This window comes from Diplotaxodon limnothrissa, linkage group LG11 (genome assembly GCF_057381915.1).
Source record: "Diplotaxodon limnothrissa isolate DT_005_m linkage group LG11, D_limnothrissa_male_GT1.1, whole genome shotgun sequence".
NCBI lineage: Eukaryota > Metazoa > Chordata > Actinopteri > Cichliformes > Cichlidae > Diplotaxodon > Diplotaxodon limnothrissa.
In genome coordinates this window covers 21,162,749-21,306,927 of record NC_140606.1, presented here as the reverse complement: position 1 = coordinate 21,306,927, position 144,179 = coordinate 21,162,749, and the positions used below count along the sequence as shown (strand labels likewise).

At 38.3% G+C, this 144,179-nt stretch overlaps 6 protein-coding genes and 1 long non-coding RNA gene across 9 annotated transcripts; 1 reads left to right on the top strand and 6 right to left on the bottom strand.

Moving 5' to 3' along the window:
* Window positions 1–16,421: 16,421 nt before the first annotated feature.
* Window positions 16,422–22,110, bottom strand: LOC146622693 (myelin-associated glycoprotein-like). 3 transcript variants are annotated; one of them, XM_085366326.1, is made up of 9 exons: window positions 22,065–22,110; window positions 21,427–21,768; window positions 20,960–21,271; window positions 20,100–20,363; window positions 19,205–19,468; window positions 17,916–18,221; window positions 17,488–17,560; window positions 16,959–17,052; window positions 16,422–16,853 (listed from the first exon to the last, which is right to left on the bottom strand). In XM_085366326.1, exons 1-9 carry the CDS (start codon window positions 22,108–22,110, stop codon window positions 16,422–16,424), a joined length of 2,133 nt encoding a protein of 710 aa, XP_085222452.1. The 3 variants fall into 3 exon arrangements, with proteins under 3 accessions (XP_085222452.1, XP_085222453.1, XP_085222454.1); XM_085366327.1 differs by lacking the exon at window positions 20,100–20,363 and having other exon boundaries at window positions 17,488–17,590; XM_085366328.1 differs by lacking the exon at window positions 20,100–20,363.
* An 11,572-nt stretch (window positions 22,111–33,682) lies between these two features.
* Window positions 33,683–35,537, bottom strand: LOC146622692 (uncharacterized). The gene is made up of 4 exons (XM_085366347.1): window positions 35,399–35,537; window positions 34,493–34,975; window positions 34,336–34,396; window positions 33,683–33,749 (listed from the first exon to the last, which is right to left on the bottom strand). Exons 1-4 carry the CDS (start codon window positions 35,535–35,537, stop codon window positions 33,683–33,685), a joined length of 750 nt encoding a protein of 249 aa, XP_085222473.1.
* A 16,347-nt stretch (window positions 35,538–51,884) lies between these two features.
* On the bottom strand, window positions 51,885–52,872 carry LOC146622691 (alpha-lactalbumin-like). The gene is made up of 3 exons (XM_085366349.1): window positions 52,645–52,872; window positions 52,487–52,547; window positions 51,885–51,951 (listed from the first exon to the last, which is right to left on the bottom strand). Exons 1-3 carry the CDS (start codon window positions 52,781–52,783, stop codon window positions 51,885–51,887), a joined length of 267 nt encoding a protein of 88 aa, XP_085222475.1. The 5' UTR covers window positions 52,784–52,872.
* A 6,714-nt stretch (window positions 52,873–59,586) lies between these two features.
* On the bottom strand, window positions 59,587–61,151 carry LOC146622690 (uncharacterized). The gene is made up of 4 exons (XM_085366346.1): window positions 61,001–61,151; window positions 60,059–60,556; window positions 59,906–59,966; window positions 59,587–59,653 (listed from the first exon to the last, which is right to left on the bottom strand). Exons 1-4 carry the CDS (start codon window positions 61,149–61,151, stop codon window positions 59,587–59,589), a joined length of 777 nt encoding a protein of 258 aa, XP_085222472.1.
* Window positions 61,152–74,492: 13,341 nt separating this feature from the next.
* On the bottom strand, window positions 74,493–108,199 carry LOC146622689 (B-cell receptor CD22-like). Its single transcript, XM_085366321.1, has 13 exons — window positions 108,154–108,199; window positions 107,567–107,908; window positions 107,099–107,410; window positions 105,710–106,024; window positions 105,212–105,532; window positions 99,174–99,437; window positions 97,193–97,456; window positions 80,898–81,161; window positions 77,342–77,605; window positions 76,538–76,846; window positions 75,553–75,634; window positions 75,040–75,133; window positions 74,493–74,924 (listed from the first exon to the last, which is right to left on the bottom strand). The coding sequence occupies exons 1-13, from the start codon at window positions 108,197–108,199 to the stop codon at window positions 74,493–74,495; spliced, it is 3,309 nt and encodes a 1,102-aa protein (XP_085222447.1).
* Window positions 108,200–110,936: 2,737 nt separating this feature from the next.
* LOC146622688 (B-cell receptor CD22-like) lies at window positions 110,937–130,895 on the bottom strand. The gene is made up of 9 exons (XM_085364901.1): window positions 130,850–130,895; window positions 130,262–130,603; window positions 129,789–130,106; window positions 126,736–126,999; window positions 125,482–125,745; window positions 113,407–113,670; window positions 112,677–112,924; window positions 111,169–111,236; window positions 110,937–111,054 (listed from the first exon to the last, which is right to left on the bottom strand). Exons 1-9 carry the CDS (start codon window positions 130,893–130,895, stop codon window positions 110,937–110,939), a joined length of 1,932 nt encoding a protein of 643 aa, XP_085221027.1.
* Window positions 130,896–140,241: 9,346 nt separating this feature from the next.
* Window positions 140,242–142,539, top strand: LOC146622687 (uncharacterized). The gene is made up of 4 exons (XR_014906583.1): window positions 140,242–140,285; window positions 140,751–140,829; window positions 141,208–141,303; window positions 142,067–142,539. It is a non-coding gene; the product is annotated as an uncharacterized LOC146622687 (long non-coding RNA).
* Window positions 142,540–144,179: the final 1,640 nt, after the last annotated feature.

Genomic DNA, 144,179 nt, shown 5'->3' with positions numbered 1-144,179 from the left:
AGGTTGCATTATGTTATGAAAAGTATTTGTCTGCTTCCTGATTTCTTTTTTCCTTCCACATTTGTCACATTAAAATGTTTCAGATAATCAAAACATTTTAATAGATTTGGACTTTTTTTTTTTTTTTAATAAAAATTGCCTTTTGAATTTACTTGAGTTATTTTTTTCCTAATATTAAGATTAGTTTAATGTTCTGAAACTCCAAACTGTGACCAATATGCAAAAAGCAAGACATCAGGAAATATGGGGTAAATATTTTTTCACAGCACTATTTATCTATTTTTGCATAGCGCTTTGTTCTTTAAATTTGACTTGCGCATATTCACACCCCACTTCCTTCCTCATATTTCTAGGCTCCACTTGAGCATACAGGCCTCCCATTTCTACTGCATTGCTCACAAACTTTCTGTTAACTCCCCTCACCGTGCACTTCTCTTTCAAATAAGATCTGCCAGATGGATTCATGTCCAAAGACTTTTCACCCTTCTTTTTCTGGCTCTTTATCTTCCAGTTCACATTAGAGTAAATCAGTTCGCACTCGTCCCCTTGTCTGATTTTTTGCATCCTCCTTCTGCATGGTTTGGCCCAGAGATTGGAAAGTCAGTGCTGCTTGGTCCAGCGATGTTTGCAGGTTAAAGATTTTCTGCCCCTCTCAGTCCATCAGCGTTTGCATAAATGCACTCTTCTGTTGTGTTTGGTCCCTACAATTACATAGAAAATATCAGTGGTAAAGATAATCTACTTCTTGCTGTATAGTTACAAAAGTATCAGCATTGGTCAACAGGAACTTAAGGCGCCTCATTTCCTTCTTCAGTTAGAGGCTGACTCATTGCATCTGCGTTGTTTTCATCTGTTAAGTGACCTTTATTTTTACAGGGACTCTTCTGAACCCTAAAAAATAAAATAGTAAGTAATTATCAGCATTTAGTCAAATAGAATCAGGACAAATAGAGTTTACTGTTACAGTAAAGTCTGAAGGTTTTCTGAAAAAGTCTCATGTTGTTTACTTACCTGATAAAAAACACATGTAGTAACAGTGCAAGAGTGGATATTATTGCTGGATACAGAACTGAATTTAAAAAAAGAAAAAGAAAAAGACCTGTATATTAATTGTGTAGCCTTTAAAAAATAAGGTTTGTTTGAACTCACAACATACATTTTATGAAACTCCTAGTGTGTCTATTATAACTGGACTGAAGTAACAGATTCCTTCTTCTGGATTAGAGGGTATCTAAAACTTCTTGCAAAGAAATTGATTGCAAGTGAATCCCAGAGGAGCACAGATGTAATCCTAACATTATCTGTTAGTGGGCTCTGTAGAGTACACTGTATCACTGGCTAAGGTTTCAAACATCTAAACATTAACTTTATATCTTTGATTCATAAAATGTGTTTGTTCCCCATCAGTTTTCACAGTTATCTTTAGCGCTGCATCACAAATACTTTCTTACTGCTCAGCATTACTGCAGAATGTCAGAGTGACATTGCTGCTTGTTGGTATCAGATCTGCTATGGTCTTTGGTTTCACACACACAGTTTTGAGTTTATGGACTTTAAATTCTTATATATTGTTAACATTATCTGTTTGGCTAGTAGTTACTTTATCACATCTTCATCTTCATGTATTTAGTTCTCTTAGTTACAGTTTCTATTTGTATTAGAGTTTTTTATTTCGCTCAGTATTTCTGTTTTCCTTCTCTGTATTTCCTTCCTTTAGTTTTGTGTCTGATTTTCCCTTTTTGTATTTTATGGTTCCTAACTTTATCTTAGTAATTGTGTAGTGCTCTTAAGTTTACTTGTCTCTTCTTCATTAACTGTCTTGAATCTTTGTGGGAGCATCTTGTGACCCTCCTGTTTTTCATTAACTGATTACCCTTTGTGCATATAATGCTTTCTCCTTTGCTGCAGTCTGGTCCTGTCTGGTCCAGATGTGCTTGTGCCAGTTTTTAAGATTACCCGTTTTTCCTCATTTGCTGGATTCTTGGCATTGTACTCTGTTTATATTGTCTCCTACTCTGGCTAAACAAAGGTCATTTTTGTCATTGAATTAGTCTGCCTCTTTCTCTTTTCTTTTTTGTTGTTGAATTGTAATATTATACAAATGTATATGCAAATTAGATGTGGATAGAGAACATGTTAAAGAGATGTAAAATGTGATATTTACACTGAAGTTCAATTTGAATGCTGCTGGAACGTCCAACTCCAATCTCATTTCCAGCTTTGCAAAACAATATTCGCCTGTCTTTGGAGACTCTAATAGATAAACTCATTCCTGTCCCAATAAAAGTCTCCTGGTTTCCATCCGCACTGTACCAGGGTCTGATTGAAACTGTGATGTTTTTAGGTGAATCTGAAAAAATGAGCATAGGAACATGCACACTTAAATGTTAGGACACTTTTATTTACAGAATAAATGTAAATATCTGTAATACAGTAGTGCCCTGAAAGATATTTCAAAAAATAATATTAAATAGTCTTGAATGCAAAACACAATATTGTACCTCTAAGTAAAAGCAGAGAGCAAACCACACCAATATAAAGGTTAAATCTTGAGCAGAAACTGAAGAGTAAAAAGTGACAAGTTGTTTTTCTTGGCTTGTATCTTTCTGAACACTTTGTTCATGTCCAATAAAATATTTTTTCTTCTGTCTTTAACTTTAAATCTTTAACTAATTTATTGATGCAAGTTCTAGAGCAATTTGATGAAAGTTAATTTTTTTTAGTTCTTCTTACTATGTGCCTAATATTGTGCCTGTCAGAAATCCCTAATTTTAATAACCAATACTTAAATTAACTACTTGTAATATGATTATTGTCAGTCTCATTATTTAACTCTACCCCAAAGAGCAGTTACTGCTTTAGTTTCATTGCAGTAATTCATGTATTGTACATCCTTCAATCCTATTAATGGAATTCTAGTTGTGATATGTAAAGAGTAAATATGGAAAATCAATACATATATTCAACATCTATTTGTAGGTTGCTTAATCGTTCACATCCAAGTGCATTTGTAGCCTTGCAGAAAAATGTACTTTTGAAACAGTAACATTAAAAGAGCTTCCAGTCCCAATAAAAGTCTCCTGGTCTCCATCAGGTCTGTACCAGGTGTAGTTTTCTACTGCTGGGTTGGCATTACTGCTGCAGGTCAGAGTCACATTGCTGTTCTCTGGTACTGGACCAGAGGGACTGTTAGGTGTGGCTGTGTGCAGACAGGAATAGGACCCAAGGTGCAGACTCCGGAGACAGACGTGAACTCAAAATGGCTTTAACCCTTGTATGGTGTTCGGGTCTGTGAGACCCGTGTTCAGTTTTTTTCAAAAGAAAAATTAAACAATTAATTATTTTTTCACGTGTAAATGTGTTGTGTCTTTCCACTCACTCCACTTGATTATAACTGATTTATTTATAACATTTTATATAAAAGAAAAACGAGAAGCACATTAATTCATAAATGTGATCTAACAAAGGTAAAGGGAAAAAATTAACCATGTTTGCTGTTCATATGTCTTGTAATTGGGATGAAGTAAACATCTGTTGAGTAATTTAACATAAAATTGTTTGATAGTGTTAATTTGGAAAGCCAAAACTCTAGCGGGTCCACCAGACCCATGAACACTGGCTGAGTAACAAAAATACGAACACCACACAAGGGTTAATGATACTCAAAATATAACATAACTGAAAAAACTCAAAACAAACTTAAACTAGAGAAATGACAGAACACACAGCGGAGACAGGTGGCTGAAGCGGTTCCTCGGACCCTCCAGCGGAGACAGGTGGCTGAAGCGGTTCCTCGGACCCTCCAGCGGAGACAGGAAGCTGAACGGGCCCCTCGGACCCTCCAGCGGGAACAGACGGCTGGACGGATGAGCAAACAGGTGAAAATATAATAGGCCGAAAAACACTAACCTTAGCTTGATCCATAAGCTCTGCAACGCCAAGTCCCAGGTCTTTAGCCAACTTAGTTATGGCAGGTGGCACTCTGTTTCCAGTTCTTTTTGCCAGCTGAGGCACGGAAAAAGTCATAGGCTGAGAATCTGCCAGAGAAACAAAAGGAGTCCTAGACATAACAGCAGCCACAGGGGCTGGCCGGAACACTAAGCAGTCACTTTCTCCCAAAACTGGAGTATGCTCAGTCGTTCTGGAGTGGCAGTGGCGTGAACGCTGTTTACTCAGGCGAACCGAGACGCGAAGCCTCCAGCTGACCGGGCTGCAGATCCTCCGGCTCACCACACAGGAGCAGTTCTCCAGAACCTCCAGCAGAAACACTGTCCTGCTGTGGCAAACGCAGTTGCTTTACAGCGAGCTCCGTCTGCTGCTGCTGCGTTGGTGCGGAGAGAGAGATAGCCAGCTCACTGGCTCTGACATGCTCCCTCCACGCGGCTATGGTGTGGCTCAGATATGTGTCCACGGAGAACTGATGAAGCCGGGGGTTGGTTGTAATCATTGCCTCGACCGCGCTCAGTCTCACAGCCATAGCCTGTAAGCTATCGGCCTGAGCGGTGCGGTCCAGCAAATCAACCAACCCCTTCATCTCAGCCTCAAAATCCGAGGTGGAACAGTCTGCGGGGTCCATGTTCTGGTCGCGATCTTCTGTTAGGTGAGGCTGTGTGCAGACAGGAATAGGACCCAAGGTGCAGACTCCGGAGACAGACGTGAACTCAAAATGGCTTTAATGATACTCAAAATATAACATAACTGGAAAAACTCAAAACAAACTTAAACTAGAGAAATGACAGAACACACAGCTAAGAAAACGGTAGATCGCGACACAGACACTAAGAAACACAGGGCTTAAATACACAGAGGGAGCAATCAGGGAATGGGTAACAGGAGGAAAACACAGCTGGGGCAAATCAGGCCTAACGAGACAAGGGGAAGCAAAACCAGACACATTAACATCAGACATGGACTTTCAAAGTAAAACAGGAAACATAACACAGACTCACGGGCAGGCACTATAACAAAGGGAACAGAGACGTGGGAACAGGGCAGACACAAACATTGACTGAACACAGGGATATAGGAACTTAGGATACACATAGACGCGAACTAGACAAGGGGATGCAGGTGATAGGGGAGACAGAGCAACTAAAGAAGACAGAGACATAAGCCATAAGACAGAACTCAAAGAAACCAAAAACTAGAAAGTATAAATAATATCATAAACTCAAAAACCCTGGGTCGACGACCCAGGCATCCTAACAGGGACTGACTGAAACTGTGACGTTTTTAGGTGAATCTGTAAAATGAGCCCCAAAACATGCACAATGAAATGCAAGACAGTTTTATTATTGAAAAAGCATGAATATCTGAGGTTGTATTATTTGGACATCTTACACCTGAAAATTGCTGGTATTATAATTATTATTTAGTTTACTTTGTGTAATTACTTCCTCTTGAACAAATAATATGAAATCCTACTTGGGTCTTACTAAGCTTGGGTCGAGACAAACAACAAGTTTAGTTTTGTCTTAAGTTCAAGGTTCAAGGTTCTTTATTTGTCACATGCATAGTTATACAAGTATAACACACAGTGAAATGTAGCCTGACACGCTCCTCGACATGTGCAAAAATGGGGGGGGGGGGGGTGTAGAGGAAGAACATTTTATTTATATATATATATATATATATATATATATATATATACTCAACAAAAATATAAACGCAACACCTTTGTTACTGCTCCCATTCCCCATGGGATGGACGTAGAGACCTAAAATTCATTCCAGATACACAATATAACCATCCCTCCCAAACAGTGGTCACAAATCAGTCCAAATGTGTGGTAGTGGGCACATCTGCCATATTGAGATAATCCATCCCACCTCACAGGTGTGCCACATCAGGATGCTGATCTGACATCATGAGTAGTGCACAGGTGTACCTCAGACTGCCCACAACAAAAGGCCACCCTGGAATGTGCAGTTTTTTGCGCTATTGGGGGTCTGGGGACCCAGAACCGGTCAGTATCTGGTGTGACCACCATTTGCCTCATGCAGTGCAACACATCGTCGCATGGAGTCTATCAGATTGTCAATTGTGGCCTGTGGAATGTTGGTCCACTCCACTTCAATGGCTGTGCGAGGTTGTTGGATATTCGTGGGAACTGGTACACGCTGTCGTATACGCCGGTCAAGCACATCCCGAACATGCTCAATGGGTGACATGTCCGGTGAGTATGCTGGCCATGCAAGAACTGGGACATTCTCAGCTGCCATCTGCCCTGAACAATGTGAACCATGATTCATCCGTGAAGCGCACACCTCTCCAACATGCCAGACGCCATCGAATGTGAGCATTTGCCCACACAAGTCTGTTACGGCGACGAGCTGGAGTCAGGTCAAGACCCCGATGAGGACGACGGGCATGCAGTTGAGCGTCCCTGAGACGGTTTCTGACAGTTTGTGCAGAAATTGTTTGGTTGTGCAAACCAATTGTTCCAGCAGCTGTCTGGGTGGCTGGTCTCAGACGATCTTGGAGGTGAACCTGCTGGATGTGGAGGTCCTGGGCTGGTGTGGTTACACGAGGTCTGCGGTTGTGAGGCCGGTTGGATGTGCTGCCATATTCTCTGAAACGCCTGTGGAGACGGCTTATGGTTGAGAAATGAACATTCAATGCACGGGCGACAGATCTGGTTGACATTCCTGCTGTCAGCATGCCAATTGCACGCTCCCTCATTGCTTGTGGCATCTGTGGCATTTTGCTGTGAGACAAAACTGCACATTCCAGGGTGGCCTTTTGTTGTGGGCAGTCTGAGGTACACCTGTGCACTACTCATGATGTCAGATCAGCATCCTGATGTGGCACACCTGTGAGGTGGGATGGATTATCTCAATATGGCAGATGTGCCCACTACCACACATTTGGACTGATTTGTGACCACTGTTTGGGAGGGATGGTTATATTGTGTATCTGGAATGAATTTTAGGTCTCTACGTCCATCCCATGGGGAATGGGAGCAAAAACAAAAGTGTTGCATTTATATTTTTGTTCAGTGTATATATATACACACATATAGTATATACACTGGGTGAATGTGCAGTAGTAGCAGCAAGCAGGTGAATTCTGTACATTAATATGAATAGACATCTGACTATTTTACAGGATAGACAATATAAACATATTTAAAATTAAAGGAATTGAAATGTACATTGTGCCTTGGTTTAGTGTCTGGAAGAGAGTCCTGTCTCAGTCAATTATAGATGATGTGAGAGGGCGGGTGTGTGTGTTTAGGGCACGGATGGCTTGGGGATAGAAGCTCCTCTTGAGTCTCTCTGTCCTTGCCCGGAAGATGCGGAACCTTCTACCAGATTGTAGAAGTTGGAACAGTTTGTTGCCAGGATGGGACGGATCCTTCAGTATCTGCGCTGCTCTAGTCCGGCATCTCCTGGTGTAGGTGTCCTGAAGCGGGGGGAGAGCAATCCTGCAGCAGCGTTCTGCTGTACGGATCACTCTCTGGAGAGCTTTTTGGTCCTTCACACAGCTGTTCCCGAACCACGATGTCATGTTCTGTGTGAGGATGCTCTCCACAGCGCCTGTATAGAAAATCCTGAGGATCTTTGGAGAGACCCTGAACTTCCTCAGTTGTCGTAGGTGATACAGGCGCTGCCTAGCCTTTTTGGTCTGGACCTGAATGTGGGCAGCCCATGTCAGGTCTGAGGAGATGTGGACACCAAGATACTTGAAGGACTGCACCCTCTCCACTAGAGCTCCATTAATGATAATGGGCTTGTAGTCTCTGTGCTGACCCCTTCTGAAGTCCACCACCAGCTCCTTGGTCTTGCTGACGTTCAGCTGGAGGTGGTTGTCCTGGCACCACGATGCCAGATTCTTCACTTCATCCATGTAGGCCACCTCATCGTTGTTGGAGATGGCACCCAACACCACTGTGTCGTCAGCAAACTTCACAATGGTGTTGGAGCCATGGGTGGCCACACAGTCTGAAGTGTAGAGGGAATAGAGCAGTGGCGAGAGGACACATCCCTGAGGTGCTCCTGTGTTGATGGTGATGCTGTTGGAGAAGCACCTGCCCACCCTCACCACCTGAGTTCTGCCAGTGAGGAAGTCCAACACCCATGCACACAGACGGCTGTTAAGTCCCAGATCCCTCAGCTTTGTGAACAGTCTGCAGGGCACTATTGTGTTAAACGCTGAACTGTAATCAACAAACAGCATTCGCACATAGTTACCCTGTTTCTTGTCCACGTGGCTGAGAGTGGTGTGTAGGACGTGGGCGATGGCATCCTCTGTGGATCTGTTGGATCTGTAGGCGAACTGCAGCGGATCTGTGGTGTCTGGGATGGAGGAGGAGATGATGTTCTTCAGCAGCCTCTCAAACACCTTCATTACTACCGAGGTCAGTGCAACTGGCCGGTAATCGTTCAGGGATGAGGGTTTGCTGTTCTTGGGCACAGGGATGATGGTGGATCTTTTGAAGCATGTGGGGACCACAGACTTCGCCAGGGACTCGTTGAAGATGTAAGTGAACACACCTGCTAGCTGGTCAGCACAGCAGCGCAGCAGACGGCCGGTGATGCCGTCTGGCCCCGCCGCTTTCCTTGTGTTCACTCTCCTGAGTGCCGCTCGGACGTCATGCTCCGCGATGCTGGTCACCGGTCTCTCGCTGATGACGTCACTGTCCTCGGTAGTCAGGCGGTAGATAGCATTAGCCGCCTGGCTAACCTCGAAATGGGCGTAGAACCGATTCAGCTCGTTGGTGAATGCAGAGTCGGCGTTGATCGGCGCAGTGTCCCTGGCTGGTGCGTAGTCCGTGCCACATACTCCGTGTGTCGCCCTGGTGGAAGCGGGACTCCACACGTTCCCGGTACTGGCGTTTGGCATCTCTCACCGCGTGCCGTACGCCGTATGAGGCCGCTTTGTAGGCGCTCATATCGCCAGTGGCGAGACCCGCGTTGTAGGAGGCGGTCCTGGCGTTTACTGCAGTGCGGATCGATCTGTCCATCCACGGTTTCTGGTTGGGGAATGTGGTGACTCTCGCAGTGGGGATAATCTCCTCCGCTAGCATAGTAAAGCTAGCAAGTAAAAACTGAGAAGTAAAAAGCACAAGGTATTGTTCTTGGTCTCTAATATTTTGAATACAAAAACACATATTTTTCTACCATTCAATTCTATTAGTGAAATTCTAGTTGGGTACTACTAGTCAGGGTACATAAATAGTAATTTTGTAAAATTAATACATACACCTGATGTCTATTTGGAGGTTGATGGATGCTTTAAATCCAACTGTGTTTGTACCCTCTGTACCAGAGGTGGTTTTCGACTGCTTGGTGGGCATTACTGCTGCATGTCAGAGTCACTTTTTGGTTTTCTGATATTGGACCAGAGGGACTGACTCAAATTTGCACATCTTTGGGTGATTCTAAAAATGAGTATTATGATAATTTGCTAAATGTAATATTCTGTAAATCACACATCACAGCTCCTTTTGCACTTTAACTGAACTATTAATAGATCATCATATTACAGACCACAACGCCAAATGTCAAAAGTAAAACTTTTTCTGCAATTCTTTCTTGTTCAAGTGTTAGAGTGAATTTGAAGCTTCCACAAGGTCATGTGTTAAATTAGAAACTTATTATTATTTATGGGACAAATAAACAATATTTTTCTTTAAATAACCTTTAAATTCATTCTAGGCTGATGTATTGAGTAGGTTGTTGTCAATAGGGCTTGTTTAGCAAACAGTTTTGAAAAAAGACAATAAAAAGGCTGAGTAGAGGCTGTATGCTCTGTACAATATTATCGGGATTTTTACCATTTTGCAATATGCTGACTACTGCAATAACATTGTTACGGTTTGGAGGAGGACTCAAGCGCAGGACTCCGGGTTCAGATGCACAGAAGAAAGATTTATTTACAATTCACCAGGTGTATATACAAGAAGCGGGGCGGGGGAGTGCTATGTACAGCTGCGTGAGGGAGAAGGGGCTCCAGGGAAGTCCAGGGGAAAAGCACGCATTCTTCAAATCATCCACACACACGATCACAGGTTCTCACTGCAACACTTGCCACTCGGGAATCACACGGGGGGGAAATCCAGGGACCTCTGTGGACAGGGAGACAGGTTTAAATACAACGCACAAAGGAAACATACTTAACTTGACTTGCTGTAGCTTGGCTTCACTAATTTGTGGTAGACAACGATCCAGCAACGAACAGCAGTCACCTCCTGGCTTAGATGCTGATCATCTTAATGAGACCCAGGTGTCTCATCTCCCGAGGGCCTGGGCCGAGGGCGTGAACCCACAGTGAGTTCCGCCCCGGCAAGAGAGAAGAGGAGAGAGAGAGGAAGAGAGAAACAGGTGACAAACTTATTTGTATATCTGTGACTTATTTTTCATATACATTTATCACCTTTTAAATTTTCCTCATAGTTAAACCTTGTCACTATCTATTCTATCCAATAAGATAGCTTTTTCACCATATTTTTTTAATGCAAAATGAGATTGCCAAGCATACCAATGCTGTCACTAACACCTGGAGTCAGTTTGCTATCAGTCTCTGTGTTATGGTCCCCGTGTCTACCCAGCCGGCCCCGCAAGGCTGCATGTGTTTTGTGTTCTCTGTCTCTCTCTGTTTCTATCTCCTTCACCGCTCTGCCTGGGCGGAGCTCACTGTGGGCTACCCCCCTTGGCCCACACACCCATTCACGTTTAGTTGTCATTACCTGTCCACTACTTAAGGCCAGGACGCAGACCTCCTCATCGCTGGATGATTGTGCGAGACACGTTAGTGATCCTCTCAGCTCCCGTGAATCCATGCTTGAGTATTTTGTGACTTTTGAATAATTTCCCTCTCCTGTGTGATAGCTTTCCTCCCTGGACCTGTGACCTTCCTGCTGTGTGAATGTGTGTGAGTTTGGACGTGGAGACGAGTACAAGTGTGAGAGACCTTCCCCTTGGACCTTTGGAACCCTGGATTTCCCCCCCTCACTGTATATATTCTGTACTGGTGTTGTAAATAAAATGTGTTTGGAAACGTCAACCTGCTCTGCGCTTGAGTCCCTGCTATCGACCGTGACACTCTGACTGAATGGGGTCAAATGGGCAATTACATGCAATCTAAAGCAATCATCTTCTGATGATACAACAGTTAACAGTAATAAGTCACTGAAAATCACACGTTACTGTCTAGACTGAAATTCCCATTTAACAGATATTCATGTTTAACTATTACATTTGTGTTCAGCCACCTTCTATAGGGATATAACCGGACCACAACCAGCAGGCAGCCAGTTGAGTAAAGTCTCAAAGACTCATTGAGACTGATGGCTACATGCTGTCAATCTATCGTATCGTGCACACTCATGACCACAAAATGCCTACAAATGGGTTTAGTCACCACAAGTTGCAGTCAGTTGCTGAAAAAGGTCAATTTACCAGACAGGGACTGGTGTTTTTGACTGATGCTAGGAGGTTGCTATTTTACTTTTACTCATATGACTGAGCAACTGACTTGCTCTTAAATATGAAGTAGCTTTGTCAAATTATGTGTGTCCAGTGTTGGGCACTTATTTCGGTTGAGCTGATTTAACATACGCTCGCTTGTCTAAAGTTATTTCTGGATGGTGGTGTGTGAGCTGAAACTTCTTGTTCTAATTCTTCCCAGATTATTTTAATTGATTAAATAAAAATATTGATATTTGGTGTCCTTGTATTGATACAATTCAAAATATAATATTCCTTTCCCACACCCCTATTAAGATGACAAATATTGATATATTTTCTAGGATGAATAGCCTATTTTTATTATGTTGCTTTTTACAAGTTAATAACTAATTCAGTTCAGTTGAATATTATTTATATAGCACCAAATCACAATAAAAGTTGCCACATGGTACTTCATATTGTAAGGTAAAGACCCTACGATAATACAGGGAAAACCACAACAATCAAATTACTCCATTTGAGCAAGGACTTGGTGACAGTGGAAAAGAAAAAAGTTTTTTTTTAACAGGAATTAACCTCTATTTAGATTAGCATTTAATATCACTGTGAACTAAAGATACACTGTTGAGAAGTATAACATGAGCAAGTTTGTGGCATTGAACTTGCAAACTTCCTGTACAGAGAAGAGATGCATCATCTGTGAACCATGGTATATTTTAAGAATAAAATGTGACAGAATCAGAAGTAGCAAATAAATAAATAAAATGTATCTTTAGCCTTTGTTTCTGTCGAGAAGTGCCTGTGAAATTGATGGTTAACTTTTTAAAAATCTAAATCAGTTTTAACCATGCTGATGAATGTGTGCATACAAAGTTCCTGATAGGAATGTTTAATTTCTATTACTGACAAAATCATGATTAGATCACTAAAATTTAAATTTTACTATTTTTACCATTTCACTCTTTTGAGGTACCTCAAAAGGGTGAGAGGAAGAGGAGAGCAGAAGGGAAGGTCAGAAACATCACTAAACCACAAAAATTTTGTAATAATATCTTTGGTGATGACCCACAAATGGAAACGCTGATGCACAGAGAGATGCTATTATGAAAGCTGGCTAACCACTAAGAGACATCAACCATATATAAATAACAAAAAACCACCAGTGACTTCTCAGAAATCAACCTAATATTGCTGTCAACTCATTAAAAATGAAATGAGTGGATGTTCTGTCTTCCTGTATTCTGCTTTCTGTCTTCAAATTCTAAGGAACATATCCTACCTTTACTGCAAAATTACTAAAGATTAATTTGATGAGGTTACACGATTATGACTTTTTCACATTGTCAAAGTAACCAAATGTATTGCTACAGGAAAATAATACAATAATGCCAATAGTATGAAATGAACATTGCCTGAATTTTTATATGTTATTGTATTTTTTGTGAAACCCATGCAGCTTTTATCTTTTTTCCCCATGTTTTCTCTCTCCTGTTTTCTCCCTCCCTCTCTTAGTCATTCCAAATTGACACTTGTTGTCTGTGTTTTTACATTGCATTAACTGTTTAAAAGCATTATCAGCAACAGAACTAAAGACAAAAGTGGGTCTTTATTACCAGTCATCAAACTCAGCAGATGAGCGGCCGCCATGAAGACAGCAGTCACTTTACAGCATCCGATAAGTCATCTTTGAAACACAGCAGCTGTAACATTGTATTTATAATACAGGTCATGATACACTGTGACACAAAATCAGTTACTGAGGAAGTGTATAGCACTACAGTTGATTTTTCTACACTAGAATCCTCAAGTTCTTCCAGGTTGAACAAAGCACAAAACTTAGCTTTACATTTGTAATACAGCTTTAGATCTTCAGAAAGGAAGTTCAATCTTTAAATCTTACAAGAACCGTACCTGGCTAGATAGATGCTGCTTCACTGTGTTTGTGATGTCCCAGTCTGTTTCTTTTCTCAAGTCACTTTAGATGACTTGAGAAATCTAAAGTGACTTGGGAAAAGACAAGCTTAGATGCTCTGCCACTTTCTCTGCTATTCAGCCTCAAACAGGAAACTGTTTCCTGTTTGAGGCTGACTAAGGCAGTCAGTCTGAACATGAGAAACACTGAAAGATTGAAAGAATGGCTGTCTTTGTTTCACTAAATTTCTAGTTTGCTACACTTTTTAATGCAATAAGGAGGAATGTAGGGACTTAAAATCAGGTTAGATCAGGTGATGAACAAAGATTATTATCAGCCAATGCAATGCACCCAGAACATTTACTCAGTGAAATGATGTCATACAGCTTAGAGGACAAAGGTACAAAAACCAAAATTTATTCGATATCTACCAGTCAATCCTCCCCATGTCTAGTGTGTAATAGCAAGTGAATGCGTTCTATGAATATGAAAGAGCAAATCCATGAGTGAACTCGAAAGCACCAATGGATTATGCAGAAAAAGTAGAATTGGGCTGAAAGATCTATCACTTTATTACCTATTCAGGTTGTAAATCATGTTTTAAAAAAGTAACTAAGTAACTAAGTAATTCATTACTTTTGAAAATAAGTAATCAGTAAAATAACGGGATTACCTTTTGGGGGAAGTAATCAGTAATTACTTACTGATTACTTTTTTCAAGTAACTTGTCCAACACTGGTGCTTAACTTCCAAAAAATGTTTGACAAAATAATATATTGAAAAAACAAAACAAAAAACAGAATCACTTGTATTTATGTTTAAGTATCATTCATTATATTTATAGCCCACAACAAGATAGAAAATTAAATTAAGCACAACTGACTGTGACTGCATATCATGATACTATAAATATATTAATATCACCTCTATATAGACATAGTTTGTGACTGGGTACACAATACAACAACTAATTATCAGAACAGTTAACAACACTTTTCCTGCAATTGCATGTTAATAAAACAAACAAACAAAACAGCTAAACAATAAGATTCAGATGTATGTTGTGATGTTGTGATGAAAGCGGCCTCATACGGCGTGTGATGCGCGGTGAGGGATGCCAAATGCCGATATCGGGAGCGAGTGGAGTCTCACTTCAGCCGGGGCGACACATGGAGCATTTGGCACGTACTACGCACAATCATGGATTACAAAGCCAGGGACACTGCGCCGACCAATGCCGACTCTGCATTCTCCAATGAGCTGTACCAGTTCTACGCCCGTTTCGAGGTTAGCCAGGCGGCTAATTCTAACAACTGCCTGACAACTGAGGACAGTGACGTCATCAGAGAGGGACCGGCGATCAGCATCGCAGAGCACGACATCCGAACAGCGCTGAGGAGAGTGAGCACAAGGAAAGCGGCGGGACCAGACGGCATCACCGGCCGTCTGCTACCATCATCTGAATGACTACCGGCCAGTTGCACTGACCTCGATGGTTATGAAGGTGTTCGAGAGGCTGTTGAAGAAAACCATCTCCTCTTCAATCCCAGACACCACAGGTCCGCTCCAGTTTGCCTACCGACTCAACAGATCCACGGAGAACGCCATCGCAGACATCCTGCACACCACCCTTAGCCACGTGGACAAGAAACAGGCTAACTATGTGTGAATGCTTTTTTTTTTATTACAGCTCAGCATTCAACACAATATTGCCCGGTAGATTGTTCACAAAGCTGAGGGATCTGGGACTCAACAGCCGTCTGTGTGCATGGGTGTTGGACTTCCTCAATGGCAGAACTCAGGTGGTGAGGGTGGGTAGGTGCATCTCCTACAGCCTCACCATCAGCACAGGAGCGCCACAGGGATGTGTCCTCTCGCAACTGCTCTACTCCCTCTACACTTCAGACTGTGTGGCCAATACCATTGTGAAGTTTGCTGACGACACAGTGGTGTTGGGCACCATCTCCAACAACGATGAGGCGGCCTACATGGATGAAATGAAGAATCTGGCATCGTGGTGCTAGAACAACCACCTCAAGCTGAACGTCGGCAAGACCAAGGAGCTGGTGGTGGACTTCAGAAGGAGTCAGCACAGAGACCACAAGCCCATTATCATTAATGGAGCTCTAGTGGAGAGGGTGCAGTTCTTCAAGTACCTTAGTGTCCACATCTCCTCAGACCTGGCATGGTCTGCCCACATTCAGGTCCAGACCAAAAGGCTAGGCAGCACCTGTACCACATACGTCAACTGAGGAAGTTCAGGGTCTCTCCAGTGATCCTCAGGATTTTCTATACAGGCACTGTATAGAAAATCCTCACACAGGTTCTGTGTGAGAAGAGCATCCTCACACAGAACATCACATCCTGGTATAGAAACAGCTGTGTCAAGGCTAAAAAAGCACTTCAGAGAGTATCCGTACGGCAGAACACTGCTGCAGGACTGCTCTCCCTTCCCTACAGGACATTTACATCAGGAGATGCTGGACTAGAATAACTCAGATTTTGAAGGACCCATTCCCATCCCAGCAACAAACTCTTCCAGCTTCTGAAATCAGGCAGAAGGTTCCGAACAAAAACAGAGAGGCTCAAGAGGAGTTTTTATCCTCAGGCCATTTGTGTGCTGAATCATGTCCAGAGCTTCTCCTAGCTTCTCTAACAGGTCTCCTTGGACCAGTTGTAGCCACCTGGTAGCTACCAAGTTTAAGAAAATATCAGGCAGTGTCTGAGATACTGTGCCAGAGAAGCCTGAATGAAGGGATTGTAATTGTATTGCTCAATGGCCACATAGTGACTACATGTGTCAAGGACACACCCAGAGAACAGACCAGCTATTTATTTGTTTTGTAGCAAGCTCAACAATGCAAAAGGTTGCAATATGTTATGAAAAGTATTTGTCTGATTTCTTATTTCCTTCCATATTTGTCACATTAAAATGTTTCAGATAATCAAAATTTTTTAATAGATTTGGACTTTTTTTTTCTAAAGTGAATTTTGAATTTACTTGAGTTATTTTTTCCAAATATTAAGATTAGTTTAATTTTGCACAAAGCAAGACATCAGGAAATATGGGGTAAATATTTTTTCACAGCACTATTTATCTATTTTTGCATAGCGCTTTGTTCTTTAAATTTGACTTGCGCATATTCACACCCCACTTCCTTCCTCATATTTCTAGGCTCCACTTGAGCATACAGGCCTCCCATTTCTACTGCATTGCTCACAGACTTTCTGTTAACTCCCCTCACCATGCACTTCTCCTCTTCCAAATAAGATCTGGCAGATGGATTCATGTCCAAAGACTTTTCACCCTTCTTTTTCTTGCTTTTCATTTTCCAGTTCACATCAGAGTAAATCAGTTCGCACTCGTCCTCTTTCTTGTCTGATTTTTTGCGTCCTCCTTCTGCATGGTTTGGCCCAGAGTTTGGAAAGTTAGTGCCGCTTGGTCCAGCGATGTTTGCAGGGTGAAAATTATCTGCCCCTCTCAGCCCATCAGCGTTTGCATAAATGCACTCTTCTGCTGTGTTTGGTTCCTACAATTACATAGAAAATATCAGTGGTAAAGATAATCTACTTCTTGCTGTATAGTTACAAAAGCATCAGCATTGGTCAACACTGTTAAAAGGAACTTTAAGCACCTCATTTCCTTCTTCAGTTAGAGGCTGACTTGTTGCAACTGTGTTGTTTTCGTCTGTTAAGTGACCTTTATTTTTACAGGGACTCTTCTGAGCCCTAAAAAATGAAGTAGAATATCAAGCATATATGCATACAATTCATACATCGTAGTTTTGCCACTATTTACATTTTAGTTCACAGCATGAATAGATTAATTGTCTGCTAGCAAGCAATAATGCAGTTGTACATGCATTACTGAATGTTAACAGACAATGTAAACAGACGTCTTGAAAATGAATACATGCAAATATTAACCACCAGTAGCATGTCAAATGGACTGTCGATGAACAGATTTGATTGATATTACATTTAATCAATAGTGTTACCAATGTTGAGTATTAAATCAGCTGCAAAAGTGTTTTTTTAACAAACGAAGACCCAAATAAACAAAGTACTTATCAGCATTTAGTCAAATAGAATCAGGACAAATAGAGTTTACTGTTACAGTAAAGTGTGAAGGTTTTCTGAAAAAGTCTCATGTTGTTTACTTACCTGATAAAAAACACACATAGTAACAGTGCTAACAGTAGCACTCCAAGAGTGGATATTATCGCTGGATACAGAACTGAATTTAAAAAAAGAAAAAGAAAAAGACCTGTATATTAATCGTGTTGTCTTTAAAAAATAAGGTTTGTTTGAACTCACAACATACATTTTATGAAACTCCTAGTGTGTCTATTATAACTGGACTGAAGTAACCGATTCATTCTTTATATGGATTAGAGGGTATCTAAAACTTCTTGCAAAGAAACTGATTGCAAGTGAATCCCAGAGGAGCATAGATGTAGTCCTAACATTATCTGTTAGTGGGCTCTGTAGAGTACACTGTATCACTGGCTAAGGTTTTAAACATCCTTGGTCTCCACTTTAGTACACATACAACTTAAGCAATAATATTTACAAGTGTACAAAAGACATACGTTGATGTTCTGTGGAAACTTGTTGGCTGCTGACACAAAATTGTTGACTGGCCGAGCCCAGAGAGTTGACGGTGCGACAAATCAAGGTGAGATGATTCTTCTTATGAGGCTGATTCAGAGTGAAGAAGCTCCTCAGAATTGTCCTGTTCAGAGTCTCATTGAATATTTCGCATTTAGAGTGATTGACAGTTAGTCCATTCAAATACCACTGTATATTGGGGGACGGGTTTCCCAGAGTCTCACAGGAACAGTTGAGCTGACTTTCTGTTGAGGTGCAGTGTGACGAGAACAGGATCTGTGGAGGGTCTATCATTGAAGAGAGAGAGAGCAGTTGGTCACAATCATGTTGAATACATTTTACAGAAATTACCAAAAACAAGAACTGATCATAGTTATCAATATGAAGCGAAATCCTTTTTGAACATAGGATGCTTTAAATTTTACTGACTTTGACATAATTTTCAGACTTGAGCTAAACAGACTGTTAACTTTAAATCTTTGATTCAAAAAATGTGTTTGTTCCCCATCAGTTTTCACAGTTATCTTTAGCGCTGCATCACAAATACTTTCTTACTGCTCAGCATTACTCCAGCATGTCAGAGTGACATTGCTGCTTGTTGGTATCAGATCTGCTATGGTCTTTGGTTTCACACACACAGTTTTGAGTTTATGGACTTTAAATTCTTATATATTGTTAACATCATCTGTTTGGCTAGTAGTTACTTTATCACGTCTTCATCTTCATGTATTTAGTTCTCTTAGTTACAGTTTCTATTTGTATTAGAGTTTTTTATTTCGCTCAGTATTTCTGTTTTCCTTCTCTGTATTTCCTTTCTTCAGTTTTGTGTCTGATTTTCCCTTTTTGTATTTTATATGGTTCCTAACTTTATCTTAGTAATTGTGTAGTGCTCTTAAGTTTACTTGTCTCTTCTTCATTAATTGTCTTGAATCTTTGGGGTAGCATCTTGTGACCCTCCTGTTTTTCATTAACTGATTACCCTTTGTGCATATAATGCTTTCTCCTTTGCTGCAGTCTGGTCCTGTCTGGTCCAGATGTGCTTGTGCCAGTTTTTAAGATTACCCGTTTTTCCTCATTTGCTGGATTCTTGGCATTGTACTCTGTTTACATTGTCTCCTGCTCTGGCTAAACAAAGGTCATTTTTGTCATTGAATTAGTCTGCCTCTTTCTCTTTTCTTTTTTGTTGTTGAATCGTAATATCATACAAATGTACATGCAAATTAGATGTGGATAGAGAACATGTTAAAGAGATGTAAAATGTGATATTTACATTGAACTTCAATTTGAATGCTGCCTGAACCTCCAACTCCAATCTCATTTCCAGCTTTGCAAAACAATATCCGCCTGTCTTTGGAGACTCTAATAGATAAACTCATTCCTGTCCCAATAAAAGTCTCCTGGTTTCCATCTGCACTGTACCAGGTGTAGTTTTCTACTGCTGGGTTGGCATTACTGCTGCAGGTTAGAGTCACGTTGCTGTTCTCTGGTACTGGACCAGAAGGACTGACTGAAACAGTAACGTTTTTAGGTGAATCTGAAAAAATGAGCACAGAAACATGCAGACTGAAATGTTAGGACAGTTTTATTTACAGAATAAGTGTAAATATTTGTAATACAGTAGTGCTTCAAATGTTTTTTTTAAATAATATTAAATACTCTTGAATGCATAACACAAAATTGTATCTTTAAATATTAGCAGAGAGCAAACCACACCAATATAAAGGTTTCATCTTAAGCAGAAACTGAAGAGTAAAAATGACAAGCTGTTTTTCTTGGCTTTTCTTTCTGAAGACTCTGTTCATGTCAAATGAAATAACCTTTTCTTCTGTATTTAACTTTAACTGTCTTTAATCTTTAACTGATTTATTGATGAAAGATTTAGAGCTATCTGAAGAAAGTTTGAATTTTTTTTTGTTCTTCTTACTATGTGCCTAACAATGTGGCTGTCAGGAATTCCTAATTTTAATAACCAATACTTAAATTAAATTAACTACTTGTAATGTGATTATTGTCAGTCTCTTTATTTAACTCCACCCCAAAGATCAGTTAATGCTTTAGTTTCATTACAATAATTCATGTATTGTACATCCTTCAATCCTATTAATGGAATTCTAGTTGGGATATGTAAAGAGTAAATATGGAAAATTAATTAAATTAATACATACATTGAACATTTATTTGTAGGTTGCTTGATCGTTTAAATCCAAGTGCATTTGTAGCCTTGCAGAAAAATGTACTTTTGACTTTTGAAACGGTAACATTAAAAGAGCTTCCAGTCCCAATAAAAGTCTCCTGGTCTCCATCAGGTCTGTACCAGGTGTAGTTTTCTACTGCTGGGTTGGCATTACTGCTGCAGGTCAGAGTCACCTTTTGGTTTTCTAATATTGGAGCAGAAGGACTGATGGAAATTTGTACATCTTTGGGTGAATCTAAAAATGAGTATTATGATAATGTGTTAAATGTAATATTACGTAAATCAAACATCAAAGGTCATTTTGCACTTTAGCTGAACTATTAATAGAACTTCTTATTACAGACCACAAAGCCAAATGTCTAAAATAAAACTGCAATTCTACTTTCTTGTTCGAGCTTCAGAGTGAATCTGAAAGTTCCGACAAGCTCGTGAGTTAAATTAGAAACATGATAATGTAAGAAAACGTTAAAATACGATGTAAATGAAAAGCTGCTGTTTAAATAAAAAACCACTGTGGAACATGACTCACTAAATGTGGTTTTGTGTTGTTAGTTTTGAAGACATCCTAAAGTAAAATACAAAGCTAACAAAAGAAAAACGTACATCGTTAAGACGATCACACATCAGTGTAAAGTCTGCATGTATGAAATTAAAGTATGAAATTAAATTCAAACTTTTAAAGTCTTCATTATATTTTATAAAACCCAAAGACGTTGTTATGGCATACTCATAACATCACTGTAATTGACTGACCATTTTATGTCTAATTTAAACCAAGTCAAGAAAGTATATTATTGTAATTTCAGTTTAGAAGAGAAAAAATAAACTCACATGAAATATCAGGAGTTAAACTTGTTTCAGCAGTGACATCAGGGATACCATCTTGTTTCTGGTAGACAGCAGTGCAGGAGATTTTATTTCCATGATGGAGGTGAGAAGCATTGAAATTCATAACAGAGGTCTTGACTTTAGTTTTGTCCTGATTCTCCTGCAGTGTCTCCTGACTCTGACCCAGGTTAGGGCTCCATGTCAGAGCTGGAGGATGAGACCAACACGGAGCTGGAGAAGAGCATGTCAGACTCACTGAGGCTCCCTCCTCCACCTCCAGTGTGGATGGAGTCAGAGTCGGTGAGGGAGGAGCAGCTGGTGGGAAGACATTCTGGTCAGTCAATGAGCAGCAGTTTCAGTTTTTATATGCTGAGTAAAATCCAGTGAATTCAGAGCAAGCTCAAAGCAGTTCCACAAGTGTAATTTGTTCATGAATTGTCAGTAAATGGATGAAAAAAAATAAATCTTACCTATGAGTGAAATATCTACACCAGCTTGGGTAAAAGTGAATTTCAGTGGATTATCACACTCCAGTCTGAAATAGTATTTAGCACTTTGAAGGAGACGTGTATTATTGAAAGTTGTGGTGCAGTCTTTCTTTGTTAAGTCTCCTGTCATTTCTTTAGTTGGCTTTAGTTTTGCATTTTCACTGATAAATGAAGATGAATCTCTCCAATATGCTTTACATGAATCATCTAAGTTCTTATCATGCGTGTTGTCTACATCGAAGGAGCAGGGGATGTTCACACAGGATCCTCTCAAAACATTTATCTTCTGTGGTATATTGACGTTGAACGTTCCGCACAGCGCACCTGAAACACAACACGATAAAAAACAACAACAATAACAACAAAAACCCAAACAGTTTTATCTCTTCCTTCATATTTATCATGTTACAGCGACTCAGTATTAAATTCAGATGCTAATACAAAACACTTTTACTGTTAAATATCTCATCAATAAAAAGCCTTGGTACTTTACTGCACATTCATCTTGAATACTGATGTCAGATAATTTAAGTAAATGATTTAAATTAACAATAGTGTATTATTATTATCAACTTTAATCATGTTTTCAGCAAAGAAGATTTTGAGTTTCTTTCACTCACCCTGCAGCAGAGAACTAACGAGAAGAAAAGTCAGAGTTCCAGCCATCTTTGTTGCAAGAGAGTGAAGTTTAAGGGAATCTGAAGTTTACACAGGAAACAGTTTACATGATTATTTGTTAACCAAGGAAAAGCTGTTAAGATGTCATGTAAGGTCCAAATTACTACTGCTAGTTATTGTCACTTTGAAAAATATAGATACATAAATGTTCAGCCTTGAAAGAATTAGAGTATATACATACAGTGTTGATTTCACAAAATTTAAACATTAAATGATGAAAGAGAAGAAAGAGGAAGGTGTAAGTCTAAAGCAGTTATACAATTTATTAAAAATATTCTTCAACAATTAAACATAATTTATGTTTCTGATTTCTGAAAAATTCTACTAAAGACCGTGAATTCATGTCTTAATAGTCTCATAAAGTTTTTAATTTTCTTTGGATTCATTTTTCTACAAACGTCAAAAATATGACAATTCATCTAAATATCTGTGAATCAAAGAACTACAGAAAATCACGTCATATTTTCATAAAACCTTGATATTCGTATCATAGTGAAAATGTGATAACTTACATTATTTCATGATGTTTGTCGAGCAGTCAGTTCTTTGGATGTGAGGTTTTTAAGGAAGTGTTCAAAAAAGATGTAAAATGAGGAACTAACACAAAAGACACAGTGAGTGTGAACATGACCAGAAGTGACTGTCACCTTTTTTCTTTCCACGATCTCTGCAACATAGAAACTGCTGTAAACATTTGCAATCACTCCACATTAATAACTTGTATTTGGGTTAGTAAAGTGAGTAACTCTCGTCTGAGTTATTCACTTTACTGCTTGTAACTCATCATGTACAATGTTGGTCAGTGTGCTGTGTTAACCGGGTAGCATTAATGCTGTTTACAGCTGTTTTATTTGTGTAAACGACTCTGGTGACTTCTCCCACTGTTAGTTTATATGTTTAGAGCCTGAAAATGATTGAAACGATGTATGAGATGATGAGAGGATGATACAACTCATAAAAGCGTTTATTCCTCTCTATTAATGTGAATCAAATAACATGCACTAAGCTGCTAAGAGGTCATTACATCATCTGTATGGTGATGATGGAGATGATGCTGTGTCTGTGATAAAGGTGATAAAGGTGAACTTCAACACTGCCTGAGACAGGCTGAGCTGCTTCTGTTGAGTTTGTGTCTATGAAATACAACATCAGTGATTATATTAATAAATGGATGAAAGAGCTGAGCAGATCACTCTCTGAGCATTACAGCTTTCAGTGACCCAGTCGGGTCTGACAGTCTGTCTCCATCAGGACATCTGACATCCAGGCTTCCTGCTACACCCAATTTTAATGACAGACAATGTAATCATCTAAATGTCATTATCACAGCAAAAATCAAACTATTGTCATGATTTATGGATTCTGTTTTCTCACACCTGCTCTTCTCTCACATGTTATCAGCAGAAGGCTCTCAGCAGAAGAGAAAACCCACCAATCAATTCAGGACACCTGCAGCAACTGTGGCTGCTCCAAAAGGATCCACACACAGACCACGTCACTCAAGAGGATTAGACAAAGAAGATGGTAAAATGACTGGTTTTTATCCGGCACTTTTGCACTCTGAGCACTCCAAGAGCTTTATACAGCTGGCCTCATTCACCCATTCATACAAAGAGATTTTTATATACTTTTTTTGCACAAGTGCTTTCTATCTTATATTCACATCCTGATGAATGTATCGGAGAGCACCTCAGGGTTAGTATCTTGCCCAAGTCTACATGCAGCCTGGAGCAGCCAGTCTGCAACCACAAACTTCCGATTACTAGACGACCTATGCTACCTCCTGAACTACAGCCACAGATGGAGAAGTTACAACTTTTGATTCACTCTGGAGATCATCACCTGCAGTGATAACTACAGACTGATGCTGTGATGCAGGATGACCATGGCAGGACTGTTTTAGTCTGAAACAGCTGCAATAGCACTTCTTCATCTATTTTCTTTTTATGCTTGCAGCCTAGTAGTTTGCTTGTATTTTGATTACTTCATCTTCAGTTTTTCAGCTCTGTTTTCTTGTGTCATCTTTTTTGGGCTTTAACAAGTGCTTTAAAGTCAAGTTCAGTATCTGAGGTGGAAATGAAAAGGGCGATGGACAGGTGATCGTCACCGAGGGAGGATCTGTATCTGTATCAACACTGAGAACGTTTATTTACAAATGAAGATTGATCCTAACCAAGATCTTCACTTTTAGCATCTGAATAAGGATGAAGCTGAACAAAACTGCAACTTTCTCATGAAAGTATTCATCAGGTTGTCAATTCATGTGCAAGTAGACTTTGGTTAGGTACATATTTCCCTCGCTACGCTTCATCAGTCAAGGTTTTGTCTTTATCTGTGGATGTAGTCTCATAGTGGAGATTCAATCTGTAAGATCCAGCAATTAATTTTTGTTCTCTGTCGGGACATGAGCCTGAGGCCTCCACGCTGAGCACCGTTTATGCAATCTATGTGACTGCTGCTGTACTGTCAAAGAGACATCATGGGCTTTCTGCTGAGACTACATTTGCAGGGGCTAACAGAGGATGTGGACTTTCTTTAAAAATTATGAAATTGAGGCTTCAACATTTTATGGCCACGAGACGTAACTGATCTTTTTTTTCAGATATTATCACTCTGTTGCTCACTCTGTTGAAACTTCATATTTGAAAATATGAGACCTCATATTTTCAACCAGTGTCCGTACTTCAGGAAGCAGAGGGTAGGTTTTGGCAGAAAGGATTTTACTCCACACTGTGGAAGGAGAGTCAGTCTTACAGCTGTCAGGGGAGGAGGTGGAGGAGGGGCAGATATCAGAGCAGGAAGTTGAAACCTTAGTTGCAAAAGAGACAGTGTGACAGCAACTAGTGTCCATATTAAGAACTGTTTAATGCACTCTGACGATTTCAGGCATTACAATATCTAGAAGGGGAAATAAGAACTTTTTCAGTAGAATTCACACACAAACACACACCAGCTAAAAGTTGTATTTCCTCTTTTATTCTGTCGATATATATAATTAATAATACATCTACTAAACATACTACTATGCATGGTTACCGATGGAAAACATTTAACATGGTATAAAATAAAAACTGTTGAGTAGTTCAATTTATTCATTTGTTGTGGTAATATTGGTGGTACAAGGTTCAGTTGTGCATGAATGGCATTCGGGTGACAGGACATCTTACTCTAAACATTCCCATATGGAAAAGATATATATAAATTTTATAAAGTTTGTATCTGTCTTGTGTGAAACTTGTATGAAAAGCATATAAAAGGGAAAACAGATATAAGATCCCTTGAAAAATTATATAATGAAACTTGTATGTTTTGGATACTTACTAAAACAATATATGAAAGTAATGGGAAAGTGGCCACTTTCATGAGCAATCACATATATGTTTTTACTATTTCTTTTCCATATGGGTTTAGTGCAATAAACTTGGTTGAGGAGGAAATAATCAAACAATCATGTGTGAGAAACATAAATACTGATAACAGGGCAAATTTACAGGAAACTAATATGTGGCTGGTCTGACAAGGCATCCTAACTATTCAAGGTCTTTCTCTTAAACGTAGAAAAGAGCAGCCGTGTAGATCACTAATGTCTCTATTTTCTAAACAGTGCTGTTAAAAGCTTATGTGACCTACTGATAATCATGTCCCTGCCCCAGCTTTTTCACATCGAAAGCAAAATGAACATATTATCCAGCACCCTTTAAAAAACTGATGAATAAGCGCTCAGTGGCTATTAAATGCATTTAATAAAGAGAAGTGTGACTGAGAATTATTTCTCTAGAAACACAAAATAAAACAAAATTAGATATATTCTGAAGGATCAGTGAAGGTCACTTTGGAGTTGTGTTAATGACATCATACTCTGAAGAGCCGACATTTCTACGATTCAGTGACATGTAAGTTCTGTCCTCTTCTTGTGGCTTCACATTCTTTTGTACTTTGCTAGAAGAATACAAAACAATTATTGAAAAATATTTTATGGAAACATCTGCAGGACTTTTAGTTTTAATCAACAACCAGTTTTAAAACATACCAAAGGAAAGCTGCACAGATCACGGTGACACTGAAAAACACACCAGCAAGGACCCAAGGAAGGACTCCACTGTAAAATCCACACTGTGTTTCACAATCTGCAATAAATAATGATACCATGCATATATTATAGCTGCTCAAGTTATGCTTAAACCTTAAAATATTTTAATTGTGTGATACATACACAGAACATCAAGGTGAGTCAGGTTAGAACGTCCAACCCCGATCTCATTTTCAGCTTTGCAGAAAAATCTTCTTTTGTCTCTGGACACTTTAATATTTAAGCTGATTCCTGTCCTAATAAAAGTCTCCTGGTCTCCATCAGCTCTGTACCAGGTGTAGTTTTCTACTGCTGGGTTGGCATTACTGCTGCACGTCAGAGTCATATTGCTGTTCTCTGGTACTGGACAAGAGGGACTGACTGAAATTTGTACATCTTTGGGTGAATCTAAAAATCAGTACAATGATAATTTGTTAAATGTAATATGTAGGTTTTATGTAAATCACACATCACAGCTCCTTTTGCATTTTAACGGAACTATTAATAGATCATCCTATTACAGACCAGAAAGCCAAATGTCAAAAGTAAAACGTTTCTGCAATTCTACTTTCTTGTTCGACCTTTAGAGTGAATCTGAAAGCTCTGACAAGCTCATGTGTTAATTTAGAAATATGATAATGTGAGAAAATGTTATCATAGGATGTAAATGAAAAACTGCTGTTTAAAATAAAAACAACTGTCCAACATGACTCACTAAATGTAGTTTTGTTTTATTGTCAGTTTTGAAGACATCCTAAAGCTAAAAAGCAGAGCTAACAAAAAAGACATAAATCATTAAATAATCATTAAATTCAAACTTTAAAAGCTTTCATTATATTTTATAAAACTCAGACATTGTTATGGCATACTGATAAAATAACTGTAACTGACTAATCATTTTGTGTAATTTAATCCAAGTCAAGAAAAGTAAATCATTACGATTTCAGTTTAGAAGAGAAAAAATAAACTCACATGAAATATCAGGAGTTAAACTTGTTTCAGCAGTGACATCAGGGCTACCATCTTGTTTCTGGTAGACAGCAGTGCAGGAGATTTTATTTCCATGATGGAGGTGAGAAGCATTGAAACTCATAACAGAGGTCTTGACTTTAGTTTTGTCCTGATTCTACTGCAGTGTCTCTTGACTCTGACCCAGGTTAGGGCTCCATGTCAGAGCTGGAGGATGAGACCAACATGGAGCTGGAGCAGAGCACGTCAGACTCACTGAGGCTCCCTCCTCCACCTCCAGTGTGGATGGAGTTTGTGTTGTGTTTCAGGTGCACTGTGTGGAATGTTCAACGTCAATATGCCAGAGAATATAAATGTTTTGAGAGGATCCTGTGTGACCATCCCCTGCTCCTTCGATGTAGAGACGAGATTTGAAACTAACTTAGATGATTCATGTAAAGCATATTGGAGTGATTCATCTTCATTTATCAGTGAAAATGCAAAACTAAAGCCAACTAAAGAAATGACAGGAGACTTAACAAAGAAAGACTGCACCACAACTTTCAATAATACACGTCTCCTTCAAAGTGCTAAATACTATTTCAGACTGGAGTGTGATAATCCACTGAAATACAGTTTTACCCAAGCTGGTGTAGATATTTCACTCATAGGTAAGATTTTTTTTTTCATCCATTTACTGACAATTCATGAACAAATTACACTTGTGGAACTGCTTTAGCTTCATTGTGACTTCACTCGATTTTACAAAGCATTAGAGACCTGAAAGGAACTGCTCATCAGAATATGTCTTCCCACCAGCTGCTCCTCCCTCACTGAAAAAGTGTGAATACCTGCGATAGAATGATTTGGACATCTTACACATGAAAATTATGATTATTATTATTTAATTCATTACGTGTAATTACTTGGTCGGGGACAAATAACATAAAATCCTATTTCTAAGCTTGTTCGGTAGAAAAAAAAACAAATTTAGTTTTATTTTAAATAGAAAATGAGAAGTAAAATGACAAGGTGTTTTTCTTGGCCTCTAATATTCTGAAGACAAAAATACATATATTTTTCTACCATGCAACTCGATTAATGGATTTCTAGGTGGGTACTAGTCAGGGTACATAAGTGGTAATTTTGTAAAATTAATATATACACCACACGTCTATTTGGAGGTTGATGGATGCTTTAAATCCAACTGTATTTGTAGCATTGCAGAAGAAATTAGTGTCGATTGTTGAAACTGTAATATTTAAAGTGTGTCCAGTCGCAGTGAGAGCCTCCTGGTCTCCATCAGCTCTGTAACAGGCGTAGTTTTCTACTGCTGGGCGGGCATTACTGCTGCATGTCAGAGTCACTGTTTGGTGTTCTACTATTGGACCAGAAGGACTGATGGAACTGCTGCCATCTTTGGGTGAATCTGGGAAAAAATAGACAAAAATTGTTTTTGTAGTATTCGTAAGTGCAAAAATCTTTTGTTTGTCACATCTTCACAAAAAACTGAAAACTTGAAAGAGAATTTGTTAAATGTAATATAATATAAGAGATACATCACAGCTATTTTTTTTGTTGTTTTTGGTTTGAACTGTTAATGGCACACCCCCCACTGCAAACCACAAAGCCAAGTGACAATAGCAAACATTTTCTATAATTCTAATTTCTTGTTTGAGCATTAGAGTGAATCTAAAAGCCCACAGTACACAAACTCATGTGTCGACTGAAAAACATGAAAATATGACGTACATGAAATCTGCAGTTTAAACTGAAAGCAGTCGTCAGATGTGACTCAGTAAATGTATTTTTTTTTTCAAGTCAGTATTGGAGGGTTTCTGGGAAAGTAAATAATATGGCTAAATAATTATCAGTGTTGGGGAATAATGGAATACACGTACCTGTGTTATGTATTTAAAATACAAAATATGAGTGATTGCATTCCGATATAGTTACTACTTCGATAGGTAATAATTAGAATAGTTACTTTGTTGAAATAAATGGATTGTGGTCTTTTGATGTTTCATATGTTAGGCTATCCCCTCTCTAATTTTGGTAATTCCACACATTGCCGGAAACCCAAACAAAACACGCAATAAGAGGCTCTAATATACAAGTCCTTATTAATGTTGGTGGCATCAGTTACACAATAGACTCTAGTGATGGTAAATTTGATTCTTTTTACTGATTCGAGTTTGAATGAGACACTCACCAAAATTTATGTTTTTTTGAGTCATTTGAGTCCAGAGAGTGAAAAAAATGTACATTTTCACTCAAACTTAATTTGTTTCTCTTTTCATGTAAATCCTACTGCTAAGATGAGTGATTGAAAAAGAAAACACCTATTTTATAGAGCAAAAAAAGAGAAAAAAAAGATTTCTAAAGGGAACACTTATTTTATGTATTTTATTTTATTATTATTTTCCTCAAATATGTCAAATATATATTTTCTCATCTAAATAATTTAGTGAAATTCTGATTTTACTTACATAATTGCAGCAGCAGAATGTGAGTCAGACACTGTATATTTTTTTTTTATAGTGGTGGAACTGAGTTCATATATTTTTTCCTTTAGTCTGCTTATTATCTTTGCAAAACAAACTAATTGTAGACTGAATGTTATATTGCGTCAGTCAGACTATCAGACTTCATCTCAGGTGAAGGAGCGACTCTTCCACAGTAACATGCTCTGAGTTTCAGCAGCTGAGAACCAGGAGGGAGGGGGGAGTAAGTCATATGTAGCGCAAGCACATATGAAATTACACATATGCAACTAATGAAATTAGTTTGCTAACAGTAACAGGGATGAGTCAGTGAAGGAGTCAGTTTGGATTGTGAATTATGATTCACAAGTCAGTTAAGTGGTTCTTGAGTACTGAATGATTCGTTCATGACTCGCACATCACTAATGGACTGGAGCCAGCACAATAGAGCCGGCAGTGCACATACAGGAATGCATTTCTTACTTTGAAATTCCAACACCACTTCACATTTAAAGAAGAAAGGGGTGGGCGAAATCTGACCATGCAATGCAGGCTCTGTTTGCCAGCAACCGAGCTGCTCTCAGCATCAAAAGACTCCACCTCCAACCTCAAGGAACATCTGGAAGTAAGTTCTTTTTAAAAAACTAACGTTAGCCTACTATAACTACCTCGTTTTAGTTGTGGCAGCTACCTGGGTTATGTGCCACTTCAATATCTTCTATGTACTATTGCTGTGTGATTTATTACAATTACTGAAAGCTGCATTTCAACCTGCTAGCTGCAAATAATCATCTGCAGTTCTAAAAGCAGACAGAAAGAAAACCTATTACTGATACAGAAATAGGTTCCAAATGAGATCACTGCTAAAAGTGCAGCCTTACTTAATGTCCACCCTACTCTTACTCATTTTATATTAAAATTTAAAAATCTAGTTGGTATTGCTTTCAGAACTGCACATGATCATTTGGAGTTAGCAGGTTGTTAATGCTATCAATCAAGTCTAACAGACTGAACTAACCCCAGCAAATGCCAGCTAACAATGTCAACTCGGTGGAGAGTAGCCTTCACTAATAACAATAAATCACACAGCAATAGTACATTCATGTAGTTGCAAAAAGCATGACAATATATCAAGTAATCCAAAGCATTTAGAATATGTTACTCACATTGCGTAACTTAACAGAATAAGTTACACACTACATTTTGGCCCATGCATTCTGTAATCTGTAGTGGAATACATTTTAAAAGTTCCCAACACTGATAATTATATGAATTATTAAACATTTTAGATCATATACTTTAACAAAAATCGGACAATCAGCATTAGTTTAAAAAATAAAAATGTACATGTGTCATTTAGTTCAAATATATAAAACATCCACTGTATACAAGTCAGGCAAGTAAGCCATTAGCAGTAACATTTAATTTTAGAACAAAATAAACAAATAAACTCACATAAGATAACAGAAATTAAACTTGTTTCAGCAGTGACATCAGGGCTAGTTCATTATGATCTTTAAAATAAATGACCCATATGTTTTTAGTTTTGTAAAAAAGCAAATAATATAAAAACATACATCTTTCATTTCAGAAAGTCTAAAACATTAAATGATGCAAGAGGAAAAAAAGAGGAAGTTTCCGGATTAAAGCATTCTTTCTGAAACCAACATAATTCATGTTTCTGAAATACTCAGAGCAAAAGTCTTCTGTAGACAGAGAATTAATGACCTACTGACTATCATGAAAGTCTTAAAATTAAAAACAAAAATGAATTGCTTACCTTTTTTCAGTCAATCTTTTTGACTTTTTCTAAAGTTTCTATGATAGCTTACATTCTCATTATGTCTAATGAGCAGTCGATTTCCCAGATGTGAGGTTTTCTAAAAAGTGCTTTAAAATGATTTCAAAAATGGAACTAACAGAAAAGTTCCTTTGAGTGTGAAACTTAGATATCTGTGTTGCCAGCAGTGACTGTATTAATCACTGCCTTTTTTCTGACACCCTGTTTCACTGAATGTGTTGTATATGAAGGAGTATTCGAGCCAAATTAAAAAAATGTTGATCACTTTGAAATTTGAAATTAAAGTTGTAATTACTTTGAGAAAAAAGTCATAAGTCTGGTTTGAGAAAAAAGTTGAAATGTGCAGATTACTGTATTTTTCAGACTATAAGGCACATTTAAAATCCTTTTATTTTTTCAAAAATTGACAGTGCACCTTATGTATGAATTCTGGTTGTACTTACTGACTTTGAACGGATTTTATGTGGTACACGGAGTTATTATGTACACTTTTAATGCTTTTCTCTTTTCGTTTCTACCGTAGCTGCTCGTGATCCCCTGTCTTTCCTCTCTTCCCTACTCACACACCCAGGGACCATCCCCCACATCCTTCCACACCCTGTAATACTTTCCCCATAGGGCTTCACCATTAAAGGGCTATGCCTGTAACATTTCTGAAAACAGAAAACTAGACAGCAGTGACTTTTGTAGGGTTACTGAAGTTGGACTAGATGGTATATAATGCTACGTGATCCCTAGCAACACAGCTATGTTAGCAGTTGTGTTTTAAACATAAAAAGTTATAAATATTTTAGTAAATGTTGTGAAAAATGACTAAAAAAACATGTTTTTGTAAGGTTTTGAGCTAAATGTGGAAAAATGTTGCTGAGTTCCAAAAAAAGAGAAGTCAGTCAGATGTGAGGCTAAAAACTGATGCAAAATGAGAAAATAACACAAAACCTGCTGTGAGTGTCAACATTAGATATACTTGTCACTAGAACTGACTGTATACAGTGACATTTCTTTGTTTCCCCCACAATTTTTGCAGCAGTTTACTCTGTATTGCTCTGCTTGTGCCAAGGGACCAGATTCTTAGTTGGACCAATTTTTAGACTAATGTGTTTTGGGGTTTCAAAGCCCCATAGATATTAGGTAGTGAAAGTAACACAGCTCAGCTGCTCCAATAATCTTGACACATAAAGAATCACCAGAGTTTTTGCTTATTCAGTCTTATTGGTTGTCCTTCTTTCCTGGATCACCTGTAGCATTCTATAAGCACCCTCCCAGCTTTGAAAAATGTCCAGCAGGGATTAGCACTTTTTGATATGATGTTCTTCTGCTTCCCTGGCCTCTATGTCAGAGACCTAGAATACTTGCTGTAGCAAATGGAACCATGAATTCTGCTGTCTGCCAAAAAAAAATCTGATGGAGAATGTCTGACTATCTGTTTAACTCAAAATCTTACCAAGTATATTTGTCTTATTTCTAGTCAAAATTATCTCATTACACTTAAAATAAGACACAATCAGCTACAGGGCAACATTTCAGTAAGCTAAAGGAACTTGTTTCAAGACAGTGAATCTTGAAACTAGAGAAAAACTAGAGATTTTTCACTTGTTCCACTGGCAGATTTTTTCACTTATTTTAAGCTAAAATATCTTGTATTAAGTGTAATGAGATAATTTTGACTAGAAATAAGACAAATATACTTGGTAAGATTGTGAGTTTTTGCAGTGTGACTTCAAGCTGAAGCACATTTGGGTTCTGTAGCACTACGATGATCCAAAACACACCAGCAAGTCCACCTCTGCGTGACTTCAGAAAAACAATATTAACCTCTTAAGCTTGATTAGTTGATTGTAATTGTTGCTCCTAAGGGTGGCCCAACCAATTATTAGGTTTAGGGGGCAATCACTTTTTCACAGAAGGCCATTTAGGTTTGGATTTTTTTCCCTTAATAATAAACATCTTCATTAAAAAACATTAATTTTGTGTTTAGTTTGTCTAATAGTAAAATTTGTTTGATGATCTGAAACATTTAAGTGTGACAAACATACAAAAAACAGAAAATAGGAAGGAAGCAAACACGTTTCACACCACTGTATATATGCTGCAAAGTAATGTTTATTGAAAGATTCCTCCACCAAAGAAAGAAAATAGTGCTTCATAAGGTAAAGTAGATAATGGAGCATGCGGTTCCTTAATCACAGATCACTGGAGATGGAAACTGTGAAGAATTTTTTGTGATTCTGCAGGGAAAAACTGTGATTCCACATCCACTTATTTACATTCTCTTAAGAAATTCATGTTGTGACGACATGAGTGAGAGGCTCTCCTCACAATGTTCCTGTTGGATTAAAACAAAAGGTAATTATTAGGCAACACCATATGTTGTATTTCTCTTTACATTAACATATTTGTGTTATATTCAGTGTCTTCACTTAAGCTTTTTGTGTATCTGCTTCTTTTTAATATAAAGAATGCACTTTTTTGACAGTTGTTGGAAGATATGCAATGACTGATTTTGGGGACAGATTCAAACCCAGGCCTCAGCATTAACCTTATGGCATATTGATCACATGCTTTACTGAGTGAGCTAAGCTGTACACATTTGTAATGTTTGATTATTGCATCTATATATGAGGTGGATCCCCTTCAGAAATCCTAACCAGCATCTCAGACAGTGATTTCTTAACAATGGTGTTCAGTCCTTACATTAAAGTTCCAGAGACATGCAAGGGAGTGCTGAAGCTGTATTAATGTCACAGCTTGCTAAATCAGTTTATATCGGATTTTTCTTTAATTTGTCAATTGTTGTACAGTATATATACTGCAAATAAATTAGTCAAATAATTCATCACAGGCATGTGATATTTATTCAAAGGTTTGATTATTTATTTGACCTATATGTATTATGCTGTCCAGAAACTTACCTCCAGTAACCAGTGTTGATGAAACAAGCAATATCGTCAGTTATGTTATTGTCAGTGAAGGCTGCGAGGAAAAAAGAAACAATTTTTAATATGCAAAATAAAAAAAACAAAAAAACAAAACATAATAAATTAACCCGCTGTGGGTGCAAGAACTCACAGTTGCAGGAGGTGCGGCAAACATTTCTGGATGGACGAAGCCCCGAATTACAGAAAATGTTGTCAGGCAGCTGGAAGAGCCCGTAAAGGCCGAGGGACGAAGGCTTCAAGTTTTCCTCCTCACTGCTGTCTTCCACTCCTCCGCCAATTTGCCCGATCTCCTCCTCACTGCTCGAGTGAGCATGTCGCTTTCTTCTTTTCATGCCACTTGTGCTGTTTGACACAAGGGTTGTGTTCACTGAGCTGATGGTGGAGTTAGTAATCACAGGGCTAGTAGTCATGACAGTAGTAGTAGTAGTAGTAGTAGTAGCAGTCAGGTCAGTGGTTGCTGAGTTGGTGCTTGTCAGTGTCGTCGCTCCAGTGGTCGTTAAGGTGACTGCTGTTGTGGAGGGGGTTGTTGGCTTTAGTGTGGTAGTTGTGCGCTTGCCAAGCACATTGACCAAGCTGGTGTTCAGATGAGAGATCCTGTCCACTTCACAGACAACTGTGGCAAACAAGTCACACATGCAAAGAAGTAAAAGCAAACAAAGGAGAAAAAAAATGCAATTATAAAGGTGATAGCCAGTAAGAGTTGCTATTTTCTTTCTGTTTTCTTTCAAATGTATGTGCTTTTAGTTTTACTTTAGTGGTTACTTTTTTCAGTCATGGGGGCCACATGAAATATATTTCATTGGATGTCAGATTTATTTATAAATGAATAGACAAACTGGTCTAGGCTCTCTCTCTCTCTCTGTGCTCTTACTGCTGCCCTTGAACTGATAACTGAAGCTATCAGATTTATAAAAGTTAATATTTTCTTCTAATACAGAAGAATCAAAAAACAGCATTAGGCTTAAATACCCCAGTGGTATTCTAGTCTACAGCTAAGGTACAGACTTTTGTCATGGATTTAAGTCATTGGACTTACTTATAGCCAAGAGTGTCCTGGGCAGACGTATCACTTTCCCAAGCTTGTCTTGGAGCTCGCATTTGGAGACGATCCGGCTCTCAGAAAAGCTGGGCAGCAGAACTGCCACAGCCACCACAACAAGCAACCCGAGTTTCATGTCAGCACTTTCTGTGGGAAAACATGAAAAAAAAAAACCTTAAAATATATTTGTTAAAATTTGTATATGTACCCCAATTTCTCAAATTGCTAAAAATCTATATGGATTCATGGCTTTTTTCTTGTTTGATGACACTCATTCACATTTCTACAAAATGTCAAAAATAAGTTAAAGGATACATACAAATAAATGAAAGTTGCAAGATTTTGTTATTAAACTGTATTCAGTTTTCCACAATGTAATTGCAGAACTTTTAAGATTTGTTAAAACTAATTTTGATTGTTTGGATCTGTTGGTTTAAAATAAGGTTTTCAAACGAGCACACACTCCCTGACTTTAAAGCAGATGGAGTCAACACAGTTTATTGTCAAATAATTTCTCCTCATTCATTTTTTTTCTAACTCTACAATGAAGTCAGTGTTAAAAATTTTTTTAAAAACCACTAACAGAGCAAGTGATGGAACAGGATGTAATTTTTGTTTTGCGAATATAACAAGCACTAAGTGATAATCAAAATAGTGAAGAAAATCTTCCTTACCACTGTGATCTACCCGATGGACCGTTAACCCGGAGAAATTTCCCTCTGTTAATGTTTGCAAACACAGCCTGTGAGTTTATATATGCGTTTTACCACTGGACCAGCCTGCTTTACTGCTGTCTTTGTTGTCTGGGGAGTTTCACTTGTGAAACAGGAAAATTTTTAATGTTCGTGACACAATACACAAAGGTGGCTGTGATCATTTTTAGGACATGGATTATATTCTTTTACCAAGCCCATATGACATTAAATCACCCAGAACCTGACCATTGCATCGATCGTTGTCATGGACTCGAATAAAAAATGACAGCACCCAAAAAGATTATTCCGGGGCAAACTATGGACTTTACTCATTTGAATTTTGCAATTTAACTGTACTGGAGATGTGACCCTGATTAATCTATGTGTATTTGTGCATTTGGAGTTGCAGAACATCTCTCCTTGAAATATTTAGAATCAAACTGATATGAAATCACAATGACATTGATCACTGGAGACTAAAACGAGATTAGTTCATGCTTAAATGTCAGTTACCATATTTAAAGAAATTCACAGCAACATCTATGCAGAGAAATAAAATGTATCAATGATGATATTTTCTGTCTTGTGTAAAGTTTGTTCATATTTATCCAGTGCTGATCTAAATAGTTTGCCATAGTTAGTTTTGCTGCGTCATCATTGAAACACGTCGAATGACATTACAAGTCTCCAGGAAGTTAAACACGTTAACAATGATCTTTGTTTTAAAAGAACCAGTCTAAGTCAGTCAGTGTCCACCTAAACAATCGTCTAGTCACAGTGTGACGAAGAGAGGGGCTTAAGTGTCCTTAGAAATGTTTACTCACTGATTTAACTCCACTCTGCATACAACGTAAAGTTATTTTAATGTTTATTTAGGCTTACAGCGGGTTATTCTACAACCAGGGGTGCATGAAATGAAAAAGTAAAAAACAACACAAACCACTTGAAAGTCCATTTTTTCTGCAGTCAAATTAAGTTAAATATTTGGCACAAGAATAATTCATGCTTTTCATGCCTGTTTGGTTAAGGTGAGTTTTTTTGTGCCACCCCCTCCTCGCCCCATTGCTACACAGAATTAGCGTAATTCTGTTTAATGTTTAGAGTGATGCTTCTTTAAGATAGCTGTTTTCTGAACTCCATGGCAAACTGATTCAATGTTGCTGCCCAACCAAAACAACTTGGCTTCAAACACACAGGAAATTTCCCCTGTCGTAAGTGCATAGTAATAAGATAAGATGAATTTTAAATGTCCCAGAGTTGGGAATTAGCTGGGACTAAAGAGAAGGAAAAGAAAGTGACTAAAAGGAAAATGGGAAAGATGAACCACTTTGTAAAATGTTACAGTTCTTTTTTAGCGTATAGCCTTGAATGTCATTATTTTTTGTAATGTTGGAAGAATAAAGAAGAGATTCAAGTACAGTCCCAGGATTTCTCTATGAATTTCACGTTCTCGTGGCAGCGTGCTAAGTACTTGTTCAGATTGAAGTTTAATTTTTCACTGTGGAAAGAAGTTTTCTTCCCATGCAGTGTGTACAGCAGACACTAATGTTTTTGTCACTTTTTACAGAATCAAACTTAACTTAATGTCAGTACTTCCAAGCTTTAAACGCTGCATGGTCGCACTCTCTCTCACACCCCATATTATCCTTCATTGATCTACACACGTCTGGTGCTGCCATGGATGTCGCATGTTCGTACGCCATTGTCATGAGACAATCTAACAAACAAAATCACGGTTTAGTAATGCAGTAACACACTAATTCCAAAGCTTTTTTGCAATAGTAATCCTTTACTTGTTACTTGAAAAAAGTAATTCGATTACAGTAACATGTTGCAACCCATCTCTGTTTATTAAATGGCATCACATTTTGATTAGTAAAACACTGTTAACACTGTAAACTTGATTTTAATGGTTGAATTATATTCTCTTTTGATTTAATTAAGAATTGCCTTCTTTAGTCTTTTTTCCCAGATAGTTTTGTATTTCCTTTTATAATTTTATAGATATTGGGGTCAGCTATTTTGATATGTATGGGCTGATTTTTAACACACGCTAGGGGTTACAATATTTTGGTACATGTGTTGATTGATTAGAACCATGTGCTGGTATTTAATCCTGACTGATGTGCATTTGTCAGACCCCAATAAGGACTCAGTACTGATTCAGTAAAAGTAAAATAGGCAAAAGTTAAAATATCAATACTACAGTCTAAATATCAGGAGAGGAAATCAATATGCTTTCAGTAAAAAGTACAAAAATACAAATGGGTCTGTTTGCTCCAGGAATGAATTTTTATATGATTTCATCCCACACAGAGTGACTCAGGAACTACTTTTTCATTTTAATCTGTTTAATATTTCCAGAAAGTGAAAGTCAGTGAAATAGTGGATCTATTCATGATCTATTGCTCAAGTTATTGTGCATTGTGAAATGTCTTTTAAACAAGACTGGTACTGCCCTTTGTGTACCACACCTCTTGTATTCAGGACAGCTTGGATAGGCTTCAAGTATGCTGCACCCATCATTATATTGGTGTGTGTCATGGATATCATACTATTCTCAATTGTCTTTTTATTCTATAGCTTCTCTATAAAAAAAAATACCATCAATGTAAGCCAATCTGACAAACACAACAACATTAAGTTACTTTAAGTCAGAATTTTCAAAAAAGGGATTCTGTGTAGAATAATAAAATGGTGAAAAATTCATTCAGTGCATTTTGGAATAAGGCTGTAACATGACAAAATGCGGAACAAATCAAATGATGTAAGTACTTTTCCGATGCACTGTAAGTTCATGTGATGGTGTCATTCTAAAAATTTTGTATTGTAAATTTTAAATGCTTCACTATTCTTAATTTGAAAATTATCTACAAAAAATGTACGTCATCAGAAAGACAGGCCAGAGAATGTTCCTTTCAATGTTTTTTTTTAAAAAGAGGTGAAGCTCCTCCAGCTTATCCAGAGGAACACATGGCGTTCCCAGTCCAGCTGAGAGATATAATTGCTCCAGAGAGTCCTGGGTCTAGCCCAGGGCCTTTTTTCATTCTTATGTTGTACTTACAGGACAGCCACAAACATATGATTTATAAATTATAATGCTGGACATAAAATAGAATATAAACTATATAAAACAAGCTCAAGTTTGGCCACATTCAGTAAGTAATCCATCTACTGCAGATGGGGAACATTTTTATGGAGAATTATTATTTTTATATTTAATATTTTAGGCACAGTTATCCAGTAATACAGTTTTGTCTATACTGAGCTATTTTCAATGTCTTTTATGTTATACAGTATGTTATTCTATTTTATCTTATCCTATTCCATTGTGTTTTTCTCAACTTTTACTGCTCTTAAACTTGTACTTTCTGCCATGACCAAAAATGTTTTTTATTAGTGTGGGACTAATAAAGGTTTATCTTATCTCTCTTAGAAAGGTTTAAAATTTCCTCCACCACTTGTCATTTTCAGCTAATAGTAAATTTTGTTTGGTAATATAGTACAGATTTATTTTACTATTAAAATAAAAATATACAATTCTTTAGCAAGAAAGATGTGCAGAAAGTTGAAGATGTCCATGTAGAGTCAAGACAGGCAGTACAAATGGTATGTTTTAATCTGATCCAGTTTATGGTTGTGACACTGGGCTCAATTTGCATCAGTAATTACATCATAATTTCCTTATGCAAGTACTTGGATCTGCTGGAGGGGGGGGGGATCGAGCATTGATGTAATGGTCTCTTAGATTTTAAAACAGTTGTTTCCAGCATAAACATTTCTTTCCTGTTAAATAGATGTTGTTACACATGACTGAATTGTTTACAGTACAAATATTTCCTCTTCCCTGTAAAAACATTGTTTGCCCCCTGTTCAAGTGCATTTACAGTTAAGTGTTTTTGTTACAAATAATCTATTTATGTATCCAAATTTCCCCGTTAACTGTTCTCCAGTAGCTGATTTCTCTTTTTTCCCCTTTTGCATATTTGTCACACTACATATTGAAAAACTAACTAAATAAAAACAACCAAATTAAATACAACATACAGATTTTAAATGTAAATTTAATTTATTAAAGGAAAATAGCTATCATAACCTACCTAGCCCTTAATTTTTGTGTTGAGGGCAAGTATTACAATTTGATCAAAAATAAGGCTCACAAGTAGGTCTTTAAATATCTTAGATTATTCTGTTTTTTTTTTAATTTCATATGGGAATCATTTATGGTGGGTTCTGTTTCCCACACAGCTCTTCATGTTATGTGATAAGAAGAGCAGCAGAGTGTGAGCTTTGGTTTTACTATGGGTATATACATTCATGCTGCAAAGTAATATTTATTGAAAGATTCCCCCACCAAAGAAAGAAAATAGTGCTTCGTAACATATAGTAGGTAATCGAGCATGCAGTTTCTTGATCACAGCTAACAGGAGATGGTTCTGAAGAATAAATAGTTGTGATCCTGCACGTATAAACTGTGATCTCGCAGCCATTCATTTACATTCTTTGAAGCAATTCCAGTTGTGACGACATGACTCTGAGGCTGTCATCTCAATCTCCCTGTTTGATTAGAGCAAAAGGCAGTTATTAGGCAACACAAATTTTTTTGTATTTCTCTGTTGTAGTTTTCTTTGGATTAACTTAGTGTTTTATTCCATACACCCATTTATATGTATATTTCTTTTTAAGTACACTTTCTGAACATTGATAAGAAGAAGGGATAGCTGGGAGACATGCCATAATTGACCTTGTGGTAGATTTAAACCCAGGCCTCTGCATGAACCTTATGACATAATGATCACCTGTTCTACGCAGGGAGCTAAACTGGCACACATGTGTAGCTTTTGAATGTAACACTTAAATATGAGAAGGAATCTTCACTTTGATGTACCTTCATACACAGAAAGTATCCTGATCCCCCTCAGAAATCCTAACCAGAATGTCAAACAGTGGTCTCCACCACCATCATGAAAGCACCAAATTAGATCAAATATTTTGAAACAATGATGTTCAAACATCAGAGTAAAGCTAAAGACAGAAGGCCACTGAGCACTGAAGCTGTGATGCAAAAGGTCGATAAGATTTTCCTGTCATTTGTCAACTGTTGTTTCGCATATCTAAATTGATCAGTTAGCTGATGTATCGCTCAGTCATCTCATATTTATTCAAAGGTTTGATTATTTATCTGACCTATGTCTGTTTTGCTCTCCAGAAACTTACTTCCAGTATCCAGTCTGGATAACACAAGCAATATCATCAGTTATGTCCTCGTCGTTAAAGGCTGCAAGAAAAAAGAAACTATTTTTAATACGCAAAATAAAAATCAAAACTTACCTAATAAATCTGTGTTTGCTTTTGGTGTAGGACCTCACCTGTGCAGGAGGTATTACACAAATTTTCAGATGGGCAATACCCTGAATCACAGAACTTCCTGTCAGACAGCTGGAAGAGCCCGTAAAGGCTGAGGGACAAAGGCGTCAAATTTTCCTCCTCACTGCTGTCTTCCTCACTGCTACTTGTGCTGTTTGACTCAAGGGTTGTGTTCACTGAGCTGATGGTGGAGTTAGTACTAGTTGGGCTAGTAGTAGTGTTAGTGCACTTTCCAAATGATGTGACCAAAGCGGTGTTCAGATCAGACCTCCGTTTCACGTCACAGATAACTGCAGCAAATCAGTCATGTACACAAAGAGACCAAACAGGGAAGAAAGACAAAAAAAGAACAAAATATGATACACAGTAAGAGTTGTTGTTGCTGTTTTCTTTTACCTTCCATAATATGTGTGCTTTTAGTTTTATTTTAGTGGCTACTGTAATACAATCAAAAATAGCACATTGTACATCAGTTTTATCAGCAAATGAATAGAGAAATTAGTCCAGGTGTTGCAGTGCTACTTCACAGAAGCCAAGTGTAAACTAAAGGAGACAAAAAAATACCCCTAAGTTGATGTTTTACAAGGAGTTTTTTGGGGGAGTTTTTTTAGACAATTCTTTAAAGTAGACATTCTTTGACATAGTCTATCTATTTTTATTTTATCTAAAGATATCTAAAAGGGGGTTAGTATTTTCCTCTGGTAGAGAAGAATCATAAAATAGCAGTGAACTTCAATACATCAGAATTATACTTTTGGACATTTCAGCTTTACCACTGATTTTAATCAGTGCCCAAGGGATGTGCGTTTGGAGGTCATAAAAGTTGAACACAACAAATGCATTTAAGCTCACCTATTGCCAAGATTTTTTCCTTTGAGTTTCTGGGCAGATTGATCATTTTCCCGAGCTTGTCTTTGAGCTCACATTTGGAGACAATCCTGCTCTCAGAAAAGCTGGGCAGCACAACTGCCACAGCCACCACGACAAGCAACCCAAGCTTCATGTCAGCACTTTCTGTGGAGGAATCATTGTTTGTTTTAATTATCATATGTTCTTCAAAACTCTCCACTACCAAGAGTCAACATCGCTAATAATTAATGCTAAAATTCCCCAGATGAACTGCAGAACTTTTGAAATTCATTAAAAACTTCTCATTTTCAATTATGCTTTTTGCCCAAATAATTTTCAACAACCCTACAATGAAGATGCCAATTTAAGAAAAAAAGAAAACCAGTTGTCAGTAAATAAAATTGATCCTTTTTACATAATACAACAAAACAAAGTGATAACAATTAAAATAATGAAGAGAATTCTTCCTTACCACGTTGATCAACCTGATTGACTGTTGACTGAGAGAAATGTCCCCCTGTGTATGTTTGCAGACAGAACCTGTGAGTTTATATATGATGCCTTTTACCATTGGGCCAGCCTGTTTTACTGCTGTCTTTGTTGTCTGGGAAGTTTCGCTTGAGAAAGGAAAATTTTTAATGTTGATGAACAATACATAAATGCACACATGACACTAAATACCCAGTACCAGAACATGACATTCAAAGCTTTCATTTACCTGACTATCAAATGACAGCACCCAAGAGGATAATTCAGGGGCATGCCAGCGAGAAGGCTTCTCTGAATTTTGTGGTTTCACTGTAAAGGCAATGTGAACCTGCTGAATGTCAATATATTTGTGCATTTGCTTCACGTAGACTGTAATTCTTTCTTGAGAAAGAATGGAACAGATCACAGTGACACTGCCCACTGGACATCAAATTGACCGTTAAAGCCAAATTTGAAGAAATTCCCAGCAACAGCTGTTGTACCAACATAATGATAAAACTTAAAAAAGGAAGGCTGCTTGACTTGAAATATAATATTGATTGAAATAAAATCTCTCCCTCTGCTGGTACTGCAGCTTACTGCACAGCCATGCCCATAGTTTGAAACTTTTTTGCCAACATCCAAAATGTTTTGTTCAGGATACTAAAATCTACTTTTGGATTCATCAAATATAAATATCGTTAATTTGTCTAAATACAGATAGTGTAATAACATGTAATTTCAGTTTTTCTCAACTGACCTGGTGGAAATGTCACAGCAGAAAGGTCATTCTCACCACTTTTAATGGAGTTCTCAAAAAAATCGGAGCGTTTTTGAAAACAAAAGACACAATAATCAAAGTCTTCTTCACATTTGTCAAAACATTATTAGTCAGTCAGTCATTTCATCATGTTGATATTTGTGAATAATATCTTATTAATCTGTACATTTCCTGCACATGTCATAGACGTCTAAAAAATTACCCAGACCAAAGTTCAAACTGTGAATGCCATATTGATGTCCAAGTTGGGTCATAGTTGGACGCCCAAATTGTGGACCTAGTTTGGACATTAATTAGATGTCCAGAACTGGTCATGGACTGCCATACCCAATATATACATGATCTGCATGTCCAGCTGACATCCAGTGGGAAGTCACAATACATACATTCAACAGCTATTTTATTAAGTATGCCTGTTCCACTGCTTATCACAGTAATCTAAATACCTAATCAGTCTTTCTCATCAGCAGCAACTCAGAGAATTTATACATGTACCTGAGAACCTGAAAAAAACATTATTAAATTTGGCGTGGTTGTTGATCTCAGGAGGGTTGATTTCAGAGACTGTTGATTTACTGGGATTTTCCCATACAACGATCACCAGGGGTTACGGAGAATGGTTTTCCAATTTCCTTGTACTATTGTGCTAGGTATTACTGTACAAAGAGTTGTCTTAAATCAGAAATCATCTAGGGATCATCAGTTATGTATTTTTGTTAGACAGTGTGTTGGTTGATCTGCTATTGTATACATATTTGAACAAAACTTGAAAACAGTAATCAACAGTAGTCAGGAAAGTGAGCGATCTAAAGTTGTGACTGACAGAAGTCCAAACTGTTTTGATGAGTAGTCAGATTCAAGTCAAAAGTCCATCAACACGACAGGAAAATATCTTTAGTAGTGACGTATGTGTAAAAACAATATAGGTGTATAAAATGAATGAGAATTACTAATGAACATATAACACCTGTTCTTAAACAGCTCCATTGGCTTCCATTAAACCTCAGTGTCAATTTCAAGATCCTGCTTCCTACTTTCAAAGCGCTTCATAATCTCGCTCCTCCATATTTATCTGATCTTCTCCATACATACTCATCCCCTTGTACACTTCACTTTTTTTCAGCTTCCCTTCTGTCTGTTCCACCTGCTCCCCTGACTACCATGGGACTCAGAGCCTTTACTTGTCTGTTATTAATACAAATTAATTCATTTTGGGAAAGCCCCGCAACAACGAGGATGACAGTACAGGTCCAGCGTATTTCAGATGTGGGTCCCAGGTTCTGTGGAAAGAGTCCAAAGTGGAGTTGAGCATACAAGTTGTATATTCATTGGGAATACAGTCCATAACAATGTTATGCCAGGATTTCTTAGTTGGGATTGCTGGCCTGCCCCAGAGGAGCAGGATATTCTTCCTGGCCGCAAAAGATAACAGCTGGAACAGTTTCTTGTATTTGCCTTTGATAACCAGATTGTCCATTACTCCCAATATAAGATGTGAGTAAAGTTGCCACCCCCCACCTTCTTTAAATCCAACAAAAGTGGCATAAAATGTTTGTGCTACGTTTGTGCTGGTTTGTGCTGCAATAAATTTCATTTGTGCTGCTATCATTTTAAAGATATTCAAGAAAATTTCTAGAGGTCATCAGAGGTCAACCAGCTGACTGCAGGTTTCCCCGATCTTATAAACAGATGCTATCATTTAAAAAATATTAATAAAATAATGTCTTGATGCGTGCCACTGAAGGTGCTCAAGAACTTCTACTCCTGCACCATCGAGAGCGTCCTGACAGCAAACATTTGCACCTGGTTTGGGAACAGCACCAAGCAGGACAGACGAGATCTGCAAAGAGTGGTGGGCTCAGCCGAACGCATCATTCAATCAGAGCTCCCTGACCTGCTGTCCGTCTACACCAAGCAGTGCAAGTCCAAAGCTAGGAAGATTATGATGGACCTCTCCCATCCCAACAATGGACTCTTCTCACTGTTGAGGTCTGGGAAGCGCTTCTGCTCCCTTAAGGCCAAAACAGAGAGAATGAGGAGGAGCTTCTTCCCCCAGGCTATTCGGGCCCTGAACCAAGTGTAGGACTGGACTCTCACACACATCACATCACCAGACTAACCACCACACATTTCCTATAATCCTATAATTCCTATAATTTATAATCTTTATAATCTCTTTCTGCTATTTGCACATTTTTTACTGTAAATTCCTAAGTTCATTTGTAAATTTTGTAGTAACCTGTAAATTGTAAATACTGTAAAACTTTTTTTCTGTCATTTAATGGTCGGGCATTGTACAGCTACAAGCATTTCACCCCCATGTCATACTGTGTATGGTTGTGTGTGTGTGACAAATAAAATTTGAATTTGAATTTAATTATTCATACATCTTACCTACATCTAGACATAGCGTTTTCAGTGGGAGAAACATTTCGTCACTCATCGACCTGACTTCTTCAGTCTCAGCTGACTGCAGGTTTCCCCAATCTTGTAAACAGTACATTTGCACAGTAAAGGAAACTAGCACCACTGAATGAACAATGGGCTGGGGGGTTAGTTCCATGATTGTTAGTATGCAAATTCTTATGACCATTGATCAACGACTGCTAATCAAAGACACAGATTCTCGAATGACTATGAGTACCATTCACAGAGAGTTGAGGAACTATGATGTGGGATAAACAGATGACCTGACAATGAACAAAGGAAGACAGAGGACTTAAATATACCGTGACACACTGGTTGTAACAACAATTTCTGAGCCATGTTTGTGGCTTGTTTCCTATACTGGCGCTAATCTTGTGATGTTTTATGATAAAAAAGTAATAGATAACTTATTTTGTTTTATAAAGTTTGAGTCCTCACACTGAGTATTTAGAGGCGTTCCCAATGTATTATTTAATAACAATCAGATTTTCTTGAAAAACAGCAGAAATTAACAGAACTAAACTAATTTTTCACAGCAGTGCGCAAACAGTAATTCTTGCTAGTTTAGGTTTATATTTACTTTTATGTCTATGTTTAGTTTTTTATGGTCGGGCATTGCACAGCAACAAGCACTTCACTGCATGTCGTACTATGTATGATTGTGTATGTGACAAATAAAATTTGAATAAATCTATGTTCTTCATGCAGCAACAACTTAACAAGAAGTAGTTTTTATTCCATCAATGTGGCATTTAGAGTTCAGAGGTGCGTTTAACAGTTTGTTTAAAAAGTCAAAATATATCAGCAGGTTATGACATGGAAAAGACAGTTTATTGATATTTACATTTACATGATCTGTGACACTTTGTTTATTATGTTGATTGTTTTCATGAATGGTATGTTCTGTCGCGGTGAGTTATGGGACAGCATTTTCTATTGTCTTTTCAAAAGGATGGTAAAGTGTATATGTTAAAGGAAGCAATCTTTCCAAGCAACGACGAACATTTCTTAATGAATTTAGAGATTTGGAACAGCTCTTATTATGGCTTCCAAGCAAAATGGACTATTGGAACACACCTATTTTTGAAGTCTTCCTTTGTCACAGCCTCCCTCATAGCTGCATGCTCCGCTGTTTTCTTTTTCATGTTTCCAGTTTTGCACCTGCCCTGTTCATGTTTTACTGTGAGATTTTAAATTTTGTTTCTATCTTCCATTTTTTCCATTTAGTTCCTAATTTCTACCAGACACACAGCTTTAGATGACAGGAGGTAAGGACAAGCTGAGAGAAAGTCATGCATTGCAGCAATTCAAATCCAGGCCTCTACATTAACCTTATGTCATATGGATCACCTGCTTTAACCAGTGAGCTAAACTGGTACTTATATCTAAGGTGGAGGCTTCAGCGTGATTTAATTTCATACACAGGATCCTGAAGCCTAACTCCATCATCAAAGGGTTACGGTAAAGTAAAAGGCTTTTTCCTATTTCTGTTTTCGTTTTTCCTATTTCCGTTGTATTATGTGTGCTTTTGCAGCATTTTTCTTATTGCTGGTGTTTTCTTAAGTTGCAGTCCGTTTGGCCTCTTAGGGCCACTGTAGTTTCCCCCTTACTGCGTCTTGCGTCCTCATTTATGTTATAGCATTATTTTACTTTCTTCATTCACTGTCATGTCTAGAGTTAAGCTCCCTCCTTTCTAACAGATGTGATCTTGATTCATTTCCTCCTCATTAAACTTCTCTTCTTGAGTGCTTGGATCAGCCTCCTATCTTAGTGTTTTGTTTTTTTTTGTTTGTTTTTTTAACACCACTTGAGCTGTTTGACAAAAGACTTGTGCTCAGTGGATGATGCTAGAATTATTAGTAGAAGAAGTAGTAGTAAAGTCAATAGTCGTAGTATTATTCAGGTCAGTGGATGGTTGTTAAATTGGTGTTTATTGGTTTGTCTGTTTCAGAGGACATTGTACTGTTGTGGAGGGGGCTGGGATTACTGTTGGCTTGGGTGTGGTAAGGATGAAACTTGACTTAGGTGGTGTTCAGATGAGACATCCAGTCCATTTCACAGAAAACTATAGGAAACATGTTATGCACACAAAGAGCTAACAAGAACAGAATTTTTTTTTAAAAAAAGATCTAAAAAGGTGATCGCCAGTGTGAGTTGTTTTACATGGAGCTCTTCTGAGTCTTTTTCTGTTAGTTTTATCATTTTATGGGATCTGCACCTCCTTCTTAGGAGCAAATAAATAAATAAGATAGGAGCTGTATTAGTCCTTTTTTTACATTACAGTGATTTGGCACTTCTTTATAACAAAAAAAAGAAAAGAAATGCCTTGTAACTACAGGGATGCGCTGAGTCTGATTACATGGCGTCAGAAGAGAATGTTCCTTGCCACACTGGTTCACCTGACTGATTGTTATCTGAGTATGTTTGCAGACTGAGCCAGTCAGTTTATACAGGATGCCTTTGGCTGCTGGGCCACCGTGTTTTACTGGTGTCTTTGTTGTTTGAATAGCTTCCCATGTAACGCAGGAAACGTTTTAATGTTGACGAAACAATACACAAAACCCCAGATGACATCAAATACGCATCACCAGAACATGACATTCAAAGCTTTCCTTGACTTTAGCATCAAATGACAGCACCCAGGAGGACTATTCAGGGGCAGACCAGCAACTACACTTCTCTGAATTTTGCAGTTTGAGTGTAAAGAAGATGTGACCCTGATTAATGTCAGTATATTTGTGTATTTATGAGGTGCAGCATATATCTCATTCTTGAAATATTCATAAGAGTTATCTGTGATCTGCCTCAGCTATGACACTGGTGACTGGACATCAAAATCAATACAGTTCATCACTGGGTCAAAGTGACTGCCATAGATGTTGTCTATTTAGAGGAATAAATGTTGCAGATTCATTTTATATGTTATTAATGAAATAGTGTATCTGTGCACGATACAGTCTCCAGACCTCAACCCCATAGAAAATCTGTGGCGGGAGTTGAAAGTCCGTGTTGCTCGGCGACAGCCCCAAAACATCACTGCTCTCGAGAAGATCTGCATGGAGGAATGGGCCAAAATACCAGCTACTGTGTGTGCAAACCTGGTAAAGACCTATAGTAAACGTTTGACCTCTGTTATTGCCAACAAAGGTTATGTTACAAAGTATTGAGTTGTATTTTTGTTATTGACCAAATACTTATTTTCCACCCTGATTTACGAATAAATTCTTTACAAATCCTACCATGTGGATTCATGGATTTTTTTTTCACATTCTGTCTCTCACAGTTGAAGTGTACCTGTGGTGCAAATTACTGACCTCTGTCATCATTTTAGGTGGGGGAACTTGCACAATCGGTGGCTGACTAAATACTTTTTGCCCCACTGTATTTGTCTCTCAGAAACAGTTCATAACTCCCCTTCAACTCATTCATGTCGCCTAAAAGGTAAACCTGTTTCTCCATCAGCTGTTCAGCTCTGATGATTCAGTAAGGACATCTCCTGGTTTCATCTTCATGTTTCCCTCTCACCACATATCGAAACCAATATCATGACCAGCAGCTTTTACGGCTGTGGTTCCAGCAAACATCAGCTGACACTAGAAATTAATATTAAATACATTCTAACAACAGCTGATCAAGTTTAAAGGTGCTTCTGTTGTTTAACGCGACCTCCGCTAGTTTCCTCTTTCTGGCGCAAAGTGGGAGATAAATAAGCAAGAGAGACGGGACTTGCGGCAGAAACGCCGATCAGCATTTATTTCATACACAAAAGCCCACATGCCAAAATACTCATGATGACGGAGCATGACGTTTAAACCTTTCCTTGACTTGAATATCAAATAACATAACCCAGAGGGATTATTCACGGGCAGATCAGGAAACATAACCCTGATACACTTTAGTATATTTGTCTATTAGAAAGCTGTAGAGACATCTCCTTGAATCTCCTATTAATTCAGAATTTAGGGAAATTCCCAGTTACAGCTGCTGTCTATGCAGAGGAACAAACATATCAGGTATATTATTCTCTTTCTGGGGCAAAGTTTTCCCAAGGTTTTCCAGTCTAACACAGATTGCAGAAGGGGTTGGTCTAAGTAGTTTGCCGTGGTTATTTTTGCTGTGTCACTACCTAAACACACTGAATGACAGCATAAGCTTCCAGGAAGTCTGAAACACAAGGGACACAATAACAATGATATTTAGTTTCAGACGAACCAGCTCCAATCACTCCACCTAAACAATAGCCTTGTTACGGTGTGACGAAATCGGGGTCTTAAGTGTTTTTAAAAATGTTTACTCAACTATTTACCTCTGCAACACTATGCTGCACCTGGGAGTCAATTGTATTGCAATCAAATCAAATGTAAATATTTGGCACAAGGTTATAAAAGGCGAGTCATGCCTTAAAGCAGCCTGTTTTGTTAATATTAGTTTTAGTGCCACTCCCACCCCCACTGTTTCGAAACCATGTCAGCATACAAGCTGATATCTGCTCAGTCTTCTCAGAAACTGTGAGGTGCATTTCTGAAATATTCCCCATTTGTGCTTATGCTTCCAACATTTCTGAAAAAGAATTATCTTCTCGCATTCACAGTCACATCAGCAGTGAGAGACTGATACATGCAACTCAAGACAGAACAGAAAGAGAGACCAAAAGTACCAGGAAAACTTGCCTCGCTTAGCTAGAGCTACCGAGTGAAAACAAAGATAAATGTAGCTACTTTTTATAGAGTGGCAAATAATTTGAAAAGTAGTTTTCCAGACACATAAGAGATAAGATAAGATAAGATAGAACTTTATTAATCCCTCGGGTGGGTTCCTCTGGGAAATTCGATTTCCAAAAAAGCACAGCACCGACAGAAGTTACAGAGTTACAGAATATTATATATATATATATACACACACACACACACACATACACACACATATATAAATACAGAGACAAATATAAATAAAATATACAAAGGGGATAAATAGAATAAATAGGAATAAAAATAAAAATACAAGTGAATTGCACATTTCAAGTATCCACAAATCCACAAATCCACAAATAGACATCCACAAATGTCTATTATTTTAACTATTTTTTATGCTCTTTGGATGACAATCCATCGGCCTATAAAACATGCTTAGCAAAGTGAATAATAATAATAATAATCATCATCATCATCATCAAATTAAACCTTATTTAGACTAACACCACCATAATCCATAATTTAAGCCACTGAGGTCACCTGAGGTTAGGTGTACATGTAGGTTAGGTGGGAAGGGATGGTTTTTAATCTGCCAACGTCAACAGAATGTGTTAAATGTGATTTTTACCATTTGGTCCAAAATACTCACAAAGAGCTTTTCTTTCTAAATACCTCACCTCACATTATTCCAGTTTTATTTCATATGAGAATCATTTTAATGGTTTTTGTAGTGAGTGATTGCTTGGTTCATTTGTTAAAAGATTTTTTTTTTTAGTCATTTGGTTGTAACAACGTTTTACGAAGCATGGTTTGTCATGTGATGCTTTTGAATAAATAGGGAGTAATAGGCAAGCTTTATAAGATTGAAGCTGTTGCGTTTTGGATTTAAGCACACACTCACATAGAGATGATGCAAAGCAATATTTATTGAAAGACAAATACCAGATGTAAAGTGCTGAGTTTTACGCTTTTGAAAGAACAAACATTTTTTTCATAGGATTCTGAGGGCTGATTGCATCACTTGACATTACCATTAAAACATGCAGATACAAGCTGTTATTGAAAGATCAGTGCACCAAACAAACAAAACACTGCTGCACTGTAGAAAATGGAGCATGCAGTTCCTCAATCACAGCTCAGTGGAGATGGATCTGGTGAAGAAACTGACGTGATCCTGTAAGTAGAAACCGTGATCTCACAGCCGTTTAGTCACATCCTTTGAAGAAATTCCCTGTGTGACGACATGACTCTGAGGCTCTGTCCATGATGTCCCTGTTTGATTAGAACAAAAGGAAGTAATTAGACAACACAATTTTGTTGTATTTCTCTATTTTAGTCTCTTTAAATTAAGTTGTTTGTTTTAAATACACTTTATGGACAAAAGACATGAAGCTGGGAAAAAGACATGCAATAATTGATCCTGGGACAGATTCAAACCCAGGCCTCTGCACTGGCCATATTGCACATGAATTACATGCTCTAAACAGTGAGCTAAATCTGCACACATGAGTTTTCAGTGTGATTAATTTCATACACAGAAATGGATCCTGATTCCTTTTATAAAGCCTAACCAGCATCTCACAGAGAATTCTCTACTTCCATCATCAAAGGATCAAATCAAGGAATATTGTGGGAACAATGGTGTTCAGTCTGTACAGCAAAGTTAAGGATGGAATGAAACAGAGCACTGAAGCTGTGCTGGTGACTAATGATGGTACTGTTTTACAGTACATTTACAATGAATGCACCACATATAAGTTTCAGTTATTTATCTGACCTGTGTGTGTTGTGCTTTCCAGAAACTTACCTCCAGTAACCAGTCTGGATAACACAAGCAATATCATCAGTTATGTCATCGTCAGTGAAGGCTGCAAGTAAAAAAATAATAAATTTTTAATATGCAATCATTTTTAAAAGCAACACTTAAATAAGTAATGTCAATTTCCTTCTGCAACAATGACTCACCTTTACAGGAGGCATGGCACATATTTTTGGATGGGCATAATCCCGAATCACAGAACTTCCTGTCAGACAGCTGGAAGAGTCCGTAAAGGCCTTTGGATTCATCCTCCTCCTCACTGTTTGTTTCATCCTCGTCTTCCATTTCGCTGTCATCACGCTCCTCCCCACTAAACTTGTTCTTCTCATGTCTACCTGAGTGAGCGGCCGCCTTTGTCTTTTTACACCACCTGTGCTGTTTGACCCAAAGGTGGAGTTCATTGCGATGATAGTTGAGTTAATAGGGTCAGTAGCAGTGGTATTGGTCAGGTCAGTGGATGTTGAATTGGTGTTTGGTGGTGTGACTGCTCCATTGGTCATTTTGTTGGCTCCTGTTGCGGCGGGGACTGTTGGCTTTGGTGTTGCAGGGATGCAGTTGCCAAACGACTTGACCAAGTCTGTGTTCAGATGAGACATCTTGTCCACTTCACAGATAACTGCAGCAAACAAGGAAGAAAGAAAAGATTAAAAAGGTGATAAGAGTCGTCTTCCATCAACCTCCAAAATACATAAAAAGACAACAGTGACAGAGACAAATGAGCTACCTTCAAAATGTGCCTTTGGTTTTACTTTAGGGACTATTGTTTTTCAGTCACTGGGACCATAAATCTTTATCTCATTGAATGCCAGATGAACAGACAAGTGAACAGACAAACTGGTCTAGGTTCTCCAGCATCCCTTCACAAGAGCGAAATGAACACTGAAGGAGCCTGAGAGAGACTGCTCTCTTTTATATGAAGCTCTTTGTAGTTATTTCTTAAAAGCACACTTTCATTTTGTGTTAATCTTGCATTTTTGTGTTCATTTTTGTTTTCCACATTACATGCTGCTATGCATGCACCATATTTAAGCTCACCTGTTGCCTCTTTCCCCCTGTCTCCCGGACAAGCAACGTGAGCTTCATATCAGTACTTTCTGTCGGAAAAGGTGAAAATGAAATGATTGTTGTGATGTCTTTTTAAATAAAATACATTTTCATTAAGTAAAAGAATTTTGCAAGACTTTGTTCTAAGGTCTCTTTTTGTAAGAGAGGAGCTGAAAAATGGTTGCCTTTTCTTTATATGCAGAACCCATTCATTTGATTATAGTCTAAAGTGAAATCACTGGTTAAAAAACAATATTGACAGAAAAAGTACGGAAACAAATGTTTTTTTACATAATATGATGAAAACATTGCGATTATAAATGTAGCAAATACTTACCACGTTGGGCCACTTGATCGACTGCTAACTGAAAGAAATTTGCCTTCTCTGTATGTTTGCAGATAGAGCCGGTGCATTTATATGTGATGGCTTTTAGCAGTGGACAAGCCTGTTTCACTGCTGCCTTTGTTGTATGGGGAGTTTCCCTTAATACACAGGAAATCTTTTAATGATGATGAAAGAACACACAAATGTGGTTTTGATTATTGTTATGCAATTGCTTATGGATTACATTATTTTACCTGGCCCATTTAGCATTAAATCATCCAACACCTGACTTTCACTGCTTTCATTGACTTGAACATCCCCATATGGAAAAGATATATATAAATCTTATAAAGTTTGTATCTGTCTTGTGTGAAACTTGTATGAAAAGCATACAAGAGTGAATACAGACATAAGATCCCTTGAAAAAATTATATAAATGAAAGTTGTATGTTTTGGACACTTACTAAAACAATATATGAAAGTAATGAGTAAATCATATAAGTTATTAATATTTCTTTTCCATATGGGTCAAGTCAACGCACCCAAAAGGATTATACAAGCACAGATGAGGGAGTAGACTTCACTGAAACTTTTGTGTTTGATATATTTAGGAGGTGCAAAATGTTTCTCGGAACAGAGTGGAACAGATCTGAAGTCACAATGATGAAAGGTGTGATCGCACCTTTTACTAAGATGACTTTTATTTGCACCCCCCATCCCCTCCCTACTGTTTCTAAACAGTCTAAGCATATAAGATGATATCTGTTAAATCTTCTCACAAATTTCTCACAAAGTGCAAACATTCCCCATTAGGACTTGTGCTTCCGAAATGTCTGGCTGTAATTATCTTCACATTAGGAGAAACATCTGTTAGTCAGACCTTAACTTCATCTGGTTCACTACCACTATTACCTTTTTCCCACTAGTTACTAGGTTCAACTTGATTTGGGGGTTTTCCATTAGGTGGTAGTACTTGGTAGTGTTTTTAGTACCTGCTTGGCCAGGATTCCAAATGAGCCGAGTCAGACCAAAAATTTGACATCAAAAGATTCTATACCACAGTCTGACAAAAAGCTATAGACTAAGCAGCAGATATTCTATCGCCTGAACATCCTCCATTGTTGTGTTGTGCTTGTGTTGCATACAAATGACATCATGGGACTTTAGGCCACATTGCTATAGTGACCCCAAGGACATTGAGTTGGTACTCGGTCATAATGACAAATGACTGAACAGGGGCGACTAGAGTGACTAGGTTCTAGTGGGAGTGAGGCATATGTGTAGAGGAGCTGCCTGAATCATATCTCCCGTGAAAGATTGATAGAGAAAACTCAAGACAGAAGAGAAACAGTGAGACCAAGAATAACAGCATTGCATTGTCTTAGTTAACTATAGTAGAACTACTAAAAGTGAGTGAGGATAAACATAGCTACTTTTTATAAAGTAGGTGTCACGGTCTGCGGGAGGCAGACCGAATGGAGAATGAGTGGAGGACTCAAGTGCGGACACTGACAAGGAGACGGAATTAACTTTAACGAAAAACTAGCCTTTATTTGGAGCTGATAAGAGAGCATACAAAAATTAAGCAAACAGGCTGAGACCAAGCTAAGAAAACTTGGAATAAACTATGACAAGACTAGAGAGACTGTGAAAGCTATGCATGCTGAAAATACTTTAAAATGTGAAGGGACACTATGAAGTCTAAAACTAGACATGGGGAGGGGAACACAGATGACACCACACTGAACACAGGAAGACGGAGGGCTTAAATACACACACATATGAGGTGATCAGGGGAAGTGGAGACACATGAGGAAACAGCTGACTGGAATGAAAATAACGACGCCATAGTGGAAGTGAAAACTAAGTACATGGAAACAAGACTTCCAAAATAAACAGGAAACAGTAAGAGACACAGACATGACATAAATTTAACAAGTACCACAGAGACATAAAACATGACAGGTAGACATGAAGCTGGGAGACTTAGAACAGAGGAGAAGACACAAAAGGATCTGCAAAACAAAGGACTAACACAGCACTCCAGGCATCGGAACACTTAATAAGATAAACAAAACTCAAACCAGAACACGAATTACAAAAAAAATACAGTAATACTAAAACACTGGGTCACAGGACCCAGTACCGTGACATCGGGGGACGCTTTTGGCGTTTTCATATAATGGCGTTCTAAGGTAGCTGGGATAGGCTTCACTCCACCCACGACCCTGGTAAGTGGAAGACAACGCATAGATAAATGATAAGGACTATTTTACTTTTCCTAGACATGAGAAAAATCAAATATCTTCAGCTCTTGATGATCAGCTTAATGATAACATCTAATGACCAAAAGAATTGCACGGGCGGTTGTTGCTGCACTGTATGCACTATTTTCCTCTTTATGATGAGTTTTGCCAGCTTGTCAGAAATTATATACCCCCCCCCCCCCCAATGTTTTAAATGGTTCACTAATTTTAACTGGAAAATGATCTTCAATTACAACATTATTATTATTATTATTATTCATATGCAGAGGAATCATGAAGGAACAGAGACTCTTCCTTCTCTTTTTCATTATTATCACAAAAAAAGAAGAACACAAAGGGAAAGTAAAGTAAGAATGCACTAAAAGAAAGTGAACATTTTAAAACTTAAACAAAGATGCTGATGGTTTAATTCCCCAAAATTATGAGGAAGAAACACCTGAAAGGTTTGTTGTTCAATCCCTGGTTGCTGAAGTGTTCATGCCAAGGTATCCTTAAACAAGATAGGGCTTTGGAGTTGACGTCACGCGCAGTGCATTGTGGGATCGCGGCGCCATGCCAGTAGGCCAGAAAGCAAAACAAGCACACAGTGTTAGAGTGTTGGAATCGGGACTGCCAGAACCATGCTCAAAATCAGCGCAAAAGACAAAGGGCTGTATCGCGACCGATTGCGCCCAGACGCCAAGAGACGGTACTTTGAAAAAATTGCATGCATCGGTAATGTGGACCCGTATGAAATAAGGAAGTGGAGTGGAAACCCAGATGACCTACCGCCTTTGTCCTATCCCGATATCTTTGCATACCTTGTCTGTGGAGTCAGCGCATACACAGCAAACCAGTTTAAGAATTATACATCCCTGGAGGCCCACATCCAATTCACAAATGGCTGGGTGCAAGATTTGTCCATCTTTAAGCCTCCACGCTGCGAGTACGTTGTCGTTAAGACATAGGTAAGTCGGTTTGAACTTGATAACTTTCTAAACAACTTCCTTGTTACAGTTTTTGATTTGCACGTGCAACGTGCTGCTCTAAATAGCCTGTAATGTTTCATTTTGTGGTTCAAGATTGATGCCAGCTGTGTGTTGCCATGTAAATAGTTTGCATTTCATTTTTATGTACTTGCTAAGTACATGTGAACAGATCAAGAATAAAAAACAAACAAACAAATATACTATTCTTTTCTGTTTTATTGAAACTACTTCACACAAAGTACAATTATTTACAATGAACTACACATGCAACACAACAGCTTTATGAATAGTCAACAAGAGCAAGTTTCATTTGGCCCTGGTTTGACAACCACACTGGGGCACATATTCACCAAAACACAGCAAACCTTAACAATCTTATCGAGCAGTGTTGTGTTTATTTCTGCTCTGCCCTGTTCATTGCACACACAATACTTCGTCTGCCCTTTAGCTTCCGTGATGCTGTCTGTCCGCTCCCCACTTCTGTCAGATCTTCATCAATCACTTCTGCACAGGGCACACCTTCAGACTCTGCAGCTGCATAACAAAAGCCTGTAAGATAAAATTAGTGCATACACATAAGGTAAATGTACACCAATATTCCAATGACAGGTGTGTGATTCATCTGGAAGTTATGTGCGGATTAGTGTACAGTGATAGCAATTTAGTATGTTTTTAGAGCTCAAACCAACAAAAAGCTGGGGATTGCACAGAACTCGATATCCGCTCGTCTCACTGCTGCAATGCAAGCCTGACGTCTTTGTTTAGTAATATCGGATACATGGGATCCCTTACGTTGCCTCCAGGATGGAAAACGATGAAAAGAGAGCCCATTATCCAGCTTCTTGCCTTCACGATCGTGTGATCTAACGTTGCAACTGACAACACAACACGTACGAACCATAGCTGAAGCTGTATCCTGTGTCTGGCCTACTGTCATGGCGGAAGGGGGCGTGGCCCACCTCCCGTGACATCACGCTCCAAAGCCCTATATTGAATGCTGATAAGTACGTGAATGCCAGATAGAAAGTACTTAGGGAAAAAGTCACTATATGACAGTGTGTGGGAATGAGTGAATTATACTTGAGTGCTCAGTCAAAGTAGAAAAGGATTTTAAAAGAACTAGACTATTATAATTACTACTATAGGGTCCAAAGTGGAATATCTCATTCAGAAAGGTCACCTGAGGCAAAGTGTAAATAGGAGCTGAAACACATGGAAAGAGGTCCTTTATAATCTGCCAACTTCAAGGACAAACAGGAAAAAAGGAATATATGTGTCAGGGTCCTGGGACTGGGCGACCCAGGATCCCTGAGCAGTCATGTATTATATTATTATTATTATTGTTGTTGTGTATTTTGGTGTTGCTCCTCCTTCCCTGTGCTTGTGTATATGTGTGTGTGGGTGGCTGAGCACTTGTTTATAGGCGGCGTCAGGCCTGGAGGGTGTGGCCCTGCAAGGGGACTGGCCACACCCGAAGCCACACACCTGCTGCTGATCAGGCCTCGCCGGGGGAGCTACTTAAGAGAGTCTTGGAGCTCCCACCGACGCGGGATCATTGCATGAGACTCCACGTTAGTCACCCTGTCTAAGTTTAGTCAGAAAGTGTATGCCTGCCATTTCTGAGTGTCCTGACAGCTGCGCTATTGTTTCCCGCAGAAAGAGCGTGGAAGGCACGGAGAGCAGCGAGCACCGGGGGGTGCTGACACGGGAGCAGAGAGCACACGGACTATTCACGGGAGACACGACACGGGAATTTATTGTTACGTTGTTTTCACTCTGTAAATAAACACTGTTTGTACATAGAGCACCGCGCCTGGGTCCTCCTTCCCCACTCCTTCCACGGTGTGCCATGCCATACCGTGACAATATGTGTTAACAGTAAGTCTTAACATTTGGTCCTGAGGTTTTACTGTATAAATATCTCAGTTTAATCCATTTTTATTTCATATGAGAATAATTTTAATGGTTTGCACAGTAGCCAATTGCTTGGTTTATTTCTGATTAATGAAATACCTTTAAGTCTCCTGGTTGGAGCAAAATTTTATCTCTCATGCTTTCAGGGTTATTTTTCGTATGGTGGTGCACATGTCGTGGTGTTAAATAAACGTGAAGCAACAGGTAGTCTTCATGAGATTGAAGCAGTTTTGTCATTACTATTAAAAGTACTATAAATATATAATAACACAAACACAAAGATGCTGCAAGTCAATATTTATTGAAAGAAAAGAAATAGATGTAAAGCGTTGAGTTTTAGACTTTTGAAAAAGTAATCATTACTTTGTAGGAATTTGAGGGCTGATTAGGTCTATTGGCATTACTATTAAAACATACAGGTACAAAGCAACGGTTACTGAATGATCCACCAACCAAACAAACAAACAAAAAATGCTGTTTGGTTGGTAATGGAGCATGCGGTTCCTCAATCACAGCTCACGGAAGATGGATCTCATTAGGAAATTGTAGCAACCAAGATCTCACAGCCATTTAGTCACATTCCTCAAAGAAATCCCTGGTGCGACGACATGACTTCGAGGCACTTTTCATGATCTCCCTGTTTGATTAAAACAAAAGGCAGTTATTAGGCAACACAATAATGGTGTTCAATCCTTGCAGCAGTGTTAAAGACTAAATGCTTTGGAGACGTGATTATGGCCCAACACCTTACTGAATTTTTTTGCTGTTTTTCAGTATATGGATATTATGAATAAATCAGCAAATTAATGTATCACACAATAATATGACATTTTTTCAAAGCTTTGGTTATTTATCTGACCTATTTGTGTTGTGCTTTCCAGAAACTTACTTCCAGTAACCAGTCTTGACAACACAAGCAATATCATCAGTTATGTCATCATCAGTAAAAGCTGCAAGGAAAAAAGAAACCATTTTTAATATACACAATAAAAAAGCAACATTTAAACAGTAAATCTGTGTTTGCTTGTTTGCAAGGACTCACCTGTGCAGGAGGCATGGCACATACTTTTGGATGGACATAATCCCGAATCACAGAACTCTCTGTCAGACAGCTGAAAGAGCCCGTAAAGGCCTTTGGATTCATCATGCTCCTCACTGCTTGTTTCATCCTCGTCTTCCATTTCACTGTCATCCTTGTGCTCCTCTTCACTAAACTTTTTCCCCTTCTCACTGTGTGAATCAGCATCACGCCTTTGTCTTTTCACGCCACTTGTGCTGTTTGACACAAAGGTTGTGTTCCCTGAGCTGATGGTGGAGTTGACAGTAGTTATAGTGTTAGTAGTACCAGTAGTGGTGCTGGTCAGGTCTATGGTTGTTGAATTGGTGTTTGTCACTGTGGCTGCTCCAGTGATCGTATTGTTGCCTCCGCTTGTTGAGGGGGTTGTGACCACCGCTGGGTTTGGTGCGGTAGGGATGCACTTGCCAAATGACTTGACTAACTTGGTGTTCAGATCAGACCTCCTTTGTACTTCACAGATAACTGCAACAAACCATTCATGTCCACAAACAAGGACAAGAAAGTTTTACTTTGGTGGCTACTTTTTCAGTTATTATCCTCTGTGTTGTAGAAAAATTTCACTTTACAATTACATTATTGATGCAGTTGATAAAGACATTTAAATAGAAAAATTGCATGTTGCTAATATTACTTCACAAAGTATTTGCAGCTAAGATAAAGCTTTATTACTGATTCTGTATTTGCATGTTTAAAGTAAACAGTAAGTAATGTCATCAGATATATCAAATGCAATTAATGTTTTCCTCAAATATAGAAGAAGAATCAAGCAGCAGTCAACTTAAATAATTTTGTACCGCTAAGGTACAGCTTTGATCCTGATTTTCATGAGCACCAAAGTGATTTGTACTTTGACTCTGAAGGTTATGAAGATTCTTTGCTAAGTACCCAAAGCACATTTGAGCTCACCTGTTGCCAACGTTCTTTCCTTCAGTCTCCTGGGCAGATCAAGCATTTCACCGAGCTTTTCTCTGAGCTCGCATTTGGAAACGATCCGGCTCTCAGAAAAACTGGGCAGCAGAACTGCCACAGCCACCACAACAAGCAACTCGAGTTTCATGTCAGCAGTTTCTGAGGGAAAAAAGTGAAAATTACCTCCGCTTTGTATTTGTAGGTCTACAACAACAAAAAATGGTTAAAAAAATAACAACACTATAGCAAGTGAGGGAACAAACTGAAGTTTTGTTTTTTTTTACATAATACGAAAACAAATTATAATGACTAAAAAACGTTTTAAAATTAAAGAAAAATTTTCTTACCACTTTGGTTGACCAGCTTGCCTTTTCACTGCGAGAATTTTCCCCCACCTGTGTATGTTTACAGACAGAGCCTATGGGTTTATATATGATGCTAGGACCAGTGGGCCAGCCTGTTTTACTGCTGCGTTTGTTGTTTGGGGAGTTTCGCTTGGGAAAGGAAAATTTTTAACGCTGTCCAAACAATACACAAAAGCCCTCATGACATTAAATACTTATCACCTGAACATGACATTCAGATCTTTCATTGGCTTTAACAACATGTGACTGCATCTACGAGGAGTAACCATACTAGGAATAGACTTCTCTAAATGCTGAATATTCACAAGAGTGGAAGAGGTCTGAGGTCACAGTGATCGTGATCACTGGACACCAAAGTCAAACCAATTCATCTCTCTGTCTGCGTGACTGTTGCAGCCAAATTTGAAGTTTGAAATTTGACTTCAGTCACAGCTGTCGTGTATGTAGAGATAAAAAATAAAAGAGATAAAATTGCAAAGTGAAGCAAAAGATAAACAAAAAAATTAAATAAAGGTATTCATAACTGTTCTAATTTGAACAGTTTACTGTTAAGTTTGTTTTCATTTACATAAAATTTATTCTTAACTTGTCCTAAGATGTTATAAGAAAATGTAATTGATTCCAAATTTCTTCACATCTGCATCATTTAAAACACAATTTTTTCTCCAGGATCATGTGTAATCTGCCAGCTTCAAGGCCAAGCAGGAAAAAAGTGTATGTGTTAAGGGTAAGTCTTAGCATTTGGTAAGAAGTTAAGCTAAAACGATCAGCTCACATTATTCAAATTTTTATTTCATATGAGAATCATTTTAATGGTTTGAATAGCCAATAAAATATTTTATTACTCTCCTTTTCTGAGTAATGCTTTGTAGGTTCTGCTTCTCATACTGGCACTCTCGTCTCATGTGGTCTTTTGAACAAATAAGAAGTAATAGATAAATTGAGTTTTGGCATAGCAATGAAAACATATGCAGCATGCCACTTAAATATAGAAAACACTGTTTCATGATGTTTAGCAGGTAATGGACCCTGTGGTTCTTTGATCACAGTGTAGCAGAGATGGACTAAATGAGGAAATTATTGTGATCTTGCAAGTAGAAACTGATCTTGCAGTCATTTAGTTGCATTCTTGTGGCAACCTGACTCTGAGGTACCGCACAATCTGCCTGTTTGATTAGAGAAAGTTATATTTCACTATTTTAGTTCCTGTTATACTAAATTCATTGTATTGGATTCAGTGCCAGCACTTATGTGTACCTTCCTTGGAACGAATGTGATGTCACAATGACACTGGCACACAAAAATCAAATAAATCCAATCAGTAACTATAAATGACATGTTGTAAGAAATTTCCAATCACAGCTGTTGGATATGGAGAGGAGCAAATATGTGAGTTATTTTATTCTGTGTCTGGGGAAAAGTTTGCTCATATTTGTCCAGCACTGACTCAGTTGGCAGAAGGGTAAAACTCAATAGTTTGTCATGATTATTTTTGCTGTGTCACTGTTTAAGCACATTGAATGGCATTACACATTTCCAGATACCCTGGAACACAAGTTAGACAAAACAATGATCTTTAGTTTCAGAAGAACCAGTTTAAATTACTCAATGTCCACTTAAAGAATAGCCTAGTCACTGTATCATGACAAGAGGGGCTTAAATGTCTTTAAAAATGTTTACTCGCTGACTTACCTGCACTCCACACAAAATGTAAAGTTATTTTATTATTTATATAGGCTTACAGTATTTAACTATAAATGAGATGTTAACCTGATTAATGTCATTGTATTTGAGTATTTGAGAATTGCAGAATGTATCTTCTTCTTGAAATATTCATAAGAGTGGAACAGATTTGAGTGACTCTGATTACTCAAAGCCAAAAAAATACCTTCTAGTCTGCATGACTGTTGCAGCCAAATTTAAAGAAATTCCCAGTCACAGCTGTCGTGTATGTAGAGAAATCAAAATATCAACTCTATTATTTTACTTCCTCCCTTTCGTCTTCATTGCAACAAAGATTCAATAAAGAAACATAAAGAATAAAAAAGGGGGGAAAAAGAAAAAATCACAACATGAAGCAAACAAACTATACAACTACTAAGATCAACAGCTTCAGCAGTTATTAAACCTGGCAGAGAGTTCAGGGTAAAAATCTCTAGAAGGGATCGTCCCCTTTGGAGATGGTCCTAAGGGTGGTTGAGGAAATATCTTAAGATGGAATAGTAGGTGGTTGACAGCCTTTTTCCTCCTATTTAAAAATACTCATACTACTGAAAATTGTTTACAGTATAAATATTTCATCTTTCCTTTGAAACTTCCATTTTTACTCATTTATTCTACTTTATTAACAGGAAGTTTTTGTTAAATTTCATTTGAAAAAAAATTATCAGTTAAAGTACATAAATTCTACAGTTTTTTTCCCCTCAGTAGTCATTGCCAAATATCATATATTGCAGTCTTATATATTGGCATACACATGGCACTTGCAAGTAAATACAAAATTCAGTTTTTAAACAATGATTTCATTCATTGTGGGGGAAAAGGGGTCCCTATTATTTTACTTTACCATTTAGTAGGTCAACATGTATGCGTTAAGAGTAAGTCTTAGCATTGGATCCTAAGCTCAGCTGAAAAGCTCAGTTCACATTATTCCAATTTTTATTTCATATGATAATCATTTTAATGGATTGAATGGTGAACATTTGCTTCGTTTATTTCTCGCCAATAAAATACATTATTAGTCTCCTTTTCTGAATAATGATTTGTGAGGTCCTGATTCCCATACTGGTGCTCTTCTCATGTGATGCTTTTGAACAAACAAGAAGTAATAGGTAGATTGAGTTTCGGCATGCCACTCAAATATAGAAAACGTTGTTTTTTTTTCATGATGTTTAGCAGGTAATGGACCGTGTGGTTCTTAGATTACAGTTCAGCGGATATGGACTTAATGAAAAAATTGTTGTGATCTTGTGACTGATCTCTCAGCCGTTTAGTTCCATTCTTGCGGCGACTTGAGTCTGAGGCACTCCTCACAATCTGCCTGTTTGATTAGAGAAAGTTATGCGTATTGAAGTATCAAGTTTCAAGTTTTGTTGTCATGTACAGATAAACAGTGTAGCCACATTTACCTGTAATGAAATTCTTGGGTTCGTAAATTACATGTTTCCAGGTAGTCTGGAACACAAGGCAGATGATAACAATGGTCTTTAGTTTCAGAAGAACCAGTTTAAATTACTGTGTTCACTTAAAGAATAGCCTAGTCATTGTGTGACGACAAGAGGGGCTAACTTACCTACACTCCGCACAAAATGTAAAATTATTTATATAGTCTTACAGTGAGATCATCTACAAACAGGAGTGCATGGACTGTAAAAAACAACAACAACAACAAAAATAATGCCAATATAAAATCCAAATACAGTGAAAATAATTTATTTATTTTACTGCAGTCAAATAAATTCAAAATTCTAGGAACAAGGATATAGAGAGTAATTTGTACTTTTAAAGCAGTGAGACCAAAAAACAGTAAAACATGCTCAGTTAGCTAGAGCTACTGAAGTGAAGCAAGGACAAACAGGCCTGTTAATTGTAAATGCAAATTTCAAACAGCTAAATAATGTCAAAAAGTACACAAACATCCATCTGCTTGTGCTTGGCAAATTGATATTTGATAAACTGGAAGTTTAAATCTTACATGAAATGTCCTTAAGGTCATATGCTATCGTGGACTTTAACAGTTGATGTTGTGAAATGTCTTTAAACTTCAAATCAATGCTGTCCAGAGTTATAGTAAACTATAACGCTATATATAATGGTATGGTTTACTAAATTAATAACTCAAACTAAATGCAAATAAGTGAAATTACATTTTAGTTGATTGAAATTAAAAAATCAAAATAGACTTTAAAATATGTAAACTAACTGAAACGATTTTGTAAAAGTGGTAAACAGATACGATTATTAGTTTCTGTATTTTTTTTCTGAAACTTACTAAATAAAAACAAAAGTAAAAACTAGAAAATACAAACTATAATCTGTATGACACCTCTGGCACTATGGTGGCTGAAATGCTCCAGCTGATAAGGTCCACTTTCCCTTTGCCATCAAACTTTGTCATAGATTCAAAAAACAAGCTCTAGTCTAAAATGTCCCCATCATTAAGCTATTTAAATCAAAACTTTCAGAAGGACTTTTTTAATACCTATTCTGCTCTTGATGATCAGCTTCATGATAAACTCAAACTATCACATGACTGCAGGAATCTGGTAGCAACCAACAAAATTGCAAGGCCGATTTTTCTTGCAGCACTCTATACCTTTTTGTGACGGGTTTCACTAGTGACTTACCAGCTTGTTCTAATAGCTCAGCTCTTTTGGCTCCCAGGTGGCTCTTCAGATTTTTTGTTTCTTAAATTAATTCATTACCAAAAATTAAATTAAAACTTAAAAGTAAAACTATGTGTAAAATGAGTGACTAGTATACAAAACATACATTATATCAGATGTTTACTATTTATATGATCATAAAAAATAAATTTTGAAGTACAAAAACAAGCACACATCTGAATTTGACAAAAAGATCCATGTATACTTAATATTTATTAACCTTTAACTGTTTTACTAGAGTGAAACAGGACAGCTTATCACAAAATAAAATCTAACATAAGAAAAGCCAAGTCCCTCAGCTTTAAGCGGTTGATCCCGTTTATTCTCTCTGTCTTTGACTGCCCTGTTTTGGAGAGGATTCTCTCTCAGGGGGTTGAAATTTTACTGTCGTCAGTCATCTTCTCAAGTTTCCAGAATGTTTTCTTTGTATCAGATGTTCTCTCTCTCTCTCATTTACACGTACAAAGAAGCACAAGGGAGGGAAATGAGCGTGTGGTGTGTCTGTAACCTCCCCTCCTTCCCTTCTGCTCAGTACAGGCCAATGACTGTTTGGTGCGAACACTCAGACGTCATCACACATCATGCAGTTGACCAATCATGTATGACTTGAATAGGAAAAAAAAGAGAGAGAGGAAGAAAAAAAAAGAAAAGTGTCTCAGGCTCCCAGGCAGGAACTGATTCTCGTTATTCACTTCAAAGAGTCATCTCTGAAAGTCGCTTCATTCACACCTGACACTTCACTACGGGTCAGGAAATATACATTTTTAAATATAAATATTGTAAGTGTCCTACATGTGGTGGTGTCGTTCCAAGATTGCTGGGTTGTATGTGTCACGGTGTAGGAGAAGAGGACCCAAACGCTGGATTCAGAAGCAAAACCATGTGCCTCATATATGAAAACTAAAAGTAAAAACTTCATTATTACTTTTTATGTCATTTTAAGCAGTGCATAAGTAAATGTAACTAGTTTATAACTAAAAAAAATCCCTATCTTACTCTCAATCAAGCTCAAGTCAATATGCTTATGAACAAAAATAAACAGCAGAAAACAGAGCAGGGCATAGGCCCATGTGAGCTTTTAATGATGCAGTCAGGTCAAACTCTACAAGGCATCGGGATACAATGATTGTGCTTAAAAAACCTACAACTTAAAAAATTGTGCTGTATAAATGTGTGAATGGACTTGCTCAAGCAAGGCAGAAAAGCCTCATGTAGACATTGCCCCACCGCACCATCATCTGAACTATCGAGGTCACCTGAAGTTGTAAATGTGCTTTTTAAATGTCCAGGAAGGGATTGTTTTTAATCTGTCATCTTCAAGGGAAAACAGAAAAGTACATGTATATGTTATGGATCTTCCCCCAGAATTACATTTCAATGCATTTTATCTGAGATTACAGTGTGATTGCACATTGGTTAGAGGTAGAGTGTCTACTTTCCAAGTTCAAGTGTCTACTAGTATCATCTATTAATTGAAAAGTTGGTGGTCCCTGGTTGCTGTAGTCTGCAACCAGGGACCACCATTTATTATCTTGCCCAAGTATCCTTGGGCAAGATAATGAATGAACATAGAAAAAAGTGGACATAGATTTGAGCGCTTAGGCAGAGTTACAAAGCATTATAAAGGAACTAGTCCATTTAACATCTTTACGGGGGCCAATGTGGGAAACCTCATTAAGACATCATGTGAATTACTGAGGTCACCTGAGCAAAGCGTAAGAGAAAGTTAAAAGTTAATTAGTTGGTCAGCAGTTGTACAATATATATACTGGGAATACAGCCAAATATTGTACCACACAGTCATGTAAAATTTATTTAAGCTTTTGGTTTAAGTTAATGAATTGTGAAATAAAAAGTGTCATATAGGCTTTTACAAGTCAACAAGTGCAAAAAAAATAACATAAAAGCCTCTGGAATTAAATAATAGTACAGAAATAATGCCTCATCTGTATAAGAAAAATTACCAGCACTGTGTCAATACGATAGAAATTTCTTTTGCAGTTCATCTGAAAAGATGCAGTTGCGCTTTGGGATCTTTTAAACATCATTAGGCGTGTTGCTGCACGCTGTCTGTCCCATCTGTGAGTGCAGAACAAGCGCTCACAAAGCAGCAGCTCAGGGATGACGTCAAACACATGGGTCCTCTGTAGGCCTATAGGAAAACCCAGACATTTTTATCAATCTCGAAAATCCCCCCAGACGCCCCGGACAGAATGTGAAAAGAGGACATGTCCGGGGAAAAGAGGATGGTTGGTCACCCTAAGTTAGTCAAGAAGTAAGAAGTGTTTGTGAACTAAAAATCCAGAATGTGCGATACTGTTTGTCAGGATTTGGACAGCTCAGTGTGTGCTCCCAATGCAGGGGAAACTAATTCTGCCGGGGAGACCAACCTTGGCACTTGTGCAGGTGAAGCCAACAGAACGATATGCTTCATCCTATTTTCTAGTATTTGGCTTGGAAGGAAGCTGGTTTGGAAACATATTCGTCGATGCTTTATCTTCTGCTTTGAGTTTATGTGGGAGCCCCGTCAAAAACCTGTCCATTATGTTAGCAGTGTCCACGTGGTTTTTTTTTTTTTTTTGGGGGGGGGGGGTTTGGTGGGGTTTTTTTGTTTGGTTTTTTTGTATTCATACCATTCGCCATACCTCATCTGTGCAGGAGGTATGGCAAATGTTTGGATGGGCAATAACCGTCCAAACTAACTGGACATCATGAAAATCAGTTCATGGGTTAAATTTTCTTTGCTTAAATTTAGTACTTCAAACAAGATACATTAAAGCTTAAAATGTATAGGGATTAATGCCTTTTTAAGTGGTGGGATTCTTTTTTGCATTCACATGGAATTCTTTCATATTTAGTTTTCATTTCCCCCCATTCATTTTCTTCTACAATAAAGTAACTGATTAACAAACAGTGACATGACAATTAAAGGAACTCAATGATTTGTTCAGATAATAAAACAAACACACAGTAGCCATAATCAAAATAGTTATGAGATTCTTTCCTGCAGTGTTGGTCCACTAGATGAACTATTAAGTGTAGGAAATTTCCCCCCGTGTATGTTTGCAGACAGATCCTTGAGTTAATAGATAATATATTTGACCCCTGACCAGCGTGTTTTCTGCTGCCTTTGTTGTGTGGGGAGTTTCCCTTGAAAAACCGGAAAATCTTTAGTGTTGACGAAACACTACACTTAAGTCCACATGACATAAAATACTTCTCACCTGAACATGACGTTCAAACCTTTCATTGACTTAAGTAAGATATGACAGCAGCTATTTGACTGTAAAGGAGTTGTGACTCTGATAAATCGGGGTATTATTGTGTTTTGGGGAGTTGCTGAGTGTATCTCCTTTTTTGAAAATGAAAATTCACACACAGATCTGAGATCATGATAATGATCATTACATTCCAAAGTCAAGCCAGCTCTTCCTCCGGACCACGAGACTGTTGAAGCCAAATTTAAAAAAAAAAAAATCCCTGAGCAACAAGTGTATCAAGTAGGTTTTTCTCTGACTGAGGTAAAGGTTTCTCATATTTGTCTAGCACTTACTCAAATTGCAGAAGGGGCACGGCTAGAGAGTTTCACATGGTTATCTTTGCTGTGTCACTTTTTAAACGCATTGAATGACATCAGAAGTTTCCAGGAAGTCTGACGATGAGGGACACAATAACAATGATCTTTAGTTTCAGAAGAACCAGTTTTAGATTACATAATGTTCACTTAGAGAACATCCTAGTCATGGTGTAACAAAAAGATGGGGTTAGGGTGGGTTATTCTACAAATAGAAGTGCATGAATAGAACTTAATGACATGGTAACTGAAACAAAACATACAATGAAAACAATTTAAAGCATATGAGAGTCCATTTTACTGCAGTCAGATAATTTTTGAATATGTAGCACAGGACTGGATAAAGTGTTGGGGTTGTTACTCAAAGAAAGTAACCTATTACACATTCCTTGTTACTTTTCTTAAAAGTGTAGATCTCTCCATAATTTTCCTCCTCCTGAAGATCATCACACACCTGCAGCTGATCAAGCCTCGCCAGAGGAGCTACTTAGGAGTGTGGTGGAGCTCTCTTCGACGCTTGATCATTATGTGACTACCCGTCAGTGTTTTCAACATATCAGTAAGCGTAAGCTTGCTGCAGTTGGAAAGTGTCTAACGTCCGCCTCTGTTATTTCCCAGGAAGAGCCTGGAAATGAGAGTGCAGCAAGCACGGGGTGCATGGACACTTGGAAGCGAGGACACAGGGCACAGACACTGGGAGGAAGACACGGCACAGGGATTTATTGTTGTGTATTATTTACGTTACTGTACATAAACGCACTGCTTACATTGAAGGGTCCTGCATTTGGGCCCTTCTCCCAGCGCAGCTGTGACAGTTTTCTACATTCCACAGGACCTCAACTCCCAAAGTATTTTCTATCTTTCTCTCACACTCCTAAAAGTACAGTGACCTGATACAACTTGAAAACATTCAAAATGCTGCTAAAAAATATTTTCCCCCTTCATTAATTTTTGTCACATTTACATGTTTTTAGATCTGGTTCCTGTCCCACACAGCAATGAATGTATTTGAAAGCAAATCTGGATTCTTGGCTCATGGTGCTTAGACATGCAGACTACAGCAGCCAGGGATTGAACTACAAACCTTTCAATTGGTAAATGACCTGCAACAGCCACTCCACACAGGCTGCTTCATGCATTTATAGACATTTTCACAATTCAAGTAACTTGCTACCAGTTCAGTTTTTTAAATTCCTTGGAATTTCAGACTTTCTGAAACTAAACAAGTTAAAAACAGATATCTGGAAGTTATTTTCTCTATAACTAGCCATATCAATCCTATAACAATGATGGTGTTGCTGCTATTCTTGTAACTCTTTCTGAGCTGACCTGAACTACCAGTGTCACTGAAGAAAAAAAAAAAAACAACTTAAAAAAAACCCCCAAAAATCTTTTATTTAGCTGCTAATACAACACCTCTAATACAACACCTCTCACTTTATTTCTCACAATCTCGCCTGATGATGTCTGGTGAGCAGCACTCTAGTTAAACATTGAATCTACACTAGTCTCAAACTCTTCTCTCCCGGCTTTGTTTGTTTTCTGTAACTTTATTCCTCTACATCTCTGTGACAAATGAATTTTCTGAAAATCTCTGAAAATTCTAAATCAAATCAAAACACAAATGTTTCTGTTCACTCCACATTAACAAACAACAATCTTTTTTCGCCAGCACTGAATTTTTCTAGACTGGACAAAGAGGGAATTGCATCCCATTATCCCAACTGTTTTATCAGTGACTGCTTTGGTTCCTTTTCTCAGCTTCAAATCAAGTCACATTTTTCCATCACCTTAAAATCAGACCCTTTTTAAAGGGGTGCATCCCTGAATCCACTGTTAAGCCCAACAGTCATTTCAGTGCAACTAAATGCTAAATATTTAGTTTCTCAGTTTGTTAAAGGTTTCGCTACTCCAACTAATGAGTTACTAGTGAGTTTTGTAATTAAAGATGAAACTCGGGAAGAGAGCCCGTTTAGTGTCCAACGGTGTTCTGTCAGCACTTGTCTCGCAGAGGCTCAATCAGTTCAAGATAATGTAACAAAATATTTGGCACTGTAAGCCACAGTATTTTGCTGCATCTTTCACACTAATGGATGTTATGGACATTGACAAACTGATATTAGAGTGTATTCATATTACAGGACGGTACAGTATTGTTAGGTTTGAAAGCCTCATGTCTTCCCTCCAAACATACCTCTTGTCATTGTGGCCAAATAGCTGAATCTTTGTCTCCTCTGACCATTAAAATTTTTCCAGAAGGTATTTGGCTTGCCCATGCGACCTGCTGCAAATTTAAGTTGAGCTTTAGTTGAAGGTGTTTGGAGTGGGGGTTCTTTCTTGGTTGGCACCGTCTGAATCCATGATGATGTACAGTTCAGATTACTGTGGACAGTGATGCTGTTTCCAGTTCATAGCAGGTTTGAACATCCTAATCAGTTTCCTATCATTAGAGGGTTTAAGTCTTCTACCAGACTATGGCAAAGTCATGCCACATCCAAGTAACATCCATATGTACAATTCTTTGAACCAATGATCTTGGAATCTACAGTTGTTTAAAAAATGGCTCCAAGATACCCTCCCAACATGTGCAACTCTACCGTTCTTCTTCTTGAATTGTCAGTGAGTTTCTCAATTGGACTTTCCAATTGTTCTGACTATTAACCAGTCCAATAAATCATTTTATGCCGGTAAAGAGAAACTACCAGTTCTAGTCAATCATGATCATTAACGAGAAGATAATAGGCCTTCAACACCACTTGTTAAAATATTTAAGTGAGCAAGCGCATATGTTTCTAGTCTCTATGTATGTGTGATGGCCACACCTGCAGCATCACAACTCTGAAGTTGGGCAAAAGATGCAGCTGTGTTATGTATGGGAAGAGTTTATTGGGCCATACCATGTGCAGCTCTTTCATGGGTTTCAATAAATAAATAATTTTTAATGCTGTGCTTTCTCTTTGATTTATGAATTGTCTGTTCGCTTAGTATTCTTTTGGGCATTTAATTAAAGTGATTATAAAACTAAGCATTGGTTTGTTTGGTGTTAATACATCCTATGTGTCAACTTGGTCTGATCAGCCAAGATTTAGGTCCCCTTTGTTTCTTGTGGGTTAGGTTAGTTTTGTTTGCAAGTTGCTGTTTTTGGCTTAAGTTTAGTTATATTTATTTGACCTTTTTTAAGGGACCTGTATTGTTAGTTCATTTTGTATATTTTTTTCATTTTGTGTGTAAATAAAACCCACTTTTTTTCTAAATACTTACTGTGTAAGTATTAACACAGTGGTCCAAAGTATAGTATACATGGTCCAAAGTATACTATGCTTTGGACCATGTGTGGATTTCAGAAGATCCAAAATATATTTCATCTTGGGCACCCATTTTTGTTCTTTAAAAGTTATTAAATATGTATGCTGTACAATTGTTCCACCCTGGAAAAAGAACAGTTCACAGAAATCATTAAAATGCCCAGAATTACCATAATGTTCATTCCGACGATGAGTGCATGGGCAAAATGAGGTTACATTTTTAAAAAGGTGTTTAAAAAAGTGATAGGAGGAACTCGCACAAAAAGTGTGAATGTTAAGAAACATTACCAGAAGGGGCCATAAACAGTACCACCTAATTTTCTCACTCTCATCTCTGCAGTATATCTTGTGTCTGAACGTGCTGTTTATGGTATTAAACATGATGGGAACCTTTTTGTTTTTCCTTTCACTCATGACAAACATTCATCATTTAATTTGTCTGTTTCAGTCTTTTTCTTTAATAAGTTAAAGAGTTGGGTAATTCCAAATGCAACTTTTCAAGCACCTGAAAATTCAGTATACATGCAAATTGTGTCGGCACAATTTGTCAAATTTGCTACAGCTGCTGTATTTAATGTCAATATGCAACACTATCTGAAAGAAGATATAAGAAAGACAGGACCTGGAAGGAAGATGAAAGTTCTTTAATATTTGTTGTACATTCAATTTTAAAGCATGGCCTCAAAGGTTAGATGCATCTAACATGCTGTACTATGTTAAGGATTTAGGCCCTAAATAATCATTGAAGTGCTTTTAAAAATAATGCCATCCATGTGTATTGAGCTTCATATATATTGCAATAAACAAAACCCTAAATCAATAATACAATATAATATGCAGCTAGCCAGCGGAATTATGTTAAGCTTGCCAAAAGGATGTTAATATGGAGCATACAAAAAGAACAAAACCAACTAGATAGATACACTTTTATGCATATGCTACCAGTGGGTCACCCAATAGCTACTTTGTATGTAAATGAATAGCTACCCATAAAAGAAAATGAAACTACATATTCATAAAAGAGAAATCTCACAGCTGTACTTCATTTTTAAAAATGTTTGCCAAAATAAAAGCAATTGTGATTATGTTGTGTTTAATTATCGCTCATAATATATTTATATTTCTGGCTGTCTTATAACATCAAAACACTGTAAATGCACTAATATTTTGTAAATATACAAACAATTTTTACTTCTGTACACAATACCACAGCTACTGTGAGTGACAATTCTGTCTTTCCTACAGTTTCATGTCAAAGTGTCTGCTGATCCTCGCACTTCTCCTCATGGTTTATGATATATAATTTTGTTTATTATGTCTCAGACTTTTTATTTTGAGACAGAATGATGACACAATGTCATCGCATGACATACAAAATTTTTAATTAAAAAAACACCTTATTAACAAAAAGTCTGGTCTTTTTGCTCTTTTACCAACAAATGATATTCAGTGGAACTACAAATCAGTGGGTCTAGCACAGGTTCCTAAACAAAGGTCCGAAATTTGCAGTGACAGGCATAGTCACTAAGGAGTTATAAGTTGGCTCCTGAGCTTTAACCTAATATTTTACTGTTTGAAGCAGTGTCTTCAAACAGAGATATTGTGCCAGATTCAATAATAAACGCACACAAAAGAAGATGGCTGTGCACTGGTACATATGAGAGCCAGTTAAGCAATGGTATATTTACACAACAAAAAATATTTCTTGGTAACTATTCAAAGGCTAATCATTAAAGGGTATGTAATTGTATTTCTATTCCTATCTTAAATGTTTTTATCATAGTGTGACTAAATGCAGCGAGCTACACATGTACAGCTGGACAGCTATGTTTTTAGCAGTAAGCTCAACAAAACAGAAGTTTACTTCTTTTTCTTTTTAGTCTTGTCTTTAAATTTTACCTGGGCATATTCACAGTCCACTTCCTTTTTCACATTCTTACCCCCCACTTCATCATACAGGCCTCCCATCTCTAGTGCATTGCTCACAAAATTTCTGTTAATTCCCTCCACAATGCACTTCTCCTCCTCCAGATAATAGCTACCAGGTGAATTCAAGTCCACAGAGGTTTCTTCCTTCTTTTTCTTGCTCTTGGTCTTCCAGTTCACACTAGAGTAAATTGCTTCACACTTGTCGCCTTTGTTCTCAGAGTTTTTGCTTCCTCTTGCACCCACTGGCTCAGCGCTTGGCAAGTTGGTGCTACTTGGCTCAGCAACTACTTTAGGGTCAACAACGCCTGCCTCTCTCAACCTTTCAACATTTGCATAAATGCTCTCTTCTGTTGTGTTTGGTGCCTAAAATTGCATAGTAAATTTCAGTGAACATTCCGGTGAAGATCATCTATTCATTCTTGTGTAAATGTAAAAGTATCACACCTTTAAAAAAGCCTTAAAAATAAAGTTAAAGTACCTCATTTCCTTCTTCAGTCGGAGGCTGAATCATCGCAACTGTGTTGTTTTCATCTATTAACCCAACTTTCGGCTTACAGTGATTCGTCTGAGTCCTGAAAAATAAAGTAAAATATCAAATATATATTTTTACAAATCATACACTGCAGTTTTTCACTGCTCACTTTTTAGTTCACAGGATAAACTCATGATGATATATAGTGGTGTATTACAGCTTGCTATGTGAAAACTAATCTGAATGTTAACATACAGAGGTCTTGAAAATGAAAACATATAATGTCAGTGTTTTTAGACATGAACTGTCCAATAAACAGCTCAGACTGATGTTAAAGTTAGTCAGTGTTGTTACCAATGTTGAGTATGTTTTCTGATGGATCAAGCGTAAATATACACAGTAGTTGCACAGTATCAGTATTCAGTTAAAGATCACAGAAAATCAGGCCAAATACAACTTAGTAAATAGTAAATGCTGTGGGTAGTTTGAACAATTTTAAGTACCAAATTGTGTACATACCTGATAACAAACAGCAGAACACACATTAGTACTAATAGTAACACTACAAGAGTGGAGACGATCACTGGATACAGAACTGAACCTAAAAAAACAAAATAAATATAAATATAAAAAAATACCATGTAAAAAAAAAATAAATAAATACATAAAAAAATCACCCTACTTAATTTTTAATTGTATGCATGACATACATAATGTTTTTTGTTTTTTTAAACCCTCTGGGTTTGTTCAACATTACTACCCTTTCAGCTTGTTCGTGGCCAAAACTGGCCACCATAGAGCCCAGAGGGTTAATTAGCCATATTACTCAAAAATTATGTGGTAAAACAAACTTATTTCAAATTCCAAGGTTTTAAATATTGGATTTTTTTTTGAAAATCACCTGCTCTTTACCAGGTCTTAAAATTACATATATACAGCCTCAGCTGAACTACAAAACATAACATGGTATACTGTGTCATTACTGAACAAAGACTAATCCAAATTTCAGAAGCGGTGTGTAAAACTGTGCACTCTTACTGCTTCCATAGGAATCACAAGAATAGGTAGCAGCCAGATGCTGATAATCATGCACTTGATTATTAAACTTCATTTAATGACCATCAGCAAGCGTGAACATGTTTATAAAAGCAGATGTTTGTGGCAGTTTGCTGGTCCTGAACATTCAGGAGTGTGTTAGCACAATACCAATGATATAAATGTACTTCAAAACATTCCATACTTTATGAAACTGGTAGTGAGTCGACTGTAGCTGGATTAACCCATCCCTAACTGCTTGTGTGGATTAGTGGAATTCCTAAAGTTATTGACAGTGAATTTACTGTAAATGAATACTAACATTTAGGGGGGAAAATCCTGACAATATCTCTTAACTGGCTTTGTAGAGCACAGGATATCAGTAACTAAGGTATCAAATCTCCTTGATCTCCACTGCATCATGTATGTGGGTTAAACAAGAGTATTTACAGTTGCACCAAATACAAACCTTGAGGTTCTGCAGAGCTTTTAAACTTGCTCATACAAAATTGTTGACTGGCAGATCCCAGAGAGTTGAAGCTACGGCAGAGCAGGGTGGAAAAATGCTTCACATGTGGTTGACTCAGAATGAAGGAGCTCCTGTGAACTGTGATGTTTAGAGTCTCACTGAATATTTCAAATCCACCAGACTGATTGACAGGTTCTCCATTCAAATACCACTGTACAGCAGGGGAAGGGTTTCCGTCAGTGTCACAGGAACAGTTAACCTGACTTGCAGTTTTAACACAAACTGATGAAAACAGGATCTGTGGAAGAACTGTCATTGAAAGAAAGTGAGAGGAGTCAGTAAAAATAACCTTGATGATTGAAAAATATTTGCAAAAATTACTAAAAAAATTAACTGACAAAGTGACCGGTAAAATGCTGTGTGTAAAGATGGTCATGTCTCAAACTGAAGTCCTTTCTGAACATACTTGCAATACTTATCATTATCAGGAGTGTTTTATTGCTCTTGAAATAGTTTTAACCTGTGCAAAAAACAGATCTACATAATGCATTGCCCAACACAGACTTTATTAAAGTATGTGCAGACTTTTTAGATTTATTTCAAAAAATCATACTGCAAAGATTGTCTTGTTTTACTGCCGAAGGTTGTTTTGTTATGAAGGGGGATATTTTTAGTCTGTGCTACAATATTTGGCTATCAAGGATGCTTACTGGAGATAACCAAAAATGTCAGAAAAATGGAAAACACTAATGTGTTGTTACAATTTCTAACAAAAATAGTATAATTTAATTTTGAGATACATACAATGAATCTCAAGCTGAGTCACATTAGAACGTTCAACTCCAAGCTTATTTTCAGCCTTGCAGAAAAATGTCCGTCTGTTTCTGAAGACTTGAATGTTTAAACTAGTTCCTGTTCCAATTAAAGTCTCCTGGTCTCCATCAGCTCTGTACCACATGTAGTTCCTCACTGCTGGGTTGGCATTAGTGCTGCAGGTCAGACTCACATTGCTGTTCTCTGGTACTGGACCAGAAGGACTGACTGAAACTGTGATGTTTTCAGGTGAATCTGAAAATTAAGTATTGAAACATGAAAATTAGTGATGCACTGTATGTTGGGTATTACACTACCTATCATTAAGTCGTATGTGTGTATTTTAACAGTAACTTTGCATGTTTTCCCTGTGTCTGCGAGGGTTTTCTCCAAGTACTCTGGCTTCCTCTCACAGTCCAAAGACATACAGTTATTGCTCATAGGTGTGAATGTTAGTCTGAATGGTTGTCTGTTTCTCTGTGTTGGCACTGTGACAGACGGGCGATCTGTCCAGGGTGTGCTGCTCTTGCCCTGTTACGGCTGTGATAGTTATAAACACACTTCTAAACCTGGTGGAAAGTCTTCTCAGAAGAGTTGAAACTATTATAGCTACAAAGAGTTGGCCTACATCATATCATACTAGGGTTGCCAACCGTCCCTTAAAAAACGGAATCGTCCCGTATTTAGAAACAAAAGTACACGTCCCGTATTGAGCTAATAAGGGACGCACTTTGTCCCGTAATACAGTGAGAATCAAAAGTAGTCTATAAATGTTTATGGAATTAACGCTTTGTTTGAAAGCATAATTCCCAGCCCCTCTCCTGCTTTGTGACCAATGAGCTGACAGCACACTTATGACAATTCGAGTGTGACAATTCAGATTACCGCTCATCTCATTGGTCGAGGAAAGGTCGCTTACGGAGAAAATACCGGAAGACAACAGATGACCACAACAACAAGCATGGCCAACAGGGAAACAAACGCTGACACTGTGGTGCAAGTCTCAGACGTAAGCTGGGCAGACACTGTGCGATTTTTTCACTGCTCCGTCTTTTTCACCGACGTTTACGTGTTTGCGCGTGAGCAGTGTGAGCGGCTGTGGTGACACCCTCATGAGCGATTGATGATCGGGAGCTGGTCGTGAGGTGTTAATCGCTTCTCCTTACCCCACGTATACTACACGATGCACGATGAAGGCCAAAATCGGGCCGATCACCAAATCGGTCACACGACTCAAAAATCGTCTCAAAATGGGCCAAAAATCGCACAACGTAAGCCCAGCATTAGAGCAGCAATGTTTGTTCCCCTCAGAGAAAGGAAAAAAAAAAGGCTGCAAAAGTACAGGGAGGACTGGGAAAAGGAAAACACCTGGCTGGGAAAATGCACGATAACACCTTTAAAGCGCACTGCACTGTGTGCCGGCGCACTTTTTCCATAGGCATGCTTCTAGTGGTGGGCACATGAAGAACATGAGGGGCATGAAAGCTCGGGGAACCCTTAACCAATTTTTTGCCCACCAGGCCACGACAGAAGCAGATATGGTATGTAAACACTGGTTTGTTGTTTAAACCCTCTGGTTAAGGTTAATATGGGCATGTGCAGTGAATATCAGCGCTATGTGGCCAGAAGTGTGATAATATAACTTATTTTGTGTAATAAACAACTGCAAGGATAGATGATTACAACAAATAGATGACTAATACATAAAAGTAATACATAGATTAATAATGATGATGAGTTAAGATGCGTAATCATGGGAACAAGTGGGTTTACAAACAGGAGCAGCTGATTAGCATTAGAAAAGCTGAAATAATACCTCAACTGAAGCCAATTGTACTAAATGCACTATATGTGCACTGTTACAAGAATATTTTTCGTTCTATTGTTTTCTATTAATTTATATAATTTTAAGTTAAGCAGGACAGAGTTCTTTTAAAGAAAGATTTACTTATATTCTCAAAAGTTAAGCATGACAGGCTTCTGTTTAAGAAAGAGACCTGTTTTACTGTGTTAATGTTGTCATTTTGAGCTAAAAATAAATGGCTAAATGATCATTTGTTTCCCATATGGTCATATCACAAAGAATATGCATCTGCTTAAATCAAATTCAACTCAAATGGTTAAAAAATAATTTCACACACAAAAAAAAGAGCTACAAAATTCACCACACTGGGAAGGGTGAACTGGGTTGCCACAAGGTGTCCCTTATTTATTTTTCAGGGAGTTGGCAACCCTATATCATACTCCATATTTTCCGCATATAAGGCGCACTTAAAATCCTTTATTTTTCTCAGGAATTGACAATGCGCCTTATGTATGAATTCTGGTTGTGCTTACTGACCTCGAACAGATTTTATGTGGTACACGGCGCTCAAAAATCTGTCAAAAAATGTTTTTGTACGACTTTGCTAAGCTACGAAGCTGCACCGCTTGATGGACTGTTAGAGCATCACAGCTACTGTAGTTAGGAGCCTAGTGGAGTAATCTGGGTCCAGAACTCTGTCCGCTTCAGATCCCAAAGTTGAAGAACACTGCAACATCATTGAGAGTTATAAACGGTCTAAATTCTTTTGTCTTTAATAAAATTATCAGTGTTTCTGTTTTACCAGGTGTAACAATTAAGTTTAACATCCAGGCATCCATGAAAACAGAATTTATTAAATTTAACGCAGTTAGAAGTTAGCAAGAAGTTAGCTTGCTAGTTTCCACCTAAAGATGATATTACCATGTTCTGACTGAAAGATTTCTGAAAAAATTAAAACGTACAGCTCTGCCATCACTTCCAACATAAACGAAGACAGAAAACTCAACCGCAGTGACTTTTGTAGGGTTACTGAAGTTGGACTATATAATGATGTGCTATGTGATTGCTAGCAACACAGCTATGTTAGCATAACATAAATGCAGTGAAGCTGGGGGATGAATGCTAACTTTGTTCCACTCGATAAAAGTTAATGTGAGGGTTCCCAAAGGTTAGGGAGAAATGCAATCGCATGACAGGATACTGTAAACAGACCAAACTTTAGTCAGGAGAACAACTGAGATAATCCATCCACAATACGAGGTTACTCATTAATATACTGCAACAACATGGGAATAGAGCAGCTGCAAGAGAATTCAACATTAATGAATCAATGGTACAGAAGTGGAGGAAGCAAGAAGAATGAGTTGAGTAAAGTTTGACTTATCTGACCGTGTTGTTTTGCTTAATGCGCCTTATAATTCAGTGTGCCTTATTCATGAAAACAGACACGTTTGTTGACAGTGCACCGTATATACCGGTGCATCTTATAGTCCAAAAAAATACAGTAACCTTTTTTAAATTGAGAATCAAATGTCATTCTAGTTATATGTGGGTGTGCAGAGGGGCAAAGACTTTTGGAAATGCTGTGTGTATGCTTTTACTTTTTTCTGCAAAAATGCATTGGTTTTTTATTTCTAGACTATTCCAAAAGCTCAGCATGTAAATTCCAGTTCTAATGGTCTGAATCCTTGATGCTGGGTTATACTGATGATATGTAAAGCAGATGTGAAATATGATATTTACACTGAACATCTATTTGAATGCTGCTGGAACGTCCAACTCCAATCTCATTTTCAGCCTTGCAGAAAAATGACCGTCTGTCTCTGGAGACTTGAATGTTTAAACTGGTTCCTGTTCCGATAAATGTCTCCTGGTCTCCATCAGCTCTGTACCAGGTGTAGTTCCTCACTGCTGGGTTGGCATTACTGCTGCAGGTCAGACTCACATTGCTGTTCTCTGGTACTGGACCAGAAGGACTGACTGAAACTGTGATGTTTTTAGGTGAATCTGAAAATTAAGGAATAAAACATACAAACTAAAATGTTAAGACAGTTTTCTTTGCAGAAGTAGTGTTTATAAATTGGGTACAATGCCTTTAATATATATTTTTTCCCATTAAATTAATAACTCATACACATCTAACACCAAACAGGAGAGAAGGGAGCAAACCGCACACATTTACTGATTTTTTCTTTAATCAAGAAAATTTGTAGAGTGATAGTAAGAAGTTGCTTTGGCCCTTTCTTTCTAAATACTGATGTATCCAATAAAAATGATTTTTCTTTGTCTTTATATTGACTGACTGAACAATGCAACTTACAGTCACTTCACCAACTTTATACTTCTTTTTACTGAGTGTCAAAAACTACCCATTCATCATCTTCCAGGGGGGTTGGAGCCTAGCCCAAATGCCACTGGGTGAGAGGCAGTGTACACTGACACAGACAGTGATTCTGTCCTGTGGGCAATTTTAGAATCTCCAGTAAACCTACCCGTCCTTCTGTGGGTGGGAAGAGAAACACCACATAGAAAGGCTCCAGCCAGATGGTGGACTTTTTTGATACTTCTTTTTCTCTGTGTCTTATTTAGAGTTTGGTCCCCATGGAAATGATAAATGCCCTGGTTCTTACATACCACTATTCTACTCAACTTAAACCGCTTCATACAACATGCCTCATCCATTCACCTAATTTATGTTTAAGTGTTTTCTAACTAAAATAACATCGAAAGTGTTTTGTTCATCGGATAACAGCTTATCTAAATATCGTTACCCGAGGATATTTGGTGTGCAAATTGGCTCCAGTCTGCATGCCAACCTTCCAAATAGTAGATAACCTGCTCTACCTTCTGAGCTACACCAGGCACGTGCGAGGAAGGGCTTGAGCACCTGCCCCTTTCCTGATGGGTGTCCCAAATGCCCTTTTCTTGAGGCAATTGTTTTATGTGTGTTTTATGCATGCGGCGCGTCTGCGCAGAAACATTGGGTAGGATGTGTTTTGAGGCAGGACGCACATTTTTTGCTGTTTGAGCGGTGCCCATATGACAAGCCATTTCAGCCACGAGTTTTCTACGCGAGTTTTCTAACACGTCTGGTTAAGAAATGCCGTAAAAAACACTGTTTAATGGCGTTGACCTGACAGAATACCGTATTTTACACCAGGAAGTGGCGTCTTAAACGCCCTTTCTGAACGGCAGAAAAAAAACACATTTCTACCTGTCTTTGAACACCACTCAGCAAAAAATGGCATTCAAAGACAGATTAAAAACTGTTTTTTTCCGGCGTTCAGTGTCAGCTGTGAAGGCGTTTAAAACGCTGTTTTCTTGAAACTATGCAGGGCCTTCCCCATGGCGTTAAACTGCATTTCTTACGCCATTTCTTAACCAGATGTGTTAGAAAACTCGCAATATTTGGCAGAAATGGCTTACCATATGGAGAGCTGTAGAAGAAGCAAATTAAATGTGAGACGCAGACTGATGCAACAAAAACCAGTTAGTAGGTGTATAGCGTACACCTAGTATGCGTTCACAGCGTACACATAGTCTATAGCACAGAGATGAACCTTATTATGACATGTTGGTAAGTTGTCTTGTGACAACTGACAAATTGAAACAGATGAGCGTGCTGTGTGTGCAACAGCGCGACAAACATTACCTGTCCTTTTATTAACTGCACAAGTAGTGCTGGTCATTAGCTGCCAGCTAACTGGGTAAGGGTCTGTAGCTCTGCCCACTGTTTCAGGGAACATATTTAGTTTTAAAGTAAGTTACAGGGCTTTTCCTGCCTTCCTGGAGGGCTTATATTTCACTGAACAGAATCTAAAACACATATCCAAATAATTATGGATTATTACAATTATGATTTTTAAAAAACACACCCTATGTTATTAAAGAAAATACATTAAGAAACAAAATATATTAGATTTATATTTCAAATATGACAAAATGCTGATTTTACAAAATTATTGTATCTTTACAGTTTAAACATTTAATAAGCTTTCTGCCTGCACAGAGTGTACAGTCAAACAAATTGAATCCTCATAAATTCATGTTTATTACTTAATTTGTTTATTTTCATCCCTTTATTATTATAGCACTAGGAATAAATAATGAGGGAATTATTCTGGATCAACACCATGATGCAAACTTGTGGCCATAGTATATACAGTATTCTGGAGAAGGTTTTTTATGAGTATAGATTTTTTAAATTATAACTCATGATGTGATATTGTCCAGACATGCCCTGTAAGGACATGAGGAGGAAACAGTGTTAAAAGGAGTTGTGTGAGGCAGTGGATCTCTCACCAGCTACATTAAAAAGAGCACAGGTATCAATAACACATGTACCAGCTGTTCCACTGCAAAGGTATTCAAGTATAATAATAATAATAAACACAATGTTTTGGTTCTTTAACATTTTTCTATCATTACTTTATTATAGATTAGGTGCAAGAGTTGTTAAGTGTGGATAATTAAATAATAGATTAGTGCAATAGAGCCTAGTTTATTTCTCACAGTTTTGTTGCCTTGTGGTTCCAAGCGCTGTCACCAATCTTTGCATTTTATTATTATTTCATGACACTTGTTTAATCAGCAACCATTTCTCATATGGACTTTTTACAGTCTCAGATCAACACAGCCCTGCCCTCCAGCACTATCAGCAGCAGGAGCAGCAGCAACCCCTCAACAACAACATTGTACCCATCAGGTAAAACATGGGCTAAGTTTGCTTTGCACTGTCCCCACCTGATGACAGTGATATAGTATGATGATGTTCCATATTAGATTCCTGATGGTTGGTGGGTGTGGCTTCAGCCTGGTTCTATGTGCCCCTTTTTAACTTTGAGCACCGCCCCTTTGAACATCTCTGCACAGCCCTGAGCTACACCCACCCCAGCCACCCCTCCTGAGCTAAAGCCATCCAACCTCACCTCCCCTGAGCTACAGTCCCACTTTACCCAGTTGTGTTCATCATCCATATTTAATTAGTGTGTATGTATTGCCTCTATCTACCCACATTACTTTGTTGCATTGGACTGTTGGATATTCATTTTCTCACTCACATTTGTCCTGGTTTGCATTCAAAGACATTATTGGCTACCATCTGGATTTTTCTGCTACACCTGAACAAAGGTTGATTTTTTATTTACTATCTGTGGCCTGAGTCTGGAACTGGGGCCTCATTCTCACATCACATAACAGTTATCTGAATTTTGGTTTTTTAATAATTCTGTTTTACTGGTTGTGTATTCACAAAACAAATATCATAACTTGGGGAAAATACATGATAATATATATAGTAAGTGAAACTCTGAAACTGAAAACTGTAAAGTGAAAAGCAACTGTCAAATGTGACTGACTAAATGTAGCTTTACTCTTAGAGAGAATAAATAACAGATCTAGATAACTGTATTTATTACTAAATACATTACTACTACTATTTAAACGTTATTACTATTTATTTCATTTGAGAAGAGAAAAATAAACTCACATGAAATATCAGGAGTTAAACTTGTTTCAGCAGTGACATCAGGGCTACCATCTTGTTTCTGGTAGACAGCAGTGCAGGAGATTTTATTTCCATGATGGATGTGAGAAGCAGTGAAATTCATAACAGAGGTCCTGACTTTAGTTTTGTCCTGATTCTCCTGCAGTGTCTCCTGACTCTGGCCCAGGTTAGGGCTCCATGTCAGAGCTGGAGGATGAGACCAACATGGAGCTGGAGCTGGAGCTGGAGCAGAGCACGTCAGACTCACAGAGGCTCCCTCCTCCACCTCCAGTGTGGATGGAGTCAGAGTCGGTGAAGGAGGATCTTGTGGTGGGAAGAAATATTTTCATCAGTCAATAAACAAATGAGCAGTAATTAATTTAAGGTTGTTTTTTTTTTTTGCTGTGTAAAATCCAGTAAATTCACAATGTCAAAGTCAAAGCAGCTTGACTAGTGTCATTTATTCACATGAATTGTCTTTATATGGATATAAAAACTTACCTATGAATGAAATATCTACACCAGCTTTTGTAAAAGTGTATTTCAGTGTATTATCACACTCCAGTCTGAAGTAATATTTAGTACTTTGAAGAAGACTTGCATTATTGAAAGTTGTGGTGCAGTCTTTCTTTGTTAAGTCTCCTGTCATTTCTTTAGTTGGCTTTAGTTTTGCAATTTTACTGTTAAATGAAGTTGAATCACTCCAATATGCTTCACATGTATCATCTAAGTTATTTTTATGGTTCCTCTTTACATCAAAGGAGCAGGGGATGGTCACACAGGAGCCTCTCAAAACCTTTATATTCTGTGGCATATTGATGTTGAACGTTTCACACAGTGCACCTGAAACACAACACAATGAATTGTAAAAAAGAAATGCTAACAGTAATTTACAGCAACAGTACAGTTTTAATTATTGTAGCCTTTATCCAGAGTTATCACTGCTGCTAGGACTTCAGTGTTTAATTCAGGTACAAATGCTAAATATTTTACTGTTAAATATCTAATAAATGGACACCCTTTGTAGTTTAGTAGATGTTTCATGTTAAATAATAATCTTTACATGATGCTGATTTTCTTTCACTCACCCTGCAGCAGAGAACTAATGAGAAGAAAAGTCAGAGTTCCAGCCATCTTGTTACAAAAAAGTGAAGTTTAAAGGAGTCTGAAGTTTGCACATGAAACAATTTACATGATTATTTGTTAAACATTACCAGTGACAAACTGTTATGGTGAAAAGTGAAGTAAATTATTTTTTTATGTATTCTGTTAAAACTCTCAAATGATGTTTGAGAATATTTTTTGTGCGTTAGCTCAAGATAACAGTGTAATACAGCACATTTTTTCACTCAGTAACAGGGCTCATTATTATCTTTAAAATATGTGACTATGACAGTAATGGTAATTTTGCAAAGCCCAGCGTTCGCATGTAACTACTGTCACTACGAGGATAATTATTCATCCTCAAAAAATCTGCTAAGATACCAGCATACAGCTCTTTTTTCAAAAAGTTATGTTCATAAACATGATAGACGAGAGAAAAAGAAAATCCTTCACCTTTTTCCTGTGGAACTTTTTCCTCGACAAATATGATGTTTAATCTAAATCGCAGTGAATCAAAGGATGATAGAAATGTTAGCTTTGCATAAAACCTTGATATTTCTTCCATATTTAAGATATAAAAACGTACATTCTTACGAGCTTCATAGAGAAGTCATTTCCACATATGTGAGGTTTTTTAAGAACTGTTCAGGAAGCGATGTAAAAAGAGGAAATAACACAAAAGTATGAGTGTGAATATTAGATAGATGCTTTTACCAGAAGTGGCTGTTAACAGTACCACCTTCTTTTCTGACCATGATCTCCACAACACGTCTTGCACCACTGAATGTGCTGTAAACATTTCTATTCACTTAGTAATAATGTTCATTATTTGGCTGAAGGAATAAAGTAGATTAATGTTTCTATTTTCTAAACAAGAAACTGAAAGTTAAAAACAGTAACAGTAAGACTGATGTTGTGTAAATTTCATTAATAAATAATATATACAATATTACTTATTAATGAATATAGGTGTGTTCACCTGTCACGTGCACAGATAAATTAAATTTTCTATCAAAGCCTACAGAAATTGAATTTAATGTTTTTCATCTTTGGCAGTTACACAAGTTGACACTAGGTGGGAGTGTTTTCAGGGGTTAGTTTGTCCTGTCTCTGAGCAGGAGCGTTTTCATTTCATGTTGTATGTGCGGTGTACTACCTGTGTTAAGCTTTGGCTTCCAATCTTTCACCGTGCTGGTCTTGATCCTGTGACTTTCTGAATAGATTAGTATAGAATGAGTAATCTATGCTCAGAAAACAAATGATTTAGTATGCATACTAAAAAATGTCTTTCTAAATCACCACCCACAGTCACACACCAGAGGCTGTAAATTCACATGTAACACTCAGGAGGCACAGTGCAAAACATAAGATCTAAAAATCATTAAAGTATAACCACAAACTAACTGAAATAAAGAATATTAATAATCAAAAACATAAACACTGAATCACCAGACTCAGGACCATGACAGTAAGGATGGAAACCTTACGCACTAAAATGAATTTAAAACAAACAAAAATTAGAGCAAGAAACTCTGATGTACGAAAAGTAAACTGTATTGAAAATGTTGTTATTTTGCTGCTGCCTGAGCTTCTTTAAGGCAGACTCAGGTGTGTGTACAACTATCCTGTGTTCTGAGTAATCATGGACTTTGTTTAACATGCATGTTATGATGTAGTTCATATGAAAACTCACACTATGGGGTTGCATTATTAAATATAGTAACTTGTTGAATGATATATACATTTTTATTACATTCTGCCTTTATTATTGCTGCCTGCAGTTCAGACCTGACACAAACACACTAATACAAATAATACTGACAAATAATATTGAATATTGAAACTGAAACTCAGACCTGGCACCCATGGAAAACATTTAACATGTTGTGAAATAAGAAATACAACAATAAAACACAAACTATTGAGCAGTTCAAATCATTTGTTGTGCTCATCTGTCACTACAAGGCCTTCAGACGATTAGATAGTTTATTCCAAAAATGCATTACATCTTCTTGGCTGTGGAGAATAGATAGAAACAACTACATTTGATAACTGGAAATTTACAGGGCACTCTCATATAGTACATGAGATTACAAAGGTTGCACATCCATCTGCCAATGGAACAATGCATCATAGCTATGCAAGATCTCCCTCTTAAAAAGAGAAAAAGCGCAGATTTGTTGATCAGTGGTATCTCTGTTTCCTGAACTCTTACTTCTGACCAGCTCCCTGACCAACCTCACCTGAGAAGTTGCATCAGATGTGGTGCAGTGGACAGAGCAGTGCTAGGTGGCATTTAATTGAGTGAAAAAGGCTCTCTGTGCAGAACCTCTGCTCCACACTCCTAAATTTGCCCTCCCTTTTGTTCAGTAGACTGTACTGAGCAGATGGCTGGAGGCTATTTTGTCCCAGTAGATAGTAGTCGACTACTGAGTTGTTTAAATCAGCCAAAAGTTGTCAGAGCGTAAAAGCTATAATAGAACTGTGAAGTAAGAGTGCTTGGCATCTCTCCACTATCAACTCCTTGAATGCTCATTCACCCTCAGCTTTCACCACACCCCTTTAAAGTGATTCCATCATGTAAAGCATGCTATTAGGCTAGTTTGCTTAGCTACACAGTGGTTATTCAATGCATTTCAATAAAGACTAGTATAACAGATAACTGATTTTTTTTTTCACATTAGTATCATTTAACTGCCAAACAAAAAATACAGCAAAATCTTACAATCTTAAGAAAAAAATCTTATCTATTGGGTCATTTTCAAGGTCAGCATCACTGACTCTTTGGAGCTGTGTTAATGACATCATACTCTGAAGAGCTGACGGTTCTACCGCTCAGTGACATATAAGTTCTGTCCTCTTCTTTTGGCTTCACATTCTTTCGTACTTTGCTGCAAAAAAAGAAACAAATGAATTATTTGAAAGCATGCTATAAAAACATCAGTAGGCTTTCCATTGTGAACATACTAACATACCAAAGGCATGCCGAACAGATGACACTGACACTGAAAAACACGCCAGCGAGGACCCAAGGAACGACTCCACTGTAAAGTCCACAGTGCATTTCAGACCCTGCCATGAGAAATAAAGCCATGGACATTATATTCCTAATCAACTAATACTTAAGTTACAAGTAATTATTCTGGCATCATAACATGGATCAGCTCCAACAGAACAAATCTGATCATTGTCAACTTGTTTGCTTGTTTGTTTTTACCATAATTAATAGTATTGATGGGTACACTTGAGACCCTGTTGACTATCATAGCCCTTGACAGAATCTTGCACACTGGTAGCATCAACTTTAATGCTTTAATTTATAAAGTATATCTATTATATGTGTTAGTACTACAGCATGTCAGAGTCACATTGGTGTTTGTTGGTACTGGACCAAATGAACAGCATATTCTAGTGTCTTAAACAAAGTCTTAAACAGTATAGTCTGGCTGATTTAAGAGATTTAATACTCTACAAATTGTAGAGTGGTAAGCCCGTCTTGATTCCTTTTTCTTTAATTTCTGAGGTTAACTGTTGATTCAATACTGACCATAGATGTGAGTGTGAATCAATTTTTCTCTGTGTGTTTGCCCAGTGACAGACTGCAGAATTTGATAAGCAGAAGAAAATGGAAGGATACATTTTTCAAATTTATGAGACTGATTGACAGGTAGCCCACTGAGTTACCACTGTGAGAGGATCAGTCAAAGCCCCACTGAATACAGTTTAGTACACCTACACAAACGATGTAACAACACAACAATTGGTAACATGTTAGTGAAGGTGGTCATAAACCAAAGTGAACAATTTACATTTTGTACTACGCATCATTGTATTTATTGAAGTATATCCAGCCTTTTTATAGTTATTTGGGATAATCCCATTGCAATGATGTAAACCATATTGTCTTGCTTTTCTGATTTGTGCTGTTATAAATAGGAATGTATTTTATTACTGTGGTTGAGACATTAAAACCATCTGTGCTATAGTCTTTGGTGAGCTGTGATACTTACACCAGATACCCAGAAATGTCAGAAAAATGAAATAGGCTACTAGCAAGGGACAGTGGCATTCAGTGTAGTAGTTGTAGAGTATAAGAGAGGTGAATTATGAATTATTAGAGGTGAATTATTATATGAGAGGTGGATTATGTGTTGCTAAAATTCTGGATGAATAGAAATGCCTAAAAATGTGATACATAGACTGGACTTGAGTCAGATTAGAACAGGGGTAGGCAACTCCAGGCCTCGAGTGCCAGTGTCCTGGAGGTTTTAGATGTGTCCATGATCCATCACAGCTGATTTAAAGGGCTAAATGACGCCTCAGCATTTCTTGAAGTTCTCCAGAGGCCTGTGTTACGATATTACTTCAGGGAGCAGACATGACACCGTCTTAGGTTTTAGCCATCACTTTTTTATTATCTCCACACCACCCTCCGGTGGCTTCCACATGAACTGCACCTTAAACAACAACTGTTCACTCATATCATGACATCCCCCTTTTTTTTTTTTTTTCAACAACAGGGGCAAACAACAAAGTAACTCACAACACCACTCAAGGCCCATGACCAGAGGGAAAAAAGAAAGGGAGAAAAAAAATGCCTCTTGGCATACTCACATTTCTCTCTTTTGAACACTTTTTTTTATTTTTTTTTTATTTTTAATCACAGCATGTGCTCAAAACATAATGTTCATTTTATTCCTCAATAAGCCTTCTGGGCTTGGAAACAATACGTCCACTCGCAGTTTTGGGTGGGGAACTTGGAAACTCTGTGGGAGTGACATTTGTACTTTGCATGTCCATCTCACTTTGTCCCTGTGTTTCATCACACTCATTTTGCTGTGTTACGTTTTGGTTGTCCCTTGACTGCCTTAGAAACTTTCTGTTCCTTCTATATGTCTGTCCATCAGGCATCTGAACAACATAAGATCTTGGATGTTCAGATAAACCTGTCACCTGAGCTGGATTCCATACACCCTGTTGCCACATTCTGACAGTGTCACCAACCTGCAGTTGTTTAAGTGCTTTGGTTCCTTGGTTAAAGTATTCTCTCTGTTTCTGTTGTCTTGTTTCTAACAACTGCTGCACTGTCTTAGTGACCATGTGGGGTTTCAATCTTTGCGATGTTGTTGGAAGTCTTGTTCTTATGCGTCGACCCATTAGCAGCTGGGCTGGTGACGCTCCAATGTCCTCCAACGGTGTACTCCTCAGATTCATTAATGATAGATACGGGTCATTCCCCTCGGCTTTTGCCTTTTTTAACAAGAGTTTCACTGTTTGTACTCCTCTCTCTGCCATTCCGTTTGACTGTGCATGGTGGGGGCTCGTAGTGTTGTGACAAAACTCCCACTCTTTTGCAAAGTCTTGGAATTCACGGGAGCTGAACTGTGGTCCGTTGTCTGAAATCACCGTTTCAGGAATCCCGTGTCTGGCAAATTGTGACTTAAGATGAGTGATAACTGTTGCACTTCTTGTGTCTGACTTCAGCCACTCAACCTCAATGAACTTGGAATAGTAATCCACTAAGAGGAGATATTCCTGCTGGTCAAAAGTAAATAGGTCCACACCTATCTTCTGCCAAGGTCTTTCAGGAACACTATGTGGATGTAGTGGTTCTTTGTTCTGTCGTTTCTGGTGAGTACTGCACACATCACAGCAGTTCACCATCTCTGTGATACTCTGTGACATTCCAGGCCAAAAGAGTACTTCTCTCGCTCTGCGTCGGCAGCTTTCAATACCCAAGTGACCCTCATGAATGCGCTTTAGCATTTCTGCTCTCAGTGCTGCAGGAACAATAAGCTGCTCTCCTTTGAACAGAACTCCATCCACTACTGAAATTTGTTCCCTGTAATTCCAATACGCTTGGATTTCTGTTGCAGCTTGGTTTCTTGTTTCTGGCCATCCATCCAGAACTGTCTCTGTAAGTTTAGTCAGTGTCATATCATTCCTTGTTTCCTTTCTGAATTCCTTTAGTTTTGCACGTGTCACAGGTAAGTTGGAAATTACCATGTGCACCTGGTCTTCTATCTCATTATCAGATGAGCTGGTCACTGGCAAATATGCTCTGGATAATGTGTCTGCGATGTACATTTCACTTCCTGGCTTGTACTGTACTTGTACCTGATATTTTTGCAGTCTCATTAGGAGTCTCTGTATTCTTGCTGGAGCACTGCTCAACGGCTTTTTCATTATCACTTCTAGTGGTTTGTGATCTGACTCCACGTTCACTTCTCTGCCATACACATACTGATGGAAACGCTCTGCACCAAACACAATTGCCAACATCTCCTTTTCTATTTGTGCATAACGCTGTTCAGTCTCTGTTAATGAGCGTGATGCATAAGCAACTGGCTTGCCATCTTGTAGTAAGACAGCACCGAGTCCACTTTTAGAAGCATCGACAGATAGTGTTACTGGAAGCTGTACATCATAGTATCTGAGCACAGGAGCTTCAGTAAGAATTGTTTTCAATTTGTTGAATGCGTGCTGATGCTCACCTTCCCACTGCCATGCAGCATCATCTCTGGTAAGGCCGCGTAATGGCGCTGTGTGTTGTGACATGTTTGGAATGAACTTTGCTAGGTATGTCACCATACCCAGAAATCGCTCCACATCTTTTTTGCACTCTGGTGTAGGCATTTTCTTTACTGCCTCTATCTTGCTCTGATCTGGTTTCAAACCATCTGCCGAGAAGATGTGGCCAAGGTATTTAATTTCCTCCAGGCCTACCTTGCATTTGTCTTTGTTCAGCTTAAAATTTTTTGCTCTTGCTCTCTCCAGCACTTGCCTCAGTCTGTCGTCATGCTGTACTTTAGTCTCTCCCCAGATCAAAAGGTCGTCTATGTATGTCTCGACGCCATCAATCCCCTCAAACACATCAGCAAATTCTTTGAAGATGTCCATTTCATCACTTTTATTCAGTGCCATCACTCTCTTGATGAGTCCCATTTCTTCACATGTTTGAATTCCCAGAATTGGCTTGGTTTCTGATTTTACGACAATGAACTCCAAAGCAAAACTTTTCTTTTTGTATTTCACTGCCCAAGTGCACTTTCCTTTAACTGCTATTTTGTCTCCGGTGTATGTTGACAACCTGACATTTGTGGGTCTAAGCATTTGCTTATTTCCTATTCTTCGTAGTAGACTGTAGGGAACCACATTGGCTTGTGCACCAGTATCAAGTTTGAATTTCACAGGTTTGTGGCCAACTTTTATTTCTACAGTCCATTCATCTGTTCGTGTCTGTGTTTTTGCATTTACAGCTCCAATGAACAGACTTGCCTGCTGATCCGTAGCTTCATCGGCGACAGTGTGCACTTTTCTCGATCTACACATTCTGGCAAAGTGATTCATTTTCCCGCAGTTCTTGCACTGTTTGCCATAAGCAGGGCATTGGCGTAATGCATGCTTAGTTCCACATCGTTTGCAATTAAACGTGCTTGCTTGGTCTTTGTCGTTCAGTTTCATCTTACTTTGTCTGTCTTTTTTGCATGTCTGCTTATGTCTCACTGCATCTACGTCTTTACTTTCATGTGCAGAGACTTGAGCATTTTGATCCTCCTCATGCATTTGCTTGATTTGAGCTTTTGTGGTCTCAGCTGCAATGCAAAGCTGAACTACTTTTTCGAGAGTAATATCATCTTCTCTTAACAGCCTTTCTCTCATTGCATCCGATGTAATTCCACACACTACCCGATCTCTGATGAGGGATTCTTGCAGTTGTCCAAATTCACATGACTTGGCCCTTAGCTTTAGCTCCGTGATGTACTGGCTAATTGGCATATCCCCTTGCACACACGTGAAAAACTTGTACCTTTCATAGGTTATGTTCTTCTTTGGGCTACAGTATTCCTCAAATTTCTCCATTATTTTCGTCAGCTTATGCTCATCACCATTTTCCGCAAACGTGAAGGTATTATACACTTCAACCGCTTCCTCTCCAGCAACGTGAAGAAATAGTGAAGACTGTACCTTGGGTGGCTTGCTAGCACCTCCTGTAGCCGCGAGATACAGCTCGAACCGTTGCCGAAACCGTCTCCAATTTTCTGAGAGGTTCCCTTGCAGCAAATCAAGTCCAGCTGGCGGCTTAAGCCCTTCCATGTGTGCGACACTCTTCTATAGCCTTATCAGTTCACTTCTGACACCATGTTACGATATTACTTCAGGGAGCAGACATGACACCGTCTTAGGTTTTAGCCATCACTTTTTTATTATCTCCACACCACCCTCCGGTGGCTTCCACATGAACTGCACCTTAAACAACAACTGTTCACTCATATCATGACAGCCTGGTAATGAACTAATCATTGGATTCAGGTGTGTTAACCCAGGGTGCGATCTAAAACCTGCAGGACACCGGCACTCGAGGCCTGGAGTTGCCTACCCCTGGATTAGAATGTGCAAATCCAATCTTGTTTTCAGCCTGGCAAAAAAATACCTGACTGAATTTAGAGGCTACAGTGTTTAAACTAGTTCCTGTACCAAATAAAGTCTCCTGCTCTCCATCAGCTCTGTACGAGATGTAGTTCCTCACTGCTGGGTTGGCATTACTGCTGCATGTTAGACTCACATTGTTGTTGTCTGGTACTGGACCAGAAGGACTGACTGAAACTGTGATGTTTTCAGGTGGATTGGAAAAATGAGTTTTAAAAAATTAAAATTAGTGGTGTACTGTACATTGGGTATTGCACTTTCTGACATAAAGCCTTATAAATCTATTTAAAAAGATGACATGACTTAAATAATAAACAAATTCATGCCCTGAGTTTTATAACATTGCTTGCAAGACGCCTTATACTTCTAAATTGGAAAAATAAAGCCCCCTCCAACTCATTCTGCTTTATTAAGAGACACAATGTATCATTTACAGTTGGAGAAAATTTAATTTTCATCAAGAGATAATGTTAAACAGTTTTACCTAATTTGGCAACCCTTTATAGATTACTTTAATAAGTAAAACTGTGAGGTATGGCCTCCTCCCGTATCTGCCCCAAGATTATATATATGGGTCTACGCAGGTGCTGTTTTTTTTTTTGTTTTTTTTTTTTTTTGTTTGTTTGTTTTTTGTTTTCTTTGGGGGTTTTTTGTTTTTTGTTTTTGTTTTGTTTTTTTGGGGGGGGGGGGGTTCGTTTGTTTTGGTTTGTTTGTTTGTTTTTGTTTGTTTGTTTGTTTGTTTTTTTCCCTCTCTCTCTCTCCTTTGAATATACTTATTTTGGATAATAAATGTGTATGTATAGACATAGATTTGATTGTTTATATAATGGTAATTATATTTTATGTAAAAAGGATGGGGAGAGGAAGGAAGGGAAGGGGAAAAAGAGGGGAGGGGAAGGGAAAAGGGGTAAAAAAGAAAAAAAAAACTATGTCAATGTAAATGAGATATATACTTTGTTGCCTGATTTGAATAAAGAAAGGAAAAAATAAAAAATAAAAATAAAAAGATGACATCTTAAGAATGCTTGGACCTTACTGTAGCCTACTGCTTCTTCTGCATAAAAAAGGGTTATGCATGTGAAATGTTATGCATAAACTAAAGAGCTATTTAAAATAATTTAGATCAGACAAAAGTGTGGTATTTTACTTGAATGTAAAAAAAAAACTGCAATAACACAATCATTTGGTTGTTTAAATTGGATATTGACATGTATTTCATTAAGTCTGATTTTTGTATTGAAACAACAGTTTAAGAATGCTAATCCATTTTTCTTTTTAATGCTGATAATCAAGGCCTTGATTATTAAACATTCACACTTCATTTAATGACCATCAGTAATTGTGACCATGTTTGTAGAAGCAGATGTTTTGGCAGTTTGCTGGTCCTGAGCATTCAGGAGTGTGTTAGCACAATACCAATGATATAAATGTACTGCAAAACATTCCATATTGTATGAAACTGTTAGTGAGTCGACTGTAGCTGGATTAACCCATCCCTAACTGCTTGTGTGGATTAGTGGAATTCCTAAAGTTATTGACAGTAAATTTATTGTAAATGAATACTAACATTTAGGGGGGAAAATCCTGACAATATCTCTTAACTGGCTTTGTAGAGCACAGGATATCATTGGCTAAGGCAAAAAATCTCCTTGATCTCCACTGCATCATGTATGTGGGTTAAACAAGAGTATTTACAGTTGCACCAAATACAAACCTTGAGGTTCTGCAGAGCTTTTAAACTTGCTCATACAAAATTGTTGACTGGCAGATCCCAGAGAGTTGAAGCTACGGCAGAGCAGGGTGGAAAAATGCTTCACATGTGGTTGACTCAGAATGAAGGAGCTCCTGTGAACTGTGATGTTTAGAGTCTCACTGAATATTTCAAATCCACCAGACTGATTGACAGGTTCTCCATTCAAATACCACTGTACAGCAGGGGAAGGGTTTCCCTCAGTGTCACAGGAACAGTTAACCTGACTTGCAGTTTTAACACAATCTGATGAAAACAGGATCTGTGGAAGAACTGTCATTGAAAGAAAGTGAGAGGAGTCAGTAAAAATAACCTTGATGATTGAAAAATTTTTGCAAAAATTACCCAAAAAAAATGAACTGACAAAGTGACCGGTAAAATGCTGTGTGTAAAGATGGTCATGTCTCAAACTGATCTGGAGATAACCAAAAATGTCAGAAAAATGGAAAACACTAATGTGTTGTTACAATTTCTAACAAAAATACAGTAGTATAATTTAATTTTGAGATACATACAATGAATCTCAAGCTGAGTCACATTAGAACGTTCAACTCCGAGCTTATTTTCAGCCTTGCAGAAAAATGTCCGTCTGTTTCTGAAGACTTGAATGTTTAAACTAGTTCCTGTTCCAATTAAAGTCTCCTGGTCTCCATCAGCTCTGTACCACATGTAGTTCCTCACTGCTGGGTTGGCATTAGTGCTGCAGGTCAGACTCACATTGCTGTTCTCTGGTACTGGACCAGAAGGACTGACTGAAACTGTGATGTTTTTAGGTGAATCTAAAGAATGAGTATTAAAAAATGAAAATTAGTTGTGTATTGTACATTGGGTATTACACTACCTGTCATAAAGCCTTATAAATTTATTTAAAAAGATAACATCTTAAGAATGCTTGCACCTTATTTTAGCCCACTGCCTAACTCTTCTGAAAATAAAGTGTAAAACAATGAAATGTTGCACATACACTAAAGAACTATTTAAGATCATTTTGATCAGACAAAAGCTGTGGTATTTTAGTTGAATCCAAAAAAAAGCAATAACACAATCACTTGTATGTAATGGATATTAACATGTATTTCACGAAGTCTGATTTATGTATTAAAACAACAGTTTAAGAATGCTGTAACTTTTTAATTAAAAAAAATACACTGTTTCTATTTGCTGTGTATTGGAAAAACATGGTGTATAAAACTCTGTTCTAATGATCTGACTCTTTGATGCTGGGTTATACTGATGATATGTAAAGCAGATGTGAAATGTGATATTTACACTGAACATCTATTTGAATGCTGCTGGAACGTCCAACTCCAATCTCATTTTCAGCATTACAGAAAAATGACCGTCTGTCTCTGGAGACTTTAATGTTTAAACTAGTTCCTGTTCCAATAAACGTCTCCTGGTCTCCATCAGCTCTGTACCAGGTGTAGTTCCTCACTGCTGGGTTGGCATTAGTGCTGCAGGTCAGACTCACATTGCTGTTCTCTGGTACTGGACCAGAAGGACTGACTGAAACTGTGATGTTTTCAGGTGAATCTAAAAAATAAGGAATCAAACATACAGATTAGTGGTGCACTGTATGTTGGGTATTACACTACCTATCATTAAGTCGTATGTGTGTATTTTAACAGTAACTTTGCATGTTTTCCCTGTGTCTGCGAGGGTTTTCTCCAAGTACTCTGGCTTCCTCTCACAGTCCAAAGTCATACAGTTAGAGTGGTTAGATTGATTGGCCATTCTAAATTGCTCATAGGTGTGAATGTTAGTCTGAATGGTTGTCTGTTTCTCTGTGTTGGCACTGTGACAGACGGGCGATCTGTCCAGGGTGTGCTGCTCTTGCCCTGTTACGGCTGTGATAGTTATAAACACACTTCTAAACCTGGTGGAAAGTCTTCTCAGAAGAGTTGAAACTATTATAGCTACAAATAGTCGGCCTACATCATATCATACTCCATATTTTCCGCATATAAGGCACACTTAAAATCCTTTATTTTTCTCAGAAATTGACAATGCGCCTTATGTATGAATTCTGGTTGTGCTTACTGACCTCAAACAGATTTTATGTGGTACACGGCGCTCAAAAATCTGTCAAAAAATGTTTTTGTACGACTTTGTTAAGCTACCAAGCTGCACCGCTTGATGGACTGTTAGAGCATCACAGCTACTGTAGTTAGGAGCCTAGCGGAGTAATCTGGGTCCAGAACTCTGTCTGCTTCAGGTCCCAAAGTTGAAGAACACTGCAACATCATTGAGAGTTATAAACGGTCTAAATTCTTTTGTCTTTAATAAAATTATCAGTGTTTCTGTTTTACCAGGTGTAACAATTAAGTTTAACATCCAGGCATCCATGAAAACAGAATTTATTACATTTAATGCAGTTAGAAGTTAGCAAGAAGTTAGCTTGCTAGTTTCCACCTAAAGATGATATTACCATGTTCTGACTGAAAGATTTCTGAAAAAATTAAAATGTACAGCTCTGCCATCACTTCCAACATAAACGAAGACAGAAAACTCAACCGCAGTGACTTTTGTAGGGTTACTGAAGTTGGACTATATAATGATGTGCTATGTGATTGCTAGCAACACAGCTATGTTAGCATAACATAAATGCAGTGAAGCTGGGGGATGAATGCTAACTTTGTTCCACTCGATAAAAGTTAATGTGAGGGTTCCCAAAGGTTAGGGAGAAATGCAATCGCATGACAGGATACTGTAAACAGACCAAACTTTAGTCAGGAGAACAACTGAGAGAATCCATCCACAATACGAGGTTACTCATTAATATACTGCAACAACATGGGAATAGAGCAGCTGCAAGAGAATTCAACATTAATGAATCAATGGTACAGAAGTGGAGGAAGCAAGAAGAATGAGTTGAGTAAAGTCTGACTTATCTGACCGTGTTGTTTAGCTTAATGCGGCTTATAATTCAGTGTGCCTTATTCATGAAAACAGACACGTTTGTTGACAGTGCACCGTATATACCGGTGCATCTTATAGTCCAAAAAAATACGGTAACCTTTTTTAAATTGAGAATCAAATGTCATTCTAGTTATATGTGGGTGGGCAGAGGGGCAAAGACTTTTGGAAATGCTGTGTGTATGCTTTTACTTTTTTATGCAAAAATGCATTGGTTTTTTATTTCTAGACTATTCAAAAAGCTCAGTGTGTAAATTCCAGTTCTAATGGTCTGAATCCTTGATGCTGGGTTATACTGATGATATGTAAAGCAGATGTGAAATATGATATTTACACTGAACATCTATTTGAATGCTGCTGGAACGTCCAACTCCAATCTCATTTTCAGCCTTGCAGAAAAATGTCCGTCTGTCTCTGGAGACTTGAATGTTTAAACTGGTTCCTGTACCAATAAACGTCTCCTGGTCTCCATCAGCTCTGTACCAGGTGTAGTTCCTCACTGCTGGGTTGGCATTAGTGCTGCAGGTCAGACTCACATTGCTGTTCTCTGGTACTGGACCAGAAAGACTGACTGAAACTGTGATGTTTTTAGGTGAATCTGAAAATTAAGGAATAAAACATACAAACTAAAATGTTAAGACAGTTTTCTTTGCAGAAGTAGTGTTTATAAATTGGGTACAATGCCTTCAGTATATATTTTTTCCCATTAAATTAATAACTCATACACATCTAACACCAAACAGGAGAGAAGGGAGCAAACCGCACACATTTACTGATTTTTTCTTTAATCAAGAAAATTTGTAGAGTGATAGTAAGAAGTTGCTTTGGCCCTTTCTTTCTAAATACTGATGTATCCAATAAAAATGATTTTTCTTTGTCTTTATATTGACTGACTGAACAATGCAACTTACAGTCACTTCACCAACTTTATACTTCTTTTTACTGAGTGTCAAAAACTACCCATTCATCATCTTCCAGGGGGGTTGGAGCCTAGTCCAAATGCCACTGGGTGAGAGGCAGTGTACACTGACACAGACAGTGATTCTGTCCTGTGGGCAATTTTAGAATCTCCAGTAAACCCACCCCTCCTTCTGTGGGTGGGAAGAGAAACACCACATAGAAAGGCTCCAGCCAGATGGTGGACTTTTTTGATACTTCTTTTTCTCTGTGTCTTATTTTGAGTTTGGTCCCCATGGAAATGATAAATGCCCTGGTTCTTACATACCGCTATTGTACTCAACTTAAACCGCTTCATACAACATGCCTCATCCTTCACCTAATTTATGTTTAAGTGTTTTCTGATTAAAATAACAGAGAAAGTGTTTTGTTCATCAGACATGGACCCGTACAAAGCCGCGTCATATAACGTGCGGAGGGCGGTGAAAGAGGCGAAGCAGCGCTACGGGAGGAAACTAGAGTCACAACTCCAACAGAGTGACTCTAGGAGCCTGTGGCGGGGACTAAGGACAATAACGGACTATAAAGCACCAACAACCGGTATGACGAACGCGGCCGTGACTCTGGCAGACGAGCTGAACACGTTCTATGCTCGCTTCGAGGCTGCAGCTAAGGTCTCCAACAATGCTAGTGTTGGTGGCGCTAACGGCTGCAGACAGGAAGATACTGCCAGCACCGGAAACGTGCTCGTCATCTCCGAGCATGAAGTAAGGAGAGCCTTCAAAAGAGTGAACACCAGGAAAGCAGCAGGACCAGACAGCATCCCAGGTCGTATCCTAAGAGACTGCGCATACCAGCTAGCTCCTGTGTTCACTGAGATATTCAACATCTCTTTATCTCAGTCGGTGATCCCCACATGCTTCAAAGAGTCCATCATTGTTCCTGTCCCGAAGAAACCCCACCCTGCTTCTCTCAATGACTATCGCCCTGTAGCCCTCACCTCAGTAGTGATGAAGTGCTTTGAACGCCTGGTCAGAGACTTCATCATTTCTTCACTACCAGACACACTGGACCCACTACAGTTCGCTTACCGTCCAAATCGTTCCACAGACGATGCCATCTCTCATCTCCTCCACACATCACTCACTCACTTGGACACTAGAAGGGGGAATTATGTTAAAATGCTCTTCATAGACTACAGCTCTGCATTTAACACCATAATTCCCTCCACACTCACCACCAAGCTGGAGCATCTGGGACTCAGCTCATCTATGTGTCAGTGGATCTCCAACTTCCTAACTGGCAGACCACAGGCAGTAAGGATGGGCGGACATGTCTCAGCCTCCACCACTCTCAGCACTGGAGCCCCCCAGGGGTGTGTTCTGAGCCCCCTGCTGTACTCTTTGTACACATATGACTGTGTGGCCACTACCAGCTCCACCACCATCATCAAGTTTGCTGACGACACCGTCGTGGTGGGCTTGATCTCTGATAACAATGAGACAGCCTACCTGAAGGAGATTAGGAATCTGGAGAACTGGTGCCAGAGGAACAACCTCCTTCTAAACGTCAGTAAGACAAAGGAGCTGATAGTGGACTTCAGCACTAAGCAGGAGAGGAACTACCAGACCCCCGTCATCAACGAGTGCCCAGTGGAGAGAGTGGACAGCTTCAAATACCTCGGAGTTCACATCACGCAGGACCTGTCATGGTCCTGTCACATCAACACCATGGTGAAAAAGGCCCGACAGCGTCTCTACCACCTCAGACGCTTGAGAGACTTCCAACTGCCCTCCAAGGTGCTCAGGAACTTTTACTCGTGCACCATAGAGAGCATCCTGGCGGGAAACATCTTAACCTGGTTCGGGAACAGCACCATGCAGGACAGACGAGCTCTACAGAGGACTGTGCGGTCAGCTGAGCGCACCATCCGCTCCGAGCTCCCTGACCTGCACTCAATCTACAGCAGGCGGTGCCGGACCAAGGCCAGGAAGATCGTGAAGGACCTCAGCCATCCCAACAACAGACTGTTCTCTCTGCTGAGGTCAGGAAAGCGATTCCGCTCCCTGAAGACCAACACAGAGAGACTGAGGAGGAGCTTCTTCCCGCAGGCGATACGGTCTCTCAATCACACCACCACACAGTACTGACCCACACATATGGTTCTTACACACACACTGGACTTTCTGGACATTGTTTTTGCACACATTGTTTTTTTGCACAACACTGGTCACTATATTCTTCATTTCCAGTTAATACTTGTACAGCTGCTGTTATTGTGTATATATTTTTTTATATTTAGATTTCTTCATACATTCTTATATAGTTCTATATTGTGTATTTTGTTGTACAGTTATTTTATTTTCAACTTTAATTTATATATTTTATCTTATTCCTTCCCAGTTAAATTTACCCTTCATTCTAATTTGTGTTGTACAGTTATTTCATTTTTAACCATAATTTATATTTTATTCCTTCTTAGTTAAATTTACCCTTTTTAATTTTTCATATTTATTTCCTATCTTATTCATAGCCTTTTCCTTTTTTGTTTTCTTTAGGTCACGAGCAGTTGTCCAAGCATTTCACTACATATCGTACTGTGTATGACTGTGTACGTGACAAATAAAATTTGAATTTGAGATAACAGCTTATCTAAATATCGTTACCCGAGGATATTTGGTGTGCAAATTGGCTCCAGTCTGCATGCCAACCTTCCAAATAGTAGATAACCTGCTCTACCTTCTGAGCTACACCAGGCACGTGCGAGGGGCGGCTTGAGCACCTGCCCCTTTCCTGATGGGTGTCCCAAATGCCCTTTTCTTGAGGCAATTGTTTTATGTGTGTTTTATGCATGCGGCGTGTCTGCGCAGAAACATTGGGTAGGATGTGTTTTGAGGCAGGACGCACATTTTTTGCTGTTTGAGCGGTGCCCATATGACAAGCCATTTCAGCCACGAGTTTTCTACGCGAGTTTTCTAACACGTCTGGTTAAGAAATGCCGTAAAAAACACTGTTTAATTGCGTTGACCTGACAGAATACCGTATTTTACACCAGGAAGTGGCGTCTTAAACGCCCTTTCTGAACGGCAGAAAAAAACACACTTTTACCTGTCTTTGAACACCACTCAGCAAAAAATGGCATTCAAAGACAGATTAAAAACTGTTTTTTCCGGCGTTCAGTGTCAGCTGTGAAGGCGTTTAAAACGCTGTTTTCTTGAAACTATGCAGGGCCTTCCCCATGGCGTTAAACTGCATTTCTTACGCCATTTCTTAACCAGACGTGTTAGAAAACTCGCAATATTTGGCAGAAATGGCTTACCATATGCAGAGCTGTAGAAGAAGCAAATTAAATGTGAGACGCAGACCGATGCAACAAAAACCAGTTAGTAGGTGTATAGTGTACACCTAGTATGCGTTCACAGCGTACACATAGTCTATAGCACAGAGATGAACCTTATTATTACATGTTGGTAAGTTGTCTTGTGACAACTGACAAATTGAAACAGATGAGCGTGCTGTGTGTGCAACAGCGCGACAAACATTACCTGTCCTTTTATTATCTGCACAAGTAGTGCTGGTCATTAGCTGCCAGCTAACTGGGTAAGGGTCTGTAGCTCTGCCCACCGTTTCAGGGAACATATTTAGTTTTAAAGTAAGTTACAGGGCTTTTCCTGCCTTCCTGGAGGGCTTATATTTCACTGAACAGAATCTAAAACACATATCCAAATAATTATGGATTATTACAATTATGATTTTTAAAAAACACAACCTATTTTATTAAAAAAAATACATTAAGAAACAAAATATATTAGATTTATATTTCAAATATGACAAAATGCTGATTTTACAAAATTATTGTATCTTTACAGTTTAAACATTTAATAAGCTTTCTGCCTGCACAGAGTGTACAGTCAAACAAATTGAATCCTCATAAATTCATGTTTATTACTTAATTTGTTTATTTTCATCCCTTTATTATTATAGCACTAGGAATAAATAATGAAGGAATTATTCTGGATCAACACCATGATGCAAACTTGTGGCCATAGTATATACAGTATTCTGGAGAAGGTTTTTTATGAGTATAGATTTTTTAAATTATAACTCATGATGTGATATTGTCCAGACATGCCCTGTAAGGACATGAGGAGGAAACAGTGTTGAAAGGAGTTGTGTGAGGCAGTGGATCTCTCACCAGCTACATTAAAAAGAGCACAGGTATCAATAACACATCTACCAGCTGTTCCACTGCAAAAGTATTCAAGTATAAAAATAATAATAAACACAATGTTTTGGTTCTATAACATTTTCTATCATTACTTTATTATAGATTAGGTACAAGAGTTGTTAAGTGTGGATAATTAAATAATAGATTAGTGCAATAGCAAAGTGTGCCTTGTTGTCAGATGGACAGCAAGTGGAGAGTGATAGATGAGATGAGGAGATAGAAGAGAGGCAAAGAGTGATTCACAGGCAGAGACTAGTTTATTTCTCACAGTTTTATTGCCTTGTGGTTCCAAGCGCTGTCACCAATCTTTGCATTTTATTATTATTTCATGACACTTGTTTAATCAGCAACCATTTCTCATATGGACTTTTTACAGTCTCAGATCAACACAGCCCTGCCCTCCAGCACTATCAGCAGCAGGAGCAGCAGCAACCCCTCAACAACAACATTGTACCCATCAGGTAAAACATGGGCTAAGTTTGCTTTGCACTGTCCCCACCTGATGACAGTGATATAGTATGATGATGTTCCATATTAGATTCCTGATGGTTGGTGGGTGTGGCTTCAGCCTGGTTCTATGTGCCCCTTTTTAACTTTGAGCACCGCCCCTTTAAACATCTCTGCACAGCCCTGAGCTACACCCACCCCAGCCACCCCTCCTGAGCTAAAACCAACCAACCTCACCTCCCCTGAGCTACAGTCCCACTTTACCCAGTTGTGTTCATCATCCATATTTAATGAGTGTGTATTTATTGCCTCTATCTACCCACATTACTTTGTTGCACTGGACTGTTGAATATTCATTTTCTCACTCACATTTGTCCTGGTTTGCATTAAAAGACATTATTGGCTACTATCTGGATTTTTCTGCTACACCTGAACAAAGGTTGATTTTTTATTTACTATCTGTGGCCTGAGTCTGGAACTGGGGCCTCATTCTCACATCACATAACAGTTATCTGAATTTTGTTTTTTTTTTAATAATTCTGTTTTACTGGTTGTGTAGTTACAAAACAAATATCATAACTTGGGGAAAATACATGATACTATATATAGTAAGTGAAACTCTGAAATTGAAAAATGTAAAGTGAAAAGCAACTGTCAAATGTGACTGACTAAATGTAGTTTTAGTCTTAGAGAGAATAAATAACAGATCTAGATAACTGTATTTATTACTAAATACATTACTACTACTATTTAAACGTTATTACTATTTATTTCATTTGAGAAGAGAAAAATAAACTTACATGAAATATCAGGAGTTAAACTTGTTTCAGCAGTGACATCAGGGCTACCATCTTGTTTCTGGTAGACAGCAGTGCAGGAGATTTTATTTCCATGATGGATGTGAGAAGCAGTGAAATTCATAACAGAGGTCCTGACTTTAGTTTTGTCCTGATTCTCCTGCAGTGTCTCCTGACTCTGACCCAGGTTAGGGCTCCATGTCAGAGCTGGAGGATGAGACCAACATGGAGCTGGAGCTGGAGCTGGAGCAGAGCACGTCAGACTCACTGAGGCTCCCTCCTCCACCTCCAGTGTGGATGGAGTCAGAGTCGGTGAAGGAGGATCTTGTGGTGGGAAGACATATTTTCATCAGTCAATAAAGAAATGAGCAGTAATTAATTTAAGGTTGGTTTTTTTTTTTGCTGTGTAAAATCCAGTAAATTCACAATGTCAAAGTCAAAGCAGCTTGACTCGTGTCATTTATTCACATGAATTGTCTTTATATGGATATAAAAACTTACCTATGAATGAAATATCTACACCAGCTTGTTTAAAAGTGTATATCAGTGCATTATCACACTCCAGTCTGAAGTAGTATTTAGTACTTTGAAGAAGACTTGCATTATTGAAAGTTGTGGTGCAGTCTTTCTTTGTTAAGTCTCCTGTCATGTCTTTAGTTGCAAGCAGTTTTGCAGCTTCATTGATCCAATATGCTCTACATGTATGATCTAACATGTTTTTATAGCTCTTCTCTACGTCAAAGAAGCAGGGGATGATCACACAGGTTCCACTCACGACATTTATATTCTGTGGCATTGTGATCCCCCACGTTCCACCTGAAAAAGATAATGCTTTTAATTTCATTACAATAATTGGTATATTGTACTACAGTCAATTCCATTTTTTCTGCTTCTCCAGTTCAGGGTCGCTAGGGATCTGGAGCATGTCCCAGTTGACATGTGGCAGGAGGCAGGATACACCCTGGACCAGTTGCTAATCTGTTACTGAACTAACATATAGAGACACTCATATACTCAAGTCCGGGCAGCTAACAATCACTAGTTAACCAAACCCTGTGCACATCTCTGAACTGTGGGAGGAAGCCAGAGTGCCCTGACAGAACCCAATCAGACAGGAATAATATGCAAACTCCACACAGTACACAGTGTCCCCATTCAATCATACGAGTAGAATTCTATTTGGATAATAGTCAGGGCATGTAATCAATAAAGTAGGAATATTAATGAAATTGAAAGGTAATTTGTTCACTTTAATATTATGAAAGACAGACATCACAGCTTCTTTTGCACTCTGACTGAATTGTTAATGGAACGTGCCACTACAGACCATAAAGCCAAGTGACAAAAGTAAAACTGCTCTGAAATTCTACTTTCCGGTTTGAGCACCAGAGTGAAATTAAAAACGTATACAAACACATGCGTAAAGTGAAATAACTAATTTTTTTTAACATGTTAATATGACAAAAAATAAAAATTGTAGTTAAAACTTAAAAAAATTCTCAAATGTGACTCATTACATGTAGAATTGTTTTATTCTAAGCCAGTATTAGAGAGTTCCTACAGAAGTAAACAATATTGCTTGGAAATTGTATGTTTTACTGGATATTTTAGGTCATATATTCTCAGAAAGGAAGACCTGCAGTTCACTTTAATCATTAAGACAATCATACATCAAGGAAATCAATTTAATTTAAAAGGAAAAGTTTGTATATTTATCAACATTTAGGAGCTTAAGTCTTCCATTATGTTTTGCAAATCCCAGAGAAGTCATGATTGCAGAATAACTAAAATCATTACGTTACTAGCTGTTTTATGTCTAATTTGAACAAAGCCAAGAAAAGTAAGTCAATAGCAGTGACATTATTTACAGTAGAGGACAAATAAACTTACATGAAATATCAGGAGTTAAACTTGTTTCAGCAGTGACATCAGGGCTACCATCTTGTTTCTTGTAGACAGCAGTGCAGGAGATTTTATTTCCATGATGGAGGTGAGAAGCAGTGAAACTCATAACAGAGGTCCTGACTTTAGTTTTGTCCTGATTCTCCTGCAGTGTCTCCTGACTCTGACCCAGGTTAGGGCTCCATGTCAGAGCTGGAGGATGAGACCAACATGGAGCTGGAGCAGAGCACGTCAGACTCACTGAGGCTCCCTCCTCCACCTCCAGTGTGGATGGAGTCAGAGTCGGTGAGGGAGGAGCATCTGGCAAAAAGATCAGTCAATAAAGAAATGAGCAGTAATTAATTTCAGGGGTTTTATATTCTGTGTAAAATCCAGTGAATTCACAATGAAGTCAAAGCAGCTTGACTCGTGTCATTTATTCATATGAATTATCTTTATATGGATATAAAAACTTACCTATGAATGAAATGTCTACACCAGCTTGTGTAAAAATGTATTTCAGTGAATTATCACACTCCAGTGTGAAGTAATATTTAGTACTTTGAAGAAGACTTGCATTATTGAAAGTTGTGGTGCAGTCTTTCTTTGTTAAGTCTCCTGTCATTTCTTTAGTTGGCTTTAGTTTTGTATTTTTACTGTTAAATGAAGTTGAATCACTCCAATATGCTTCACATGTATCATCTAAGTTATTTTTATGGTTCCTCTCTACATCAAAGGAGCAGGGGATGGTCACACAGGAGCCTCTCAAAACATTTATATTCTGTGGCATATTGACCTCCCATATTCTACACAGTGCACCTGAAACACAACACAATGAATTGTAAAAAAGAAATGCAAACAGTAATTTACAGCAACAGTACAGTTTTAATTATTGTAGCCTTTATCCAGAGTTATCACTGCTGCTAGGACTTCAGTGTTTAATTCAGGTACAAATGCTAAATATTTTACTGTTAAATATCTAATAAATGGACACCCTTTGTAGTTTAGTAGATGTTTCATGTTAAATAATAATCTTTACATGATGCTGATTTTCTTTCACTCACCCTGCAGCAGAGAACTAATGAGAAGTAAAGTCAGAGTTCCAGCCATCTTGTTACAAAAAAGTGAAGTTTAAAGGAGTCTGAAGTTTGCACATGAAACAATTTACATGATTATTTGTTACCAGTGACAAACTGTTATGGTGAAAAGTGAAGTAAATTATTTTTTTTATGTATTCTGTTAAAACTCTCAAATGATGTTTGAGAATATTTTTAGTGCGTTAGCTCAAGATAACAGCGTGATACAGCACATTTTATCACTCAGTAACAGGGCTCATTATTATCTTTAAAATATGTGACAATGACAGTAATGGTAATTTTGCAAAGCCCAGCGCTCGCATGTAACTACTGTCACTACGAGGATAATTATTCAGCCTCAAAAAATCTGCTAAGATACCAGCGTAGAGCTCTTATTTCAAAAAGTTATGTTCATAAACATGATAGACGAGAGAAAAAGAAAATCCTTCACCTTTTTCCTGTGGAACTTTTTCCTCGACAAATATGATGTTTAATCTAAATCGCAGTGAATCAAAGAATGATAGAAATGTTAGCTTTGCATAAAACTTTGATATTTCTTCCATATTTAAGATATAAAAACGTACATTCTTACGAGCTTCATAGAGAAGTCATTTCCACATATGTGAGGTTTTTTAAGAACTGTTCAGGAAGCGATGTAAAAAGAGGAAATAACACAAAAGTATGAGTGTCAATATTAGATAGATGCTTTTACAAGAAGTGGCTGTTAACAGTACCACCTTCTTTTTTGACCACGATCTCCACAACACGTCTTGCACCACTGAATGTGCTGTAAACATTTCTATTCACTTAGTAATAATGTTCACTATTTGGCTGAAGGAATAAAGTAGATTAATGTTTCTATTTTCTAAACAAGAAACTGAAAGTTAAAAACAGTAACAGTAAGACTGATGTTGTGTAAATTTCATTAATAAATAATATGTACAATATTACTTATTAATGAATATAGGTGTGTTCACCTGTCACGTGCACAGATAAATTAAAATTTCTATCAAAGCCTACAGAAATTGAATTTAATGTTTTTCATCTTTGGCAGTTACACAAGTTGACACTAGGTGGGAGTGTTTTTGGGGGTTAGTTTGTCCTGTCTCTGAGCAGGAGCGTTTTCATTTCATGTTGTATGTGCGGTGTACTACCTGTGTTAAGCTTTGGCTTCCAATCTTTCACCGTGCTGGTCTTGATCCTGTGACTTTCTGAATAGATTAGTATAGAATAAGTAATCTATGCTCAGAAAACAAATGATTTAGTATGCATACTAAAAAATATCTTTCTAAATCACCACCCACAGTCACACACCAGAGGCTGTAAATTCACATGTAACACTCAAGAGGCACAGTGCAAAACATAAGATCTAAAAATCATTAAAGTATAACCAGAAACTAACTGAAATAAAGAATATTAATAATCAAAAACATAAACACTGAATCACCAGACTCAGGACCATGACAGTAAGGATGGAAACCTTACGCACTAAAATGAATTTAAAACAAACAAAAATTAGAGCAAGAAACTCTGATGTACGAAAAGTAAACTGTATTGGAAATGTTGGTATTTTGCTGCTGCCTGAGCTTCTTTAAGGCAGACTCAGGTGTGTGTACAACTATCCTGTGTTCTGAGTAATCATGGACTTTGTTTAACATGCATGTTATGATGTAGTTCATATGAAAACTCACACTATGGGGCTGCATTATTAAATATAGTAACTTGTTGAATGATATATACATTTTTATTACATTCTGCCTTTATTATTATTGCTGCCTGCAGTTCAGACCTGACACAAACACAATAATACAAATAATATTGACAAATAATATTGAATATTGAAACTGAAACTCAGACCTGGCACCCATGGAAAACATTTAACATGTTGTGAAATAAGAAATACAACAATAAAACACAAACTATTGAGCAGTTCAAATCATTTGTTGTGCTCATCTGTCACTACAAGGCCTTCAGACGATTAGATAGTTTATTCCAAAAATGCATTACATCTTCTTGGCTGTGGAGAATAGATAGAAACAATTACATTTGATAACTAGAAAATTTACAGGACACTCTCATATAGTACATGAGATTACAAAGGTTGCACGTCTGCCAATGGAACAATGCATCATAGCTATGCAAGATCTCCCTCTTAAAAACAGAAAAAAGCGCAGATTTGTTGATCAGTGGTATCTCTGTTTCCTGAACTCTTACTTCTGACCAGCTCCCTGACCAACCTCACCTGAGAAGTTGCATCAGATGTGGTGCAGTGGACAGAGCAGTGCTAGGTGGCATTTAATTGAGTGAAAAAGGCTCTCTGTGTAGAACCTCTGCTCCACACTCCTAAATTTGCCCTCCCTTTTGTTCAGTAGACTGTACTGAGCAGATGGCTGGAGGCTATTTTGTCCCAGTATATAGTAGTCGACTACTGAGTTGTTTAAATCAGCCAAAAGTTGTCAGGGCGTAAAAGCTATAATAGAACTGTGAAGTAAGAGTGCTTGGCATCTCTCCACTATCAACTCCTTGAATGCTCATTCACCCTCAGCTTTCACCACACCCCTTTAAAGTGATTCCATCACGCAAAGCATGCTATTAGGCTAGGTTGGTTAGCTACACAGTGGTTATTCAATGCATTTCAATAAAGACTAGTATAACAGATAACTGATTTTTTTTTCACATTAGTATCATTTAACTGCCAAACAAAAAATACAGCAAAATCTTACAATCTTAAGAAAAAAATCTTATCTATTGGATCATTTTCAAGGTCAGCATCACTGACTCTTTGGAGCTGTGTTAATGACATCATACTCTGAAGAGCTGACGGTTCTACCGCTGAGTGACATATAAGTTCTGTCCTCTTCTTTTGGCTTCACATTCTTTCGTACTTTGCTGCAAAAAAAGAAACAAATGAATTATTTGAAAGCATGCTATAAAAAACATCAGTAGGCTTTCCATTGTGAACATACTAACTTACCAAAGGCATGCCGAACAGATGACACTGACACTGAAAAACACGCCAGCGAGGACCCAAGGAACGACTCCACTGTAAAGTCCACAGTGCATTTCAGACCCTGCCATGAGAAATAAAGCCATGGACATTATATTCCTAATCAACTAATACTTAAGTTACAAGTAATTATTCTGGCATCATGACATGGATCAGCTCCAACAGAACAAATCTGATCCCTATCAATTTGAACTGGATTAGAAATGTTGGATATTGTTGTTTATAGTGAGCTTAAACATTAAGGACAAAAACATGTTTTGTTTTGTTTTTTTACCATAATTAATAATATTTATGTGTACACTTGAGACCCTGTTGACTATTATGGCCTTTGACAAAATCTTGCACAGTGGTAGCATCAACTTTAATGCTTTAATTTATAAAGTATATCTATTATATGTGTTAGTACTACAGCATGTCAGAGTCACATTGGTGTTTGCTGGTACTGGACCAAATGAACAGCATATTCTAGTGTCTTAAACAAAGTCTTAAATAGTATAGTCAGGCTGATTTAAGAGATTTAATACTCTACAAATTGTAGAGTGGTAAGCCAGTCTTGATTCCTTTTTCTTTAATTTGTGAGGTTAACTGTTGATTCAATACTGACCATAGATGTGAGTGTGAATCAATTTTTCTCTGTGTGTTTGCCCAGTGACAGACTGCAGAATTTGATAAGCAGAAGAAAATGGAAGGATACATTTTTCAAATTTATGAGACTGATTGACAGGTAGCCCACTGAGTTACCACTGTGAGAGGATCAGTCAAAGCCCCGCTGAATACAGTTTAGTACACCTACACAAACGATGTAACAACACAACAATTGGTAACATGTCAGTGAAGGTGCTCATAAACCAAAGTGAACAATTAACATTTTGTACTACGCATCATTGTATTTATTGAAGTATATCCAGCCTTTTTATAGTTATTTGGGATAATCCCATTGCAATGATGTAAACCATATTGTCTTGCTTTTCTGATTTAAGTTGTGCTGTTATAAATAGGAATGTATTTTATTACTGTGGTTGAGACATTAAAACCATCTGTGCTATAGTCTTTGGTGAGCTGTGATACTTACACCAGATACCCAGAAATGTCAGAAAAATGAAATAGGCTACTAGCAAGGGACAGTGGCATTCAGTGTAGTAGTTGTAGAGTATAAGAGAGGTGAATTATGAATTATTAGAGGTGAATTATTATATGAGAGGTGGATTATGTGTTGCTAAAATTCTGGATGAATAGAAATGCCTAAAAATGTGATACATACACTGGACTTGAGTCAGATTAGAACAGGGGTAGGCAACTCCAGGCCTCGAGTGCCGGTGTCCTGGAGGTTTTAAATGTGTCCATGATCCATCACAGCTGATTTAAAGGGCTAAATGACTCCTCAGCATTTCTTGAAGTTCTCCAGAGGCCTGGTAATGAACTAATCATTTGATTCAGGTGTGTTAACCCAGGGTGCAATCTAAAACCTGCAGGACACCGGCACTCGAGGCCTGGAGTTGCCTACCCCTGGATTAGAACGTGCAAATCCAATCTTGTTTTCAGCCTGGCAAAAAAATACCTGACTGAATTTAGAGGCTACAGTGTTTAAACTAGTTCCTGTACCAAATAAAGTCTCCTGCTCTCCATCAGCTCTGTACGAGATGTAGTTCCTCACTGCTGGGTTGGCATTACTGCTGCATGTTAGACTCACATTGCTGTTGTCTGGTACTGGACCAGAAGGACTGACTGAAACTGTGATGTTTTTAGGTGAATCTAAAGAACGAGTATTAAAAAATGAAAATTAGTTGTGTATTGTACATTGGGTATTACACTACCTGTCATAAAGCCTTATAAATTTATTTAAAAAGATGACATCTTAAGAATGCTTGCACCTTATTTTAGCCCACTGCCTAAGTCTTCTGAAGATAAAGTGTTAGTTTAGTGTTGCGCATACACTAAAGAACTATTTAAGATAATTTTGATCAGACAAAAACTGTGGTATTTTAGTTGAATCCAAAAAAAAGCAATAACACAATCACTTGTGGATGGATATTAACGTGTATTTCACGAAGTCTGATTTATGTACTAAAACAACAGTTTAAGAATGCTGTACTTTTTAATTTAAAAAAATACACTGTTTCTATTTGTTGAGTATTGGAAAAACATGGTATATAAAACTCTGTTCTAATGATCTGACTCTTTGATGCTGGGTTATACTGATGATATGTAAAGCAGATGTGAAATGTGATATTTACACTGAACATCTATTTGAATGCTGCTGGAACGTCCAACTCCAATCTCATTTTCAGCATTACAGAAAAATGACCGTCTGTCTCTGGAGACTTTAATGTTTAAACTAGTTCCTGTTCCAATAAACGTCTCCTGGTCTCCATCAGCTCTGTACCAGGTGTAGTTCCTCACTGCTGGGTTGGCATTAGTGCTGCAGGTCAGACTCACATTGCTGTTCTCTGGTACTGGACCAGAAGGACTGACTGAAACTGTAATGTTTTTAGGTGAATCTGAAAATTAAGTATTGAAACATGAAAATTAGTGATGCAATGTATGTTGGGTATTACACTACCTATCATTAAGTCGTATGTGTGTATTTTAACAGTGACTTTGCATGTTTTCCCTGTGTACTCTGGCTTCCTCTCACAGTCCAAAGACATACATTTAGAGGGGTTAGATTGATTGGCCATTCTAAATTGCTCATAGGTGTGAATGTTAGTCTGAATGGTTGTCTGTTTCTCTGTGTGGCGCTGTGACAGACGGGCGATCTGTCCAGGGTGTGCTGCTCATGCCCTGTTACGGCTGTGATAGTTATAAACACACTTCTAAACCTGGTGGAAAGTCTTCTCAGAAGAGTTGAAATTATTATAGCTACAAATAGTCGGCCTACATCATATCATACACCATATTTTCCGCATATAAGGCGCACTTAAAATCCTTTATTTTTCTCAGAAATTGACAATGCGCCTTATGTATGAATTCTGGTTGTGCTTACTGACCTCGAACAGATTTTATGTGGTACACGGCGCTGAAAAAATCTGTCAAAAATGTTTTTGTACGACTTTGCTAAGCTACGAAGCTGCACCGCTTGATGGACTGTTAGAGCATCACAGCTACTGTAGTTAGGAGCCTAGCGGAGTAATCTGTGTCCAGAACTCCGTCTGCTTCAGGTCCCTAAGTTGAAGAACACTGCAACATCATTGAGAGTTATAAACGGTCTAAATTCTTTTGTCTTTAATAAAATTATCAGTGTTTCTGTTTTACCAGGTGTAACAATTAAGTTTAACATCCATGAAAACAGAATTTATTAAATTTAACGCAGTTTAGGGTTGCCAACCGTCCCTTAAAAAACGGAATCGTCCCGCATTTCGAAACAAAAGTACACGTCCCGTATTGAGCTAATAAGGGACGCACTTTGTCCCGTAATACAGTGAGAATTAAAAGTAGTCTATAAATGTTTATGGAATTAACGCTTTGTTTGAAAACATAATTCTCGGCCCCTCTCCTGCTTTGTGACCAATGAGCTGACAGCACACTTATGACAATTCGAGTATGACAATTCAGATTACCGCTCATCTCATTGGTCGAGGAAAGGTCGCTTGCGGAGAAAATACCGGAAGACAACAGATGACCACAACAACAAGCATGGCTGTCACTACCCGATCTGTACCGGAAACCCGATCGGTACCCCGCATGCGCAAATCTTACGTCACTTCCTCTCTTTGCCAACATTGCGACATTCAATACATTTGAATGATACGGTTAGCGCCCGAGGGCGTTCCAAGATGGCCGAGTAAGTACACGCTTACTGCCGAGCTTAGCAAATGTAACCTTATAATACGGTAGCAACACTGTGTCAACTCAGACCTTAGAAGCTTTTACGGTATTTAAGCCAGAAAAGGACTGATTTTGATCAATTAAGAGATAAAATGTCACAGCGTGACAATAAAAGACCCTCGTCTAGCTCCAAGACGAAGCTACTGCTAAAGGCTAATGCTAGCCAAACAACCGGGTCGGTGAACCCACTGCTTGACAACTGCCATGACTATACGGCTCTTTCACTACCTCTCCCAATAACTGAGGACGTAATGGACGAGTTTCCACCTCTACCCGTCTCACCCAGCCAGTCTCCGGCGCCAAAGAAAGCGATGCACTCAAAGGGAGATAGCGTGGATATTGTTGAAACTCTATCAAAACTAATAAACGAAAGAATGGATAACCTTGCACTACAGATTGACGGGATCAGAAAAACTGTGGACTTTGCATGCGAAGAGATAAAAGATGTCAAATGCAGAGTGGGCACATTGGAGCAGAAAATCTCCAAAGAGGAAGAGCGTATGGATAAAAACCAGCAAAGAATCACAGATCTCGAGCGATATTCCAGACGGTGGAACCTCAGGCTGTTTGGTGTCAAAGAAGAACAACAGGAGGATACATGGAAGGTTGCTGTTGAGATTTGTCAGGCTACATTGCCTGAATGTAAAAACCAACTTTATGACACCATTGACACCGTACATCGGGTCGGCTCCAAACGCCCAAACAACACCAGTCCCAGACCTATTATCATCCAGTTCATCTCCCGCAGAACCAGAGATAGCCTGTGGAAAGCAGCTAAGACATCTCCATTCTTAAAGGAAAACCGGGACTTGAAGTTTGCTGAGGACCTTTCCAGAGAAGAGAGGGAGCGCCGGAGCAAGTTGTGGCCCATTATCGAGAAGGCTCGCAGAGAAAATAAAAAGGCCTATTACGTCGGATGCCGGGGTTTTGTTAATGGGACAGAAGTTTTCCCGTCTTCAGAATGAGAGGTGAATATGGGGGACGCTAAGGAATGGAAAAGACCCTACAATGTTGCACAGTTGCTTGGACTTGGTTGGCTGTTTTTCATTGATCCTTCTGGTGTTTTGGATCATTAAGTCTATGCCTCATTTATAGTGTGAGGACACTTTAAGTTTCAGCACCAGAGTTGTATCCTAAAAAATATTTCGTGTATTTCTGCCGAGTTATTTTCATCCTTGTAATGCTCGGTCCCTTAGTGAGGTTTATTTTTTGTTAAGCACACAATATTGGTTCTTTAAATTTCTAGCTATTTATTTTTTGTTTTCTTAATTGTCATTTTCTATTGTTTCCCTAAATGCCAGGGGGTTGAGACAGATCTGTAAACGTAAAGCCTTATTTTTGTTTGCTAAGAAATATAAAAGTCATTTTTGTTTTTTGGCACAGAGAGGTCAGCTGGGGTCACAACTCTCAAAGGTAGCTTCGAAGGTATTGTTCTACATTCAGATTGTGACTCTTTGGGTCATTATATTTGTCTGATAGTAGAATACAATCACTCCATTTTCATAATTGTCAATTTATATGGCTATAATACCAAACCTGAAAATGATAATTTAATTGACTCTTTAGATACAAGGATTAGTTTTTGGCTCTCTAAATATCCCAGTTCAAACTTAATAATTGGAGGAGATTTTAATGTTTCACTAAATGACACTATAGACAGATGGCCACCAGCACAACATTTTAGGAATAATTTGAGATTGGAAACATTTATGGATAAATTTAATGTAACTGATATTTGGAGAGACAAATTTCCTGATGATATATCTTTTACCTGGAGTAACCGTTCTGGTTCAAGGAAATCACGTATTGATTTCTGGTTAATATCAAGTAGTCTATCAAAGGACAGTGTTACGGTCAATATCCTTACAACTCCACTTACGGATCATAGAGCAATATATATTAATCTGCAACTCTTTCCTACTATTGCAATTAATAGATCCTCCTATTGGAAATTAAATAGCTCGCTTCTGAGCCATACAATTGTAAAATCTGAAATTACACGACTGTTAAAACACTTTATACACAAGGCTAATATTGAGAATTCCTATAGCACAAACTGGGAAATTTTTAAATTTGAGACAAGTAAAATGTTGAGACAGTATGGGGCAAAAATAGCTAAGTCAAGGGCAGCAGAAGAAGAAAATCTAATTGTTCAAATTTCCGCAATATATCAACTCCCACCAGACGAGGTCTCGGAAGAGGATAGATTACATCTTAGGTCCTTTCAATCTAAACTGGATGAGATTTACCGCCAGAAAGCTGAAGGAGCTTTCGTTCGTTCAAGAAAAAGGTGGATAGAGGAGGGAGAGCAGAATTCTGCTTATTTTTTCCACTTAGAAAAACATAGATCTAAAACCAATACTATTCATAAATTGAATATAAATGGTACGGTCAGTGATGATGCAAAAATTATCTCTCAATTTTGTTGTAATTTCTACTCAAAGTTGTATGAATCCAATTATAACGCAAAGGTCGCTACCCAATTTATTGACTCTGTAAACAATGTTAAAATGATTAAAAGTGCTGATAGGCTTTTTTGTGACAGTCCAATTACTGAAAAAGAGATATTGACATCTATTGAATTTCTTAAAAACAACAAATCTCCGGGCACAGATGGGCTGGTGGCTGAATTCTATAAATCATTTTCTTGTCAGCTGGCACCCTTTTTGTTGCAGGTTTATAATGAAAGTATTGAAAGGGGCACTCTTCCTCCCAGCCTTACTCAGGGACTTATTACTTTAATTCCCAAACCTAAGAAGGACCTACTTTTTATAGACAACTGGAGACCAATAAGCCTCCTAAATAATGATTATAAAATATTAGCTCTATTGCTAGCTAGAAGAATTAAATATATTTTGGACGATATTGTAGACGAGACACAGTCTGGTTTTATGACAAACAGACACATCTCCAATAATATTAGACTCGTCTTGGATATTCTGGACTACTCAGCATTAATATCTGATGACTCATTTATCCTTCTCCTGGACTTCTATAAAGCCTTTGACTCAATTGAGCATGAATTTATATTTCTTACACTTCAGAAATTTGGTTTTGGTGATATCTTCTGCCAGAGGTGGGACCAAGTCATTGTTTTGCAAGTCTCAAGTAAGTCTCAAGTCTTTATCCTCAAGTCTCAAGTCAAGTCTCAAGTAATGTCAGGCAAGTCAGAGTCGAGTCTCAAGTCACTGGTGTAAAAGTCCGAGTCAAGTCACAAGTCTGAAACTTTGAATTTCAAGTCCTTTCGAGTCTTTAAAAAAAAAAACGAAAAAATAATGTTGCAGTTATGCTAAATGTAAATATTAGACCATGTAATTTTAAAATCTGTGTTTTTCTCAACACATGACAAAATAGTGAACTTAGAAAATATACACAAATTGTGAAATTGCACCTCTTTAAAATGCAGCTCAATTAAACTTAGCTCCAAGAATAATTTTCACCGACAGTTCTGAGATAAGCTGCATGTTATTCTTGGATGCGGTTGTAGGACCGGCTTTAAAATCGCATGACAAAAATATCATACACATTAAAAAGAACTGCATCACCAACGTAGCCTGGAAAACATTTGCTAGTTAGATGAAGTCAGCTATCTCATTGTAGCATATTTATATGCATATTTATAATCATACGGTTCTTGGAGTGAGTGCATACACTCGTGAAGTTTAGTAACTTCAGGTCACTGCAACAAGTCCAGGTACAGTTTACCGACGGATGGGTACAGGACCTTGAAATGCACCGTGTAGAACGAAAGACCATCGTACGTATCATAAGTTTACCAGTCTCACAAATTGTCGTCATAAATACACATTCGTTAACCGTTTATTAATAGGACCTTTGAGCTCAACGGTAATTAATTAGTAGTGGAAATAATTTCTGGTAGCGTTACAGAAATGTAGCAGTGACAATAATATTGTATGCTGTAATCGTACTGGGCAATTAGTGATACAAAAAACCTGTTTTATCCTGTGAATAAACGTATATGTTTTTGTCAATGTACCATAATAACAGAAGCGAAACGCAATATTGTGTCAGGACAATTCACTATTTATGCACAATAAATAAAGGAGCATAGCGCGACAATTTCTGTTCAGCGCCAGACTTGCTTGTAACCTATATCACTAATTATGTTATGAAAATGACGTATTAACTACTAAAAAATACTGACCTTCGTGTAAATGCTTGGAGCAGACTAACCTGTGAGCTGGAGTGTTCTGGGACGTTATATTTGATCTTTGAATGGCTGCAATCCAGGCCATCCGTCGCGTCTTTGTTACTTCGGAAACATGGCTTGAACAATTTCTCTTCAACGACGTAATCCGATAACAACCGATCTCTTTACCCGTCGGCTTCCCGTGGCTGTCATGCGACCGGCTATTGCAGTTAATAATACAACGGCTTCTTGACATTTTTGTGTTTCTTTTTATCGCTGTGTGACTGATTTCAATTGAAAGCCTGCGTGCGCTAGTACCGCTTGCCACGAGTTCCCAGAATCCTTTGCGGTTCTACCCGTGAATGACCTCACATTTTCAATCTCATGCATGTTAAATTTTATATTTGGGGTAAAATATCAAGTCTTTTCAAGTAAACCGGTTCAAGTCCAATTCAAGTCTCAAGTCATTGGTGTAAAAGTCCAAGTCAAGTCACAAGTCTTAGAACATTTTTTCAAGTCAAGTCTAAAGTCATAAAATTAATGACTCGAGTCTGACTCGAGTCCAAGTCATGTGACTCGAGTCCACACCTCTGTCTTCTGCAGAGCTATCAAAACTCTGTATTCCAATGCTAATAGTTCTATTAGAATGAAAAATGGCACCACTTCTCGTTTTAGTCTTAATCGAGGTGTACGCCAAGGTTGCCCGATTAGCCCTTATCTTTTTTTACTTTGCACCCAAATTCTTGCCTCTCATATTTCGAATAGCCCTGTGAAGGGTATAAACATAGCAGACAGAGAGATTGTCATCAGTCAATTGGCAGATGATACCACAATTTTTCTTAAAAATGCCAGCCAAGTGCCAATTGCTTTACGTGTAATAGAGGATTTCTCAAAAGGGTCTGGATTGGTCCTAAACTTAAATAAATGTCAGTTATTACCTGTCAAAGAGTGTAATGTTCAGAGTATTTGTAATATAACAGTTAAAAATGAAGCAACATATTTAGGTCTGATTATCTGCAAAGATCCAAAAGACAGAATTTTACTAAATTTCCCCCCAATTATTAAAAAATCTCAAACCAAATTAAATCAATGGTTGCAGAGAGATTTAAGTATAAGAGGAAGGGTATTGCTCTCAAAAGCAGAAGGTCTGTCTCGACTGACTTATGCAGCAATTTCTCTGCATGTGGACGGCAAAACTTGTAAGGATATTGACCGAATGCTCTTCAACTTCCTTTGGAAAAACCGGACACATTACATCAGAAAAAGTGTATTGATGAATGACTATGAACACGGTGGTCTCAATGTTTTGGATTTTACTACTCTAAACAATACATTTAAGATTAATTGGGCTAAACATTTTCTTAAAAATCCGGTATCCATTTGGAATTTTATTCCTCACTACATTTTCTCTAAGTTTGGTGGTCTAAGTTTTATCTTAGGTTGTGATTATAATATAGATAAGCTTCCAGAAAAGCTCTCGATGTTTCACAAACAAGTTCTATTAGCTTGGTCCCTTATATATAAACACAACTTTACACCCCATACGTATTCAATTTGGAATAATAGGAACATAGTGTATAAAAATAAATCATTATTTTTTTCTAGGTGGGTTGAGAAACGGATTGTTTTAGTGAATCAGCTGTTTAATCCTAATGGGCAGCTCATGTCCTACTCAGAATTTTTAAACACCTATAAATTTCCAGCCACACCCAAAGAATATGCCATATTATTTGATGCAATACCTACGGGTATTATAATGCTTTTTAAAGGTATTCAACCTTGCATATCATCTGTTTCTCTCCCCAACCCTTTAGATTCACACATAGGAAGAATCTGTCTAACAAACCACAGTAAAAGTAATAAGAATATTCGTGCTTTGTTCCAGACAGAATCTCTAACTATCCCACATGTGGTCTCTTATTGGAATTCCTTTGTCAGTGACATTAACTGGAAAAGAGTATGGACAATTCCTAACAAGTATCTGGTAACGAATAAAGTGAAGGAAGTCTCATTTAAAATATTGCATAAATTTTATCCTGCTAATCATTACATGACGAAGTTCAAAAGGGACATAAATGTGAACTGTGGATTTTGTGGAAGCCATCCTGAGACTGTGCAACACCTCTTCTGGATCTGTTCATTCGCTAGAACATTTTGGAAAGACTTCAGTAGATTCATTGCTGGACAGCTCTATAATGACTTTACTGTGAAATGGGAAAATGTTGTATTTTGTTTCTTTCGAAGGCAAAAAAAAGAAGATGTTTACTTTATAATAAACTTATTAGTCATCTTAGCTAAATTTTATTTTCACAAATGCAAATACAGTAACAAAAAACCTGATTTTAAACATTACTATAATGATGTTTTATGTTACATAAAATTGATTAGTGGATCACTTAACAAAAAGGCTATGAAAACTATTACTATTTGTAGTAATTACAAATTATTTGAATGTTTGTAATTCTTTGTATTACACCCCCTGGCATATGTTAATTTTGTTCTGATTGTATACATGTTCTGTATACTGTTTCTTAATAAAGTTTAATATTTTGAAAAAAATAAAAAAATAAAAAAATTTAAAAAAAAGATACGGTTAGCGCCCAGTTAGCTCCTAGCATTTCTCAGCAGCTCTGCCTCCTTTTCGACTACCAGGACATTTAAACAATGAATAATCCGTATCCGCAACAAATTTTTGCTTTTCTCCTCAACAGAAAGCGTTCCCCGATTGAACAACAGCGCCGTAAAATAAGAAGAATGGTGCCTAATGACAGAGTTAATAATACAGACTTTATAATATGTCACGTGAAGATTCAGCAGCCAGATGAAGTGTTTACTGGCAATTGACAGTGATAGCGGACATTATCATCACTTTTCCAACAATCCTCTCCACACAGACAAGCATAAACACACTCGATTATCACTAAATCAAATTTAACACACGTTTGTAATGACGCTAATTCAGTTTACAATAGGGTTCATTCGCTCAGTCAGCAGGTGGCGGTATCCTCGTACACTGGGGAGTACACTGCCATTAAACGAACAGAAGAAGAAGAAAACCCCTGCACATGCGCGGTACGGATCGGGTAGACCCGATTTGTACGGTCTGACTTTGCACATGCGCAGTAAGGATCGGGAGTCCCGATCTGTCACTATCTTTTAATTTTTTTATTTTTGTCTACATTATATTAAATGTTTCATTATCGGAAACATGTTAAGAGATACTTGTTATTCTTAACATCTTAACAGATACTCTGACCTGTAACTATCGTAAAATGCTTCGACCGGAAGTAGACACCTTTCGCGCATGCGGGGTACCGATCGGGTTTCCGGTACGGATCGGGTAGTGACAATGGCCAACAGGGAAACAAACGTCGACACTGTGGTGCAAGTCTCGGACGACAGTACATCTAAAGCTGGGCAGACACTGTGCGATTTTTTTCAGTCACGTTATTCAGCTCCTGCTCAAACTGCACGATTGACTCGCAGGGGTTAGAAGTTTGCAGGTCACGATGCAGGGTCTCACACTATACCGCCCGATGCTCTGATGCGACCTGAGTGCTCACACTGTGCCTCCATAAAATGAAGGTTATAACAGAAAATCTGTCGCTCCCCCTCTCTGTCTTTCACTCACACAGACACACCACCACCATCAACTTTGCTAAATTGCTAATGAAAAACATTGATCAGGCAGCTGTGATTGAGCAGCAATGTAAATCCAACTATTTTCACGGTTGTTGTGGTCGTGATAATTTTGTGATGCCACATCGAAAAAGCTCGGATGAGCTTTCCAAAGTTCTACAAGTTGTGCCTCCATCGCTTGTGTCCAGATCACACGCTGCACAGCCGTGCTGCTCCATCTTTTTCACCGACGTTTACGTGTTTGCGCGTGAGCGGCTGTGTTGACACCCTCACGAGCGATTGATGATCGGGAGCTGGTCGTTAGGTGTTAATCGCTTCTGGTTACCCCACGTATACTACACGATGCACGATGAAGGCCAAAATCGGGCCGATCACTCAAAAATCGGCTCAAAATGGGCCAAAAATCGCACAGTGTGAGCCCAGCATAAGCCCAGCATTAGAGCAGCAATGTTTGTTCCCCTCAGAGAAAGAGGGGGGGAAAAGGCTGCAAAAGTACAGGGAGGAATGGGAAAGGAAAACACCTGGCTGGAAAAGTGCACGATAACACCTTTAAAGCGCACTGCACTGTGTGCCGGCGCACTTTTTCCATAGGCATGCTTCTAATGGTGGGCACATGAAGAACATGAGGGGCGTGAAAGCTCGGGGAACCCTTAACCAATTTCTTGTCCACCAGGCCACGGCAGAAGCAGATATGGTATGTAAACACTGGTTTGTGTTTTTTTTTAAACCCTCTGGTTAAGGTTAATATGGGCATGTGCAGTGAATATCAGCGCTATGTGGCCAGAAGATAATATAATTTATTTTGTGTAATAAACAACTGCAAGGATAGATGATTACAACAAATAGATCACTAATACATAAAAGTAATACATAGATGAATAATGATGATGAGTTAAGATGCGTAATCATGGGAACAAGTGGGTTTACAAACAGGAGCAGCTGATTAGCATTAGAAAAGCTGAAATAATACCTCAACTGAAGCCGATTGTACTAAATGCACTATATGTGCACTGTTACAAGAATATTTTTCGTTCTATTGTTTTCTATTAATTTATCTAATTTTAAGTTAAGCAGGACAGAGTTCTTTTAAAGAAAGATTTACTTATATTCTCAAAAGTTAAGCATGACAGGCTTCTGTTTAAGAAAGAGACCTGTTTTACTGTGTTAATGTTGTCATTTTGAGCTAAAAATAAATGGCTAAATGATCATTTGTTTCCCATATGGTCATATCACAAAGAATATGCATCTGCTTAAATCAAATTCAACTCAAATGGTTAAAAAATAATTTCACACACAAAAAAAAGAGCTACAAAATTCACCACACTGGGAAGGGTGAACTGGGTTGCCCGGCCCTGGCCACGAGGTGTCCCTTATTTATTTTTCAGGGGGTTGGCAACCCTATATCATACTCCATATTTTCCGCATATAAGGCGCACTTAAAATCCTTTATTTTTCTCAGAAATTGACAATGCGCCTTATGTATGAATTCTGGTTGTGCTTACTGACCTCGAACAGATTTTATGTGGTACACGGCGCTCAAAAATCTGTCAAAAAATGTTTTTGTATGACTTTGCTAAGCTACGAAGCTGCACCGCTTGATGGACTGTTAGAGCATCACAGCTACTGTAGTTAGGAGCCTAGCGGAGTAATCTGGGTCCAGAACTCCGTCTGCTTCAGATCCCAAAGTTGAAGAACACTGCAACATCATTGAGAGTTATAAACGGTCTAAATTCTTTTGTCTTTAATAAAATTATCAGTGTTTCTGTTTTACCAGGTGTAACAATTAAGTTTAACATCCAGCCATCCATGAAAACAGAATTTATTACATTTAATGCAGTTAGAAGTTAGCAAGAAGTTAGCTTGCTAGTTTCCACCTAAAGATGATATTACCATGTTCTGACTGAAAGATTTCTGAAAAAATTAAAATGTACAGCTCTGCCATCACTTCCAACATAAACGAAGACAGAAAACTCAACCGCAGTGACTTTTGTAGGGTTACTGAAGTTGGACTATATAATGATGTGCTATGTGATTGCTAGCAACACAGCTATGTTAGCATAACATAAATGCAGTGAAGCTGGGGGATGAATGCTAACTTTGTTCCACTCGATAAAAGTTAATGTGAGGGTTCCCAAAGGTTAGGGAGAAATGCAATCACATGACAGGATACTGTAAACAGACCAAACTTTAGTCAGGAGAACAACTGAGAGAATCCATCCACAATACGAGGTTACTCATTAATATACTGCAACAACATGGGAATAGAGCAGCTGCAAGAGAATTCAACATTAATGAATCAATGGTACAGAAGTGGAGGAAGCAGGAAGAATGAGTTGAGTAAAGTTTGACTTATCTGACCGTGTTGTTTTGCTTAATGCGCCTTATTCATGAAAACAGACACGTTTGTTGACAGTGCACCGTATATACCGGTGCATCTTATAGTCCAAAAAAATACAGTAACCTTTTTAAAATTGAGAATCAAATGTCATTCTAGTTATAAGTGGGTGGGCAGAGGGGCAAAGACTTTTGGAAATGCTGTGTGTATGCTTTTACTTTTTTCTGTAAAAATGCATTGGTTTTTTATTTCTAGACTATTCCAAAAGCTCAGCATGTAAATTTCAGTTCTAATGGTCTGAATCCTTGATGCTGGGTTATACTGATGATATGTAAAGCAGATGTGAAATATGATATTTACACTGAACATCTATTTGAATGCTGCTGGAACGTCCAACTCCAATCTCATTTTCAGCCTTGCAGAAAAATGACCGTCTGTCTCTGGAGACTTTAATGTTTAAACTGGTTCCTGTTCCGATAAATGTCTCCTGGTCTCCATCAGCTCTGTACCAGGTGTAGTTCCTCACTGCTGGGTTGGCATTACTGCTGCAGGTCAGACTCACATTGCTGTTCTCTGGTACTGGACCAGAAGGACTGACTGAAACTGTAATGTTTTTAGGTGAATCTGAAAATTAAGGAATAAAACATACAGATTAGTGGTGTACTGCACTGTATGTTGGGTATTACACTACCTATCATTAAGTCGTTTATTTGTATTTTAACAGTGACTTTGCAAGTTCTCCCTGTGTCTGTGTTGGTTCTCTCTGTGTACTCTGGCTTCCTCTCACAGTCCAAAGACATACAGTTAGAGGAGTTTGATTGATTGGCCATTCCAAATTGCTCATAGGTGTGAATGTTAGTCTGCATGGTTGTCTGTCTTTCTGTGTTGGCACTGCGACAGACTGGTGATCTGTCCAGCGTGTGCCCCACCTCTTGCCCTGTGACAGCTGGCATGGTCATAAACACTTCTTCTAAACCTGGTGGAAAGTCTTCCCAGAAGAGTTGAAACTATTATAGCTACAAAGAGCTGGCTGACATCATATCAGATGTCACTTTTAGTTATATGTGTGTGACCAGACAAGCAAAGACTTTTGTATATTGAAACAGTTTAGGAATGCTGATACTTTTTTGTGCAAAAATGCATTGGTTTTTTTATTTGATGACTATTCAAAAAGCTCAGTGTGTAAATTCCAGTTCTAATGGTCTGAATCCTTGATGCTGGGTTATACTGATGATATTATACTTGAAATGTGCAATTCACTTGTATTTTTATATACTTGAAATGTGCAATTCACTTGTATTTTTATTTTTTATTCCTATTTATTCTATTTATCCCCTTCGTATATTTTATTTATATTGTCTCTGTATTTATATATGTGTGTGTGTGTGTGTGTGTGTGTGTGTGTATATATATATATATATATATATATATGTGTATATATATATATATATATATATATATATATATATATATAATATTCTGCAACTCTGTAACTTCTGTCGGTGCTGTACTTTTTTGGAAATCGAATTTCCCAGAGGAACCCACCCGAGGGATTAATAAAGTTCTATCTAATCTATCTATCTATGTAAAGCAGATGTGAAATATGATATTTACACTGAACATCTATTTGAATGCTGCTGGAACGTCCAACTCCAATCTTATTTTCAGCCTTGCAGAAAAATGACCGTCTGTCTCTGAAGACTTTAATGTTTAAACTGGTTCCTGTTCCGATAAATGTCTCCTGGTCTCCATCAGCTCTGTACCAGGTGTAGTTCCACACTGCTGGGTTGGCATTAGTGCTGCAGGTCAGACTCACATTGCTGTTCTCTGGTACTGGACCAGAAGGACTGACTGAAACTGTGATGTTTTTAGGTGAATCTGAAAGTTAAGGAATACAACATACAAACTAAAATGTTAAGACAGTTTTTTTTGCAGAAGTAGTGTTTATAAATTGGGTACAATGCCTTCAGTATCTATTTTTTCCCATTAAATTAATAACTCATACACATCTAACACCAAACAGGAGAGAAGGGAGCAAACCGCACCAATTTACTCATTTTTTCTTTTATCAAGAAAATTTGTAGAGTGATAGTAAGAAGTTGCTTTGGCCCTTTCTTTCTAAATACTGATGTATCCAATAAAAATCCATCCATCCATCCATCTTCATCCGCTTTATCCGGGGCCGGGTCGCGGGGGCAGCAGCCTAAGCAAAGAGGCCCAGACCTCCCTCTCCCCAGCCACCTCCTCCAGCTTATCCGGGGGAACACCAAGGCGTTCCCAGGCCAGCCGAGAGATATAATCTCTCCAGCGTGTCCTGGGTCTGCCCCGGGGCCTCCTCCCGGTGGGACATGCCTGGAACACCTCACCCAGGAGGCGTCCAGGGGGCATCCTTGTCAGATGCCCGAACCACCTCAGCTGACTCCTTTCGATGTGGAGCAGCAGCTGCTCTACTCTGAGCCCCTCCCGGATGGCCGAACTTCTCACCCTATCTCTAAGGGAGAGGCCAGCCACCCTTCGGAGGAAGCTCATTTCCGCCGCTTGTATCCGCGATCTCGTTCTTTCGGTCACTACCCACAGCTCGTGGCCATAGGTGAGGGTAGGGACGTAGATCGACCGGTAAATTGAGAGCTTCGCTTTTACACTCAGCTCCCTCTTCACCACGACGGACCGGTGCAGCGTCCGCATTACTGCAGCTGCAGCACCAATCCGTCTGTCGATCCAATAAAAATGATTTTCTTTGTCTTTATATTGACTGACTGAACAATGCAACTTACAGTCACTTCACCAACTTTATACTTCTTTTTACTGAGTGTCAAAAACTACCCATTCATCATCTTCCAGGGGGATTGGAGCCTAGCCCAAATGCCACTGGGTGAGAGGCAGTGTACACTGACGCAGACAGTGATTCTGTCCTGTGGGCAATTTTAGAATCTCCTCCTTCTGTGGGTGGGAAGAGAAACACCACATAGAAAGGCTCCAGCCAGATGGTGGACTTTTTTGATACTTCTTTTTCTCTGTGTCTTATTTAGAGTTTGGTCGCCATGGCAATGATAAATGCCCTGGTTCTTACATACCACTATTCTACTCAACTTAAACCGCTTCATACAACATGCCTCATCCATTCACCTAATTTATGTTTAAGTGTTTTCTAATTAAAATAACATCGAAAGTGTTTTGTTCATCGGATAACAGCTTATCTAAATATCGTTACCCGAGGATATTTGGTGTGCAAATTGGCTCCACTCTGCATGCCAACCTTCCAAATAGTAGATAACCTGCTCTACCTTCTGAGCTACACCGGGCACGTGCGAGGGGCGGCTTGAGCACCTGCCCCTTTCCTGATGGGTGTCCCAAATGCCCTTTTCTTGAGGCAATTGTTTTATGTGTGTTTTATGCATGCGGCGCGTCTGCGCAGAAACATTGGGTAGGATGTTTTTTGAGGCAGGACGCACATTTTTTGCTGTTTGAGCGGTGCCCATATGACAAGCCATTTCAGCCACGAGTTTTCTACGCGAGTTTTCTAACACGTCTGATTAAGAAATGCCGTAAAAAACACTGTTTAATGGCGTTGACCTGACAGAATACCGTATTTTACACCAGGAAGTGGCGTCTTAAACGCCGTTTCTGAACGGGAGAAAAAAAACACACTTTTACCTGTCTTTGAACGCCACTCAGCAAAAAATGGCATTCAAAGACAGATTAAAAACTGTTTTTTCCGGCGTTCAGTGTCAGCTGTGAAGGCGTTTAAAACGCTGTTTTCTTGAAACTATGCAGGGCCTTCCCCATGGTGTTAAACTGCATTTCTTACGCCATTTCTTAACCAGACGTGTTAGAAAACTCGCAATATTTGGCAGAAATGGCTTACCATATGGAGAGCTGTAGAAGAAGCAAATTAAATGGGAGACGCAGACTGATGCAACAAAAACCAGTTAGGTGTACATCGTACACTTAGTATGCGTTCACAGCATACACATAGTCTATAGCACAGAGATGAACCTTATAATTATATGTTGGTAAGTTGTCTTGTGACAACTGACAAATTGAAACAGATGAGCGTGCTGTGTGTGAAACAGCGCAACAAACATTACCTGTCCTTTTATTAACTGCACAAGTAGTGCTGGTCATTAGCTGCCAGCTAACTGGGTAAGGGTCTGTAGCTCTGCCCACCGTTTCAGGGAACAAATTTAGTTTTAAAGTAAGTTACAGGGCTTTTCCTGCCTTCCTGGAGGGCTTATATTTCACTGAACAGAATCTAACACACATATCCAAATAATTATGGATTATTATAATTATGATTTTTAAAAAACACACCCTATGTTATTAAAGAAAATACATTATACTTTTAACTATGTAAAGCACTTTGTGCTACATTTTTTGTATGAAAAGTGCTTTATAAATAAAGATTGATTGCTTGATTGCTTGATTGATTGATTGATTGATTGATTGATTGATTGATTGATTGATTGATTGAAAGGAGAAGTTTGTATATTTATCAACATTTAGGAGATTAAGTCTTCCATTATGTTTTGCAAATCCCAGAGAAGTCATGATTGCAGAATAACTAAAATCATTACGTTACTAGCTGTTTTATGTCTAATTTGAACAAAGCCAAGAAAAGTAAGTCAATAGCAGTGACATTATTTATAGTAGAGGACAAATAAACTTACTTGAAATATCAGGAGTTAAACTTGTTTCAGCAGTGACATCAGGACTACCATCTTGTTTCTGGTAGACAGCAGTGCAGGAGATTTTATTTCCATGATGGAGGTGAGAAGCAGTGAAATTCATAACAGAGGTCCTGACTTTAGTTTTGTCCTGATTCTCCTGCAGTGTCTCCTGACTCTGACCCAGGTTAGGGCTCCATGTCAGAGCTGGAGGATGAGACCAACATGGAGCTGGAGCTGGAGCAGAGCACGTCAGACTCACAGAGGCTCCCTCCTCCACCTCCACTGTGGATGGAGTCAGAGTCGGTGAGGGAGGATCATCTGGCAAAAAGATCAGTCAATAAAGAAATGAGCAGTAATTAATTTCAGGTTTTTATATTCTGTGTAAAATCCAGTGAATTCACAATGAAGTCAAAGCAGCTTGACTCGTGTCATTTATTCATATGAATTGTCTTTATATGGATATAAAAACTTACCTATGAATGAAATGTCTACACCAGCTTGTGTAAAAGTGTATTTCAGTGAATTATCACACTCCAGTCTGAAGTAATATTTAGTACTTTTAAGAAGACTTGCATTATTGAAAGTTGTGGTGCAGTCTTTCTTTGTTAAGTCTCCTGTCATTTCTTTAGTTGGCTTTAGTTTTGCATTTTTACTGTTAAATGAAGTTGAATTACTCCAATATGCTTCACATGTATCATCTAAGTTATTGTCAAATTTGCTCTCAACATCAAAGGAGCAGGGGATGGTCACACAGGATCCTCTCAAAACATTTATATTCTGTGGCATATTGACCTCCCATATTCTACACAGTGCACCTGAAACACAACACAATGAATTGTAAAAAAGAAATGCAAACAGTAATTTACAGCAACAGTACAGTTTTAATTATTGCAGCCTTTATCCAGAGTTATCACTGCTGCTAGGACTTCAGTGTTTAATTCAGGTACAAATGCTAAATATTTTTACTGTTAAATATCTAATAAATGGACACCCTTTGTAGTTTAGTAGATGTTTCATGTTAAATAATAATCTTTACATGATGCTGATTTTCTTTCACTCACCCTGCAGCAGAGAACTAATGAGAAGTAAAGTCAGAGTTCCAGCCATCTTGTTACAAAAAAGTGAAGTTTAAAGGAGTCTGAAGTTTGCACAGGAAACAATTTACATGATTATTTGTTAAACATTACCAGTGACAAGCTGTTATGGTGAAAAGTGAAGTAAATTATTTTTTTATGTATTCTGTTAAAACTCTCAAATGATGTTTGAGAATATTTTTAGTGCGTTAGCTCAAGATAACAGCGTGATACAGCACATTTTATCACTCAGTAACAGGGCTCATTATTATCTTTAAAATATGTGACTATGACAGTAATGGTAATTTTGCAAAGCCCAGCGCTCGCATGTAACTACTGTCACTACGAGGATAATTATTCATCCTCAAAAAATCTGCTAAGATACCAGCGTAGAGCTCTTATTTCAAAAAGTTATGTTCCTAAGCATGATAGACGAGAGAAAAAGAAAATCCTTCACCTTTTCCCTGTGGAACTTTTTCCTCGACAAATATGATGTTTAATCTAAATCGCAGTGAATCAAAGGATGATAGAAATGTTAGCTTTGCATAAAACTTTGATATTTCTTCCATATTTAAGATATAAAAACTTACATTCTTACGAGCTTCATAGAGAAGTCATTTCCACATATGTGAGGTTTTTTAAGAACTGTTCAGGAAGCGATGTAAAAAGAGGAAATAACACAAAAGTATGAGTGTGAATATTAGATAGATGCTTTTACAAGAAGTGGCTGTTAACAGTACCACCTTCTTTTCTGACCACGATCTCCACAACACGTCTTGCACCACTGAATGTGCTGTAAACATTTCTATTCACTTAGTAATAATGTTCATTATTTGGCTGAAGGAATAAAGTAGATTAATGTTTCTATTTTCTAAACAAGAAACTGAAAGTTAAAAACAGTAACAGTAAGACTGATGTTGTGTAAATTTCATTAATAAATAATATGTACAATATTACTTATTAATGAATATAGGTGTGTTCACCTGTCACGTGCACAGATAAATTAAATTTTCTATCAAAGCCTACAGAAATTGAATTTAATGTTTTTCATCTTTGGCAGTTACACAAGTTGACACTAGGTGGGAGTGTTTTCGGGGGTTAGTTTGTCCTGTCTCTGAGCAGGAGCGTTTTCATTTCATGTTGTATGTGCGGTGTACTACCTGTGTTAAGCTTTGGCTTCCAATCTTTCACTGTGCTGGTCTTGATCCTGTGACTTTCTGAATAGATTAGTATAGAATAAGTAATCTATGCTCAGAAAACAAATGATTTAGTATGCATACTAAAAAATGTCTTTCTAAATCACCACCCACAGTCACACACCAGAGGCTGTAAATTCACATGTAACACTCAGGAGGCACAGTGCAAAACATAAGATCCAAAAATCATTAAAGTATAACCACAAACTAACTGAAATAAAGAATATTAATAATCAAAAACATAAACACTGAATCACCAGACTCAGGACCTTGACAGTAAGGATGGAAACCTTATGCACTAAAATGAATTTAAAACAAACAAAAATTAGAGCAAGAAACTCTGATGTACTAAAATTAAACTGTATTGAAAATGTTGATATTTTGCTGCTGCCTGAGCTTCTTTAAGGCAGACTCAGGTGTGTGTACAACTATCCTGTGTTCTGAGTAATCATGGACTTTGTTTAACATGCATGTTATGATGTAGTTCATATGAAAACTCACACTATGGGGTTGCATTATTAAATATAGGATGAGTAACTTGTTGAATGATATATACATTTTTATTACTTTCTGCCTTTATTATTGCTGCCTGCAGTTCAGACCTGACACAAACACACTAATACAAATAATACTGACAAATAATATTGAATATTGAAACTGAAACTCAGACCTGGCACCCATGGAAAACATTTAACATGTTGTGAAATAAGAAATACAACAATAAAACACAAACTATTGAGCAGTTCAAATCATTTGTTGTGCTCATCTGTCACTACAAGGCCTTCAGACGATTAGATAGTTTATTCCAAAAATGCATTACATCTTCTTGGCTGTGGAGAATAGATAGAAACAATTACATTTGATAACTGTAAATTTACAGGGCACTCTCATATAGTACATGAGATTACAAAGGTTGCACATCCATCTGCCAATGGAACAATGCATCATAGCTATGCAAGATCTCCCTCTTAAAAAGAGAAAAAGCGCAGATTTGTTGATCAGTGGTATCTCTGTTTCCTGAACTCTTACTTCTGACCAGCTCCCTGACCAACCTCACCTGAGAAGTTGCATCAGATGTGGTGCAGTGGACAGAGCAGTGCTAGGTGGCATTTAATTGAGTGAAAAAGGCTCTCTGTGCAGAACCTCTGCTCCACACTCCTAAATTTGCCCTCCCTTTTGTTCAGTAGACTGTACTGAGCAGATGGCTGGAGGCTATTTTGTCCCAGTATATAGTAGTCGACTACTGAGTTGTTTAAATCAGCCAAAAGTTGTCAGAGCGTAAAAGCTATAATAGAACTGTGAAGTAAGAGTGCTTGGCATCTCTCCACTATCAACTCCTTGAATGCTCATTCACCCTCAGCTTTCACCACACCCCTTTAAAGTGATTCCATCATGTAAAGCATGCTATTAGGCTAGGTTGGTTAGCTACACAGTGGTTATTCAATGCATTTCAATAAAGACTAGTATAACAGATAACTGATTTTTTTTTCACATTAGTATCATTTAACTGCCAAACAAAAAATACAGCAAAATCTTACAATCTTAAGAAAAAAATCTTATCTATTGGATCATTTTCAAGGTCAGCATCACTGACTCTTTGGAGCTGTGTTAATGACATCATACTCTGAAGAGCTGACGGTTCTACCGCTCAGTGACATATAAGTTCTGTCCTCTTCTTTTGGCTTCACATTCTTTCGTACTTTGCTGCAAAAAAAGAAACAAATAAATTATTTGAAAGCATGCTATAAAAACATCAGTAGGCTTTCCATTGTGAACATACTAACATACCAAAGGCATGCCGAACAGATGACACTGACACTGAAAAACACGCCAGCAAGGACCCAAGGAACGACTCCACTGTAAAGTCCACAGTGCATTTCAGACCCTGCCATGAGAAATAAAGCCATGGACATTATATTCCTAATCAACTAATACTTAAGTTACAAGTAATTATTCTGGCATCATGACATGGATCAGCTCCAACAGAACAAATCTGATCATTGTCAACTTGTTTGCTTGTTTGTTTTTACCATAATTAATAGTATTGATGGGTACACTTGAGACCCTGTTGACTATCATAGCCCTTGACAGAATCTTGCACACTGGTAGAATCAACTTTAATGCTTTCATTTATAAAGTATATCTGTTATATGTGTTAGTACTACAGCATGTCAGAGTCACATTGGTGTTTGCTGGTACTGGACCAAGTGAACAGCACATTCTACACAGCAAATCCAGCATGTCCAAATTAACACTGTCGGATTTGATTTCAACACTATTAAAGTGTCTATATGGGTCCACACCAGAGAGTGTTAATTTAACTCTTTTTGGAGAGTTGGTACGTTAACTCTGATTTAGTGTTAAACACCAAATCTGTCTGGAGTTGATAATTTAACACTTGGTGTTAAGAGTTTATATATTAACTCTCAAAGAGTATTTTAGTTTAACTACGTAAGAGCTATCTTCTAATTCATTCTAAAAAGCGGGAATTTTACTGTTCTGAACTTCTAGAAATTTCTTTTGGAAATAAACATTTACTAAAAAGATGCAATGGTTTTTGAAAAACATTTATTCTGAACTGTGCACCCCAATTTCAAAACATTTTCTGAAAGATGTAACAGTATACATGTTCTCACTTTCATTAGAATTTTGTTTATCAAAAGGTCTGACATGGTAAATGCAAATAACAGCATTCTCATCACTTATTTCTTCAATACAATATGCATGTCCTTCATTCATCCCTTTGTGGAACTTCAACGCACTTCTGCTCTCCCCCATATTCCATCTTCACAAGCATATCCTGTGTGGAGATTGAATAAAAATTAGTTGACACTAATTAATGGCACAAATAATCCAGTAAACAATTGCAGCACAGTAAAAAAAAAAAAAGGAATCCTCTTTGAGCCATTACTTGTGTAAAGTATTTTCCCAAAAGACAAAGACACAGGCAACAGGTAATACTGAACTAAATGTAAAACCTCAACCTTTTTCATTTTTACCTAAACCGTGTGCACAAAACTCTGGAGGGATCTAAATGCTAACGTAGAACCCAGTCAGGACGTCAGCTACTGCTGTTTGCTCGTTGTTGTTTTTTTATGGGCGATCGTTTTCAGGCTTCAAGTAGCACCATTACACCAACATTTCACATTCTACACATTGTTTTAGGTGTATTTGACCAAAAGTTTGACTGAAAATTCACATGCAAGCTTTTTTTCAAGGCTGTGGTATTTGCCCGCAAACAATACCTTTCAGCTAGCTAAAACAGAATATTATGCTATCAGCGAGCAACATGGCTAATGCCTTTCACACAGCTTTGTCTCAACTTCAAAGAGCCACAGAAGTAAAAGCTCATAACAATTGAAACAATCTTTGAAAAAATGACTTACCAAGCATGGCAAACAACTCAAATATGTAGAGCAAAATGTTCTGAAACGGCTTCACTTCAGCTTCGATTGGAGCCGTGCTGGGGGCGGAGTCTGTGAATTTACTCTGTTGGTGTCATAGCCCCTCTAGGAGTTCAGAGTTAAGAGGTCAAGAGTTAATGTTTCCATTTTAACACCTCCAGATTTGACAGAGAAACACTCATTTTTAACACTCGATTTTAACTACTATCATTTTACACCTCAGAGTTACATTAAAAGAATGTGACTCTACGTAGAGTAAAATTAACTCTACTTTTGCAAGGAGACTATTAACACCAAAAAATTTAACACTTTTGAATTTGCTGTGTAGTGTCTTAAACAAAGTCTTAAACAGTATAGTCTGGCTGATTTAAGAGATTTAATACTCTACAAATTGTAGAGTGGTAAGCCCGTCTTGATTCCTTTTTCTTTAATTTGTGAGGTTAACTGTTGATTCATTACTGACCATAGATGTGAGTGTGAATCAATTTTTCTCTCTGTGTTTGCCCAGTGACAGACTGCAGAATTTGATAAGCAGAAGAAAATGGAAGGATAGTCAAAGGAGCTTGCAAAGAAAAGTGTCTGGACTTCTTTAAGTTGCTTGAAGACATTTCACCTCTCATCTGAGAAGCTTCTTCAGTTCTAAGGTCAAATGGTGGAGAGTCCCAGATATAAACCTAGTGGGAGTAACCCCACTTCCTAAAATCCACAAGGAAGCTGTCCCACTCAGACCCATAGTCAGTAGCATAAACTCAGCCACTTATAACATTGCTAAACACCTTGCTACCATCCTTGCTCCTCTTGTGGGGAACACCCCACACCACATCAAGAACTCCACCGACTTCACCGACAAGATCCAGAAACTTACCCTGGATCCAGATGAAACTATGGTGTCCTTTGATGTAGTGTCTCTCTTCACTTGCATACCCACGACGGAGGCCGTGGAGACTGTCAGAAAACGACTAAAAGAAGACAGCTCCTTGGAGGACAGGACCAACTTCACACCCGATCAGATTTGCACACTGTTTTTTGTTTTTTTTTGCCTGTCCCGTTTGGCTCTTTTGCCATCAGAATTGTTGTCTAAAGGCAAAGAAAGATGCCCAACGGATTTACTTTACCAAATTGACCATCCCAGCCTTGCCGTAATGGTCCATTTGATTCACCTTTTATTGTTTATTTTATTTTCACTTACTGAATACGGGACAGACTTGACTGGGGGAAAGAAGGGGAGAAAGAAAGAGGGAAAGAGAAACAGCTGAGAAGAGGGACGGGGGAGAAGGGCAAAAGACAAAAACCAACAGAATGGGCAGAGAAAAAAAATGCATATATCAATCACCTGGATCACCTGCTGAGAAAGAAAAAAGAAAACAAGCAGAAGAGAACAAGAGTAATAGAATAAACAACATCACAATGATATATGGGAATATGACAGTAAATACTAAATATTAAACATTATTGTGCAGCACATAAGATCAACAGAACACAGTGTGCTTTGAGGTAGGAGCCAAAAAGGGTGTAGTTTGTGGGTGTGATCACCCGTGTGTACACCTGTGAGCATGGACGCGCTCGTTTTTTTCTTTTTAAAGGTTCCTTCATGTAATGATCTGCTAGAGCAGGGGTACCCAATCCCAGTCCTCGAGAGCTACCGTCCTGCAGCTTTTAGATGCATCCCTACTCCAACACAGCTGAATCAAATAGTTTGATTACCTCTTCAGCATGCCATCGTGTTTGGCAAAGGCCTGATAACAAGCCATTCATTTGATTCAGCTGTGTTGGAGTAGGGATGCATCTAAAAGCTGCAGGACAGTAGCTCTCGAGGACTGGGATTGAGCACCCCTGTGCTAGAGGGTGTGGGGGGGGGCCACAGCCCCGTCCTCCAGGGCATGAAGCAGGTATGGAGGAGATCAAAACTCCAGACATCCAGAGGCCCCCAGAACACAAGAGACCAAGGAAGACCAACAGAGGGGCAGCCGCGCCACTGTCCCAGAAAGAGCTGAGGAGAGTCCCAGATGAGGGCTCACTCAGCAGCCGCGGAGCAGAAGCCAGGGGGAGTTGCAGTGATACGCCCGTGAGCTCCGCCGGCAGCCAGCCGTGCCTGAGTGACCGAGCCCCAGGCCGAGAGGCCGGGGGCACCCCACCTCCGAAGTGGCCAGAGCGAGCCCCAGGCTCCAGGCCCCGATAAGCGGCCGCCAAGGAGTGAGCCGGTGTGTACCTGGACGCCCATCCCCGGACACAAAGAACCACCAACGCACCGATGTCTGAGGGAGTCCGCCACTACCCTGATGGTACTTTGGATTCCGTGTATCGTGCCCACCCCCAAGATCCTATATGTATGTGTAATGAGAGTGTGAGTAATGTGAATGTCTAAGTTGTGGGATAAAATTGAGGCAGAGGCAGCCAGAAGGGGACGGGGGGGGTAGCCTCCTCTGCACCCTGGTGACATACCCCTACTCCAAGGCCCTGCATGTGTGGGTGGTTGTGATGGAGCAGGAAGAGGGAGGCAGCTGGAGATGGGGAGGGAAGGAAGGGAGGGGAAAGTGACCCCTCCATGGGGCCAGCTCCCCCGCTGACCCCAGTAGGCACCCCCATACTCCGCGACCCGCCAGGGAAAGGGGGCCCAGGCCCATCCAGACCGGGGCCCAGTGCAGCAGCGCCTCCCGGCCCCACAGAGCCCGGGACAGTCCACCCAACCCCACCACAGAGAAAACTGCACCCACCCCACCATCCACTCATCTTCCAGACTACATAAGACAATAAACACCCAGGCTGAGATCTTCCTCCACCTCTCCTGTATCTCCCCCTCCTGCAGAAAGAGCTCCTGAGGAGAGGAAAGCTCCTGCAAGATGTGACAATCTCCCCCACCAGTTGAAGAGCCCCCCAGGTGGCTCGATGCACCGGCGGCACCCTGCTCCAGGGCTGGGCCCCCATGCACCCACCCGCCCACAACCCCGGCAACACACCAACCAGGACCCAAGCCCCCGAGGCCCGGCCCAGGCCCCAGCCCAGAGACAGAGCACCCCCAGAACCTCACGCCCATCCCGGACCCACCCAGGGGCAGCCAGGCTACCAGGTCAGTAACCCACGTCCGTCAGCGCAGACCCTCCCCTAGCCCCGCTGTACGCAGCCGCGAGGAAACAGTCACCTGAGAGCCAACAGAGCCCCTAACCGGACATGACCGCTACCCCGGGTTGAGCCCCCCAAGGAAGATGCCTCCGGGGAACCCCCCGACGCCCTAAGCCTGTCCCTACCCCCACACCAATCACAACAGTGAAGGCGGGACCAAACTATGACCCCCCACCCCCACTAGGTGATGGAGCTGATCATAGGAGCCCAGAGCAATTGATCTGATGTGGTGGCAGAGGCTGTATCAAGACTAATGTAATCTAATAGATAATTTCTATATTGGTTAGAATTAAGATTATTTTTATTTTTCCAGTTCATGAGGACTGTTTTCTTGGCTATGCATAGGGCAGTGAAAACCATATGGGCGATATTCTTTTCTGAAGTGACATTATCTAAGCTGCCCAACAAACACACTAAGGGGGAAGTTGGAATGTTACATTTCAGACACTTCGATAAGTCTTCACATATCTCGCGCCAAAACTTCTGAACTGGTGGACAGAACCAAAGAGCGTGGATATAATTGTCCGGTGAATTGGTTTGGCAGTGTGAGCAGTTGTTGGTAGACGTAAAGCCCATCTTGAACATCCGATGACCTGTATAGTGCACTCTATGTAATATTTTGTATTGAATTAATTGAAGACTGGGATTTCTAATTAGATGAAAGGTTTTTAAGCAAATCTGAGACCAGAAGTTTAGGTCTAAGTTAACTGATAAATCCGCTTCCCATTTTGCAATAGGAAGTGATATTGATTCATCTGTTTTAGAAAGCATTCTGTATATTTTGGATAGTAATTTGGGGGTTTTAAGAGTAAGAAATTGAACCACACTTGGTGGTGTTTGTAGTTCAACTTGACCCGGTTTAAATTTCTTTTTTACTATGGATTTAATTTGTTGATATTCTAAAAATCTTTTCTTGTTGATCCCATATTGTGTAACTAGTCCGTCAAATGAAATAAATTCTGTTCCTTCTAGTATATGTTCTAAGTATTTGATTCCTTTACCACTCCAATCTGAAAAGTTTATCATATTATTGTTTTGTAATATGTCAGGGTTGTTCCAGATAGGTGTACGTTTGCATGGGATTAATGAAGACGCCGTCAATTTTAGAAACTCCCACCATGCTGTCAGAGAAGAGCTGATGTTGATGCTTTTAAAGCATTCATGTCGTTGGATGTTTGAGCTGATAAATGGTAGGCCTGAGATCTCTAGATTATTGCAAAGTGCTTGTTCTACATCTAGCCAAGGTTCATCTAAGAGGGTATGTTTTAGCCATCCTGAGATAAACTGAAGCCTGTTGGCTAAGAAGTAGTGCTGAAAGTTAGGCAGTTCTAGTCCTCCTTTATCCTTGGTCTTTTGTAGTGTTTTTAAGCTTATACGTGCACTGTAAACCCCAACAGTCTACCTGACTTATAAAGTTTGTGGATATAACAATTAAAATTCCTCACAAAGTTGAAACAACTTAAAACTTTTCTGTTCGGTTAACGATTCAAACAGTTATAATTGTACATGGCTTAGAAGTTAAGAGTAAATACTGCTTTCTTAATTATGATTTTTGAGTAAATGTTTTTTTCCGAGCTCCGCATGTGGACGTCATGACGTCATGACGTCTTCTCTCTTCTCTCTAACCTGAACGACGTTGACAGAAAATTCTGTTCAATATGGCTGCCCTTCTCGAGCGACTGGAGAACACATTTGGAGAAACTTGTAAGTAAAACAGAACCTTCGTTATGTTTATTTTTTCCGTAAAAAAGCAAGTATATTAATATGTTGCAGCCAATAACTTGTTTTCGAATGCGCTGTTGTGTTAAAAAGCACAGACCCAGGTGGTGAATAGTTGTTCGCGGTTGTTCGCGCTCTTTTTCAAACATAGATTATGTCGTCAGTTTTACAGTTTTAACCGATTAAAACACAGTTTTACGAAGAATCACACATAAAGAAAGGGTCTTAGTGATATTTTAACGACCCCTTGCCAACGCAAGAAAGTTGGCGTTTTTACAACAGCAGCCTCATTGTTCGGCAGGTTTTTTTTTTTTTTTCTTCTCATTAGCATCATTCAAAAGTGACTTAGCTAGCAGTGGCAACTTCTATCTAAAACAATTGAAATATAGCAAGGTGTTGTATATTTAGTGTGTTGATAAGGTTTTCAATATTTTTATTTTTTCTTCCAAGGCTGAAGGCCAAAGACAAAAAGACAGAAGAAAAAAAAATTCAGACTGCAATTAATTTCAGGTGGAGACAGTAAACACAGGTGAGTTGAAAGATCTATTGAAGAAACCATTCATTAAGTCCCTTAAGGTGAAGATTTCATATATTGATAATGATAAAATTAACACAAATTAAAAGTTTCACTGATAAACACACAATTTTTCCTTGCTTTGAATCCCATGTTCTATATAGATCACAGCTCTGATCTGGAGAACACTATTTTAAAATACTGTGTAGGGTTTTTGTCAAATGATTAAGAAACATACTCTCTGTCACAAGAGACAGAAAGGTTGTGTCTTAAAAGAAAAGTCTCCAAAATTTAGTAGAGTCTGATGTCATGCAGTTTCATAAACATGTATTCTCCCCAAAGAATGACACCTGAAAACTTTGCGTTAAATGAACTTTTCTTTTCCCTTTTTAGGAGGCGCCTGATATCAACGTGAAACGCACTGCAGTACTTCGTGCCCTTCCTGTATACCTGCGGGAGGAGGACCCAGAATTCTTTTAGACATGTAATGTAAGTGTATTTTTGCATTACTTAAATTCTGCCAGTAAGATAAAATGCTATGGATTTTTTTAAATACAATTTAATACCCTAGCAGCTACCAAATTGTACAAACAAAATACCCTCTCTGTAGAAAACCCACACACACACAGGTCAGGAGCAGGGCACAGGCGTATCACAGCACTATGGCTATGCTGCAGGTGGCCCAAAAACCAGGCTGAAGTCAAGATTTAGTTTCTTTTTGAGATAAAGTCATGAAATAAAAAATTACTTTTTTTTTTTAGAAAAATAATAAAAATACAAATTATGTAATGCAAGAAGCTAACACGTTAATGTACATTTTTCAAAAAAAGTAGAGTACCCTAACTCGTTACAAAGTAACCCACTACACTGCTGAATGTTTTGCTAGATTACAGGTCATGCTTGTCACATTCTCTCAAACCAACCTTACTTATTTAATTGGGGCGATCGTGGCTCAAGAGTTGGGAGTTCGCCTTGTAATCAGAAGGTTGCCGGTTCGAGCCCTGGCTCCGACAGTCTCGGTCGTTGTGTCCTTGGGCAAGACACTTCACCCCTTGCCTACTGGTGGTGGTCAGAGGGCCCGGTGGCGCCAGTGTCCGGCAGCCTCGCCTCTGTCAGTGCGCCCCAGGGTGGCTGTGGCTACAATGTAGCTGCCATCACCAGTGTGTGAATGGGTGTGAATGTCTGGATGACTGAATGTGTAAAGCGCTATACAAATACAGGCCATTTACCATTGATACTGTGTCTATTCCAGGCGGACGCATTGGATGAGTCGACCCTCATTGACACTCCAGTTGCCCTTCTCACAGTGGTTACCGACGGCGCTTCCCAGTCCAGTCCATTTTACTTCCTCAAGCATGGCTGTTTTGGTGAAAGGCGACTAGGTGATGCGTGATATTCCCAGATTTGCAAATGCATTTGCTTTATTGTTTGGCTTGATCTATGCTCTGCATTTAGACTACCCCAGGAAGCTGGTTCACACATTTGCCTTAGTCCAAAATATCTTCATGGGGCTTGATGACGGCAAACCCCTGAAACCCCTGCCTACATGCTCTTAAGGAATATAAGGCAATGTTTGTTAGGACACGCACTCTGTTACTGAGCACTTTGTTTGAAGCACTTTAAGCACTTTAAGTTTACTACAGGCTTTGGGTGGATTTAACTCCATCAGTTTACCTAATTTTCCTATACTTGACTGCCTTATCTGGTTATTTGGAAGCTGATCGTCTTTGTACCCATTTTAAAAAATTGTTTTTCATTTCTATTTAAAAAAAAAGTGATTAGTATTTGACTTTTTGTTTTGCATTTTTGTGTATTTTGAGAAAGATGCAATTAGGACTGATGTCGTCCTTTGTGAGTTTATAAAAAGATAAAAGATAAATGTTCTACACAGAATTTATAATGCTCACTTTTTGGTGCCGATGTCCATGTTAGTTGTTTTATAAAAACATTTGTGATGTTTTTAAATTTTCATGAAAAAATGTTAAATAAACAAAATGTAAAGTAACTGAATTTCCGTACTTTTTTTTTTTTTAGTAGTCTACACTCACAACATAAATATCTTTTAATTAATAATCAGATAATTTGAGTTTAGGTTGTAATATAATTGCATTGTGTTGCATCAAAATAATAAACTACAAGAAACACAAAAATATTGAAATTAAAGTATACAGTCTTTGAGTAAAGCTCAATTAATAAAATATAAAATATAATTTAAAATTTTTAGGTTGACAATAAATACAAATTTTGAGTACCCCATACTTAGAAGATATGAGTTTTTGTACTTAAATCTTTTGAGGTAATCAGTTTCCACAAAAGTTTTAAGTTCAGTCAACTTGTTCGGGTTTACAGTGTGGGGGTTTATTTTTCCAAAGGAATTTGGACATACATGAATCTAGAGATCTGAACCAATCTTGTGGCGGTTTAGTTGGGATCATTGAGAATAAATAATTTATTTTTGGTAAGACCATCATTTTTATAGCGGCAACCCTTCCCATGAGTGATATGGGTAGACATTTCCATCTAGCCAGATCATCTTCTACCTTCTTTAAAAGTGGGATATGGTTTAATTTAGTTAGATCTGCAAGCTTGGGAGAAACATTAATACCTAAATATTTTATATTTCCCGATTGCAGTGGTGTAGAAGAGGAATTATGGAGGGAGCAATTAATCGGTAGGATTGTAGATTTTGACCAGTTAATTGAGTAATCTGATATTCTTGCAAAAGAGTTTATCAATTCAATCACCCCAGAGATATTGGTTTGTGAATTTTGGAGAAAGAGTAACACATCATCCGCATAAAGGCTGATTTTATGTTCCACGTTCTTGCATTTTATGCCCTTAATTACTGAATTCTGTCTAATTGCTGCTGCTAGTGGTTCAATAAAAATTGCAAACAGTGAAGGGGAGAGTGGGCATCCCTGCCTGGTTTCATGTTAAATAATAATCTTTACATGATGCTGATTTTCTTTCACTCACCCTGCAGCAGAGAACTAATAATAATAATGATAATAATGATAATAATAATGGATTGGATTTATATAGCGCTTTTCAAGGCACCCAAAGCGCTTTACAATGCCACTATTCATTCACTCTCACATTTACACACTGGTGGAGGCAAGCTACGGTTGTAGTCACAGCTGCCCTGGGGCAGACTGACAGAAGCGAGGCTGCCATATCGCGCCATCGGCCCCTCTGAGAAGAAAAGTCAGAGTTCCAGCCATCTTGTTACAAAAAAGTGAAGTTTAAAGGAGTCTGAAGTTTGCACAGGAAACAATTTACATGATTATTTGTTAAACATTACCAGTGACAAGCTGTTATGGTGAAAAGTGAAGTGAATTATTTTTTTATCTATTCTGTTAAAACTC

What these genes read in the sequence shown, in the direction of transcription:
- LOC146622693 (XM_085366326.1), bottom strand. Translation starts at nt 22,110, where the DNA reads ATGGCTGGAACTCTGACTTTTCTTCTCGTTAGTTCTCTGCTGCAGG. An exon ending in CGTTAGTTCTCTGCTGCAGG is followed by an intron (nt 21,769 to 22,064) that starts GTGAGTGAAAGA and finishes GTTGTGTTTCAG; the next exon opens with GTGCGCTGTGCGGAACGTTC. An exon ending in CCTACAAATAAATGTTCAAT is followed by an intron (nt 19,469 to 20,099) that starts GTATGTATTAAT and finishes TCATTTTTTCAG; the next exon opens with ATTCACCTAAAAACGTTACT.
- LOC146622690 (XM_085366346.1), bottom strand. Translation starts at nt 61,151, where the DNA reads ATGAAACTCGAGTTGCTTGTTGTGGTGGCTGTGGCAGTTCTGCTGCCC. An exon ending in GTGCCATGCCTCCTGCACAG is followed by an intron (nt 59,967 to 60,058) that starts GTGAGTCCTTGC and finishes TTTTCCTTGCAG; the next exon opens with CTTTTACTGATGATGACATA. An exon ending in GTCAAGACTGGTTACTGGAA is followed by an intron (nt 59,654 to 59,905) that starts GTAAGTTTCTGG and finishes TTAATCAAACAG; the next exon opens with GGAGATCATGAAAAGTGCCT.
- LOC146622691 (XM_085366349.1), bottom strand. Translation starts at nt 52,783, where the DNA reads ATGGAAGACGAGGATGAAACAAACAGTGAGGAGGAGGATGAATCCAAA. An exon ending in GTGCCATGCCTCCTGTAAAG is followed by an intron (nt 52,548 to 52,644) that starts GTGAGTCATTGT and finishes TTTTACTTGCAG; the next exon opens with CCTTCACTGACGATGACATA. An exon ending in ATCCAGACTGGTTACTGGAG is followed by an intron (nt 51,952 to 52,486) that starts GTAAGTTTCTGG and finishes CTAATCAAACAG; the next exon opens with GGACATCATGGACAGAGCCT.
- LOC146622688 (XM_085364901.1), bottom strand. Translation starts at nt 130,895, where the DNA reads ATGGCTGGAACTCTGACTTTACTTCTCATTAGTTCTCTGCTGCAGG. An exon ending in CATTAGTTCTCTGCTGCAGG is followed by an intron (nt 130,604 to 130,849) that starts GTGAGTGAAAGA and finishes GTTGTGTTTCAG; the next exon opens with GTGCACTGTGTAGAATATGG. An exon ending in CATTCAAATAGATGTTCAGT is followed by an intron (nt 112,925 to 113,406) that starts GTAAATATCACA and finishes CTCGTTCTTTAG; the next exon opens with ATTCACCTAAAAACATCACA.
- LOC146622689 (XM_085366321.1), bottom strand. Translation starts at nt 108,199, where the DNA reads ATGGCTGGAACTCTGACTTTACTTCTCATTAGTTCTCTGCTGCAGG. An exon ending in TTTAACTCCTGATATTTCAT is followed by an intron (nt 106,025 to 107,098) that starts GTAAGTTTATTT and finishes TATCTTTTTCAG; the next exon opens with GTGGAACGTGGGGGATCACA. An exon ending in CGACTGAAGAAGGAAATGAG is followed by an intron (nt 74,925 to 75,039) that starts GTACTTTAACTT and finishes ATGCAATTTTAG; the next exon opens with GCACCAAACACAACAGAAGA.
- LOC146622692 (XM_085366347.1), bottom strand. Translation starts at nt 35,537, where the DNA reads ATGAAACTCGGGTTGCTTGTTGTGGTGGCTGTGGCAGTTCTGCTGCCC. An exon ending in CAGGACACTCTTGGCTATAA is followed by an intron (nt 34,976 to 35,398) that starts GTAAGTCCAATG and finishes TGTTTGCCACAG; the next exon opens with TTGTCTGTGAAGTGGACAGG. An exon ending in ATCAACACTGGTTACTGGAG is followed by an intron (nt 33,750 to 34,335) that starts GTAAGTTTCTGG and finishes TTAATCCAACAG; the next exon opens with GAACATTGTGAGGAGAGCCT.